This window comes from Paroedura picta, chromosome 4, assembly GCF_049243985.1.
Source record: "Paroedura picta isolate Pp20150507F chromosome 4, Ppicta_v3.0, whole genome shotgun sequence".
Classification (NCBI taxonomy): Eukaryota; Metazoa; Chordata; class Lepidosauria; order Squamata; family Gekkonidae; genus Paroedura; species Paroedura picta.
The window spans coordinates 9,104,540-9,246,672 of record NC_135372.1 but is presented as its reverse complement, the minus strand read 5'-3'; the positions used below and the strand labels follow the sequence as shown (position 1 = coordinate 9,246,672).

Here is a 142,133-nt window from a genome sequence, read left to right as displayed (position 1 = left end):
AAGAAAGAAAGAAAGAAAGAAAGAAAGAAAGAAAGAAAGAAAGAAAGAAAGAAAGAAGAGTACCTACAGATTACTAGGCACTGTAGATCAATCATCAGAAAGGCCAAAGCTGAGAGGGAGGTAAGATTGGCCAGGGAAGCCCACTGTAACAAGAAAAGATTTTTCAGTTATGTGAGGAGCAAACGTAAAGTAAAGGAGGCAATAGGCCCACTGTTGGGTGCGGATGGACAAACTCTAACGGAGGATGCAGAAAGGCTCAGCGCCTATTTTACATGTTTTTTCTCACAGGTCAAAGGGTCTAGGCACATCTAGAGATGGCAGTAGCCAAGAGATAGTGTCTGGGTGGCAGGTTGATATGGACAGAGAGGTTGTTGAGAGGCATTTAGCTTCACTGGATGAGTTCAAATCCCCTGGGCCGGATGAAATGCACCCGAAAGTGCTCAAAGAACTTTCCAGAGAACTTGCACAACGCTTGTCCATCATCTTTGGGACCTCTTTAAGGACTGGAGATGTCCCAGAGGACTGGAAGAGAGCAAACGTTATTCCGATCTTCAAAAAAGGGAGGAAGGATGACCCGGGAAACTACAGACCAGTGAGCCTGACCTCTCTTGTGGGTAAGATAATGGAGCAGATATTAAAGGGAGCGATCTGCAAACATCTGGAGGACAATTTGTTGATCCAAGGAAGTCAGCATGGATTTGTCTCCAACAGGTCCTGTCAAACCAACCTGGTTTTCTTTTTTGACCAAGTGACAGGTTTGCTGGATCGTGGGAATTCGGTTGATGTCGTTTACTTGGATTTTAGTATAGCTTTTGATAAGGTTCCCCATGATGTTCTGATGGATAAGTTGAAGGACTGCAATCTGGATTTTCAGATAGTTAGGTGGATAGGGAATTGGTAGATCAGGGGTAGTCAACCTATGCTCCTCCAGATGTCCTTGGACTACAATTCACATGAGCCCCTGCTAGCATTTGCTGTTGGGGGCTCATGGGAATTGTAGTCCATGAACATCTGGAGGACCACAGGTTGACTACTCCTGGGTTAGATAACCACACTCAAAGAGTTTTTGTCAATGGTGTTTCATCAGACTGGAGAGAGGTGAGTAGCGGGGTACCTCAGGGCTCGGTGCTCGGCCCGGTACTTTTTAACATATTTATTAATGATCTAGATGAGGGGGTGGAGGGACTACTCATCAAGTTTGCAGATGACACCAAATTGGGAGGACTGGAAAATACTCCAGAAGATAGAGACAGAGTTCAACGAGATCTGAACACAATGGAAAAATGGGCAAATGAGAACAAGATGCAATTTAATAAAGATGTGTAAAGTTCTGCATCTGGGTCAGAAAAATGAAAAGCATGCCTACTGGATGGGGGATACACTTTTAGGTAACACAGTGTGTGAACGAGACGTTGGAGTACTTGTGGATTGTAAACTAAACATGAGCAAGCAGTGTGATGCAGCGGTAAAAAAGGCGAATGCCATTTTGGGCTATATCAACAGGGGCATCACATCAAAATCACAAGATGTCATAGTCCCATTGTATACGGCACTGGTCAGACCACACCTGGAGTACTGTGTGCAGTTTTGGAGGCCTCACTTCAAGAAGGACGTAGATAAAATTGACAAGGTAAAGAGGAGAGCGACGAGGATGATTTGGGGCGAAGGGACCAAGCCCTTTGAAGCTAGGTTGAGGGCAATGTTCAGCCTGGAGAAAAGGAGGTAGAGAGAGAACATGTTAGCCCTCTTTAAGTATTTGAAAGGTTGTCATTTGGAGGAGGGCAGGATGCTGTTCCCATTGGCTGCAGAGGAAAGGACACGCAGTAATGGGTTTAAACTACAAGTACAACGATATAGGCTAGATATCAGGAAAAAGTTTTTCACAGTCAGAGTAGTTCAGCAGTGGAATAGGCTGCCTAAGGAGGTGGTGAGCTCCCCCTCACTGGCAGTCTTCAAGCAAAGGTTGGATACACACTTTTCTTGGATGCTTTAGGATGCTTTGGGCTGATCTTGCGTAGAGCAGGGGGTTGGACTAGATGGCCTGTATGGCCCCTTCCAACTCTATGATTCTATGATTCTATGACAAGACGGGACGCTGTTCTTAGAAACATTGGCCTGGTCTCTGGAGTGTAAATAGTAATTGAATGTTGTTTTACATTGGATTTGATTTTAAATTCTTGGTTTTCAATTCCCTGGTGATTAATTACATAAAGATAACATTGTTGAAACTGCTGTAAATCTTGCCTCCTGTTGACATCAAGTGCTGTTGACAGCAGTATTTTCCTCCTCGTTGTTACCTGGGGCTTTTCCACACCTGATAAATATAGTGAAATGCTTACCTAAGGTAGTCATTACATTCTGGCCCCTTCATATGACGTCGCCAACATCCAGCTGGCTCCATCCTCCATTTTAAAGCACAAGTTGGGGAATCGCATAAATTGGATCCACCAATCTATTTAGTGTGAGCTACAGGAGAGTAACCAGCAGGCAACCAGCAGAGGGAAGGTATGGAGGCTCAAATATGCTAAAGGTACATTATTATTATTATTATTATTATTATTATTAGTAGTAGTAGTAGTAGTAGTAGTAGTAGTAGTAGATTTATTTCCCGCCACTCCCTTGCGGCTCGTGGCGGGTAACAGCGTCCCAGAATCCCCATTAAAACCCCATTAAAACAATAATAGCATTACCAATATTACCGGCATGGTAAAGAACGGCAACTCAACTCCCCCCCCTCCCACTACTGGTGGGTGGAGAGGAGGTCCTGCTGATGTTTACTTCGGGTCCGAATCCCGAGTTTCCATGGGGGGCATAGATCTGTATTATCGGCCCCAGCCTCAACCATAAACCTAGTGGAAGAGCTCTGTCCTGCAGGCCCTGCGGAACGTTGAAAGGTCCCGCAGGGCCCACAACTCTCCCGGGAGCTCATTCCACCAGGTCGGGGCCAGGACCAAAAAGGCCCTGGCCCTGGTAGAGGCTAGGCGTGCTTCCCTAGGGCCGGGAACGACCAGAAGATTCTCACTCGCAGAGCGCAGAGCCCTACGGGGGGCATAGAGCGGTAGGCGGTCCCTCAGGTATGTGGGTCCCAACTCGCGTAAAGCCTTGAAGGTTAAAACCAGAACCTTGAACCAGATCCGGGCAGCAATTGGCAACCAATGCAGCTGCCTCAGCACTGGCTGGATGTGGGCCCTCCAAGGTGTGCCAGTGAGGACCCTAGCAGCTGCGTTTTGCACTAGCTGAAGTTTCCGGATCAAGGACAAGCTAAGGCCGGCGTAGAGCAAGTTACAGAAATCTATTCTGGAGGTGACCGTTGCATGGATCACTGTGGCTAAGTGTTCGGGGGACAGGTAGGGCGCTAGCAGTCAGGCCTGGCGAAGATGGAAAAACGCCTGGCTTGCTACTTTTTTGACCTGCGTCTCCAAAGTCAGGGAAGCGTCAATGGTCACACCAAAATTCCTGGCCTTGTCCCACCCTCGTACCCGCCTCCCTCTCCCTTGTTCCCGGGGATGGGAATGTCTTTTTAAAAATGGCTAACTTCCTGGAGCAACGAATAGGCAGACAAGTGAGCAGGCAATGCCAGAAATAATTTTTTTTCCAAAGCAATAAAGTGTGCCTCTCAAAAGTTTCTCCCCCCTCCCAAAATCAGGAACTATATGAATTTTTATACATATCAAAGAACTCATGATCCCATAAGAAGTGGCGTTCAAAAAGCACTATGCATCTATGATTCCATGCACAGGCATTTCAACGGTGAAGTACGATAAAAAAAAAATTGGCGGCCATTGTAGTGCCTTTAAAATATGGAGAAAGGGGGTTGGTTGCCTGAATTAATTGACAAGCGGAAACGTGATGCATATAATGCTCGTTGCTTTCTTCCTCCATTTCCAGCAGCACTTGTAGAGGGTGAGACACATGAAAAGGCAGCACACAAAGGTGAGACAGCAGAAAAGGTGAGGAGGGGCTGGGAAGCACGATAAAATTTAGTGCTTTGGCATTCAGCTGGCGTAACGCTATTTTTACTGATGTGCTCCTGCTGTTTGCCCTTATTGTTTACTTTATCCCACCTGGAGATTGGCAAGCCTAGATGGACAAGGGATTCAAATTCAGGTCTTCCAGGCACTACTATACCACACGGGTGTAAAGAACGGTTCTAGTCCTGAATCTATTGCCCGTCAGAGTTCGGTGTGACAGATGATAAGCCAGTAGGAACTTCAAGACCAACAACATTTGTGGTAGGGTCAGAGCTTTTGTGAGTCACTGTTCACTTCTTCAGATGCAGCTAGAATGTGAGTCCATCTCTCCTATATAGTGGAATGTGAAGTGGTCTCTTACAAATGGAGATGAGGTGGCAGCCTCCAGGAGGGACCTGGGGATTTCTCAGAATTATAGGTCGTCTCCAGGCAACAGGGATCGGTTCCCATGGAGGAAATGGCCACTTAGGCGGCGGACTGCATGGCATTATACCTCACTGCCCTCCCTTCCCCAAACCCCTCTCTCTGCTGTCTCCACCCCCAATATCTCAAGGTTTATCAAAACCCAGAGCTGGCACCGCTAATTGAAGAAGAAGAAGAAGAGTTGGTTCTTATGTGCCGCTTTTCTCTACTTGAAGGAGTCTCAAAGCGGCTTACAGTTGCCTTCCCTTTCCTCTCCCCACAACAGACATCCAGTAAGGGAGTTGAGGCTGAGAGAGCCCTGATATTACTGAAGAAGAAGAAGAAGAAGAAGAAGAAGAAGAAGAAGAAGAAGAAGAAGAAGAAGAAGAAGAAGAAGAAGAAGAAGAAGAAGCACCTCTCGTGGCATCAGGCTGTGCGCGGCTCACAGTTGCTGGGGCTGGGAATCGGAGGGACCAATCGGCAGGCGCTGTGCGCCTGCCGATTGGTCCCTCCGATTGTCTGTCCGGAGGAAGGGTCCAATCCGGACCCTTCCTCATCCCGGACACATCCTGCCCCAGAACCCCTTACCCATTTATTTAGTCCGTGGCCCCCGCGGCGCCACAGGTGGTGTTAAGATGCTTTGAAGTCATGTTGCAGGTCACTGCTACATCTCAGAATCGCCTAGGCCCTCGGGGATTCAAAAGAAGACTCAATCAACTTGAGAGGAACAAGCCTCATTGAAACCACACTTTCTTAGCTCTCCAAAGACTGGCTGAAAGAAGCAAGCAAACAAAATGAGCAACTGCAGAGAAAAAGCGTCTCCGGGTCTAGTACTACATAATTCTCCCTCCCATTATCTCATAAGCATGTGCCATCCAGGAAAAAAAGGTGGGAAATAACTTCCAGTGCTGCCAAAAGGAAATGTCCATCAACTCGAGGAAGCAAAGTAAGGGTGAAGGAATGTTGGAATTGCAACCAGGAAGTAATTTGGTGAAGTTAGCCTTGAAGGGCTGTTAAGTTGTTCAAGCAGCTGAGTTGCGCTTATATGCTCACTAGTGCATCTAATGAGGGTGCAGTGGATAGATCCCAGCACATGCCTGAGGCATCCCCTTAAGCTGGGCTCCCACCCACTTCCTCTTTCTTCAGCATCAAACATTGTTATCTTCTGATAAGTGGCATGTAGTCTGCTTGAGCCAGCCATAGAGGCTTGCAATGTGCTGCTTTTGTAACTACTCTTTAAGATTTGGTACTCTTCTTCAGTGAGGAGACTGAAGCAGATGCATATGATAAATATTCTGTAAATAACCATGCAATAAAGATTCTTTTGAAACCTCAAAATGCTGTGAATCTGGATCTATGCCTCATCCACAAAGGTGACTAATAACTACATACTTTCAAAACACTCTGCAGCTCTAATTTTCTGGAGGGACCTAGGACTGAGTCTAGTCCAAAATTCCCAACAAGGAAAACAAAAGAAAAAAGGTGGGAACAGCCTTCAGAGCAAACTGTATCCCAAAGGACAGCCAGAGAGGAAAATCTCCACAGCTATTCATATATGTCTGCAAAGAAATGGGTGGAAAGATAGGGAATTTCCGCACATCCAAAAAAATTTACTAATGTAGAAGAGAACCAAATAATACATGGGCATTTCTGCACATCTGTAAAAATAGCATCACGCCAGTCGAATGGCGTAACGCTAAATATTGTTGCGCCTCCCAGCCCCTCCTCACCTTTTTCTTATCTTGCTCTTTTCTGCCGCCTTTTCATGCTTCTCACCCTCCATATCACCTTCTTGAAATAGCGGAAGACAGCAATTCGGTTTATACGCAACTCTCTTCCGCCTGTCAATCAATCCAGGCAGCCAATCCCCTTTCTCTATGTTTTAAATGTCCCACAATGTCCGCTATTTTTTTAAATTCATAGTTCTCCATTTAAACCCCTATGCGTATACCTTTAAAAAATTAATCTTGTTCCTGATTTTTTTTGGGGGGGACACTTTAGAGAGGCGTGTTGGGTGTTACAACTTTTGGGCGGGATTATTTCTGGCATCACTTGCATGCTTGATCACCTATTTGTTGCTCCAAGAAGTTAGACCTCTTAAAAAAGACATTCCCATCCCCGGGAACAAGGGAGAGGGAGGCGAGTGCGAGTGTGGGATGAGGCAGGCGCCTTTAATGCGTTTGAGCCTCCATACTTTCCTCCTGCTGGTTGCTTTCCAGTAGCTCACACTAAATAGGTTGGGGAATCCACTTTATGCAATTCCACAACTAGTGCTTTAAAATGGAGGATGCAGCCAGCTGGTTACAGATGTTGGATGTTGGCGACGTCATTTGGAGGGGCTGTAATATAACGACTACGTAAGGTGAGCATTTCAGTACATTTAAAGGGTGCGGAAATGCCCCTAGTTTCATGGCTACGAGAGAGCAGGGAGGAAAGGAGGGAAATGCTGCTGTAGGAATGTGCAGAGCATACTTGCTACAAAAGAGCAAGTGCAGCGAAAGTATCTCTGCATGAAGAACTTTGCAACTGCCCCTACACTTTCCCCTAAGGCTATATGAAGAATGCCCTGTCAGTAATAACAACCCTGCTGGGAATCTGCAACTATGGCTCCAATTGATGCAGGGAGAACCTGCTTGGTGTGATGGTTAAGAGCAGTGCCTTCTAATCTGGAGAGCCAGGTTTAATTCCCTGCTCCACCACGTGCAGCCAGCTGGGTGACCTTGAGCTGGTCACAGTCCTATTAAAGCAGTTTTTCCAGAACAGTTCTGTCAGAGCTCTCTCAGCCCCACCTACCTCACAGGGTGTCTGTTGTGGGGAGAGGAAGGGAAGCCGCTTTGAAACTTCTTCAGGTAGTGAAAAGCAGGGTATAAAAGCAACGAGGACCTTGGACACTTTTGCACAATTGCAAAAGTGATGCAGATAATCTCTTTTGATGCGGATGATCTCAGCCGCAGAAGTGACTGAGTTGACAAACTACATTAATAAATGGGAGAGGGCCGGGGGCAGCTGAAGGAAAACTAATAATCAATATACAAAATTGTGCAAAAGTGTCCAAGGTCCTCCAGTCCACTAGTTGATCTGTTCCACCAACATCAAAGCCTCAAGTGAAGGGTCACATGACATGGATTGACATACTAGAACCCCACTATTGCTCACCCCATGATTGGCCAGCTTGCTTCCCATGCATCATGCATCAGCTCGACAAGAACCAAGTTCAAAAGACTGGCCAAACACTGGAGCAATTATGTCTTTCTATTTTTTTAATCCATGAACAAGTAAGAAAGAAAAGGTTATAACTATAACCTAGTGGTGTAACTGGTGACAGATTTTATTTTCCTGGGCTCCAAGATCACTGCAGATGGGGACTGCAGCAAAGAAATTAAAAGACGCTTGCTCCTGGGGAGGAAAGCTATGGCAAATCTAGACAGCATCCTAAAAAGCAGAGACATCACCCTGCCAACTAAAGTGCGTTTAGTCAAGGCTATGGTATTCCCAATTGCAATGTATGGCTGCGAAAGTTGGACCACAAGGAAGGCCGAGCGTCAAAGAACTGAGGCTTTTGAACTGTGGTGCTGGAGAAGACTCTTGCGAGTCCCTTGGACTGCAAGGCGAACAAACCGGTCAGTCCTAGAGGAGATCAGCCCTGACTGCTCTTTAGAAGGCCAGATCCTGAAGATGAAACTCAAATACTTTGGCCACCTCATGAGAAGGAAGGACTCCCTGGAGAAGAGCCTAATGCTGGGAGCGATCGAGGGCAAAAGAAGAAGGGGACGACAGAGAATGAGGTGGCTGGATGGAGTCACTGAAGCAGTCGGTGCAAACTTAAATGGACTCCGGGGAATGGTAGAGGACAGGAAGGCCTGGAGGATCATTGTCCATGGGGTCGCGATGGGTCGGACACGACTTCGCACCTAACAACAACAACAAAGTGGTGTAACAGACTATACCGCATTAGGTTTTTTTTTTAAGTCCCAGCATTCAGGAAATTTTTCAGATGGTCTTCTGTTCATCACATTGGTAAGCCTCGCTATTGCAGTGTATTTTCTCAACTTCTCTGTCCACAAGTCCACGTTTGGTAGTTCTTGTTGCTTCCATCGAGCAACTACATCTTTACATGAGAGGTCGCTGGATAGAAAGGGAAAAAGGAGGATCCAGGTAACTATCAACCCATCAGCTTGACATCTGTAGCTGGCAAATTTCTCAGCTCAGTTCTGCCTCTTGTCCCAATATGCCGATCTCACTCTTTTCCGCTTCTCCAGACAGATGAACGTTCCATCTCGATCTACCCAACAAGGTTGTTGTGTTGATGGTGTCCCCCGGCCAAGCTGCTTGCACTGCCGCGACCCCTGGGAAAGGGTCATTCGACGCCCAAAGGGGTCCTGACCCCTAGGCTGAGAACCACTGCTATAATGAATGAACATTTGCACAGGGGAAAAGAAGACGCAGGGATTCACTACTTCAAAAAGCATATCCAAAACCAAGCTCATACAACTGCTAGCAGGTGCTATAAAGCTGGAAATGTTAGCTTGTGCAAACTCAGCCAACTACTGCTTGGTTATTTGGGACTGTACACTTAATAAATGACAATGATGACATGCTGTGCCAACGTCCTCAAACCATCAGATAATGACATGTCTGAGCCTGAGTTTATGATTTGGAAAAGTCTTGGGGTTTTGTTCCACTTAAGGAGACTACAGGGGCCCTTATTACGAAAACTCTTCTTTAACAGCTTGAGCAAATGAGATTACCATTGAAAAGCTGAATGGTCAAGGTTATGACAATGGGAATAACATGAAAGGCAAGGAAAACGGTGTACAAAAGAGAGTCCAGGGCTGATTCTGCACTTCCTTTGTTTTTTCCATTGTGGATCCTGATAAATGCAGATCGATTTGAACTCGTGTCTTCCTCTACCCGCCCCCCCCCCAATTGATACAGAAAAGTGTTCTGCACTTGATTGGAGAAGCTCAGAGCAGGGATAGGAGCCAAGTACAGCAGGAGCCTCTTTCTTTCTTTTCCTGAAGGGCTGGGGGAGAAGATTGGAGACAGCAGAGGAGGAGGAATAAATCCAAGAGGCAGATCTCTGCTGAGAGAAGTTAGGGCTTCTGGAGCACAGTCGCTTTAAGACAAGCCTTGCAGCCACAGGAACCAGGAAGTCTTTGAACTGATGCCCTAGCCAATAAGGGAACACTGCTTTGCTATGAGACACGGAGAAGGGAATTAATTCGAAAAAAGCAACAATCTGCACATTTACTCATGGCAGTTTTTGAAATATCAAGACTTATATCTACTCCTGGATATCATGGGGGAACAGTAGAATCACCACGAATTAATCATGCATGTTGCAGAGGGAAAATTTAAAGCGCCCCAAATCAAAATGGAATTTGAATTCAGTGTAGACTGCAGGGATTTAGTTGATCTGGGAGAGGCTGAAAAGCCTTGGGCAGATTCCGCCCTGGACATTAATCCACGTGCCTTTTTCATGCCTTGCTATGCACTTTTTAAACTTGGTAGTCAGTGATGCTGTTAAGTGTTCTCTGGAAGCAATTAGTTTATTCAGTTTGGTTCAACAGATCTATAATTATTTGCCTGCACCGATGTGGCACTGGCAAACTCTAACTAGCCACGCATCAGACACAAAAGCAAAGCTGCTAAATCAAACAAGATGGGCAAGTCAGATCAATGCTTTGAAAAGTTTTGAAAGATGCTGAGATTGCCAAGGAGACAGAAGGGTACCAAACTCTGGGACAAAACGAACGTTGGAAAAGGGAGAAAGAGACTGCAGTTTGAGTATGAAGCACAAGAGCCACTGCAAGACCCAAAGCGGAAATGTAAAGTTGATTTCTGTGTTGTCTTCGACATGGCCTTACAATGTGTGCAAGAGAGGTTCCAACAGCTACAGCATCATCAATCCCTATTTGGCTTCCTGCAGGGTCCTAGAAGGGTTTCCCAAATGGGTGGGAGTTAGTTAGTTTAGTTTTTAATATACCGTATTTGCCGGCGTATAAGACGACTGGGCGTATAAGACGACCCCCCAACATTTCCACTCAAAATATAGAGTTTGTGACATTACATTACAGTGCTATGGGCCACTATGGGCAGCTCTGTCTATCCCAACTGAAGTGCACCCGGCGTATAGGACGACCCCCCCCCCCACTTGGAGGCAGGTTTTCCAGGGGGGGAAAGTAGTCTTAGACGCCAGCAAATACTGTATTTTTAAAATGTGTTAAACATTGATCAAGTGATATGAACATGATGATCTGCCTCCCCCCAAATCTCAGGTGGGCGTGTCCACAGCTCTGCTTCCCAACCATGGTCTGCAGCTAGGGTTGTGCGCTTTGGTGCGTTTCAGCTGCCTTGGCGATCACGGAAGCCCGAAGCAGCACATAGGAGGCCAGCGCCACGGCGTGGAGAGGAGGGGCGGAGCCTCACCAGCTGGCAGCCACACACAGGCGCAGAGCTCTGTGCCTGCGTGCGGCCGCCAGCTGGTGCGCCACCGCCACCACCACCCCAATTTGCCACGCTGCGGTGCTAGCTGCCTCGGGCTTCGGTGATCCACACTGAAGGGCATAACTCTAGTCTGCCCCATTGTGCCACTCCAGGGCTTGCTGAAGCCTGATGCTTTCAAAGGGTTCTCAACAGTAAAAACGTTGAAAAAGTTTGCTGTATGATATCCACAGTAGCAACAAAAAAACCAAATCTACTTAAGGCCTCCGGGAATTTAGGGAAATCCTTGATGCACAATGGAAACAGATGCTGATGCTGAAGGTCTGTTTTGATATTACTGCTTGGTCAGAACAGTTCTATCACCACCATGGTGAGGCCAAGGTCACCCAGCTGGCTGCATGTGGGGGAGCGCAGAATTGAACCCAGCTCACCAGATTAGAAGTCCGAACTCCTAACCACTACACCAAACTGGCAATTGTAAGCCACTTTGAGACTCCTCCAGGTAATGAAAAGTGGGGTATAAAAAACAGCTTTTCTTCTTCACTTGATCTGAAGGAATTGATGACAAAATTTGCTAAGGAAAGGGCAGGCAAAATGAGATTTTGATGTTCCTGAAACTGAAACATTCAAGCCATTTAAATTTTACCATCACAATTGAAAGGGCTATTCAAAATTATGTATGATTTGTGTGCTAAGACTGTTTTGGAGAAAGAAAGTCAACGATTGTTGTGTTACCAATTCCCACAATTTGTTGACAATTAGTCATTTCAAAATACTTGCCTTTCGTTTTTCCCCCCGACATCTATTTTTGAAAATTGGTTAGCAACTGGTGTGTATGTGTGTGCACGCAAGCGTGCAAGTAATTAACCTTGCCCAGTGCACAAAACGCCTGGCAACAGGTGTGGCAAAAGCCATTTTGGGCAACAGCCATTTTGGGGTTGGCCCCGCCTCCTGCAGCAACCATTTTGTACCTGCCATTTTGTGTCAGCACCCAGCAAACTGTGTCAACATTCCAAAGGTGTCCATGGTTTCAACGTGTTTAGAGTCTCCTCTTCTATACTATGGTTTTAACTGACCTGGCCCTTACTGAGCATTTGCACATTTGCTTTCCATGTAGAATGCCCTGGTTGATCCCTGGATAAAGCCTCTCAGATGTCAGAAAACCCCTTCCTCTGCCTGAGCCCCTGGAGAACCACCATTAGTGGTCACGGTAGACCCTTCTTGGCTCAGTGGAGCTTTGCATCTGGTCCGTTTGGGGAGTGGGAACAGCTATGGCTCAGTGGGGAGAGCGCATTCCACAGCCATGGTCTTCTGCTCTCAAGTCGAAGACCCCAGAATTCAGCCGTCCATCAAGAGTATCGCGGATCAGTCCCAGACAGGTGTCAAAAAGTGGTCCAGAGAACTGCTCCCAATCAACAAAAGATTGGGGGGAAGATTGGGATTTCCTAGAGGGAAAATGGATGTGACTCCATAAAGGGCAACCTCCTGGTGTTCTGCATAGCAGTGTACAGTGTGTGTTGTGTTTCAGCCAGGGGGAAGAGCACCTGCGTGGCATGCAGAAAGCCTGCAGCCTGAGCTCTGTGCAAAAGATCTCCAGTAGCATGTGCGGGGAAGAGATCTTGCTCCACCGCCCAGGCAGCTGAGTTCAGACTGACGCTTTGATACCTGATCTGTCTCTCCGGGGCCTGCAGAACATTCCCAGAGTAATTTTCCAAAATCTCATCTCACCCAGATTGTGGTACCAAGAAGCAGAGGGCAAGTTGGGACAGGAACAGCACAACGCACAAACTTTTGCCCCCAGTGATTTGGAACGGTTGCCGTATTTCGGTATTGCCCCACCTCCTGTTATGCAACCCACAGAAGGCTGGGATGCTCGCATCCGCCACGGCTGCCAGATGCATTTGGAGATTTCCCACCAATTTGCAAATGAGCATTGCGCAACTCCCCCCCCCCAAAAAAATGGCAGTGTTGCAGCCTCCCGCCCGCAGTTCAAATCCGAATCTTGCAAGACGGAACCTGCTAGCAGGCAGATATTATTGGGGAGATTTCAAGCTAGGGAACATAACCGCCATAACATAAACCGCCAGGTCCCCATGATCTGGAATAGGGGTAGTCAAACTGCGGCCCTCCAGATGTCCGTGGACTACAATTCCCAGGAGCCCCTGCCAGCATTCGCTGGCAGGGGCTCCTGGGAATTGTAGTCCACGGACATCTGGAGGGCCGCAGTTTGACTACCCCTGATCTGGAAAGTCTTGTTGTTGGACTAAGGGAGTAAAATGAACACCTTGGCTCTTGAAAGCCCCCTTGGCTGCTCCCTTTCTCTACTTTTGAGCAATTTGTTGCAATCCTTTGGTCCCAGAGTTGATGCAAGTGACTAGCCCAAAAGCATCTTCCACTTGGCTGGGGCAACTTTTGTCCTTTTTCGGCAGGTAGAGACAGGTGGGAAATAGATGATAGAGACAATATCCAGTCAGCGCTTAGTTTACCTGGTCTGTTTATGCTAACTGCAGGCAAGTGCGTCTCTTATCAAACCTCTTTGGTTATGTGCAGATTGCAATGCTGAACTGCCTCAACCGACCAATCGTGTTGCACATGTCAAGCCCACACAATCTAGCACACTGGGTGGGCCACAATTAGCGTGCAGAAATAACCCCGGGCAGGTCGAGTGAGTGAGTCAAGCCACGAACAAGAAATAAATAAAAAACATTCAATACACGGCGTCCCTGGATTGCATCGCAATAAAATCATATGTAAAGATAAAATGTACAGATAAAATATAAAAGGTCACAAAGTTAAATACGATTAAAATCGGAAGGTGAAAATGAAGTAATCAATTGCCTGCTTCATAGAATCATAGAATCATAGAATCATAGAATCATAGAATCATAGAATCATAGAATCATAGAATCATAGAGTTGGAAGGGGCCATACAGGCCATCTAGTCCAACCCCCTGCTCAACGCAGGATTAGCCCTAAGCATCCTAAAGCATCCAAGAAAAGTGTGTATCCAACCTTTGTTTGAAGACTTCCAGTGAGGGGGAGCTCACCACCTCCTTAGGCAGCCTATTCCACTGCTGAACTACTCTGACTGTGAAAAACTTTTTCCTGATATCTAGCCTATATCGTTATACTTGGGGCCATTTCCCACGGCTTAAAAATAGCACAATGGTTGCTAATTGAAAACGCTACTAATTTGGCATTACCCACGACGTCGTAGACAATCTGCAACACTCCTGAAACCGATCAGCAATAAGCGCTTCGTTTTAGCGCTTTCAGGGGAATCCAGAAAAGTGGATTCACCCTCCGGATAGCGATACACTCCTGCAACCAATCTGCAACACTAGCGCTAAAGACCTGTGCGTTACCATTGTTGCGGGTTCTTCAAAGTCCCTCCTCCTGAGCCTGTCCTCCAAACTTCCGGCGAAGCGATCGCCATTTTTTTTTCTCGGAGCGAGCGGGGATAAATGCACCGGCGAGCCTCTTTCTGTTTAGAGGCTTCCCTGGCTTCATTCCTTCACCTTTAGTCACTAAGCACAAACCACATAAAAGCCCGTTTGCTGAAATAAAGTCTCTTTATTTTTTACACATTAATTCAGCCCAAAATCGGGGCCGTGAGAGGGGGGGGGGGATTTTTTTTTTATCACTCGAGGCAGCGTGCCAACGATCATACAATCAAACGACAGCTCACATTAGGCAGCTGGATGGGTCTCTCCATTGCAAGGAATCTACGTAGATTCGTTGCTATGGGTCTGTTTTTTTTTTTAAAAAAGCTTTCTTAAAGGGAAAGGGGCTGTTTGGGAGCATGCTAACGGCTGCCCATTGGCTGCTTGACGGCCAGGGGCGGGACGAGCTTGGCAATAGCGCTTCCTTTCTAGCGATTTCTGCCGAGACCGGAAGCCTGTGGGAAACGCTAAAAAACGCAACTGATTCCACTACAAAGCCAGGTGTGCAAAACGACGAATTCCACTATTTTAAATGGCGATTTTTCATTCAGTGACCAATTTGCAACAAAGATCCCCGTGCGAAATGGCCCTTGAAGTTTAACCCCATTACTGCGTGTCCTCTCCTCTGCAGCCAGCAGAAACATCATCCTGCCCTCCTCCAAATGACAACCTTTCAAATACTTAAAGAGGGCTATCATGTCCCCTCTCAACCTCCTTTTCTCCATTCTGAACATTCCCAAGTCCCTCAACCTATCTTCATAGGGCTTGGTCCCTTGGCCCCAGATCATCTTCGTCGCTCTCCTCTGTACCCTTTCAATTTTATCGACGTCCTTCTTGAAGTGAGGCCTCCAAAACTGCACACAGTACTCCAGGTGTGGTCTGACCAGTGCCATATACAATGGGACTATGACATCTTGTGATTTTGATGTGATGCCCCTGTTGATACAGCCCAAAATAGCATTTGCCTTTTTTACCGCTGCATCACACTGCCTGCTCATGTTTAGTTTACCCCAAGGTCTCGTTCACACACAGTGCTACCTAGAAGCGTATCCCCTATCCAGTAGGCATGCTTTTCATTTTTCTGACCCAGATGCAGAACTTTACACTTATCTTTATTAAATTGCATCTTGTTCTCATTTGCCCATTGTGACGGGAATCTTGGGACGGGAGCACAAGGGTCATCTAGTCGAACCCCCTGCAGAATGCAGGCAATTCACAACTACCTGCCTACCCACCGTGACCCCCAATTCCATACCCTGATGATCCCACTCCCCCCCTCCCAAAAAACAGAATCCCTGATCAGTCTGGTCTGGAGGAAATTCGCCTTCTGACCCCAAAGTGACGATCACCCTTACCCTGGGCTTGCAAGAAAGGGCCACAAGAGAGAAGCATGGACACAATCCCTTCTGCCCACCCACTCACCATCTGCCTAAGTTCGCATTTCTGGCCGGTGGCTATCCAGCCTCTGCTTCAAAACTTCCAATGGAAGAGAACCACCCCTTCCCAAGGAAGCCTGTCCCACTCAGGAATCGCTCTGTCAGGAAATTCTTCTGGATGTTTAGCCAAACATTCTCTTGAATTAATTTGATTCCATTGGTTCTGGTCTGACCCCTTGGGGCAACAGAAAACAACTCTGCTCCATCCTCTATGTCAGGGGTAGTCAACCTGTGGTCCTCCAGATGTTCATGGACTACAATTCCCATGAGCCCCTGCCAGCGAATGGGAATTGTAGTCCATGAACATCTGGATGACCACAGGTTGACTACCCTTGCTCTATGTGACAGCTCTTCAGGGACTTGAAGATGGTTATCAGATCCCCTCTCAGTCGTCTCCTCTCCAGGCTAAACAGACCAAGCTCCCCCACCTTTCTTCATATGTCTTGGTCTTCAAACCCCTCACCATCTTTGTTGCCCTCCTCTGGACACGCTCCAGTTTGTCTACATCCCTCTTCAATTGGGTGCCCAAAACTGAACACAGGACTCCAAGTGAGGCCGAACCAGAGCAGAGTAAAGCGGTACCATCACCTCCCGTGATCTGGACACGATACTCCGTTTGATACAGCCCAAAATCCCATTTGCCTTTTTAGCCACTGAGTCACACTGCTAAGACCCCTAGATCTTTTTCACATATACTACCGCCAAGACAGGTCTCCCCCATCCTATAATGACGCATTTGATTATTCCTACCTAAATGCAGAACTTTATATGGGATTTCTCCCCCTACCCTGGGAAAGAATTCGCGTTTACCTAGTAAGGAGGCACAAGAGTTGGCTTCCTCCTCTGTTTCCTGCCTCAAATGATGACATATCAGCTCCGACCGACAGCCCACCTTTTCCCCCACCCTCCGCCCTCCAATGTGTTGAGAATCAGCAGACATATCGCAACTGCAGGCACAGTCCTTCTCCGCTCAACAAGAGGCTGGCAACCCAATTATGGCCAATGGAGATGCGAACCTATGGCTTCCTGGCTCGTTTGATGCTGCAACTAATATATCAGCTTTCTGAAGCCCAAGTAGTGGAGTTGTGAAGAGCAGGTCCCCATCCAGTCTTCCAATGCGAGAGGAGAAGAAGAGGAAGAGCTGTTTTTGGTACCCCATCTTTTACAACCCAAAGGCATCTCAAAGCGGCTTATAATTACCTATCCTTTCTCTCTCTAGGGCAGAGACCCTGTGAGGAAGGTGAGGCTGAGAGAGCTCTGAGAAAACTGTGGTTGGCCCAAGGACACCCAGCTGGCTGCCTGTGGAGGAGGAGTGGGGAATCACACTCATTTCTCCAGATTAGAGGGCTCTTAACCATGCCAAACTGGTCCATAGGTGTGACTTCTTCACAGCACCAGAGACATCCCAGACCTTTAGTGCTTTGCCTACCTACAAAGGGAGATGCTCCTTTCTCCGTCCAATTCTTTGCAGCTAGCTCCCTCTGCTGATACCGACTGGCAGAGTTGGCCATGTTTTCCCCCTCTTTTCCCAGGCAAAATATTCCATTCATTCATTCATTCATTCATTCATTCATTCAGTCAGTCAGTCAGTCAGTCAGTCAGTCAGTCAGTCAGTCTTCCAGTGATTCTCAGTTCCAAAATAGCAGAAGCAAGACATGGGGAATGTCTATCCAGATGGGTTTGTGTAAAATGACAAACAAATCGGCACAGAGAACCTTATTTCTATTTATGTATTGCTATCCCACCATTCTACCCAAGGGAGTAAGCCATTCAAAGTGGCTTACTTCATTCTCTTCTCCTCTTCACAACAACCCTGCAAGACAGGCTAGGCCGAGAGTATGTGACTGGGCTGAGGTCACCCAGAAACTTTCCATGAGAGAGGGCGAATTTGAACCCAAGTCTCTCACATCCTAGTCCAGTGGTCTAACCACCACACCATGCTGGCGCTGAAGCTAGAAATCCAGAACCGGAAACCAAGGCAGAGGCCCCATCATTCCCATTGGACCAGCCACTGTGGGAAACAAGTAATGCTTTAGATCCTTTTAAATAAAATCTCTTTGGCAACCAGGACTGGAGATTCTGTGAAATTCCAGCATCTACCTCCCTGGTCAATATATTTAAAAGCCAGCAGCGTATCTGCCAGATTTAGCAAAACAAGCATGGCTGACCCGCCCTGATCCAGCTGGCGACGGAGATCATCCATCAGGGCGACCAGCACCATCTCCACCCCGTGGCCAGGACGAAAGCCAAACTGATATGGATTGAGGGCCAAAGTTTCATCCAAGAATGGCAGGAGCTGGTCCTCTATGGCCTTTTCAACCACCTTACCCAAGAGCAGCAAATACAAAACCGGGCAGTACCTGGCTGGGTCCCACGGGTCCAGTGATGGTTGCTTAAGGAGAGGGTGAACCACTGTCCCCTTTAGCAGCTCAGGGAACTCCCCGGTAGACAGGGAGAGGTTGATAATATTCCTGAGCTGGTCTCCTATCTGCTGGCCACCTCCTTTGAGGAGCCAAAATAGGCAGGGATCCAAGGGGCAAGTGGTAAAGGTAAAGGTAAAGATATCCCCTGTGCAAGCACCAGGTCATGTCTGCCTCTAGCGTTTTCATGCAGGAGCTCTAAGAAGCCTATTTGGATGAACAGAGAACTTCAAGAGGAACTAAGAAAGAAAAGGAAAATGTTCAGGAAATGGAGGGAAGGACAGAGCTCTAAAGAGTACCTACAGGTTACTAGGCACTGTAGATCAATCATCAGAAAGGCCAAAGCTGAGAGTGAGCTAAGATTGGCCAGGGAAGCCCATTGTAACAAGAAAAGATTTTTCAGTTATGTGAGGAGCAAACGTAAAGTAAAGGAGGCAATAGGCCCACTGTTGGGTGCGGATGGACAATCTCTAACAGAAGATGCAGAGAAAGCAGAAAGGCTTAGTGCCTATTTTACATCTGTTTTTTCCCACAGGTCAAAGTGTTAAGGCACATCTAGAGATGGCCGTAGACAAAGGATAGTGTCTGGGTGGCAGGTTAACATGGATAGAGAGGTTGTCAAGAGGCATTTAGCTGTACTGGGCGAGTTCAAATCCCCTGGTCCGGATGAAATGCACCCGAGAGTACTCAAAGAACTTTCCAGAGAACTTGCACAACCCTTGTCCATCATCTTCGGGGCCTCTTTAAGGACTGGAGATGTCCTGGAGGACTGGAAAAGAGCAAACGTTATTCCGATCTTCAAAAAAGGGAGGAAGGATGACCCAGGAAACTACAGACCAGTGAGTCTGACCTCTGTGGTGGGGAAGATAATGGAGCAGATATTAAAGGGAGCGATCTGCAAAAATCTGGAGGACAATTTGTTGATCCAAGGAAGTCAGCATGGATTTGTCTCCAACAGGTCCTGCCAGACCAACCTGGTTTCCTTTTTTGACCAAGTAACAGGCTTGCTGGATCGGGGAAATTCGGTTGATGTCATTTACTTGGATTTTAGTAAAGCTTTTGACAAGGTTCCCCATGATGTTCTGATGGATAAGTTGAAGGACTGCAATCTGGATTTTCAGATAGTTAGGTGGATAGGGAATTGGTTAGAGAACCGCACTCAAAGAGTTGTTGTCAATGGTGTTTCATCAGACTGGAGAGAGGTGAGTAGCGGGGTACCTCAGGGCTCGGTGCTCGGCCCGGTACTTTTTAACATATTTATTAATGATCTAGATGAGGGGGTGGAGGGACTAATCAAGTTTGCAGATGACACCAAATTGGGAGGACTGGCAAATACTCCGGAAGATAAAGACAGAGTTCAACGAGATCTGAACACAATGGAAAAATGGGCAAATGAGAACAAGATGCAATTTAATAAAGATAAGTGTAAAGTTCTGCATCTGGGTCAGAAAAATGAAAAGCATGCCTACTGGATGGGGGATACGCTTCTAGGTAGCACTATGAACGAGACCTTGGGGTACTTGTGGATTGTAAACTAAACATGAGCAGGCAGTGTGATGCAGTGGTAAAAAAGGCAAATGCCATTTTGGGCTGTATCAACAGAGGCATCACATCAAAATCACAAGATGTCATAGTCCCATTGTATGCAGCACTGGTCAGACCACACCTGGAGTACTGTGTGCAGTTCTGGAGGCTTCAATTCAAGAAGGACGTCGATAAAATTGAAAGGGTACAGAGGAGAGCAACGAAGATGATCTGGGGCCAAGGGACCAAGCCCTATGAAGATAGGTTGAGGGACTTGGGAATGTTCAGCCTGGAGAAAAGGAGGTTGAGAGGGGACATGATAGCCCTCTTTAAGTATTTGAAAGGTTGTCACTTGGAGGAGGGCAGGATGCTGTTTCCGTTGGCTGCAGAGGAAAGGACACGCAGTAATGGGTTTAAACTTCAAGTACAACGATATAGGCTAGATATCAGGAAAAAGTTTTTCACAGTCAGAATAGTTCAGCAGTGGAATAGGCTGCCTAAGGAGGTGGTGAGCTCCCCCTCACTGGAAGTCTTCAAGCAAAGGTTGGATACACACTTTTCTTGGATGCTTTAGGATGCTTAGGGCTAATCCTGCGTTGAGCAGGGGGTTGGACTAGATGGCCTGTATGGGCCCTTCCAACTCTATGATTATATGATTCTATGATTCATGGCAGACTCAATATGGGGTGGTTTGCCAGTGCCTTCCCCAGTCATCACCGTTTACCCCCCAGCAAGCTGGGTACTCATTTATTGACCTCGGAAGGATGGAAGGCTGAGTCAACCTTGAGCCGGCTGCTGGGATCGAACTCCCAGCCTCATGGGCAGAGCTTCAGATAGCATGTCGCTACCTTACCACTCTGCGCCACAAGAGGGGCAAGGGGTAGCCCTGACCGACCCCAGCAACTTGTCCACTTCGGATAAAGAGCCACCTGAAGCCATCAAACGTCACCTCCAAAGACGGCCAACAGACTTCCAGTTAATCTCCTGTATCAAGCAGGCGGGAAGGCAGAGCAACAAGTCTTTATCCACAAAACAGCTTGCAAATGCCTCACAGCCAAAATCCAATTGACTAATATTTTGGCGCCATATATGGTCATATTACCTGATAAATGTCTAGAAAATTTTAAATATATATATTAAAAATTAACTCCTACCTAATCAGGAAACCCTTCCGGAGTGGTCAAGAAGCCCCAGGGTTTCATGAGCCCCCAGGTGAGAAAGTTTGTTCTACAGTCATCAGGAGGTGCCATTCTAAGATTGACCCAGGACTGGATGGGCTTGGGTTCCGATCCCCACACAGCCTGGAAGTCCTCTGGCTGACCATGGGCCTGTTTTTCTTTTTCACATACACCCGGCCCTCATTGTAAGGTTGTTGGGAAAATAGAATGCTGAAATACTGTCTTCTTAGGAGGGTGGGATACAAATGCGATGCTAATGGACTTATTCATCTAGAGTAATAGAGTTGGAAGGGACCTCTTGGGTCATCTATGCAGGACACTCACAACCCCATCACTCATCCACTATAACCTGCCACCCCCTTGAACCTTCACAGAATCAGCCTCTCCATCAGATGGCTATCTAGCCTCTGCTTAAAAATCTCCAGAGATGGAAAACCCACCACCTCCTGAGGAAGCCTGTTCCACTGAGGAACCACTCTGTCAGGAACTTCTTCCAAATGTTTAGATGGAATTTCTTTTGAATTAATTCCATCCCATTCATTCTGGTCTGTCCCTCTGGGGCAAGAGAGAACCACTCTGCTCCATCCTCCATATGGCAGCCTTCTAAATACTTGAAGATGGTTGTCAGATCCCCTCTCAGTCGCCTCCTCTCCAGGCCAAACAGACCAAGCTCCCCCAACCTTTCCTCATATGTCTTGGTCTCCAAACCCCTCACCATCTTTGTTGTCCTCCTCTGGACACGCTCCACTTTCATTTCTCTTGTTTTTCCCATCTGAAAAGATCCAAACCTGGAATAGTCCATGTCTAAATGACTAAAAATTAACAAGTATCTGTAAGAATACTTTCAGCTAAACTCCCATTTCAGTTGGTGAACAACATCAAGAGCATTCCCACTATACAATGATCTCGTCACGCAATCGAAGAAGGAAACAAGGTTGGTCTGGCATGATCCAGGATGATGTTCCCGTATCACCAAGTTGCCTTTTAGATGTTCACAGATTGACCGCTTTAAAATCTGTTCCAGTATCTTCTCTGGAAAGCAGGTCAGGTTGACAGGCCTATAGTTTCCTAGGGCATCCTTCCTCCCTTTTTTGAAGATGGGAGTGACATTTGCCTTCCTCCAGTCGTGCGGCACATCTCCCGTTCTCCGAGAGGTCTTGGAAGATGATGGACAAAGGCTCTGCAAGCTCTCTAGATAAATCTTGTAGTGAATAGGTTTTTAAAAAAAATATAGCACAGTTTACAGAAAAAAGAAAAATGCAAAATACGGGAAAGAACAAAGAACAGACCTCTTAGATCACTTACTGTATATTATAAGGGTCTTTTCGCACAGGGATCTTTATTGCAAATTGTTTGCGGAATGAAAAATCGCCATTTAAAATAGTGGAATTCGTCGTTATGCATACCTGCCTTTGTAGTGGAATCAGTTGCGTTTTTTAGCGTTTCCCACAGGCTTCCGGTCTCGGCAGAAATCGCTACAAAGGAAGCGCTATTGCCAAGCTCGTCCCGCCCCTGGCCGTCAAGCAGCCAATGGGCAGCCGTTAGCATGCTCCCAAACAGCCCCTTTCCCTTTAAGAAAGGTTTTTAAAAAAAAAAAACGACCCATAGCAACGAATCTAGGTAGATTCGTTGCTACGGAGAGACCCATCCAGCTGCCTAATGTGAGCTGTCGTTTGATTGTATGATCGTTTGCACGCTGCCTCGAGTGATAAAATAAAAATCCCCCCCCCCTCTCACGGGCTCGATTTTCGGCTGAATTTATTTGTAAAAAATAAAGGGACTTTATTTCAGCAAACGGGCTTAGTGGTTTGTGCTTAGTGACTAAAGGTGAAGGACTGAAGCCAGGGAAGCCTCTAAACAGAAAGAGGCTCGCCGGTGCGTTTATCCCCGCTCGCTCGGAGAAAAAAAAATGGCGATCGCTTCGCCGGAAGTTTGGAGGAGAGAGCCAGGGGGAGGGACTTTGAAGAACCAGCAACAATGGTAACGCACAGGTCTTTAGCGCTACTGTTGCAGATTGGTTGCAGGAGTGTATCGCTATCCGGAGGGTGAATCCACTTTTCTGGATTCCCCTGAAAGCGCCACAACGAAGCGCTTTTTGCTGATTGGTTTCAGGATTGTTGCAGATTGTCTACGACGTCGTGGGTTATGGCAAATTAGTAGCGTTTCCAAATAGAAACCATTGTGCTACTTTGAAGCCGTGCGAAATGGCCCTAAGTTTACAAATATTCTTATTACGAAGATGAAGAGCTTGGTATAGTAGTTAGGAGTGCGGATTTCTAATCTGGTGAGCCCGTTTCGATTCTGCACTCCCCCACGTGCAGCCAGCTGGGTAACCCTGGACTCATCACAGCACTGATAAAGCTGTTCTGACCAAGCAGAGATATCAGGGCTCTCAGCCTCACCTCCCTCACAGGGTGTCTGTTGTGGGGAGAGGAAAGGGAAGGCGACTGGAAGCTGCTTTGAGACCCCTTCGGGTAGAGAAAAGCAGCATATGAGAACCAAATCTTCTTCTTCTGTCAATTATATTTCTTTTTCACTTCTCTATCCCCCTGCATTGTAAATCTTAAACTATAAACTATACATTCTATTCTGATTCTACCATACACATCTTTCATTCTATTCACATTATAGGTGTCTACTTGTACTTTCTTGAATCTGCAAAACCACAGGGCATCCAACCATTTCTTCTCTTTCCTGTAAAAAATCTATAAAAGGTTTCCATCGCATCATAAACAAAGTTGTTGTTTTTTTTGTCTACCCATTGCTGTGAGTTTGGCCATTTCAGCTACTTCTAGCAGTTTAACAATCTTGTAGGGAGATTTGTAGTTTTTCAGTTCTGTGTATATAAAAATCTTGCAGCCGTTACCATGTACTTAAACCTGGTATGGAATGAATTTCCAGATTGTTATTAGGGTTGAGCTCTCTGGCGCACTTTGGTCACTTCAGCGAGCACAGATGTGCAAAGGGGCAGCTGGAGCGAGGCGGTTTGGCTACCCTTGTGCTTTTGGGCTTGTCGGCAGTATTTGTTGTTGTCAGTCACTAGGTGTTAGCCTCACTGGCCTTGCAATGGCTCATCTTTTTTCTCCAGAACGGGACACAGAGGGCTGCAGTGGGGGCTGAGTTGTCTCCCCCATGCTTTTTAACATATTTATGTGCACTTTGTACAAGCAACCACAACTTTTTGCAATCCACCCAGTCAAAACCTTTACTGTGTCTTGGCTGTCAAAAAGCAAAAGAAACAAACAATTAAAAGAAACAATTAAACAACCCAATAGGGTACCCATATAGAAATATCTAATTATTCTTCAGCTTGCCAAATGTTTCAAGTCAGCAGGCTTTCTTAGATGACTTAAGGTCTCCAAGTATGGGAGAACCTTTACCCTGTCCTGCGCTAAGGCCTCCTGGAAGGTAGATATGATCATGTCCGTGGGTTTGGTCAGACACCAGCTCCAAACAACTAGGCAACTTCTTCTGCTTTCTGGAGGGGTTGGACTAGATGACCCTGGAGATCCCTTCCAACTCTATGGGGCTTTCCGCACCGGTATCTTTGTAGCAAATTGGTTGCTGAATGAAAAATCGCCATTTAAAATAGTGCAATTCGTCGTTATGCATACCTGCATTTGTAGTGGAATCCAGTTGCGTTTTGTAGCGTTTCCCACAGGCTTCCGGTCTCGGCAAAAATCGCTAGAAAGGAAGCGCTATTGCCGAGCTCATCCCGCCCTTGGCCGTCAAGCAGCCAATGGGCAGCCGTTAGCATGCTCCCAAACAGCCCCTTTCCCTTTAAGAAAGTTTAAAAAAAAAAAAACAGACCCATTGCAACGAATCTGTGTTGATTCGTTGCAACGGAGAGACCCATCCAGCTGCCTGGTGTGTTTGAGCTGTCGTTTGATCGTTGCCACGCTCCCTCCGAGTGAAAAAAAAAAATCCCCCCCCCTCTCACGGGCCCGATTTTCGGCTGAATGAATGTGTAAAAAATAAAGGAAAAATACATCAGCAAACGGGCTTTTCTGTTGTTTGTGCTTAGTGACTCTGTGGAGGGACTGAAGCCGGGGAAGCCTCTAAACAGAAAGAGGCTCGCTGGTGCGTTTATCCCCGCTCGCTCTGAGAAAAAAAAAATGGCGATCGCTTCGCCGGAAGATCAGAGGAGAGAGCCAGGGGGAGGGACTTTGTAGAAACCGCAACAATGTTAACGCACAGGTCTTTTTCGCTAGTGTTGCAGATTGGTTGCAGGAGTGTATCGCTTTCTGGAGGGTGAATCCACTTTTGGGGATTTCCCTGAAAGCGCTACAAGGAAGCGCTTTTTGCAGATCGGTTTCAGGTGTGTGGCAGATTGTCAACGACGTTGTGCATAACGGCAAATCAGTAGCGTTTTCAACTGGCAACCATTGTGCGATTTTGAAGGCGTGCGAAAAGCCCCTATGATTTTGTTGCTGAACAACAATACGCAGAACTGTTAGACCTTAAATACTTGTTTAAGGCACACCCCAAGAAAACCAATTGGCTGTTAATGTAAGCTTGTAATTGGTTCATAAAAATCACCAAATGATTGGTTACTTTAGCCATTCCGGTGAATCACAAGGATCTCGAATCCAGGCCTAGGCCTCAAGCTCATATCCTTCTAGTATCCAAGTAACTGTCCACAGGCATAACAGACACCATCAGCCCCTGCTCCCTCGATGGCTTTGTCCATGTCCAAGGATTCCCAACCAGGGGTCTGTGAACACCTAGGGGTCCGCATGAGCTCTGGAGGGGTCTGTGGCCTTTCCCCCCCTCCGCCTTAATGGACTCAGTCACAAGCTGGGGAACTGGCCTTTTCCACTGCTCCCCCCGCCCTGCTAAAAGAGACGGAGTTACCTTGTGATTTCTGTGCCTAGGAGGAGGGTGGAGCCTGCATACTTACTCCCAGCGTAAGCTGCCTCCTGTTTCTCTACCCCTCAGTCCTCCTTGAGCCTACCTGTTAACATGGGGGGGGCGGTTTGACGTGTCACTTCTGGGATGTGGCAGGGACGTGCGGCCAGCTGCCATCACTTCCGAGGCTTCTCGAAACCTAAAGAATGACTGCAAGGGATGAAAAAGTTGAAAAAGGCTGTGCCCCACGGAACATCTTCTGTTGCACTGCCTGTTGTGTAATGACGTCCAAACTACTGGTCCAGTTTTGTCAACTATCCTGGGAAGATCTGAACAACTCTGTCTCTCTCCTTCTTGCAGACCCCCCATCAAGAGGTAACCCACAAGGTTGTCATATTTTGCCTACAATTGTGCAGGATACTCAAGCATCAGTTGGAGGAGGGTTTTACTTTTCTCGTTCCCCTACTCATTCATTCATTCATTCATTCATTCATTCATTCATTCATTCATTCATTCATTCATTCATTCATACATTCATGTTTTGATTTATACCACACCACTCTCAACAATGTTGTCTCATGGCAGGTGATAATATACAAACGAAATACAAAGTACCCCATAAAATTCCCCTTAACACATTAAAGCCAGTACAGTAAAATACCAATCAATAGTTTCAAGATGGCGGTTTAATCTTAACAAGCCCAAAGGCCCAACTCCGCTGCTCCAGCCAGGCCAATGACATGGCTCCAAAATGTCAGGATCAGTGCCTGCTCGCTGCCATGAATCTCTATAGTGGCCTGGGTTTCTCCATGTGTGTTTAGCCTGCATTTTACCTTTCGCTTCTGGGTCTCTATGTAACCTCGACCCTCTATATCAGTGGTCCCCAACCTTTTTATCACCGGGGACCACTCAACGCTTTTTACTGAGGCCCGGTGGGGGGGGGGTAGTTTACTCCTCTACTCTCAACCACTGTCCTAACACTCTCTGATCGCTTTGGTAATGTTTAAACATCCCTTCAAAATAAGATACAGACACGCCACAACAATGAAGTGTGTTGTAAAGGGCTGGGGGGGATGAAGTAAAGGGCCAGGAGGGGGGAAAGAAGGCGTCCTTCGGGGCCCACCTCCAATTAGTCAAAGGACCACATGTGGTCCGCAGCCCACAGGTTGGGGATCGCTACTCTATATTTTTAGCTGTCTGCCTGAAATCGAAACTTGTCTGCTGTGTCTTGCTATCATGATTTGCTGTGAACTATTTGTCTTTTGAACCGGCCAGCAAGGCCTGCTCTGTGTAACAAAAGTAGTTCTCTTGTCAGTGGGTGCCGGGCAGCCCAAGGCCGTGTGAGAAGTAACACTCCCTGGTTTATTGCACCTGGTGCTCCTTCCCCCCTCCCTTGGGAACTTTCAAGTTTTGGGCGGGAGAATCCTCTTGAAAAGGATCTGCAAATGTAACGGTAGGCAGAATTGACTTCGCTAGTTTAGGTGTCTGAAGTAACTTCTCAATAAAATGCTTTCTTTACAAAGAAGCTTGTTGTGAGTTCTTGCTGCACTTGACACAAAAGATATAATGTGAGGGTTCTAAACATCCATGCAATTTCAGTGTGGGGTGGGACCCAGATCATAACTCCAGTCATCCTTCAGCCTTCAGTAATCTCAAGGCTCTCTCAGCCTCACCTCTCTCACAGGGTGTCTGTTGTGGGGAGAGGAAGGGAAGGCGAATGTAAGCCGCTTGGAGACTCCTTCGGGGAGAGAAAAGCGGCATCTAAGAACAAATTCTTCTTCTTCTTCTTCTTCTTCTTCTTCTTCTTCAGTAATATCAGGGCTCTTTCAGCCTCACCTCCCTCACAGGGTGTCTGTTGTGGGAATCTGCTTTGAGACTCCTCCAGGTAGAGAAAAGCAGCATATAAGAACCAACTCTTCGTCTTCAGTGATATCAGGGCTCTCTCAGCCTCAGGGTTTGTGTTGTGGGGAGAGGAAGGGGAAGGCGACTGTAAGCCGCTTTGAGACTCCTTCAGGGACAGAAAAGTGGCATATAAGAACCAACTCTTCTTCTTCAGTGATATCAGAGCTCTCTCAGCCTCAGGGTCTACGTTGTGGGGAGAGGAAAGGGAAGGCGAATGGAAGCTGCTTTGAGACTCCTTCGGGTAGAGAAAAGTGGCATGTAAGAACCAGCTCTTCTTCATCTGTTTGTTGTTTTATGATTGCTGCAGTGTGTGCATTTGATTATCTGCTGCTTCTTCAGAGTTGATCTCGAACTGAAATAAAGTTTGAACTTTCAGTCATCAGCTCAGGCTCTGCAGCACACCCGTTTCTTCTGAAACACCACTGTAGCTTTCACGATTCAGGCTCAAGGTTATTCAGTGAAACCGCACAGAGTTCACCCCAAGTCTCCCAGCTCTTGGTAAAGCTTGCTAACCGAGGATCTTCCAACAATGGTAACAAGATACCAACTGGTACTGGGAAAGCCGTTTTCAAAATGGGAGAGCGCTCCCACCCTGTAAAAGAAAATGTTAACTTTTAGAAATCTACCCTTATTTGAGCAGGTTGACCTGTCCCCTCCCAAAGGAGCCACATGGGTCTGGAGGAGATGGAAAGGAGAGGAGCCCTGGGCATTTAAAACTTTTTCCAGCTAGATTGTCTGTCACTTATTGGGGTGTGTGGCAGGGAGGCATGGCCAGATGACATCACTTCCTGGGACCACGGAGCCTGAAAAATATTTCAGCCGTACCTCCGTGGCCAAACAGTTGAAAGAGACTGCTCTAACCACTAGGCCTCACATCATTTCGAAACACAAAGAGTAGAAAGGCCGCTGCTGATCTATCTATAAGGTTTCTATCCCACCTCTTGGCCATGTTTTCGAGGCCGCTGCCCTTGCAAGCCAACACCCTACAAACTACCCAGTCCCTCGAACAGCTTGAGTAAGCCCCACGGGTAGGACAAATGCAACCCCTCCCCCCGCCCCAGTTCCAAGGACTCTTCCATATCCACAGGTTTCAGAAAAAGAGATTTCAGAAAGCAGGACATGCAACGATATGTTAGTTAGGTCAAGTGCAAATGTTAGGAATTGGCACTAAGCAGCTGAAAGCGCAGGGTCCCGGGTTTTGCTAAACTACCGTATTTGCCGGCGTATAAGACGGCTTTTTCCCTCTCAAAAACATGCCTCCAATTGGGGGGGCCGTCTTATACGCCGGGTGCACTTCAGTCTGGATGCGGTGGAGGGCGGCGGGCGGCGGGCGGCTCCCCCCCCCCGACACTGAGCTCACGGTGGTGGCGGGCGGCGGCAGCTCTCCCCCACTGGGCTCACAGCGGCGGCGAGCGGCGGCGAGGCGAGCGGCGAGGCGAGCGGCGGCAAGCGGCTCCCCCCCACTGGGCTCACGGCAGGCTGCGGGCGGCGGGCAGCGCGGCGGCGAGCGGCTCCCCCCCACTGGGCTCACGGCAGGCTGCGGGCGGCGGGCGGCGCGGCGGCGAGCGGCTCCCCCCCACTGGGCTCACGGCAGGCTGCGGGCGGCGGGCGGCGCGGCGGCGAGCGGCTCCCCCCCACTGGGCTCACGGCAGGCTGCGGGCGGCGGGCGGCGCGGCGGCGAGCGGCTCCCCCCCACTGGGCTCACGGCAGGCTGCGGGCGGCGGGCGGCGGGCAGCGCCAGCTCCAGCTCCCCCCTCACTGGGCTCACGGCGGCAGCAAACTCCACATTTTGAGTGAAAATGTTGGGGGGTCGTCTTATACGCCCAGTCGCCTTATACGCCGGCAAATGGTAGTTAAAGGCTGTACTAACAGAGAAATCCTCTTCGCTGAATTCCCACAGAGCGAGGGGGGGAAAAATCTGTGCAGGGCGACCACCAGGGGTCGCTACCGGGCGAGGGCGGCTGAGGCAGGCGCGGCGCAGTGGCGGATCCCGGCCACCAGGGGCCGAACTGGTTTCTCCCACCCATCTCCTCCCTTTTCGCTCCCCCCCCCCCCACCTCAATCTGCATTTTGTAACCTCCTCCACCCTCCCTATTGTGTTGCCTCTGGCGCCTGGGCGCTATATAAGCGGCGGCGGGGCCCGGCGCGCAGGCACTGCCGTCGCGACTGGGGGACCTTCGGGGGGAGGGGGGAGCCGCCGTCTGTGCCATGGAGATGGAGAAGCGGCTGACGGCGGAGTTGCGGAACAAGAAGCCCGGCGAGGTGAGCCAGCGAAGGGCGCCCCCCCCCCCCGTACTTTGCCCCGCGCTCTTCCCACCCCGCCTCCTGCCCCATTTTTGGACACACGTGTACCCAGCCGACATGTTGGAGACGCGCATCCTGCGCTGGGAGGGAGGGAGAGGGGGGTCTTCTGTGCCCCCAGCCGACTGAGCCGGGGGGGGGCGTCCTCCCAGCGGAAGAGGGACCCCTTCCCCGCTTCGGCGTCGCTCCAGGCCGCCCCTTCCTTTTGCGCCCTCGCCAAAAGTGCGCTTTTACGCACAGGAGCGCTGGCAGGAGCCCCGGGAAGATGCGGCGCAGCCACACGGCCATGGCGCTGGGCGCCCACTCAGGCCGCGTTCGCTCCGTTTGGGCTTCTCTGGCGGCCCCAGAAAAGGGGACGGGGGGGGGATTTTGATCCGTCTCCAGGTGGGGGGGGGAGGGAGGGAAAGGTGCCAGTTTGGACGGGAGCTTGTTGCAGCGGCTCTTTTTCTGGTGTGGGGGGGTCGGTTTTGGTGCGCCCCTTTGGCCGGGATCGCCGGGGCAGGGCACTGGTGGGCTGTGCTGGGGGGGAGGAGGCAGTGGGGTTTTTTTTTGTGGGGGGGAATAATACAGCGTGCTGCCCTAAGTGTGTTTCGCAATGGTGTGGGGGGAGGGAAAGGTTGGCAGGAAAGAGGGGCTTCTCCGCGCAGAAAGGGAAATGTTCCGTGGGTCAGTTTCCTTTGCTTCCCCCCCCCCCCCCGGAGGAAGTACAGAGCTTTGGCCCCAGCGCCGACGCGTAACTGGGGCGCCCTTGGCTTTCTGAACGCAGAGCCGGGATTGGGGGGGGGGGAAATTGGGGTGCCCCTTTCCTCCTCGCCCCGAAAATGGTTCGATGTGACCCCAAACTTCGAGGGAGGGAGTCGCCTCCTCTTTCTACCGCCCCCCCCCCTCCCAAAAGTGCAAGAGAAGTCACCGAGCCCCGCGCACGTGGGAAATTGACACCGGTTTCAAACGCTGCTCCGGAGACTCGTTTCCCGCCTCGGACGGGGCTTGTTGGGGGGGGGGGGGTGAGAGAAAGTGTTGTGGGTATTAGGAAAGGGGGGAGTGGATCGTCTCTCGCTCCCCCCGGGATGGTGGGGGGGGATTGAGAGCAAGCCCGGGGGTGCTTATGAGAGGGCGCAAAAGATAGACGCCCCCCTCTTCGAGGGGCGGCCGAGAGGGGCTTCCCCGGCTTGGAAATAAGCAAAAAGGGGGGAAAGGGCGGGGGGGTCAGCGTGGTTGCCTGCGGACCCCCGTCCACGTGTAGCCTTTTCTTGGGGGGGGGAGGGGGAGGAAAATGGAGGCCGCGGTCCAGCTGGCGGCCGTCGCTCCTTTTTAAAGGGTCATGGGCTGGCTCTAGCAGCAGGGGGGGGGGGAGCGTGGCTTGGGTTTTACGCGGATTAACACCCCCCCCGCCCCCTCCAAAAATCTGCCGCGCGCCCGCCGGCCGCTCCTCTTGAGCCTGTGCCGGGCGGCGCAAAACTTTGCGAGAGCCGCGATCGGAGGGGGGGGGAACCCCCTTTGCAGGGTGTGGTGGGCTTGGGGTGGGAGGGGGCGGGGCAGAAGAGGAGTGCCGTCCTTTCTTTCCCGGGGAGGGCGGCGCGCGAGGCGCGTTTACTCGGGAGCAAGCCCCAGCTGCCTTGGTCGGGCGAGCAGCCATCTTCCGCGGAGGGCGGGCATCGCGGGCGGGCGGCCCCCTTGGCGTCACGTGTGAATGCCTGCGAGCGAGAGTCGCGTGTTCATCTCGCCCCCCCAGAAACTGGTCTTTCCCCTCCACCTGCTTCTGTAAATTTCGGCAAGCGGGCGGCAAGGAGGACAGATTCCCCTGCCGGACATTTTGCAGAGTTTATTCCGGGGCTCCGCTTTGGTGGGCGCGCACGCCCCCGCGGACAAGGAGCGGGGAGCCGTCGGAGCGCGGCCAGGCGGCGCGGGTCCGTTCCCTGGCACGAAAGACACGTTGGGGCGTGATCATGGCTTCTCCCCGCGAGGCGCTCTGGGAGTTGTAGTTCGCTGCAAGAGGCTAAAGCGGTTGCAGGGGTGGTCAAACTGGCCCTCCAGATGACCATGGACTACAATTCCCATGAGCCCCTGCCAGCATGGGAATTGTAGTCCATGGGCATCTGGAGACCCATGGTTTGCTCAAGGGCTTGGAATGGGAAGGGAGAGCCATCGAAATAGGGAAACTGCACGGGGAAATACAGGATCTGTGGGAGTGGGCACCCGTGATTCCTGGAGTGCTTCTGGTGAAAGGAGGTTCCGTTGCCGCCTCTGAATTTTAGGGTTGCCAGATGTATTTATTTTATTTATTTAGATTTTTATACCGCCCTTCCCTACGGCTCTGAGCGGTTTACATAATACATTTTAGAACGTTTACTTAGAACACCATCAATATCAATAGAATAATAACATACCAACTAGAACATTACAACAATAACTTTGACACTCCCTTGGTAGGCTCGACCTCTTCATCTGGGGGTACCTGTAGATGTTTTGAGGCAGGAAGAGCTCCTTTTTGCAGGCCATGCGGAATTGATCTAGCTCCAGCAGGGCCCTGATCTCCTCAGGTAGCTCATTCCACTAGGTGGGGCCAGGACCAAGAAGGCCCTGGCCCTGGTTGAGGTCTGACGTGCCTCTTTAGGGCCAGGGATCCACATCCAGTTGGAGGTGGCGGAGTGTAGATCCAGTTTGGGAAGCTTTTGGAGATTGCCTCAGTGGTGTAAAGTGCCATCCTCTAGAACAGGGGTGACCATTGTGGCTCTCCAGATGTTTATGAACTGCAATTCCCTACAGGGGCTCATCGGAATTGTAGTCCCTTAGCATCTGGAGAGCCACCCGTGGCCACCCCAGCTCTAGAGCCTCCATTTTCTTCAAGGGAACTGATCTCTGTAGTCTGGAGAAGAGCTGTAATTCTTGGATATCTCCACCCACGTGGAGGCTGGCATCCCTAAAATGCTTAGACTTTTTTTAAAAAAAACTTCTTGTAGGCCATATTAATGTAAGCTGTGGTTGGAATTTAAGAGGCACTTTGATGGAAGGGTTGGTGTTGACAGTCTGAAATGCACAGCGGCAGATCCTGGGACTGAATCCCCTTCTGCGCTATCACTAGATAGTCTTAAATAAATGAATTTCAGTGTCTCAATTGCAGTGCAGGGGACAGGAAACTGGCCTTGGAAGGTTTTGTACTGAGAATTTTATATCTAAAACGAGGCTTGAAATGAGGAGTCTGTAGCAAACAAAATAAACTAAGGTGGGGAAATATTTTTTTTTAACCCAAAAAGGCACATACCAGCAGGTCTGCCCAAGCTCTTGTGGCCTAAACTATATTTTGTGAGGTCAATTTGGAAAGTACAAGAAGCCATTTGAAAGACTTTCTTCATTGAGAGCCATAAATTCAAGTCATGTGATATTTTTTTAAAAAATCCCACCGGTTACTAGACAAAATTCCTAAGCAGCTGGACAAAAGATAATCCGGGAGAGCATTACTTGGTTTTGCCTTATTTTCAGTGTGCATTTCAAGGCATGGAATTAATTTGGTAATCTGGAATCTAATGAAGAAACCCCAGTTATTAGGGGTGGGTGTGTACTGTCCTTTTAATGAATTAAAATGTCCTTGAATGCTTCTGTTAGAGGAAGACGGTGCGTGCTTAAAAATAAAAGGTCATTTAAAAAGTTCAGGCTGATTTAAAAATAAAATTGAAAAGTGGTCCCAAAGCTATCACATATGAGTCAACCTGTGGTCCGCCAGATGTTCATGGGCTACAATTTCCATGAGCCCCTGCCAGCATCTGCTGGCAGGGGCTCATGGGAATTGTAGTCCATGAACATCTGGCGGACCACAGGTTGACTACCTCTATGGTAATTGTAGTCCATGGTCATCTGGAGGGCCACAGTAATCACCTTCAAGGCCATGCACAGTCTGGGCCCTGAGTACTTGAGGAACCCCTCTCTACCTACCCCCCCCTCCCCAGAGCACTGTGCTCTGCTAACATCAACAAATTGGTGATCCCTGGCCCCAGAGAAGCCCCTCTCACCGTCGACTGCGCCCACAGAAGAAGGATAGGTCCGTTATGCAGTAAAACAGTTAAAAATTTTCATTGTTGAATGTTATATTGAAAACTGTTCATCGATACATATTCCTATAGTCAAAAGAATGTTATATATTCAAACCAAGATACTGTTCTGTCGTACCAGTCTTATGAAAGTTTCCAGTCGAGATGCTGTTATATTGTACTGTTTTGGAAGTTTCCAGTGTAAACCACCCTGAGCCGCAAGGAAGGGCCCTATATCTTTCCCCCCTTAATAAAACATTAAGGGGTGTTGGGGTGGGCTCAGTCCGTGATGACGAAGGGCAACAATTGGTCCCATGGCCCTGGACTCACAAGCAGAGGGGCCAATCGGAAGGCACGAAGCCAGGACAGACCCAAATTCCACCCAGCCAGGGGCAATCTGGAGAAATGGCTGCCAGTCTGCCCCTGACCACCAAAGGGAGAGGAGGTCAGCAGGGCTGCCAAGGGAGGGTGAGAATGGCGTCTTGGACAGGTTGTGCCAGCCCTTTTCACCCCAAGGATGCCCTAACTGTTAGGTCCAACTGCAAATTGCCTCAGAACCAAGACAGAGCTGGCAGGAGGCTGCAGAGTGCGCTCCGTCCCTTCCCCTCTCTTCAGGCCTGCTGCGAAGGATCCTCTGACAGGCCTTGACTGAGGGGAGGGAGGCCTTTCCAAGAGCAACGCAGGGGAGCCTGAGGGCCTTCCTTTTGAGGGGGGGGGGGCTTTCCCTTTCTGCCAAACAGTTGCCTGACAGGGAGGCCACAGAAAAGCCCCCTCACTTAAAATACTGCTCTGGCCGGAGGTTAGACACAGCCAAGTGTCTTTGTTCTTTGCTACTCTCTGCAGGTTTGAGGCCACTGCACAGGGTTATTCTGCAGATGAAACTGTTTTTTTTGTCTCCTGTTTCATCTGCACAACAACCCTGTGCAGTAGGCCTCAACATTCAACCCCATGCCCTTACAGACTGGACAACTCCTCCCCTTCCTCTTCCCACTGCCAAGCTCTAGTGCCCGTTGTATTCTTGGAGACAACGGGCTTTGCCCCTAGTAAATATAATAAAAGCTCTGCGTGTGTGTAAATAAAAAAATAAATATCCTCACTTTTTTTGTTTTCTAGGTTTGATTGTAGGTTTTTAATGTCCCCATTATCCCTTCCCAACATCACATGAGACAGTCCCCTCCCCCTTTGTTGAGCATTAAAACACCTGCCTTGTATGCAAGTTCCAAGTTCAATTCCTGGCAACTCCAATTTTAGGATCTCAGATTGCAGGTCTGGGAAAAGACGTTTCTCCGCCTGAGATTTCTGGTCTAAGGCAGTGTCCTCTGTTTTGTTTTGTTGTTGTTGTTGCATGCTGAGGACTGGCGCAGACTTGCCGACTTGTACAAGCCGTCTGCAGCGTTCTTGAGTGGCCCGTGCAATTGGCAGATGAATTTGCCTCTGCCAGAGTCCAAAGCAGTTGCTCGCTTTCCGTGCATTAAAGCCCTGGCCGACAGAAAGCTGGCATATCAGGATGAGAGAAGTCCTCTGGCTTGCTAGTTTTCTGCTTGTGGGGCGTTGCTACCACTTGTCGGCGTCTCTAGCTCGACACAGTCCAGAACCCGAGACCAGGGCCTTCCCTCCACCCCGCCCTTTGAAAAGAAGCCAGATGGACGTGTCTTTTTCTGTTTACCATAACGTAGCCACAATCCAGGCCTAGAAGCTTGTTCCTGCCATACGAAGACGGAGCAGGCATGAGATCCACCAGCTGTGAAAGCTGGATCTAGTCAATGACCCTGTCCCTTTTCTTAACCCTGCCCCTTTCTCTTGGACAGGCCGCATCTTCCACCTTTCCAGTGGATGAGATCTGGAGGCAGGGCAAGATTGTAGCCAGTTTGACCACATTGCTGTTATCCACCTGAGTTCATGCTTCCTGGGCCTGCATTAGGTTTGATGCAGGGTGTGTGTGTGTTTGTGTGTGTGTTGGGCTTTTGGCCTGGCTGGGGCCGTCACAGGCAGGAGCTTGGCTCTCTATAGAGGAGAGATTCCTTCCTTATCTGACCTCCGTGGCCAAGCGGCTAGCTCACTCTTGTCTGATGCCGCCTCCCCCGTTTTTCTCTCTGCAGAAAAGGGCAGGCCTCGAAATTTATTACTTATTACGGTGGCTGCTTTGGCTGACTTCAGTTTCCTTGCATTCTGTTTCCAGGCAACATTGGACAGCCCGGTTTGGCATAGTAGGCCTAGCACCCCTGGGGCTGGAGCAGCACTGAGTTCAAGTTTCCGCTCTAACTGGTCTACTCTGCAGCGTTGCTGTGAGGATACCTTGGAGGAGAAGGCTTAAGATTCTGGTAGTCAGACTGCGAGGCCCCCGGAAGTGATTGTCTGCAGGCCACACGGACCAAAAGTGACACCCTTAGCCCTCCTCCCCTGGCCTTATGCCAGTGTTGCCTCATGTAGGCTGGGAAGAAGAGGAGGGGCTGAGAAGACAGCCAGGACCCCCCCCCCTGCTCCCCGCCTACCACACCACTTCAGAGCTCCCGGACTCCTGGTTGGAAAACTCTGTTGTAAAGCCTCAATTAAAAATCTCTTGCCTGTAGTGGGCCTTGGCTGGATCTAGCCACAATACGCTGTTTGTGCTCTTGGGCCTTCCCCGGGCAGAACCTGGGTTTGTGGTGGGTAGTCGTCTCAAGTTGCAGCTGACTTGGGCGGTGGGGCTCAGTGCTATGACATATGCCTGGCACGTAGAAGGCCCCCAGTTCAATCCTCGACATCTTCAGTAAAAAGGACCAGGCAGTAGGCGTGGGAAAGCTGCTGCTGGTCTGAATAGACCCTGATACTAACCTTGATGGACCAAGGGATCCAGTATAAGGCAGAATCTTTTGTGTTTTATGGCACGTCCGGGGGGGGGGGGGGTTCAAGGTCACAGGTGGCTTGCCGTTGCCCCCCTCCATGTCACAAGTCTGGCCTTCCTTCGAGGTCTCCATCCAAATGCTAGCCAAGGCTGGCCCTGCTTTAGCTTTCAAGGTCTGAGATGTTTGGGCTAGCCTAGGTAAGGCTTAGGTGATTGCTCTCTGTGGGCCATTCTTGTCAACACCTTGTAAATTATTTCCTTCGTACCCCCCGTTTCTCCCCTGCAGGGACCAAAAGTGACTTGCAGCACATCATTCTCCTCCCTGTCCTGTCCTCACAACACCCTGTGAGGAAGGTTATACTGTGAATGCATGACTGGCCCAAGGTCACACCTGGCAAGCTTCCCTGGCAGAGCAGGGATTAAAACTCAGGTCTTCCAGTTCCCAATTTGACTCTAACCACCCACATCCTTGCTGGCAAGGAGCATTATATCATCGGCACAAGGGTCCAGCTTGTTGGCTGAGTGCACTTGGTCCCTTTTTTGTGATCCTAATCAAATCAATCTTTGTTGGTCTTAAAGGTGCTACCAGACTCTGATCTTATCGTGCTACTTCGGACCAACACGGCGACCCATTTGAATCTAAAATAAAAACATTTAATTTCTATTTCCATTTTTAAATTCCTGCTGCATGTGGCAAATATATATTTGCCACGTGCAGCAGGAATTTAAAAATGGAAATAGAAATTAAATGTAACATAAGAGAATCGGCAGATATGTAAGCAGACTGGGCGCTTATCAAAACAAATGTGCAAAGAGCAGATTTCAAGCGAGAGAGACTACAAGTAAAGATCCAGTGATAACCCCTGTTTGTCAGTCTTTGCCCAGTTTGGCTCTCAAATTGATTTGGCTTCCGTCCCCTCTTCAGTGGGCATTGGTGATGCACGAAAGCTGAGACCTTGGGTAGCAGGCTCCTGTGCCCAAGCAGGAGAGCGGTGTGACCCAAGTAGAATGGCTGGAGGTAGAATTTATACCAGTAGGAAAGAAGAGATTTACGCGAGGCCAAATAGGCTCTGAAGGAGCAGGGTTGAGCCATTCTCCCTAGCCTCTGGGTGGGATGTTGCCTTCTCATTCCCTAAGATGGAGAGGTCTCCCTTCTTACATCGCCCATTTGTTTCTCTCTCTCTCTCCAGGTGAAGGAACTGGTGCTGGACAACTGCCGCTCAGACGATGGGAAAATCTGCGGCCTCTCCTCGGACTTTGAAAATCTCGAGTTCCTCAGCATGATCAACGTCCATCTCCTCACAGTTTCCAACCTACCTCGGCTCAACAAGCTTCGGAAGGTGAGGAGGTTGGGAGTACAGCCTCCTGGGAGAGGCAGGAGCAATCGGTCCCAATTAGGGGTGAGCACTTCGGTGCGGTTCGGCCGCCTCAGGCTTCGGTGATCATTGAGGCGGCCGAACCGCACCGAAGCGTTCACCCTTAGTCCCAATGCCCAGCCCCACTAGGAGCAGCGATGGGAGAATATTTATGTCCTTAACGGAAGAGGTCAGTGGTAGCTCTAGGAATTGCTGGAGACCTCTTTGGTATTACCGTTCATTACCTCCGAGGTAGCTCTAAGGCAGGGGTAGTCAAACTGCGGCCCTCCAGATGTCCATGGACTACAATTCCCAGGAGCCCCCTGCCAGCGAACGCTGGCAGGGGGCTCCTGGGAATTGTAGTCCATGGACATCTGGAGGGCTGCAGTTTGACTACCCCTGCTCTAAGGACTGCTGGAAACACTACGAATTCTACCTTGGAGTTTTGGTGATTCGTACAGCTACCCATGGTTATTTCTGGTTACATGAGGCCGTTCCCCCACGACTCTGCCCCCTCCCTCCACCTTTCTCCTGTTTGCCAGGCACTGCGGGGGCAGCCTAAGATGGATGGGCTCGCCCTTGTGGGTGACCAAGGGGTTGGCTGCTTGCGCTGAAGAATTGCAGATATGCCTGTAAACAGTGCCGTTTTTAAAAAGAACGCACACAGCATTCGGAAAAAGGATTCCCCCTTAACATCCTTTTTCAGCCTGGCATGATAAACCAGCAGGAATCTGTGGATCCAAAAACTTGCCTACGTGTGTGTATTTTGTTTTTTTAAAAATGCAGCCTGGATAAAGTTTAAACTCTGTACATGTTTGCTGACATTCTGTTAAATCTGCTAAGAACAGGGTAAGGATTTCCAACAAGAGAAATGCGTATGGCTTATCTCAGGGATATTATGTGAAATGGGGGTTGGAGTGAGACCCATCTCCCTCCAACCCATCTCGTTTGTGCTCCTGGGTAGCTGGAGCTGAGCGACAATCGCATCTCCGGCGGCTTGGAGGTCCTGGCAGAGAAGACGCCCAACCTGACGCATTTGAATTTAAGCGGGAACAAAATCAAGGACATTAACACGCTGGAGCCGCTGGTGAGTCGGAGGGGGAGGAGGAGCCCCTGTGGGAGTGAGGTTGGGTCCCACAGCCGAGGGAGGGGGGTTCTGTCTTCCCAGGTTTCTGTGTCACGTGGTACAGTACATTCGGCCACTTCCCAAAAAAGTGACGGTGCTTTTTTGTTGTTTTCCTGAACCACAAGATGGGTCATCATCTCTCTCTCTGTCTCTCTCTAAAATAAAATGTGGACCAATCAGAGGGCCAGCACGCCACCAAGGCCACGCCTACCTCCTTGCAGAGGCCCCCTAATTAGTCCACATTTTATTATATATATATATAGAGAGAGAGAGAGATGATGACACATATTGTGGTGCTGCCACTCTGGGGGGCTGGGAAGGCCACCGGCCTCCGCCTGCCACCTCACACCTGTGGCAGGAGGCTGCCTGCCCCAGCCCCAACACGCTCCCTGCCCTTACCTGTAAACTACCGAGTACAATCTACATCCTTTTTGCCTGGCCTGACCACTTGCACAGCCCTCTAGGTGGCAGGGGCCTATGTGCATGCTCTGCCTTGCCCACCCACCTCCGCGAAGGCTGGCCAATGCCACAGAATCACTCCTGCTACCCACATACTGCTTCGCCGGAGTGGCCAGCTACAGCCTCTGCATCTGCCCCCCCCCCACTGCTGCCTGACCTCCTGGGGCCCACTGCCAGCTGTATTCTCTGTGTGGGTCAGGTTCTGCTGCTCCCCCCCACCCACCCACTAAGAGCATGCGAGATGGGAGGGGCTCCCACAGGATCCTGCCATGCGGGGGGTGCTTCTGCTGGCTTACACTCATGACAGCTCCTAGCCAGCGCCAGACCTCATGCCCCAAGAGTGGGCAGCAGTGAGGGTGTTTGCTGCCACCTTCCACCCTCCTGTTTCCAGCACGGGCAGCCCCTTGTGGGGCTACAAGCCACCTATCACCCTGTGCCCTCCCTGGCCCTACCCATCAGCCCACGGGGGTGGGGGGGTGGGGAGAGGGGCTGCCAGCTTTTATCCCACTTTTAAAGCGAGCTTAACTATATATATTTGGTTTTGTAAATACTTGCTTTGGTGGTTTAAAAGAAGAAAAGCTTTGACCCAAGGCCCTGCATCAGGGGTGTTTTGGAGGGTTTAACCCTCCCCTCCAAAAGATAAATTAAAGAAATAATATCAAAAGCTACTCACTGACTCCATGAAAACCTATTAACTGGCACAAGATAGAAAAAGAAAGAAAAATTATAGGAAAAGAGTCTTAAAAATTCAAGAAAAAGATTCACAAAGGTTCTGGAATGCAATGGGACCACTCCCCCTCTTAAAACTCCTGTGCACAGGCCTGCATTAACCTCCTGCGTGGTTTTCTTGGGGGAGGGAGCAAGGGGAAGAGAAGGGTTGCTAATGTGAGCCTTCCAACATCCCTCTTAGGTAGGCCATCTTCCCTGCAGGTGAGGAGGGCTGGAGCCAAGTGCACTCTTATAAATCTGTACAGCATGTTGCAAATATATATATCATCGGCACAAAGGTCCAGCTTGAACTGCAGCCTTCCTGGCTTGCTGAGGCACATGGGTGGGTGGCATCGGCGCAGCCAAGGGGCGGCACTGACAATCCAGGTTTCTTGCAGAAAAAATTGCCGCACCTACAAAGCTTGGACCTCTTCAATTGCGAGGTGACGATGCTGATCAATTACCGAGAGAGCGTCTTCGGGCTGCTGCCCCAGCTGACCTACTTAGATGGCTTCGACGCCAGCGACAACGAGGCCCCCGATTCGGACCCCGAGGGAGACGGCCTGGATGACGACTACGAGGAGAATGGAGAGGGTAAGGGGGGTGTTCCCTGCAGGGGGGGGACCTTCTTTCTTGCCATGGGGCTCACAACTACCAAATGGGGAGATGGGGGGGGGGCAGTGGACCGTGTGTTATCCTCAGAACACGGACCTGTAAGATCAGGGGTAGTCAAACTGCGGCCCTCCAGATGTCCATGGACTACAATTCCCATGAGCCCCTGCCAGCGAACGCTGGCAGGGGCTCATGGGGATTGTAGTCCATGGACATCTGGAGGGCCGCAGTTTGACTACCCCTGTGTAAGATGCTGCAGAAATGCTGGGCATTTTACCATAGAGTTTCTGGTGATTCATAGAGCTACCCGTTGTCACTTCTGGAAAGTACAGGAGGCTTTCTAAATATGGAGTTTTGTTAAATCTCCCGTGTTGAACGGCAGAAAGCAATACGTTAAACCAGGGTAGCCAAACTAGGTCTCCAGATGTCCATGGACTACAATTCCCATGAATCTCCTACCAGCACTGGTAGGAGCTCATGGGAATTGTAGTCCATAGACATCTGGAGAGCCACAGTGTGGACACCCCATGCATTAAACCTTGCCAGCTTATAGGCTCTTCATAAATCCAGAGCTAGTGAGTGCAGGAATACTAGTTATTTTTATTTAGTTTTTAAATTGTTATTATTTCTAAACCACCCTTCGCTTGGTAGGCTCAGAGTCAAGCACAACATATATAAATATTAATTCTAAAAGTCAATAATGCCATTAAAACGGTAGCTCCTGAGTGCTGTATTATTTCTCCTCCTCCTCCTTATCCTTGTTGTATATCAGCAGGCCATCTAAGCTGATATAATCTGGGCTGCGTTCTGAGGAGGAGGGGGAGATTAGCTGATTTTGTTTGCTCTGGCTTCAAGCTGGTGGAATAGCTCCTGCAGAACTTGGATTGATTTGCCAAGGCCCAGATCTCTCCTGGCAGTGGGGCCAGGAACCAACAGCATATTGGGGCTTGATGATCTAAGCCCTCTTCTGGGGGCGTATTGGGAGAGGCGGCCCCTCAGATATCCAGGGCCAAGAACAGGGCTTTCTCAACCAGGGCTTCATGAAACCCTGGGGTTTCTTGACAGCCCTGGAAGGGTTTCCCAAATGGGTGGGAGTTAATTAATAATATATTTTTAAAATGTGTTAACCATGTATTTGGTGAAATTGACCATATATAGTCATGTTGACCTCCCCCCATGGCCAGTGATGGTCCTGGAGGGGGTGGAAAGAAGAGGGGTCCCAGGTAGGCTTGTACACAACTATGTTTTCCAACCATATTCTGCACCAGGGGTAGTGCAGAGCCCCTGCCAATGTTTGCTGACAGAGGCTCATGGGAATTGTATGCCATGAACATCTGGAGGACCACAGGTTGACTACCCCTGTTCTGCACGATTGCACCACTTCTGGGTTTTCTCAAAGCCTGGAGAATGTTTCAGGGATTTCTCAGTGGTCAAAACATTGAGAAAAGCTGGCCTGGATGGTTACAACCTAAACCTTCGACTTGAACTGGAATTCAGTCAGCCAGTGCAGCTGCTGGAAGACGGGTTGAACGTGAGTCCTCCATGGTGTCCTGGAAAGAACATATCTTGCACCAGTTGCAGCTTCCAGGGGAAGGCCCACATAGAGCAAGTTGCAGTCATCTGGCCTACAGGTGACCATCGCATCCCATTTAATTCAGCCCTTATACTCCAGGGGGAATACTTACTCTGTCTGAATCGAAAGAAATTCCAATCGAGTTCGCTTTCTATTCTATGGAGCTTCATCCATAGCTTGGCAATAGTTTAGTCCTTGTCTGAATTGCCTTGGGCTGGAGCTGCAAGCCCTGCCCACCCTCCCAAATATCTAACCCATGAAGCATGGAGGGCAGAGAAGCGCATCTAGGTCCCCGGGGTAGAAGCCATGCTCCTCTTCAATGTTGTCTTCTGCTTCCCATTGGCCGACATTCTGACTTTTGACATCTTCTCTTTTCCTCTCTCTTGTCTACATTTTAGAAAGCGAGGAGGACTATGGAGAGTTAGAGGAAGAAGACTTTGATGAAGAACTTGCCGACGAGGAAGAGGACGAGGAAGATCTGGATGGGGAGGAGGAAGAAGATGGGGTAGAAGATGAGGTGAGAGGCACAGCCCCCGCCCCCCTCGTTTTCCTCTTTCCCTCCCCGGCATTCGGGGATCAGATGCACCTGGTCTTTGGGGCGCTGCTCTCCTGGAGTCTTCAGTTTTCCCTGAGAAATCATGGCCGGGTTGTTCTGACTCTCACAATTGCCCTGATTTCACTTTTTAAGAAAACCAACCCAACCCTGTACAAATTTCCTTAAATTTAAAAAAAATGGAAAAATGATCCATAGCAGCCTTCCAACTCTACTAAGGTCTTCCTCTAGCCAGCTCAGGGACCTACATGTGGGTCTTGCCTTGCGACACCCTTTTGATGCAGGTTAGTCTGAGAGGGAGCACGGTTGGCCCAGGGAATCAGGACTTGAACCCAGAACACAACAGTCCTGGTCTGATACTCCAGCTGCTGTGCCACATTGCCCATTTTTTGCTTCTTAAGGGCTGCGATCAGAGTAGGACTTTTGTTCCTGTGTGGTTTCATAAATCTTCCTAATCCCCAAATCTCTTGAAGCATCTCTCGGTTCAGCCCCAGAAAACAATCTGCGGAAGTTATAACCCAGCTTGGTGTGGTGATTAAGAGCGGTGGACTCTGCTCTGTAGAACCGGGTTTGATTCCCCGCTCTTCCACATGCAGGCAGCTGGGTGACCTTGGGCTAGTCACAGTCCTGTTAGAGCTGTTCCCACAGCATTAAGAGATCACTCAGCCCCACCTACCTTATAGGGGAAAGGAAGGTGTAAGCCACTTTTAAGACTTCTTCAGGCAGTGAAAAGTGGGGTATAAAAACAAATTTCTTCCTCTGTTGCTAATTGGCTCTTTTGATCTACAAGCCATGTGACATGCCTGCAGCTGTGCCCCCACCCACCCACCCATTGAGCATGGCAGGAGCACACCAGTACCTTTAAATACACAAGTAAATGCATGGCCACATTCCCGTGTATGAGAGGTGGTCATGGAAAGTGTCTTCAAGTTGCAGCTGACCCCATAGTGTCCTCATGGTAAGACATGGTCAGCAGTGGTTTGCCTTTTCCTGCTTCTGAGTAGTGACCGTGGACTTCCTGGGGATTCCCCCATCCAAATCCTAACCCCGGGACTGATCCTGCTTAGCTTCTGAGACCTGATGCGATTGTGCTGGCCTCGTCAGGGCACTTGTATGTGGCCTTCCTCATCTCCATATGAATTCTTCCTTCTGTCCGAGGCCATCTTCCACAAAATGCTGGTCAGCTTTTGGCTGCGGAGCTTCCTTGAGTAGTTGATATGGCTTGTCCCCCTTTGCCACCGTGGCTCAGACCACCTGGGGAGGAGCTGCCAGCAGGTGAAGCTACAGGAACCGTCTTGTAGGTGGCTATTTTGTCTCCTGGCGGATCTGAGGATGAGAAAGGTTTTGCCTGATGTCTTGGCTTGGGAGCTTTCTGGAATGGGCCTTCCTCGTGTCATCCACATGGCTCTCCCATTGCCTTTCGATAAAATCCTTAGCCTAGTGCCCGGGAAAATGCTCACTATCCCCAGGAAAATGCGAGAAATTGTGAGAAAGAATGAGCTTAGGGCAGGCTTTCTCAACCAGGGTTTCATGAAACCCTGAGGTTTCTTGACAACTCTGGAAGGGTTTCCCAAATGGGTGGGAGTTATATATATTTAAAAGAGTAAGGGCTCCTGGGGAGGAGTTAGGGCGGGACCCTTCGCAGCTCCTGATTGGGCCCTCCGAATGTCCATTCAGGGCCAAGCCGCCCCATTGCCGGCTTGGCCCGGCCTCGCCCGGCTGCCAGAGGACTCCCCGCGCCGAAGGACAAGCAGCCTTACAACGCTGTGAGTCCTCATGGCGGCCTCCCCTTGCCCTAGGGAAAGGAGCAGGGACGCCGCATCTTCAACGCCACATCCCTGCTTCTTTCCTGCCCCCAAAAATGCTCCATGACAATCCCTACTCCCTCCCTCACCCCACAGACCCCTTCCCGCCACGCTGCCGCTTCCTACACTACACACACACATACAGCCCTTCGGGACTACTCTCTCTCGCCCCCAAGGCCCCTTCCTGCGTAGCCGCCACTCCGTCTGCTACACAAACATACACACACACTCCCACCCAGGCATCAAACGATCAACCCCCCCCCTCACCCCTCAACCCCGACACACCACCAGACACCGACCGACACATTACCCATCCTGCTCCATGACCGTCCTTGCCCTTCCCACCCTTCACCATTACTTTCTTCTTTAGGAGGAGGAAGATGAGGAGGGAGGAGAAGATGAAGATGACGAGGAAGGTGAAGAGGGTGAGTATCTCTGAAGTACTGGTTGGGAGGGTTGTATCCAACACTGGAGGGGAAAATAATTCAAAGGATCTCCACATTTTTGCAAATTTGACACATTTGCATCCTGCAGAGTTTGATGGCGTAAGGCTCAGTTGTTCTGTCTTTATTGAAATGATCATAGGCCATAGCATTAAAAAATACAGAACATAAACACAGTTAAGATAAGGGTATTAATTATTAATTAACAAAACCATAAAACAGGAGTGGGGAAACACTCCAATGTCCATGGAACGAAAATAAAATGGGATAATCCCGTTTCACAGTAAAATCGCCCTGCCGTAAGTCAATGGATTTTACAGGTGGCAGCACAAAACTTTGCAGTAGAAAACTTTGCGGTAGAAGCAGACACCTGAGGGCTCTCATCTTTCAGTCACATTTTACCAACACAGAGTCAGAATGACCAGGAAACCTGTTAGGTACAGGAGTTATCAATTTGAGACTGATATCATTGTCAAAAGGGTCGTTGGTTGAAAGAAAGCCAGCAAAGAATCCTTGAAGGAAGGTGTTTGTTTTCTAAAAATTGAATTTGGGCCGGGGGGGGGGGGGGGCGCAGGGGGTATTGGTTTTTAATCCCAGCCTTTGGCTGAAAACCTGGATCGAGAGAGGCCTTTCAAGGACTCCCGGTATAATAATAATAAATTGTGGTAAAAGATTCATGTGCATTCCCAACCTTAATCTTAATTCGCACAACTTCCTTGCAGAGTAGGGAAGGTGAGAAAGAGCAGGACTGATTTTCGGGTCTGGCCGTTAACCAGGTGGCAGGCAGCTGGGCTGGTTGGTCCTCAGACAGCGGCCCCGTGCTGGGCTGCAGTTACCTTTTCCGGACGTATAAGGTATGGCTTGGCTGACCATCTCCCTCCCCTTGTTTAAACCCCTCCTCGTAGACATCCCGCAGGGGGAGAAACGAAAACGAGAACCTGAAGACGAAGGAGAAGAAGTTCCAGAGGACGAGGAAGACGACTGACTCCTCCTTCTCCTCGCAAGCCAATCAGTTTTGCGGACTGTGACTTTGCTCACCCTGGCCTCCGCTGTTGTGCCCCACGTGAGACTGTAAGAAATTTCTCCCCACCCGCCCCGCAACGGCGTCTCTGCCCCTTCTCCCAAACCCCTCTTTGTATGGCTGCAACTCCCACAATATATTTTTTTAACGTGTAGAAAGAAAGGAGCGGGGGGAGAAAGTAAGTGTTTTGGAAAATGCTTTCTTCCCTCCTCGGAATGCTCACTTCTCGTGTGTCCCATGTGCACAAACACACACACACACGGCGCTCCCTGTTCGGTTAATTCGTGACCAAAGGTGTTCTTGATTTGGTGCTTTGTAGGGTGACAAGCCTGCTCCCTCCCCAGCAGTATATTTTTCTCCACTCCCCAGTTTCTGAGGGGACAGACTTGTAGATTCTAACCCACCTCTGCTCCCTTGGGCACTGCCTACAAGAGTTCAGCAGGCGTCTGCCGTGATGGACCCAGCCTGTTACCATCTTTGGACTGGCATCCTGCAGATGTCGTGGAACTTCAGGGCTAAACCCAAACTTGGGTCTGTCTGGCATCAGGAAGCTTCTTGGCCCGTTATAGGGGTTGCCAGATAACTCACGGACGAGGGCCAGTTTAAATGGTTGCCGGATAACCATGAGATTGCCTGGAGATGGTTTTGCCCTCTACTGGATTGCTTTGTGCCCCGCTGAAGAGGAGACAAATACTCAACAAGACTGTTCTACCATCAAACGGGATTATGACTTCATTTTCAAAATGTCACTGTTTTGCAATTGCTGGTCAGCTATTGTGTGGTTCAGTTGGTGTTATTAGCACCCTGTCTCCAAATAATTCCCTTTCAAAGCAGATTAACTCTAGCAAGAAAAGAAATTGGAAGTAGGGTTGCCCGTTCTGGTGCGGTTTGGCCACTTCGGCAATTTCCGAAGCCCAAGATGGTGACCGCTCTCTCCTCTCCTCTCTGCGGTGCTGGCCACTTTAGGGATCACCACACATGACCCTAATTAGAAGTGTCTGACCTTGCTGTTCTGGGGCAGGGTTTCCTTTCTGGGGGTCTCAGGTCATTCATTGGTGATCTTTACATTATTTAAGCCCCTCCCCAAATCCACAGCATCCTTAAAAGGTACAAGGGTCAGTCCCTGCCATCTTTGTTTGGAGAGATGCACAAGGGGGGGGGGAATAACCCCAAAGGTGGTTAGGTGAGAAGGAAACTGAGGCCAAGTACAGTTTGAATATTGCTAATTGGAGTTCTTCCTGTCCTTGAGATGGAGACCAATATATTGGTATCTGCGAGCTGGGAAAATTGGAGAAAGTTGGACTCTTACCCCCTACTTTGTGTGTGCAGTCAATATTAAGCCTAAAAGACAAAATACCCATCTGAATTTGGAAAAGCAGTTTGGGTTGGAATTTTCGTCTCTCTCCTACCCCACCATTTCATCAGGTCATTTGAGTTTTCTACATTAGCCCTAGTTAAGTTTGACTTGTAATTTCATTGAAACTCATTCCCCAAAATTGGGATTATTTGTTTTAGTTGGTTTTTGGAGTGGACAGGGGGAGGTTGATCCTTTTCTATCTTTTTTGTTTTGTTTTGTTAAGAAATTTGGATAAATCTTGTAATAAAAGACATGTTTTTTTTAATCAATTGTATGACATTGCAGAGTTAAATATTAGGGGAGGGATTAATTTGCTTTGGAAACAGAGGAGGTTTTTCGCAGTAACCCTAAAGAGCAAATGTTGTCTAAACAAATGATAAAGATGATCAGACTCCAGTGGTAACAGGAGAAAACCATTTTTATTTTTAAAATAGAAGCACATCTTACATGGTATGTTTCTGGCAATACATTTAACTTCTTGAGAACAGATTAACTCTCCCAGATGTTAACTGGCTACAGCTCCAAGCCCAGGTAAGAGAGGGAAGGTCTTATGTGAGATGAAATAGAAGGCAAGCAATGGCTAATAGGGTTTAGGCCAGGGGTAGTCAAACTGCGGCCCTCCAGATATCCATGGACTACAATTCCCAGAAGCCCCTGCCAGCGAATGCTGGCAGGGGCTCCTGGGAATTGTAGTCCATGGACATCTGGAGGGCCGCAGTTTGACTACCCCTGGTTTAGGCATTTCGGCCACAGCTCTGGCTGCTTCGGCCAAAAAGGCTCAACATTTATCAAAGGGGGGAGAATTGCCAAGAGTGCCCCAGTGAGAGCGTTCTCTTAACCCTTTCCCGCCCAGATCCTCTTGGAGAGGTGTTTAAGGTCAGACAAAATGCAGGGGGGAAATGTGGAATGCTACAAAGCAAGATTAGTTGCGATATGCTTCTCACAAATATATGGTCAGGACTTTAATCAAACTCCTGCACTGGCTACAAACCATAAAACTATCAGATTACTTTGGAGCGAGGCACAGTCCAAGAGGATGCTGATCAAACGCTTATGAGGCGAACACACCATGCTCATGGTGCAGTGCTTCCAGCAAGGAGAAGCGGATTCGGATGTGTACGCTAAACACAAAGGTGAACATTCAATTCTTGTGTATGTCGATGATCCGATTCTGGGTTATGACTTGCAAATGGGCTACACCACTGTGGAAGAGCACCCAAACAGAGTAGAAATTAAGGAGCTAGATATTTCTTATTCCCAGGGCAAGTGAAAGGGAGGACGGTGGCTCCAGAGAAAGAAAATAATTGAACTCTGTACAGACATTTAAGTCTAGCAAATGCCAACACGGTGGCAACATCTGTGGGAACTGAATTTCATCAAAACACCAAAGTGAGCCCGAACCGCAGGATAAGCAGGACAGAAACACTGTAGGAAAATCATAGAATCATAGAGTTGGAAGGGGCCATACAGGCCACCTAGTCCAACCCCCTGCTCAACGCAGGATCAGCCCTAAGCATCCTAAAGCATCCAAGAAAAGTGTGTATCCAACCTTTGCGTGAAGACTGCCAGTGAGGGGGAGCTCACCACCTCCTTAGGCAGCCTATTCCACTGCTGAACTACTCTGACTGTGAAAATTTTTTCCCCTGATATCTAGCCTATATCGTTGTACTTGTAGTTTAAACCCATTACTGTGTGTCCTCTCCTCTGCAGCCAACAGAAACAGCATCCTGCCCTCCTCCAAAATGTCTATACCTGAGCAAGACTAACCTACCCGAAATTGCAAGCAGCGTTGGAATCCTAAGTACAAGGGTGTCTGTTGTGGGGAGAGGAAGAGAAGGCGACTAAGCCACTTTGAGGCTACTTCGGGTAGAGAAAAGCGGCATATAAGAACCAACTCTTCAGTAATATCAGGGCTTTCTCATCCTCGCCCACCTCATAGGGTGTCTGTTGTGGGGAGAGGAAAGGGAAGGCTTATAAAGGGAAGTGGCATAAGGTACAACCTTTCTTTTCTCTATCAGAAGTAGTCTCCAAGAGGCTTACAATTGCCTTCTCTTCCTCTCTCTACCACAGAGGTAGGCGGGGCTGAGGGAGCCCTGATATTATGAAGACTTGATTCGTATAGGCCACTTTTCTCTAACTGTAGGAGTCTCAAAGTGGCTTACAAGTGCCTTCTCTTCCTCTCCCCACAAAAGACACCCTGTGAGGTGGGTGAGGCTGAGAGAGCCCTGAAATTACTGAAGAAGAAGACTTGGTTCTTAGATGCCGCTTTTCTCTACCTGGCTCACCAGATTAGAAGTCATGGCTCCTAACCACTACACCGAGCTGGCTTTAGAGTCCAGTGGCACCTTCAAGACCAACAAAGTTTTATTAAAAGTATGAGCAGTGTATCTGAGGAATGGTGCATGCACAAAAAACTCATACCTCGAATAATCTTTGTTGGTCTTAGAGGGCGGCACTGGACTCTAAATTTGTTCTGAGAGAGACTTGAAACTCTGTTCAAGTGATGCAATCCTTTCAGCCACCACAAGATGGTACTGAGGAAGTACTTTCCTGTGGTGACCGTGGGGTGCTTAAAGGGTGGGGGGGGGGGAGATCCCTGTGGGGTTCTCCAGCGGTATTCACCATCTTAAAGGGCATGTCTTCTGGTTGTTAAAGAAGTCCAGTGAGTCAGCAGCTTGGGTGAAGTGTGCATCCTACAAAAGAGCTATTGTGCTGGATCAGACTAATAATCCAAATAGTTACTTAGAGTCGCCATCTGTCGGATGGGAAATACCTAAAGATTTTTAGGGGTTTGGGGAGGGGAAAGAAGGGACTTCAATGGGTAATAATGCCACAGAGTCTACCCTCCAATGGAGCAGTTTTCTCCAGGTGAATGTTCTCTATTGTCTGAAGATAAATTCTAATTCTAGAAGATCTCTAGTTACCATCTGAAGCTTGGGAACCCTGCTAGAACAGCGTCTTGTTTTATACAGTGATTGTGCACTGTCCATTCAGGGCACAAAGACCAAGGCCTGCCCTTCTTTTTTATTTTGTTTATTTATTTTGTATTTATATACCGCCCTCCCCGAAGGCTCAGGGCGGTTTACATGAAACAACAAAATAGTACAAGTAACATCATTCTGGTAACAGTAAAGTGTTAATAATAACAGTAACATTAAAGGAAGGTGACACTGCAAGAGCCTTAGCTCAACTCGCACTGAGACCCAGGGGTTGGGTGGATTTGTTCACAGTCATGGTAGGAGGGGAGGGCATGGGGGCCAATGGGAAGTGACAACTGTTTTGACAACTGTTGCTCAGATTTAAACTGCCTCTGAGCATGGAGGTTCCATTTGGACATGATGGGTGAAATCTACAGAGAAACTTATTTGGATTTTTCTAATCTCCTTTGGGATGCCCCCCTAAACCTGTGGTCCTCCCAAAGTCCACCATCCCCTTTCAGACTCCAGGCCTAAAAGCTGCCCTCTAAAGAGTTGGGTTTTTTTTTAATGGTCTGCTAAAACAGCCAACTTTTTAATGGGTCATGGCTCCAGGCAAGCAAACTGTCTTGGCAAGGTCAAGGGTCGGGTACACCAATGGTGTTTGGGGCTTGATTTTCGGGTGGAAAACCTGAGTAAGTGCTGGGGTAGGTGTGCAGGAGAGAGGTTTAGGAGAATCCCTTAATATCATACATCATCAGCTTCTGGAAATCACCACAAGATCTGGTGAAGGTTGCAGGTTCATAGAGCAGCTTGGAGAAGGAATTATTTGGTTGTGTTTGCAGGGAGGATATTGGGCCAGATGTTGCTTAAGTATTTTTAGAAAGAGGACCTTATGTTTTTGGCTTTGTGGCATAAGGCAGAGGGCGGCATTATGTAAAGGTTTGTGCAAATTGCCCAGTGGAGTTCCAAAGCAGAGATCCCCAACCTTCTTGAGCCTGTGGTCACCTCTGGAGCTCTGTCACCGCAAGTTAGGTGCAGCCACAAAATGGCAGCTGCAAGAGGCGGAGCGAGCCTCAAAATGGCTGCGGCGGCTTACTGTCAGTCACACAGTGAAGCTCCTTGTGCTGTGGTGTCAGCTGCTGCCAAAGCCACATCATTAAAAATCTGTGCAGCCAGCCACATCTCCAGTGGCCTATCTTTGCTGGGCAAAAAGCCCACCTACTTTCTAACTGATGGGCACCACGTTGGGGATCCCTGTTCTAAAACACACCGTAGGAATTAATTCTTCCTAATTGCCATTGGGCTGCAGGGCTGAAATAGCCGATGCATCTAACTGGGCCTGCTGTTGAAGCCCTCAGTTCTTCCCGGTATTTTTTACGATTGAGGTGAAAGTGCATAAGAACATCCCTGCTTCAAATATTGTTCACTTTTCCAAAAGCGTTCACTCTCTCTGTGCATATCACCCCTGCCATGCGCTCTGCACAGCCATTCAGCACCAACTGTCGCCCTTACAAGAAATAGCGCATGAACAAAGGCTATCTCGCCAGCCGGCAGTTCACCCCATCTTGGACTGTCTCAGAACTCATGAAACAAGAATGCAGCTGGTTATGTTCAGTGAGCAAAACTGAACATAACCAGGCTAGTCCCCCTTTCTGAGGGGGGGGGGACTAGAAGATTCATGTTTTTGCTTTGAATAATGGGGCCTACCCGAAGATATTCCAGGCTTTCTCAACCAGGGTTTCATGAAACCCTGGGGTTTCTTGATGATCCTGGAAGGGTTTCTGGAATGGGTGGGAGTTAACTAATTTTTAATATATTTTTAAAATGTGTTCAAGATTTATCGAGTGACTAGGGGCAAAGCCCGTTGTATCCAAGAATACAACAGGCGCTAGAGCTTGGCAGTGGGAAGAGGAAGGGGAGGCGTTGTCCAGTCTGTAAGGGCGTGGGGTTGAATGTGTGTGTTGTGTGGGAGGTTGTGGTGGCATGGTGGCAAATGAGGCCATGGGTGTGGAGATATGGGTGTCAAGAACCTGTGGTGTGGAATGTTCGTTGATTGTGGGAGAGGACTGACCTTTGGGAATTGTGGCATAGTGGTTACAGATGAGCTTTCCAGAGCCATGTCCTCAGATATGTGAAGGGAAAATCAGACTGGAGACTCTTCTTAGGGGGAGGTTACATGGCAACCAATTCCCCCCAGTTCTGCGTCATTTCTCTTCTTGTGTGAATTAGGCCACATTCACCTAAATGCCCCTCTGCCCTAATACTCATGGGGTAGTCACAGTACACAGGTGTCCACCCTATTCCTTCTGTCTCCCATGTTTTCACTGTTGGTAAAATGTTATGTGCCCACATGCTTCTTTCATGGTTGCTCCTTAGAAGAACGGGTTTTGGTACCCTATTGCTCAAAGGAGTCTCAAAGCGGTTTACAAACACCTTTTCCATTCATCTCTCCACAGTAGTTAACCTGTGGGGTTGTGAGAGATCTGAGAGAACTGGGAATGGGCCGCAGTGACCCAGCAGGCCTCAGGTGTCTCAAAGCATTTTCCAATCGTCTTCCCTTTCTCCCCAGGTGGCCTTACTCTTTTATTTAATAGGAGCGGTTAAAGATATGACTATACTAGCTGCAAAGCCCATTCCTAAGAACAGGCTTTGAAAACCTCTCCTCCCAGCCCCACCAGTGCCGCGGCTGCTTTCCTAGGGCCCGCAAAGCACTCTGTGGGCCACAGGGAAAGGAATCTTCCCCCCCTGCGAGCAGGCAAGGAGGGAGGATGGGAGGTGGAGAGGGAGGGCCAATCACCCTGATTGGCCCTATTCCATCTCGGACTGCCAGGACAGTCTCCACCCCCAGGCCTGTTTCACAAATATATAAAGAGGAACAATGGATAAGGATATGGTCATTTGGTTCCCCCTCCCAAAATGGCCAATGCTGGGCCTGGACGGGGTGGGCAGGGGAGGGGCTCCAGGTGGGCGTGTCCACAGCTCTGCTTCCCAACCACATTCTGCATGATTGTGCCACTTCTGGGTTTTCTTGAAGCTCAAAGAGTGTTTCAGGGGTTTCTCGACAGTAAAAAAGTTGAGTAAGGCTGCTCTTATTCTGGCGTGCCAATATGTTCCACCTGCCCCGCAATCCAGGGTTGGATCTAATGGTCTGTGGGAACGATGTGCCAGGCATGGCTGTACAGTGGTAATTTAATTCTCAGTGTGAATGTTTAATGGCAGGTTCACCACAATGTACATCTGTGTGTATGGAGAAGACTCCCCATCTGAAATGCATTGCTGCCCCCCCCCATGGGAAGCCAGCCCATCTAACATGATTAATTTTTCATCCTGAAGGTGCCTTCTAATGGCCCTGATTACAGTATTGGTGAAAGTGCATATGATTAATTTAAACATTGCCTAAGCTGTGCGGAACACATCTCTGATGCATAGGAAGGGCGACGGTGATTAGGATCTTGTGTCTGAGGTAGGGAAATTTGAGATAATTGACTATTGGGCTTGCTTCCCTGGAGGACCCAGCCAAAAAAGGGGGGGGAGGTCCTCTGTGAGATAGACCCCCCCCCTTTTAACCCCTTCCACTGGGTGCGGGTTTTCTTGGGGGACATTAATCACTTTAGGCAGCAGTCCCCTGCCAAATATTCGGGGGGGGGGGGGTTAGTGGAGCTAGGTGACGCCTTTGCCCAGTCATTCGAGATTTGATTGCCTGTGCAATTTTTTTTTAAGTTACTTTGGCGGCAGCAACCACAGCAGTACAATAGGAATGCCAACCCCCAGACGTGGGCTGGAGATCTGCTATTACAACTGACCTTCAAGCGAAAGAAATCGGTTCAGCTCCCCCCTTGGGATTCCCCCTCCCCAAATCTCCAGGTCATCCCAGAGCTGGCAACCTTGCAGCATAAGGATGCTGAAAACCTCCTGGAGGCCAGGCTCCAGGTGCGCTCTCCATCAATGAGCCCCACTCTGCACAGTGTGGTCGCAGGGAAGAAGCATAACAGTGTTATTTTTTCAGACAGTTTCCAAACTTTAAAAACCAACCGTTTTGTCTTGTTGATATCTTTAATGTAAAAAGTCTCTTCTTTCCGTGAGGCTTTATTGCAGGATCCAACCAAAACGGATTTCTAGATATCTCCCGTTTTCAAGGTAAATTTTCCTCGGTGGTTGCTCCTCTCACTTGCAAATAAATTGGTACTTCAATACCTCTGTGAAAAGAAATTATTTAAAGTAACCTGGCCTTTGGCTCTGCAGTGTAGGGAGCAGTTGGATTACTTGCTTTCCTACACTGCAGAGCCAAAGGCCGGGGTATACGGAGGGGTGAGAATTTGGTTGCTTAGTGCGGCCTCCATGCATCTTCATTAAAGGTAAAGGTATCCCTTGTGCAAGCACTGGGTCATGTCTGACCCTTGGGGTGACGCCCTCCAGCGTTTTCATGGCAGACTTAATATGGGGTGGTTTGCCAGTGCCTTCCCCAGTCATTACCGTTTACCCCCCAGCAAGCCTCGGAAGGATGGAAGGCTGAGTCAACCTTGAGCCGGCTGCTGGGATCTAACTCCCAGCCTCATGGGCAGAGCTTCAGACTGCATGTCTGCTGCCTTACCACCCTGCGCCACAAGAGGCTCTTCATTACACATCATTATAAGGGGATTGGCCGATTCAGAAAGGATAGGTCTGTCATGGTGACTGAGAGGAACCTCTCTGAATGCCAACATCAGGAGGGAACATCAAGGAAGGCCTCGGCCTCTCTGCCCTGTTGTTGGCCCTCCCGAGTAACAGGTTGTGTGAGGCAGGATGCTGGACTAGATGGACCACTGGCCTGATTCAGCAGGGCTCTTCTGATGTCCACCAGCCACTGAATGCGCTGCTCCAGGCACCAAGAATTTTTTGTTTTTTTAAGTAGCCAACAAAGAAGTCTGCACCTTGCTAATGTTAGACAGGAATACTGGGGGGGGGGAGGGGGGCACAGGCACAGGCGTGTCCTCTCAGCCGATCAGTCAATAAAACTGTAAAAGTTGGAACTCCTTGCCACTTGGAACCATGAGCCTTTTTGGCGGGAGGGGACACTCTGCCAGGAGCAGGGTGCCCCCCCCCCACCATGAGTTTGTGATAATGGAAAAGCTGCTGCTTCAGAGGAGCAGAGCGTAAATAATTCAGGAAGGGGTTTTGGGAAGCAAGATTGCCAAGGCTCCGGTCCGAGGCTCCCTGGAAAGCAGCCGAGATGAAAGGCAGCCAGGCTCTCTTGCAATATTCATCAGCACTTGGAAGCAGCGGCGATGTTTGGGTCGCTAATTGCACGGCTCAGAGTTCTGGTTGTAACGAGGTGGCCGGCTGAAGATTGCGGGGGGAGGGGAGGTGTTGCTTGGGGGGGGGGATTCACATGGCCGGAAATGGTGTCCCCATCAGCAAATGGCTCATATCATGATCACGCTCAGGGGCACCATTTTGGGGACCGCTAGTCTAGATTGAAGGGGTAGTCAAACTGCGGTCCTCCAGATGTCCATGGACTACAATTCCCAGGAGCCCCTGCCAGCATTCGCTGGCAGGGGCTCCTGGGAATTGTAGTCCATGGACATCTGGAGGACCGCAGTTTGACTACCCCTGGAGTATACCATCTATATTCCGATTTCACACTGTGGCAAGCTGGTGGGTTTCTTCCCCATTCTCCAGCCTTCAGCACCTTTTCGGGAAGGGAGGGGGGAACAGACATTTATAATTGTGGAATGAGAGTTTGGAACGGGTTGCAAGAACATCTGAGGAGCAATTTCAAGAGTGGTTCTTGGAACACCCTGGCTTGGATGGGATGCTTGAGTCATCCTCTCCCTACGAACAATTGCTGGCATGTGCAGGATGCTTGCCTCAGCAAAGAATTAAGGCTTAGGATCCCTTTTTGCTGAGGAGCTGGTTTTATACTTGCGGGTAATTTGTTCATCCACATTGAGAATCCCTCGCATGCAGAAATCTAGTGCATTCCCGAAAAGACTAGTCTAAAACTGACATTCTGTTTAAGCATTCAAAACTCCCTGCATATAGAAAACATTTTCTAGCCTAGACCGCACCCTGATGTGCTATGTTTCTACATACCATGATACTTATTGTATAAATGAATGTACTTGTCCGTATTTATTGCTGAAAAAAGAGATGCGTGGGACTTGGCTGAGGTGGGGTGGGGGTAGGGTGGGGGAAGCCCATCAATGCCTATAATAAGCAGGAAAGGCAGGTGGAGGGAGGGGGCAAAATCGATCAGCTGATGGCAGCCAAGGATTGTCTATCACCTCTGAGCATCCTAAGCCACATGAACATAGATGCTGTTAGGATGCCAGCCTGGAGGCGTGACCTAGTCTAAATCTCTAGACTAAATTACTCCATTCCCCTGGAGAAAATGGATGCTTTGGAGCGTGACTCTATTGCAGGGGCTCATGGGTAGTGTAGTCCATGGACATCTGGAGAGCCATAGTTGGGCCACCCCTGCTCTAGGGCATTGGACCCCACTGCTTTCCCTGCCCTCCCCAGGCACCATCCCCAAATCTTTGGGCCTTTTTCAACCTGGATCTGGCTGTCCTCCCCCCCCCCTCCATCAATGCTCCACCGTGACCAGGTGGAACCTGGTAAATCTAGCTGCCATCTTGATTTGAATGGTGCTGTGGGAATGCTTGTTTCTAATCTCAGCAGAAAAACTGGGCCAGAGGTCTGGGCCTGGCAGGAATTCAGAGATCCAGGCGAATGTTCCAGCTTCCTTGATGCTATGCTTCCCCCCCAGAGGCCGTAATCGCTTTTGAGGCATAAGCACATTGTTTTATCAGTGCTCAAGGACCTTGGGACGGGCTAAATTAAGCCCCCAGACGTAGTCCGTCTTCCGGCTGAGGTGGAGGATGCGTTCCAGCTTGGAACAGAAGGCTCGGTTGCTTTATCTCCTGATCCAGTGATCGGGTGCAAAGGGCAAGGCGAACGGCAGCTCCCCCCAACACACACTTTCCAAATCTGCCGCCCCCTCTTGTATTTTCTATTCCTCTGAAGACCCCGAAAAGGCTTGCTGAGGTTTCCCAGGCCCCTGGACCTGTTGTTCTCTGATGGTGTGCCTGCCTCACAGGGTGGTTGTGAAGATTAACCAGAGAAAGGGAGAACGGCAGATGTCCCCTTGAGTTCCTTGAAGAATGAAATTGGCGACTGGTGGAGCTGGGGGATTTGCCAGGTCTCTTGTAGCTGCACGAGGGAGATTGGGGGGGGGGGGGGGGTGCGTATTCATCACAATGTCCTGACATCACCCAGAAGTGAAGTCAACATATTGGCTGTTATATCTGTGGGTTCAAGAAGCACGGACCCGTTTCAGCTCTTCATTTGACCCAAGCAAAACACTGAAAGGAGTTCCCCAACCTCACCCAATATATACGTTCCTGAACAAAAGGATCTCTCTGCCCAGTAACCTCGCTGGTCACAAGCAAAGACCTCTCATTGGATGTCAATTCCGGCACTTCATTGGTTACAGAACAGCTGTAATCCTTGTTTCCCATTGGCTGTTTTTTTACATTCCTAGCGGGATCTGAGGCTCCCGATTGGGTGCTTTCCCATCCCATCTTGGATCCTGTGAGGAATTGCATGCACAACATCGGCGACATCAGGGGTGATATTCTGGCTTTGGGGCAGAAACTATAGTAGAATTAGTTTCTTACCATAGAGTTAAGCACTAAAACTAGAGTATCACCCCCAGATGTCACTGACATGTCTTTATTGCTTCCAATTGATATCAAGCATGTCACATTTACTTCTTGCTTCTTCCCTTGCCTGGTAAGTTCCCCTGGTTTCTGAGAGGCCCAAAACAGGAGAGGGTCTGAACTCCAGGCCCCAACTGGGAATTGGCATCCCTAGGTCATGTTTATTTTATTTTTGGCCTCCTGGATGCCGTTCTGTTAGGAGTCTGGTGAGCTGTGGGACTCCCCTCTGTGTGTTTTTTTTCAGTGGCCAGTTGTTTACTTGACCCTTTTCACACTGGCCACAAAAGTCCCCATGCCCCAATGCTGATGTTTTGCAAAGAAATAAAAGCCTTGCTTTCCAATTCTCTGGTTAAATAGCTGACATAATTTCTTTGCCCTGCCAAGGTCGGGTTGACCTCCTATCCCTTCTGGGATGTAGCCGGGAGGGGGAGAGAGATCCCATGGAGAGAATTCAAAGTAAAATACGATCTCATTTTCTTTTTACAAGACTAGAATGGGGGCATGGCTCCTGCTGGAAAGCAGACATTGGTGGAGAAATCCTGGAATTACTGTACAGTTGATCTCCCCCCTCAAAATCTCTGGGCAAAACTGACCCTGTCCTCTATGAGTCATGGACACTTTTAGAAACCTCTAGTGACAGCAGAACATCCTTTAAAAGCTGCCATGCTTCAGGAAATCAGTTTCAAAGGGACGACTCAAAGAGGAAATAAGGAATAGGAATTTGTATGTTGCTTTGACGCTATTGGATAGGAGCTGATATATCTGTGGGTTCGAAGGAAGCCAGGACACTGGGAGTTCAATCAGTTCTTTATTAGGGCCTTAGCATGGTACAAGAGTAGTGAAGATTGAACCAAACCCCACCCTGAAAAACCCATCATATATACACACGACAGACAATGGATCTTCCTGCCAGTGCACTCTATAGGTCAGTTTTGGGGTTTGAGCTGATTGGATCCGGCAGACGGGATCTAGCCACACAGTGGTCAATTACATGCCTGTTTGGATCCTGCCGCAGACCTCAAGCTTGGCCCTCAGCAGATGCCAAAACACAACAGAAACTGGGAAGGGTTTGCTCCTTGCAAAAAACAGGGGGTCATTTTTCCCATCTGGCAATTCATCACCTATTAGCAGCAGCCTGCATTTCAGGCTAGCCATCCTCCAGGTGAGGCCTCCAGGAGAGCTCCAGGAATTATCTTTGGATGAGAAGGGTCCGTTTCCCCCGGAGGAGGTGGCTGCTTTGGGAGGTAGGATTTATGGCTTTTATACACCTCTCTTTCCTGGGCTTCACCCCAGAATCTCCAGGAATTTCCCAACCCAGGGGATTTCTGCACCCTTTAAAAATAGTAAAATGCTTGCCTTAAGTAGTCATTATATTCCAGCCCCTCCATATGATGTCGCCAACATGCAGCATCTGGGCAGTAACCAGCCAACTATATCTCCCATTTTAAAATTGGGGAATTGCATAAAATAGATTCACCAACCTAAAAGGTAAAGGTAAAGGTATCCCCTGTGCAAGCACCGAGTCATGTCTGACCCTTGGGGTGACGCCCTCTAGCGTTTTCTTGGCAGACTCAATATGGGGTGGTTTGCCAGTGCCTTCCCCAGTCATTACCGTTTACCCCCCAGCAAGCTGGGTACTCATTTTACCGACCTCGGAAGGATGGAAGGCTGAGTCAGCCTTGAGCCGGCTCCTGGGATTGAACTCCCAGCCTCATGGCCAAAGCTTTCAGACGGCTGCCTTACCACTCTGCGCCAATGTAGTGCTATCTAATGGAGAGCAACCAGCAGCCCTCCAGCCAAAGAAAGGTATGGAGACGAAGAATCGCTATCTCCACCTCCAGTGTTCCACCTTGCACCTGCCTCCCTTCTACCGGGGACGGGAGAAACGAATAGGTGTTCAATCATGCACGCAAAGCCAAAAAAAATTTTCCCCAAAGTTGTAACACAAAGCATGCCTCTCTAAGCTTCTCTCCCCTCTCAGGAATGAGATTCATTTTTAAAAGAAGCAAGACTCATGATACTATAAGGGATGGCAATACAGGAGCCCTATGTATCTATGATTAGATGCATAGTGCTCCTATATTGCCTTCGTTTATGGTATCACGAGTCTTCCTTCAATACTTCTCCATTGAAATGCCTATGCAATATGATTAGATGCATAGGTGTTTCAATGGAGAAGTATTGAATTAAAAATTAAAAATCAGTGGGCATGGAGAAAGGGGATTGGCTGCCTAGCTTGATTGACAGGCAGAAGAGAGCTGCATATAAATCGCGTTGCTTTCTTCCGCCATTTCCAGCAGCACTTGTGGAGGGGGAGAAGTGCGAAATGGCAGCAGAGAAGAGCAAGAGAGCAAAAAAGGCGAGGAGGGGCCGTGAGGAGCAATTATATTTATTGTTATGCCATTCAGCTGGCGTAACACTATTTTAACTATGTGCGGAAATGCTGCAGAGTTGGCAACTGCACCACATTCATGGATGTCGGTTTCTCTGTATGAAACTCGGTCTCAATTGAGGCTGGGAAGAGTCCGCTCCTTACAGAAAGCACATCCTTGCTTCTGTTCCTCTTCCTTTGCCAATTTTACCCACACCCATCCGGGATGAGATCTTTCCCATACTGGACTGGCTCTTGTTTTTGCCTATGCATAAGAATGTCACGTGCGCATCTCTTCATTTGTTGAGTCTTCTAATGTTGAGAACTGGGTTTGATAACTCACTCCTCCACTGGGTGACCTTGAACCAGTCAGTTCTCTTAGAGCGGTTCTTGCAGAGCAGTTCACTCAGAGTTCTCCCAGCCACACCTACTTCACAGGGTGTCTGTTGTGGGGAAAGGAAGGGAAAGGTGTTTCTAAGCCGTTTGGGACTCTTTCGAGTAGTGAAAAGCAGGGTATAAGAAAACAGCTGTTGCTGTTATATTACGGAAGAGCTTTCCCTCCCAAACCGATATATCTGCCAACCTGAGAATTCAAACTTGTGGCTCTTTGTTTCTGGGGGAGTCAGCCTAAGGCTAGAAGGAGTGGCACCTTTGGAATTCAAACACAGTGTGGTGGACACAGCCACAAAATGGCTGCCACAGGAGGTGGAGCCAGCCAAAAATGGCTGCCACACCTTATCGTCAGTCACGCACTGAGACCCATCTTGGTGTAGTGGTTAAGAGTGGTGGCCTTTAATCTGGAGAGAGCCGGGTTTGATTCCCCACTTTTTCTCCACATGCAGCCAGCTGGGTGACCTTGTGCTAGTCACAATCCTCTTAGAGCGGTTCTCACAGAGTAGTTCTGCCAGAGCTCTCTCAGCCCCACCAACCTCACAGTGTGTCTTTTGTGGGGAGCGGAAAGGGAAATCGAATGTAAGCCACTTTGAGACTCTTTCTGGTAGAGAAAAGTGGCATATAAGAACCAACTCTTCTTCAGGAATCTCAGGGCTCTCTCAGCCTCCCCTCCCCTCACAGGGTGTCTGTTGTGGAAAGAGGAAGGTGATTGTAAGCTGCTTTGAGACTCCTTCAGGAAGAGACAAGTAGCATATAAGAGCCAACTCTTCTTCTTCTCCTCCTCCTCCTCCTCCTCCTCCTCCTCCTTTGCTGGTCCACCCGGTCCTGTCAGCTGCTGTTTTCGATGAAGGCCATCTTTGCCTCCATGCCTGTTCCAATTCTATTATTTTAATTAATCCAAAAATGTAAAGGCATTTGAGCTGACGGGTGGGTGTCTTGCTGGCAGGAAACGTCACCACCAATAAGCATTACTACGAATTAATGGAGGGACTGCCTGAAGGAGGGTCTGACCCAGAGCTGTGGCACAGGTTAGGTCTCTTGGGAGAGGGGAACAATGGTTGTAGGTCTGCCAATCCTGGCCTCGACCAGAAACTGGACATTGATGCAGGGGGGAGGGGAGGAGAGTGCTTGGGGAGAGGGAAATTTGGGAAGGGACCTCACCTAGAATCTATGGTGTATAATAGAGTTTGCTCTCTACAGAGATCAGGGGAACAGATCCCTGCAGTCTGCAGATGAGGTCTAATTCTGGGAGAACCCCAGGACCCAACTGGAGGTTGCCAAACCATTTTGGGTGTTGCTTAACCCCTTCCTGCCTTGTGCCAAGTTGAAATGACCTACCAGGACACCTAGATTGGGGAGACCTGGTTGTAGCTACTCCCGTGATCAAGCAACTGTTCTTTGCACATGTTCAGAGACATTCCTTTTATGTAACAAAGCATTTCTGTTCAAGTATTGTTGACTGCTATAAGAGGAAGGCATAGAATGATCTCCCCCCCCCCCCTTTTACATCTTTTATTTTACTGTTGCATAGAATGGTTTCTTTCTTTTACGTCAGGACTCTCTCAGCCTTACCTTCCTCAGAGGCTGTTTGTTGCACGGAGAGGAAAGGGAAGGCGATTGGAAGCCACTTCGAAACTCCTTCGGGTAGAGAAAGGCGGCATATAAAACCAACTCTTCTTCTTCTTCAGTAATATCAGGGCTCTCTCAGCCTCCCCTCCCTCACAGGGTGTCTGTTGTGGGGAGAGGAAAGGGAAGGCGACCGGAAGCGCCTTTGAGACTCCTTCGGGTCATGAAAAACCGGGTATATAAGCCAACTATTTATCTTCTTCGGCTACGTGCAAGAAACAGGGTGGAATCCTCCAACTCTCTGATGTCTTTCTGAAATGGCAATCACTACCATTGCATAGACTGTATGTGTGTGTGTGAATTTCCCCTTGTTCATCAACCGCAAATTTTACTTGACAGATGATTGCCCAATGACCTACTTTGCAGGCTTCCTCCTGTAACTCTTTGCAGCCTGCTTTGAACATCGCTCCATTTCCTTAACTCGTTATTAGAGCAGCACTTCCTTTAAACAAAGGGCAGGACCGAAGGTGTTCCAGGGGACCTGAAAAGAAACATTCATTCCAGACATAAGGAACCCTAGCAATGCCAGCCTCCAGGCGGGAACTGGAGATTCCCTGGAATTCCCTGGAAGAGCTCATCTCTTCACTATAGAGATAGAATCATAGATTCAAAGAAGCCTAGAGAGGGAAGGGGCCATATAGGCCATCTAGTCCCACCCCTGCTCAAGGCAGAATCAGCCCAAAGCATCCTTGATAAATATCTGTATAGTGAGGGAGTGTTCCCCATGTCCTAAGACAGCCCATTCCACGGCTGAACTAGACCCATAGAATCCTAGAGTGGGAAGGGGCCATGCAGGCCATCTAGTTCCACCCCCTGCTCAGTGCAGGATCAGCCTCAAGCATCCAGGAGAAGGATCTGTCCAGCCGCTGCTTGAAGACGGCCAGTGAGGGGGAGCTCCCCACCTCCTCAGGCAGCCCATCCCACTGCTGAACTAGACTCAAAGAATCCTAGAGTGGGAAGGGGCCATCCAGGCCATCTAGTCCGAGCCCCTTCTCAATGCAAGACAGCAATTATGCCCCATCTCAACCTGCTCTTTTCAAGGCTAGACATTCCCAAGACCCTCAGCCTTCCCTCACGGCTTGTTTCCCAGGCCCTGGATCATTCTCGTCGCTCTCCCTTGCCCCCTCTCCATTTTGTCCACCTTTTTTGAAGTGAGGCCTCCAGAACTTCACAAAGGACTCCAGGTACAGCCTGACCAATGCGGTATACACTAGGACATCAGGGCTCTCTCAGTCTCCCTTCCCTCACAGGGTGTCTGTTGTGGGGACAGGAAAGGGAAGGCGATTGGAAGCCGCTTTGAGACTCATTTGGGTAGAGAAAAGCGGCATATAAGAACCAATTCTTCTTCTTCTTCCGAGTGGCCCAAGATCACCCAGGAAGCTTCAAGTGGGAGCGTGGGTCTCCCAGTCCTATGCTCTAACCACTACCCCTTGTGACCTCATTGGTGATCAGAGTCAGACTCTGGGTTTCCTCCTCGTCATCCTCTGATGTCGGGGGAAACCTTTGGAGAACCAAAACGGGAAGGCCCTGGTGGCCCCTGCGGAGAGGAGGAGAGGCTGCCCACTGGAGCTGGGTGTACCCCTTGGCACTGCACCTTTGGGCATCAAAACAGATGTTGCCTTCATGAAGGCTCGGTCCTTTGAGGGGCAGTGGATGTATAGAGCTCTTGCATTGTATGAATGCTTGCTGAATGCAAGTGAAAAGTGAACACAATTCTTGAGCGGAACTGCTCTGTGCCCCTGAGGAAAGCACAAGTGAAAAAGACCACTCTATCCAGATGTCGTTCTGGCAGAGAATGAAATAAAAGACAAGAAGGAAAACAGGAAAAGGAACAGTGAAATAGTTCGTCTTTCACTGGGGATTGTTATTTGGCCTTTGGGCAGGTTTCAGTGTGAATGGCTTGATCTTTACTGGTTTTGGTTTCGAGAGTTGGAAAGACTAGCAGGCTGACAGGGGGGGGGGATTGCCTGCCCCCCCCCCCCCGTTCTCTCCATCTACAGCACCCTTGTAGCCTGACCCTGTATACTGAGCTAGATGGAGGAAAAGGCTGACTCTGGAGAACGCACCATAGCATGAAATTTGCACCACAAAGGGCAGGTGGCAAATGTTCTTGGCACATGCTGCAGAGGGTTAAAGCCCAGCTTTGATTTTTTTTTTTCTGTGTGGAGAAGGCAGCCTGCCCTCCTTATCCAGGCCGTGGAATTTGTACCCAGTGCCTTGGCACATTGCGTTGCTCCAGAACAAGGCCACGGTGACCCTGATCTCTGGAGCCCAGAGGGACCCCTAAATGGAACATTTTCTAGGGGAAAGAAGCCGGCTTCTCCGATTCCCTGGCAGGTTTTCCTGGCAGCTGGTCATGTGAGTGGAGCTTGTGAGAAGTGGAGGGAGCCCTTCCAATCCAGGCCAGAGGTAGCTGGGGCGGCCAAACTGTGGCTCTCTAGATGTCCAGCTGGCAGGGGCTCATGGTAATTGTGATCCATGGACATTCTTCAAGCAAAAGTTGGATACACACTCTTCTTGGATGCTTTAGGATGCTTAGGGCTGATCCTGTGTTGAGCAGGGGGTTGGACTAGATGGCCTCTATGGCCCCTTCCAACTCTATGATTCTATGATTCTATGATTCTATGATTCTATGATTCTATGATTCGAGTCCAATCGAGATCCACCAGAAAATCATGTTGGTCTTCAAGTTATTCCCTCAGGATTTGAATCTAGCAACTCCACTGCAGAGTAACAGGTTTCCCTTCTGAAGATGTCAAGCAAAATGTCTTCCTACGAGCTTCTAATTCTGGACTGCGAAGATGTGCTCCAGAGGGCCATGGGGGAGAACGTCAGCCTCGGATCCAACAGAACTTCCCACCTGAGTGACTTGCAAGTTGTATTCAGGGTTACTCTCAACTAATCCTGTCTAAATTGATGCCCGGGGAACTGACATACCTCCCCTATACCCAGAGGAGTCTCAAAGCAGCTTACATTTGCCTTCCCTTTCCTCTCCCCACAACAGACACCCTGTGAGGTGGGTGAGGCTGAGAGAGCCCTGAGATTACTGAAGAAGAAGAGTTGATTCTTATATGTCACTTTTCTCTACCTGAAGGAGTCTCAAAGTAGCTTCCATTCACCTTCCCTCTCCCCACAACAGACACCCTGTGAGGTGGGTGAGGCTGAGAAAGCCCTGATATTACTGAAGAAAAAGAGTTGGTTCTTATATGTCACTTTTCTCTACCTGAAGGAGTCTCAAAGTGGCTTCCATTCACCTTCCCTCTCCCCACAACAGACACCCTGTGAGGTGGGTGAGGCTGAGAAAGCCCTGATATTACTGAAGAAAAAGAGTTGGTTCTTATATGTCACTTTTCTCTACCTGAAGGAGTCTCAAAGTGGCTTCCATTCACCTTCCCTCTCCCCACAACAGACACCCTGTGAGGTGGGTGAGGCTGAGAAAGCCCTGATATTACTGAAGAAAAAGAGTTGATTCTTATATGTCACTTTTCTCTACCTGAAGGAGTCTCAAAGTGGCTTCCATTCACCTTCCCTCTCCCCACAACAGACACCCTGTGAGGTGGGTGAGGCTGAGAAAGCCCTGATATTACTGAAGAAGAAGAGTTGGTTCTTATATGTCACTTTTCTCTACCTGAAGGAGTCTCAAAGTGGCTTCCATTCACCTTCCCTCTCCCCACAACAGACACCCTGTGAGGTGGGTGAGGCTGAGAAAGCCCTGATATTACTGAAGAAGAAGAGTTGGTTCTTATATGCTGCTTTTCTCTACCTGAAGGAGTCTCAAAGTGGCTTACATTCTCCTTCCCTTTCATCTCCCCACAACAGACACCCTGGGAGGGAGGTGAGGCTGAGAGAGCCGATATTCCTGCTCGGCCAGAACAGCTTTATGAGGGCTGTGACTAGCCCAAGGTCACCCTGCTGGCTGCATGTGGGGGAGAAGTGGGAACCTAACCTGGCTCTCCACATTAGAAGGCTGCACTCCTAACCACTAAACCAAGTTGGTATAAATCAAAGAATAAATAAAATAAATACAGAGGATATGATATCTATCCCCTGGAGAGGAATTAGTATCCCATGAGAACTACAGCCCTCACCTGGAGCAGGCCTTCTCAGCCAGGGTTTCATGAAACGAAGGTTTCTTGGTGGCCCTGGAAGGGTTACCTGAATGGGTGGGTATTAATTGATTTTTAATCTATATATTTAGTATTCATTAAAACATGTATTGGGTGATCTGACCACATATTGGTCTGGAGGGGGTCAGAAGGGGAGGGGCAAAGGGTGGGCGTGTCCACAACTCTGCTTCCCAACCATATTCTGCACGAATGTGCTACTTTGGGAGTTTCTCGAAGCCTGATTAATGTTTCAGGGACTTCTCAATGGTAAAAAAGTTGAGAAAGGCTGACCTGGAGGTTGGCAGCCCTGGACTATTCTGCCCTTGCTACTGAAACTTCAAAATGCCTTCCTCTGTTTTCCATCGCGTAGTCTCTAATCTACTCTACTTGTAGTTTAAACTACAAGTACAAGGATATAGGCTAGATATCAGGAAAAAGATTTTCACAGTCAGAGTAGTTCAGCAGTGGAATAGGCTGCCTAAGGAGGTGGTGAGCTCCCCCTCACTGGCAGTCTTCAAGCAAAGGCTGGATACACACTTTTCTTGGATGCTTTAGGATGCTTAGGGCTGATCCTGCGTAGAGCAGGGGGTTGGACTAGATGGCCTGTATGGCCCCTTCCAACTCTATGATTCTATGATTCTATGATTCTAATCTGATGGTCTTAGATTCTCCAGGGTCCTTTGGCTTTAACTGGCATGCAAACCTTCTGGATGCAAAAAGCCTCTTAAGCACTCAACAATGTTGAGCAGGGCGTTGGACTAGATGGCCTGTATGGCTTCTTCCAACTCTATGATTTTATGATTCTGTGATTCTATGATTCTAATCTGATGGTCTCAGATTCTCCAGGGTCCTTTGGCTTTAACTGGCATGCAAACCTTCTGGATTCAAAAAGCCTCTTAAGCACTCAACAATTAGGTGATCCAGCCTCCAGGTGGGGTTACAACTGACCTCCAAGCAATAGAGGTCAGTTCCCCTGGAGATAATGGCTTCTGAGGAAAGTGGACTCCCAGGCCTTGTATCCCACTGAAGTCCCTCCCTATTGTGCATTTGGATACACCGAGGACCAGGAGAGAAGATTCAGAAGATGAATGCCACGGCTACCTTGGGCCATTACTACAGACACCACGCAGGGTGTGATAAGTATCCGGCTTGTAGGTAATCTTGACATGCCAGGAGCGAGAAGCAGAAAATTGGAAGCAGTCTGACTGGAAGTGTGAGAAAGGCTCATCGAAGGAATGCCTCTCCATACCAATCGGAACGGGCTGGTTCACCCTTAAAAACACCAAGAACAAAGGGAAAACCACAACAGTCCTGTACAGCTGTGTTTTGCAGGGGGAATGTAGAACCCTGTTGTGGTTGTCCAGCCTAGCTCAATCTCATCAGTTCTTGGGAACTAAGTGTGGTTGGTTGGCCCTCATTAGTATTTGGCCAGGAAACCACCGAAATCCAGGGCTTGCTATGCAGAGCCAGGGAATGTCATATTGTTTGTCTCTTGCCTTGAAGACCTTGTGAGGTTCTCATAAGTCAGCAGGGACTTGAGGTTCCTTTCCCTCAGAAGAACCAGTCTTGAAAAGGAAGGCCTTTTTGGAATTCTGACAGACCGTGGTGGCCACAGCTACAAAATGGCAGCCACATAAGGAGGAGCTGGAAACAAAATGGCTGTCCTGCTGTACCTTCGGTCACACATCCTTCTGCTGTGGTGGCAGCTTCTGCTAAAGGCATTAAAAAAAAAATCTGCACTGATGATCAAATCTCAAGTTGCCAGTCAGAAGGTTTGTTGGCTAAAACCTCCATCTAGCCCTGCCCACTTTCTAAAAATACCAGTTGGGTGTCAAGAAGGGTATCAGCGGGCACCAGTTTGGTGTGGTGGTTAGGAGTGCGGACTTCTAATCTGGCATGCCGGGTTCGATTCTGCACTCCTCCACATGCAGCCAGCTGGGTGACCTTGGGCCAGTCAGTTCTCTCTCTCAGCCTCACCTGCCTCACAGGGTGTCCGTTTGTGGGCAGAGGAAAGGAAGGCTATGGTAGGCAGTTCTGAGACTCCTTCCAATATAAAAGAGTGGGGTACAAAAAGCCAGCTCTTTTTCTTGTATGTGTACAACATTGTCTTGGCTTGCACACACACAAACACCATTGTGCAGTTCTTGCTTTTCTTTGGAAGAATCACAGGTACATGAGAACATCTGTGGTTAGTTTGATGTTTGTGTTGGGATTTTGAATTTCTCAATGCGGAGGAAGTCTCTTCTTTTTTTTTAAGCTGTCCGGTTTGCTGGATTCCATTCCACTGAATGTGGTTTCCCCCCTTCTGTTCATATAGAGTCCAAAAGCCCTCCCATCACTGGGGTTCTCATAAGTCCTCCATGACAAGCCCTGTGCCACCATCGACCAAATCCAAGGTTCATGCGGTTAGTGCCAGAATCACGACCCCGCCCACCCATGCTGCCACTGACTCCATGATGCAATACAAAACAGAGCAGCTCAGTCATTTGTTATCTTCGTGGTCATGGAAAATTTGACCCTGCTTTGTCCTGGGTCAAATGATGCAAAATTGGATCGATTCAGGCCTGGCCTCCTGCCCGGACAAAGCTTGCAAAAACAAGAAGAATTTGCAATGTCCCAGAGGAGAGTTGGAAGGCCTTGAACTGGGAAATAAGATGACCCCAGTTCAAGGTACGGAGGCTCAAACACGCTAAAGACGCCTGCCTTGTCCTTCCTTGCACCCACCTCCTTCTCCCTTATTCCCGGGGACGGGAATTTCTTTTTAAATATGGTTAACAAATAGGTGGACAAGCACGCTGGAGATGCCAAAAATATTTTTTTTTCCAAAGTTGTAACAGTTTCAGTAGTTCTCAACCTTTCTAATGCCGCAACCCTTTAATACAGTTCCTCCTGTTGTGGTGACCCCCAACCATAAAATTATGCAAGGGTTCTTTCACAGAAATTAAACCAAAAATGACCAATGGCAGGAAGATCCATTGTTCAGGAGCAGTAACAGTGGCAGCGCCCCCCCCTGGCCAAGCTACTCACCCTGCTGCAACTCCTGTGAAAGGGTCATTCGACCCCCAAAGGGGTCCAGACACCCAGGTTGAGAACCACTGTTGTAACACAAAGCGTGTCTCTCCAAAGTTTCCTCCCCCCCCAAAAAAAAACAGGAACGAGATTAATTTTTATGTGTCTCAAAGGACTCATGATCCTTTGCATTCAAAAAGCACTATGCATCTATGATTCTATGCATAAGCGTTTCAATGGAGAAGTATGATTTTTTAAAATTGGCGGGCAGGGAGAAAAGGGATTGGTTGCCTGGATTGATTGACAGGCAGAAGCATGACATGTATAAGGGGCATTGCTCTCTTCCGCCATTTCCAGCAGCAGATATGGAGGGTGAGACGCGTGAAAAGAAGGCAGGCAAAGGCAAGATAGCAAAAAGGTGAGGAGGGACTGGGAGGTGCGATAAAATTTAACGCTTTGCCATTCAGCTGGCGGAACACTATTTTTGCTAATGTGTGGAAATTGCCCAGCATTTGTATGCTGATTTACTGCCATTCACAGATCTTAGTAGCTGCCTTAAGCCAATCTCAGCTAGTGCAGGGGGTTGGACTAGATGACCCTAGTGATCCCTTCCTATTCTATTCTATGATTCTAAGACCTGTTTTTTTTTGTGTGCCCTGCTTCTCACTGCCCAAAGGAGTCTCAGAACAGATTACAATCGCCTATCCTTCCTCTGCCCACAACAGACACCCTGTGAAGCAGGTGAGGATGAGAGAGCTCTGAGAAAACCGTGACTGGCCCAAGGTCACCCAGCAGGCCCCGTGTGCCTCACAGGGGCTTGCCATCACCTTCCCTTCTTCTCCCCACAACAGACACCCTGTGAGTAGTTGGAGCTGAGAGAGCGCTGAGAGAACTGCCACTGGCGCAAGGTCACCCAGCTGGCTGCATGTGGAAGAGTGGGGAATCGAACCCAGTTCCCCAGATGACAGGCTCTTAATCACTACACCATTTAGAGGCAAGAGTTCCCGCTTGGGGTCCACAGCAAGCGTTCTGTGTGCCGTCATCCCAACCCCAGAGGAGAAGCAGGGAGGGCGTTTGCCTTGTCCTACTGGCGCACGGCAAGCTGTGGTGCTTGACTGGAGACACATGTGTTTTCAATCCGGAGTGCCGCAACCCGAGAGGTTAACCAGAGCTCCTAACCCTCCCCTCCTCTTCCCAGGCAGACCTCCGTTTTCATGGCTCCTGGCTGCCAGCGACCTTTCGCACAGTAACCCCAGAGCATCAATGTGAGCGGGTGGGCGGAAGGGAGGATGCAAGGACTTGGGAAACCTCCCCCCCCCCCCCACCAAGACCGAGAACAAAGGCGAGCAGTCTGTGGCGCTTCATGCGCTGGAGCAGCCGAGGATGTCTTGGGCTTGCATCCTTTTTCAGCATGACTTTTGTGTGTGTGTGTGTGTGTGTGTGTGTGTTTGCAACAGGGAAAAACGGAACACGTTGCTAACATTGTCACAGGCTCACCCACAGGCCCGAATACCTGCTTCTCTGGGCTTGCAGATTTCTCCCTCTTACCCAAGAGCCTGTCCTGAAATACCATCACATGAAAGGAGGGGGGGAATATTTTATTTCTGCAGTGATATTAGTACTGTCATGGGGGTGCACTGGCTGCCAACTTTGGCTGAGGACATTCCTGGAAATTCGAGGACGGTGCCCGTGGAGGGGAAAATTGATATACCGTATGTATACCATGGAGTTTATTTATGTGCATTAAGGCAGATTACACAGAATGAGTCAACACCATCAACGGGATGGGAAATTCAGTAAGGAATCAATTAGGATTTGTGTATAGAACCAACCAGAAGTCTAAAACACAGAACTGAAGCAAAGCTTAAATGCCAGCATGACACATTTAATGAATGCAAATGACACAACAGGGTATTGGATGGGGAGATACCCTGCTGGGGAGCCATGTACACAAATGATATCTCTTAGGGTATTTGCAGACTGTAAGCTAAAGATGATGTGGTGAATGCAGTCTTGGGCTGGGTCGACAGAGACATCACACAGAAATTGCAAAATGGCCTAGTCCCGCTGTGTACCGCATCGGTCAGACTGCAACTGGAGTGCTGTGTGCAGTTCTGGAGGCCCCGCCTCCAAAAGGACGTGAGCAGATTGATGAGCCCCCTCCCCCACACTGCCACCAGCAAAATCAGAGCAGCAATTGATCAAGGGCAAGACAGCAAGACGTTTGGGTCGTCCTAAGTAGATAAGACAGGGGGTACAAGTGGCGGATGGGGGCCCTGTGAGACTCTCCCCTACTGATGGCAGACCCCAATACAAATAGGGGCTCCTCACCCACCACTTGTACCCCCTGTCTTATCCACACACACCCTGGAGCCTGAGCTCAGAGCACCTCCAGCTGAAAACTACCTCCATCTCTCCAGGAATTAAACCCCCTGCTATATTTTTGAAAATTTTCAAATTTCTTCTTATTTTGCAAACTTGGAGGGGAGGTAAGTTTGGAGGAAAACCTGTTTATTGTCAGGGTAGCCTCAATGTGCAGATTTAGATATCTGCAGGGAGTTGGGCACACATCACTGCTAGATACATGGATGGGTCAGTTGGAGTTGGATAGCAACACAACCGTAGGCCTGTGAGGGACTCTAAAACAGTCCCAGAGCCATGCAGACACTTTGCCCCTCTGCATGGGTGCACTGAACTCTTTGTTATCTCGCAGACTTTGCAAAGGAAAGGTTGTGTAACTCTGAGCACGAGCCAAGGTTTGATGATCCCCGGAGTGAGCAGAGGCCCTGCCAGGGCTGGCCCATGCACTGGGCATGTGAGAAAAGGGATCCAGACACCACCCAAGGGAGGACTGTAGCACTATTGCACCTGCTTTTCACTCAGATCTCACTGCCAGTGGGAGAGAGTGGGTGTTGTGTAGTGGTTAGAATGGGACCCCCAAGGTGGTGCCCATGGAGACTGCAGTGCCCTCTGATACCTTTGCTGATTCTCATCCAGGTGGACTAGTGGAGGGGGCACCCAATATTTCTGTAGCCGTCTTCTCAAACCAGGAATGATCAGGGGCCAAGCTCAACTTGTAAGTTCCCAGTCTGTTTTTCTTTAAACTTGTTCACTCAGATACATTAAGGATGTTGATATTTTTCCTTCTTGTGTGGGAGCTGCACCCCCCTTTCGTTACCTTACTGGGTTAGGAAAAAGTTACATGAATCTGGCAAGTGACACCTGTCAGAGGAAGGATCTCTACTTGCTCCCCTCTTCCAAGTGCTGCTTTGGCTGCCCAAGTTCTAAAATGACAGCCCCTCTCACAATACCATTCTAAACTGGATGTTATCTGGAGTTGGCTCAGTTTCAAGTAAAGCAATGCAGAGACAGAGGTTTCATTTAATTTCATTTCATTCCACTAATGAGCCGTCTCTTAAGTGATCTGGCCATTTCAAACAGTGCTGTGCTTTCCCGTGATCATTTTCCAGCGTGTGATCTTCCTCGGACTTCTTTTTGGGTTTTCTTCATCGAGCACTATAGCACTACACCAAATACAGCAATGGTGGCGCTGTAGCACTGAAGAGCTATATTTGTCTAGTGCTATAGCACTCGACTTAGAACACGTCAAAACAGTTCAGGGGAAATCATGTGGCAAAAAGGGCAGGGGGAAGTGCTGTTGGAAACGGGGAAGATTGCTTTAAATAGATCAGTTGTTACCCCAAGTGGAGTCTGGCAACCTGGGCGATTCACAAAGCGAATTTCACCCAACATGCTGAAACACCCTCATGTAATCTCGGTTTCGCATGGGGAGAGGGGGAAGAGGCCCAACCGCAGCAGGAAGAAGGGCTACTGTTTGCGAGGCCTCGGCCACGAAACACTCTGAGAAGGAATCCCGTGGGGAGAGCCGCTCCGTTTTTTCTGCTTGGAACCTTCGTCATACCCCAAAGAAAGGGGCCCTGAGTCATCATCAACCTCATGGAAGGGAGTAGCCAAAAACAGGAAGTCAAAAGTAGGTTACAGGAAGTAGATTACAGGAAAGTGCCCTTTTGGAGGAGGAGGAGGAGGAAGAAGAAGAAGAAGAAGAGTTTGTTCTTATATGCTGCTTTTCTCTCCCCAAAGGAGTCTCCAAGTGGCTTCCAATTGCCTTCCCTTTCCTCTCCCCACAACAGACACCCTGTGAGGTGGGTGAGGCTGAGGGAGCCTGATATTACTGAAGAAGAAGAGTTGGTTCTTATATGCTGCTTTTCTCTACCCGAAGGAGTCTCAAAGCGCCTTACAATCGCCTTCCCTTTCCTCTCCCCACAACAGACTTCTGAGTTCATCTAGTTCAACCCCCTGCAGAATGCGGGAAATTCACGACTCCCTTCATGAAGCATACCGGGCAACCAACCCCATTGAGCCCCCCCCCCCATCTATAATAGGGAGAGAATAATACACCACTACCTGTCAGGGATGTTGTGACCCACTTTAGCTATATATTTGCAGGCAAATCAGCTAGGAGCATATCGGGCTCAACACCCCTTGAAAGCTGCAGGAAACCCATGGCAGAAATCTTTGCTCTATTCATACCCGTCCCCCATCTCTGTACACTTCTCCCAACATTTTGAGGGGTGCGATGTTCTCACAGGTCTGATGGGTCTCTCATTCCAAGGTGGAGCAACCAGGAATCCATCCTCTCCCACGCTGTCTAGAGGACTGAATTCTCTCTTTACCTAACAAAAAAGAGCCTGGCTGGATGCCCACGCAAGAATTTCACACGGCATTCTGTCCCAAGTATGGAACAAGATCTTCTGAGCAAGTCCTAAACAATGATTGCAGAAAGGAGAGAACAAAGTGGCTTTTGACACACCAGAACGATTGGAAGAAAAACTGATTTGGAACACACACACACACACACACAAAATGTGACAATGCTCCAACAAGCCTGTTTATTTGGAGATAATTCCGTGGGCTCCAATAATTCAGAGGCGGGGAATCCGTGACTGCATAAACGTTTGCAGTGCTTTTGTTAGTTTCTCTGAATGCTACCGTTTCAGTGAAATAGTTAAGACTCAAGGCCAGTCACATCCTAGAGATCGATAAGGGCTTCAGGGCAGAAGCTCTGGGGAGTCAAAGCTCCCTTTGGTGAGATTTAAAATGGGATCCCAAAGTTCATGGACTGATCTTCATGACTCTTTTAGATTGGAAGCCGCTTGGAGACTCCTGGTAGAGAAAAGCGGCATCTAAGAACCAACTCTTCTTCTTCTTCTTCTTCTTCTTCTTCTTCTTCTTCTTCTTCTTCTTCTTCTTCTTCTTCTTCTTCTTCTTCTTCTTCTTCTTCTTCTTCTTCTTCTTCATGATGAACTTCAAGGGGGAAACAGTGAATTAGAGGGATGTAGTACTGATCCAACCGGGTTCTACTTATGTTCTTAAGAATTCTGGAAAAACAAAGGAGGACTCTGATTATATACTGCACATGCTCAGAGGTGTGCTGGTCTTTATCTTACTTATTTGAGCTACTTCGAGAACTTAAGCTTGACCCTCATTATGGGTCTCGGGTAGCCACAAGGCAGTACACCCAAGCTCAACTTAAAATTGCTCACATTTTTTCCTCAGTATCCCTGTTGAATGCATGAACACAGTGTTGCCTCCCAGAACCAGGTCTTAAAAGGGAGACTGGCTTGGAACATGGAGGTTCCATTGTGCCATTAATAGATTCCCTCCCTCCCTCCCTCCCTTTTCCAATTTACACTCTGCCCCTGCCAGCATGCTGGTTCGGGGTGGCTTTCAATATATTATTTATAAAATATACATAGTAAATAGAAAGTTTACATATAACATCATTAAAGCCATCTTAAAAGCAGTGATTACAGCTGTATAGCCATATCATGTCTTTTAGAGCAGGGGTAGTCAACCTGTGGTCCTCCAGGTGTTCATGGACTACAATTCCCATGAGCCCCTGCCTCAGATGCTGGCAGGGGCTCATGGGAATTGTAGTCCATAAACATCTGGAGGACCACAGGTTGACTACCCCTGTTATAAGGTACTTTTGAGCAGTGAATCCAGAGTGGATCAAAAAATGTGCACAATGGGGCCCATGTATAGATAAAGAAGTTGTTTCCACAATGTAGGGAGCACAGTTCCCTTTAGAGCAGGGGTAGTCAACCTGTGGTCCTCCAGATGTTCATGGACTACAGTTCCCATGAGCTCCCTGCCAGCGTTTGTAGTCCATGAACATCTGGAGGACCACAGGTTGATTATCCCTGCTTTAGAGCATTCAGTTTTCAGTGGAGGGGGGATATCCATATGGAGGGAGCCCAAACAATGTTTAATCAGTTGTCTCATTGTTCATTGGCAGCAATCAAAAGCTTGGCAGAAGAGCTCCGTTTTAGAGGCCCTCAGCTCTTCCGGGAGCTCTTTACACCAGGTCGGGGCCTGGATTGAAAAGGCATAGTCAGCCAAGCGATCCCTCAGATATGCCAGGCTCAGTCCACGTATGGCCGCCTTAAAGGTGCTCTTAGACACAATTTTTGTTGTGCTACTTCAGATCAATATGGCTATCCACTTGAATCTACTGATACCTTAAAGCACTGGTCTGTGGATCAGTCGGTACCAGGCCGCGGCTCCTCCTCGTCCTCCTGCCCGGCTGCTGCCTCGGGGGCTGCCTTGCCACTCTGCCCCTGGCTCACCTTTGGTGTTCTCCAGCAGCCGCCATGGCTGGGGCTCCCCCTTGGCGTGGCACTGTGCAGCTGCTGCTGGCAGCGCCCCCCAGCGGGCGGTGTGAAGTCAGGGGCGCCGGTGGGAAAGTAAGTGGAACAGGGTCTCAGGCAGCGACATCCCTTGGTAAAAGGCTACCCCCCCTCCCCTGGGCCTCAGCAAAACTGTCAAGTGTTGACCGGTCCCTGGTGATAAAAAGGTTGGGGACCACTGCCTTAAAGCATATTCAGAATTCAACTAGGAGCCAGTGCAGCTGCCTCAGGGCAGGTTGGATGTGGCCCCTCCATGGTACACCAACGAGGAGTTCCAGACCAGTTGCATTTTCCAGATCAGCATCAAAGGAAGGCCCAGGTATCCATTCAATTTGTGTTCCCGCCCTTCCTTTCGGGAACTTTGAGCAGTGAGCATTCGTCCCTCCTGTATCTGGCATAGGTCTCAAGACCTATGTATCTGGCATAGGTCTCTGGCATAGATCTCTGGGGCCCTGGCTCCTGTTCTTCCCTCTGAGCTATTTTGACTTTATATGGCCCTGGGATTTCTGGCCATCTTGATAGGAGGTGTACGTCTGAGCGCGTGGGAGGCTTCCTCTCCTTCCCACCAACTCTCTTTGTGGCCTGCGATCCACCCAGGGTGACGCTTTCCCTTCCTCCTCTGTGACGTGAGCCCCTGCCGGTGTTATTGGGCTGGAGGGATTCATCCAAGTTCATCTGGCGCTGAACTTTTACCCACTGATTTCCCTTCCTCCCAGGGCCAAACATGGGAAGGAAGGAAATAACGGCATTGCAAACATGGCTGTGCAAAAGCATCCCATTCTTCCAGGGCTGGGTGCTGGACAGAGTGCGTGTGAAACCCATGGTTTCATTATGTGTCGAGGGCGCGTATTCTGTGCCAAGGTTATCTCGCCCCTTCCCTTTCCCATGGCTGACATTATGTCCTCCGGTCTCATTTTACAGTTGACTGATGGCTGGATTGAGCAATTTGCTAGGCCGCTTGTGACACAAAGGTCTCAAAGGAAAAGAACAATTAATTATACCAAAGAACAAAGGGGAGAAACAAATTTGTATCGGAGCTGCCAGGAGACTCCACGAAGCGTGACTCAGCCCAGAAAGTCCCAGGTTTAGAAAGACTTATGCTCAGTCCCCCATATCGAGAACCTAAAAAGGTCACCCAAGGGAAATGAACGGGAGCTTATACAGGGTGGAAGACCATTTCAAAAAATATAGTAGTGCCAGTATTTATTAAGTTAAAATCCCAGGGCTTTCAGCATAGCCTCAATAAAACCGATACATACATACATACATACATACATACAGGTAAAGGTATCCCCTGTGCAAGCACCGGGTCATGTCTGACCCTTGGGGTGACACCCTCTAGCGTTTTCATAGCAGACTCAATACAGGGTGGTTTGCCAGTGCCTTCCCCAGTCATGACCGTTTACCCCCCAGCAAGCTGGGTACTCATTTCACCAACCTCGGAAGGATGGAAGGCTGAGTCAGCCTTGAGACGGCTGCTGGGATTGAACTCCCAGCCTCATGGGCAGAGCTTTACCACTCTGCCTTACCACTCTGCGCCACAAGAGGCTCAACATACATACATACATACATACATACATACATACATACATACATACATACATACATACAAATGCCTCCCCTGACTAGATGCATTTTGGTGTTACTGCCTTTCTCAATGTTCAGGCATCAAATAAAACATGGCCAAACACAGGGCAGAGAGGTCAAAGCCTTCGTAAGAACATCAGAAGAGCCCACTTGGATCAGACCAGTGGTCCATCTCCTTCAGGCCTTCCCCTGATAAGAAGAGTTGGTTTTTATCCCCTGCTTTTCACTACCTGAGGGAATCTCAAAGGGGCTGACAACCACCTTCCCTTCCTCTCCCCACAACAGACACCCCGTGAGGTATGTGGGGCTGAAAGAGCTCTGACAGAATTGTTGTGAGAACAGCTGTAACAGGGCTGTGACTAGCTCAAGGTCACCCAGCTGGCTACATGAGAAAGAGCAGAGAATCAAACCCAGCTCTCCAGTTTAGAGTCCACTGCTCTGAACCGCTACACCAAGCTGGATCCTATAGTCTAGGGGTAGTCAACCTGTGGTCCTCCAGAAATCTATGGACTACAATTCCCATGAGCCCCTGCCAGCAAATGCTTACATGGGCTCATGGGAATTGTAGTCCATAGACTTCTGGAGGACCACAGGTTGACTACCCCTGCTATAGTCCATCTAGCTCAGCATCCTACTTTACATGGGTGGCCAGCCAGTTCCCCTGGAAGGGTAGAGGGACCAAGGCCTTCCCCTGCGGCTGACTGCCTCTGAACTTGGAGGTTCCCTTTAGTCACCAGGGCTAATAGACCTGCCCTCCAAGAATCCTTTTTCAATGTTTTGACTGTGAAGGAACTCCTGGGATATTTTTCAGGCTCCGAGGAAGCCCGGAAGTGGAGACAATACCCTTCAGAGGAGTGGGCACAGAAGTAAGATGCAGGAGCCAGCCAGCCGATCAGTCAATCAAATATATACTGTTTCCATTGCAAACAGGGAAACCAGGCCTGCAGAGCAACAGGAGGAATGGGTTGCAGGGTTGTCTCGTGATGTCAGTAGCCATCCTAACATCTAGGAACGGCCGCGTACCCTGGGGAGCTCTCACCGAATTCCAAGGTTCTGTTTCCCTGGTTGAGAATCCCTTAAAGCCTGTGGCCATCTCTACATCCTCTGGCAGCGAATTCCACATTTTAACCACACTCTGTGTTAAGAAGTATGTCCTTTTGCCCCTCCTGAACCTACTGGCCACCCGCTTCATTGGATGCCCTCGAGGCCTGGTATTTCGGGAGAGGGAGAAAAATTCTTTCCAACCCAAGCCTATCTTTATAGAAATCCATCATTTCCCCCCACCTTAGCGGTCTCATGTCTAAAACTGAAAAGGCCAATACAGAAGGTGTGCCAACCCTCTAATCATCTTGGTCACTCTCCTCTGTACTCTTCTCAGCTCTGCGATGTCCTTTTGGAGATTCAGCGACCAGAACGGCACATGGCATTCCAAATGAGGCCACCCTGCAGAGCTATAATCCTCCTCCACAACACCCAGGGCATGGCCTCTTTTCTCACTTCCTTCTCACCCTCCCTGCCTTGGGCACATGCCTCTGGAGCAGGAACCTGGCCTCTTCCTCATCCCTTTTGCCTCTCTCATCTCCTGTGTACATCTGCACTGGCAGAGACCTGCATGGCTACCTGTTTGACTTCAATGGCCGGTGTGGTGAACTGACGGACTAGGATCTGGAAGACCCAGATTCAAATCCTCACTCTGCCATGGAAGTTTGCTGAACAGCATTGGGCCAGACACATGCCCCCAGCCTAATTTACTTCACAGGGATGAAATGTAGAAGAAGAAGAGTTGGTTCTTATATGCCGCTTTTCTCTATCCGAAGGAGTCTCAAAGCGGCTTCACGACAGACACCCTGTGAAGGTGGTGAGGCTGAGAAGAAGAAGAAGAAGAGAGTTGGTTCTTATAAGCCGCTTTTCTCTCCCCGAAGGAGGCTTCCAATCACCTTCCCTTCCTCTCCCCACAACAGACACCCTGTGAGGGAGGGGAGCCTGAGAGAGCCCTGATATTACTGAAGAAGAAGAGTTGGTTCTTATATGCCGTTTTTCTCTCCCCGAAGGAGGCTCAAAGCAGCTTACAGTCGCCTTCCTTTTCCTCTCCCCACAACAGACACCCTGTGGGGTGGGTGAGGCTGAGAGAGCTCTGATATTCCTGCTCGGTCAGAACAGCTTTATCATTGCTGTGACTAGCCCAAGGTCACCCAGCTGGCTGCATGTGGGGGAGTGCAGAATTGAACCTGGCTCGACAGATTAGAAGTCTGCATTCCTAAGCACTATACCAAACTGTAGGAGAGGAGAATGATGCAAGCAGCTCTGAGTCCCTACTGGGGAAATATGAGGGGTATAAAACAAATCAGTATGTGAAGAGAGGACACACTGTGTAACTGTAGCTTACAGAACTCTCTGCCAGAAAATGTAGCCAGCATTAAAAGGTAGATGACAGAACCTCATGGAGTATCTCCACTGGGGAGGAAAGTAGGGTATAAATGAAATAAATTTATAACGAATGTCTCAATCCGTTTATCTAGTTATTGAATTATGTCTCTCTTCCTTTGTTTGGGAAGCTCCAGGAAGCACACACTTCTGAAGCGGAATCCGTGCGAGGTGGGTCAGGTGAAGGAGAGGGACGGGTCCATAGGTCACCCAGCAAGCGTCATGACAGAGCAGGAGTGGGATGGGAATGTCAGAAGAGCCCTGCTGGATTAGATCAGTGCTCCATCTGGTTCTGCTTCACATAATGGTCAACCAGGTGACCTGGAGAGTGAGCAACAGAAGAAGAGGAGGAGGAGGAGGTGGAGGGGAGCTTTTTGGGGTACCCTGCTTCTTACTACCTGAAGGGGTCTCAAACTGACCTACAAGCTTAGTCCATGCATATCTGGAGAGCTACAGTATGGCCAATCATGGCCTAGAGCGGCTTCCTCAATCAGGGTTTTGGGGATTTCTTGACAGCCCTGGAAGGGTTTCCTGAATGGGTGGAAGTTAATTCATTAAAACATTTTTTTAATGTTAAACAATTATGGGGTGCTATGACCTTATATACAAGAGCCTCTTGTGGCGCAGAGTGGTAAGGCAGCCGACATGCTGTCTGAAGCTGTCTGCCCATGAGGCTGGGAGTTCAATCCCAGCAGCCGGCTCAAGGTTGACTCAGCCTTCCATCCTTCCGAGGTCGGTAAAATGAGTACCCAGCTTGCTGGGGGGTAAACGGTCATGACTGGGGAAGGCACTGGCAAACCACCCCGTATTGAGTCTGCCATGAAAACGCTGGAGGGCGTCACCCCAAGGGTCAGACATGACTCGGTGCTTGCACAGGGGATGCCTTTACCTTTACCTTTCTGACTATATATATGGTCATGTTGACCCCCCCCCCAATGGCCAAAGATGGGCCTGTAGGGGATGGGAAAGGGAGGGGCCTCCGGAGGGCTCTACACAGCTCTGCTTCCCCACCAAATTCTGCAGGTTGGCACCACTACTGAGGTTTCTAGAAGCCCAAAGAAAGTTTCAGGGTCAAAAAGTTGAGGAAGGCTGGTCTATATCATGCAGAAAAGCATCTTGGATGCTTTAGGATGCTTTGGGCAGATCCTGTGTTGAGCCGGGGGTTGGACTAGATGGCCTCTATGGGACCTTCCAACTCTATGATTCTCTGAGGGGTAATAGTAAGCTTGTAAGGGCAGGTATGGAGTCAGTGCAAAAAAAAGGACCAGAACCTTCGCTTCCAGGTTATTTCCCACCTCAAAGACATTTTTTTTTGGGGGGGGTGGCTATTAAATCACATTATGACTGAGGGCGTTGGGTTTTCATTCCGAGGAAAAGCCGTTCAGACCCTCGGGGATCTCCCATGAAAACCCGACCCAGGAGAGTCAAAATCACCGCAGAGTAACCTCAGCAGCTCTAATCCGCGGGCGACGGATCCCCCGAGGCCATCCAGAATCCTCCTCTCGACGGGTCCGCGCGAGAGAGACGCGTGTCCTGCTGGGCCGGAGCGCAAGGGCGAGGGGCGGCCGTCGGGCGGCCGGGAGCCCCCGAAGTTCCCGGCGATGCCAAGTTCGCCCCCACCTCCCGGCCGCAGGCAGGCCCCACCCTCGGCTCCTCCTCTGCCCTCGCAGAGAAAGAAAGGGAGGAAGAAAGGCAGGCAGGCGGGCGGTCGGGAGGGAGGGAGGAGGGCAAGGCCCCGAAGGAGGCGGCGAGCGGCCGGGGCCATGTGCGCGCCGGCGGGGCGGCGTCTATAAAAGGGGCGCGCCGGCGCCGGGCCTCCGCTAGCCGTGCGCTCTTGGCGCGTCGCGTTGCGCTCCGAGGCGGCTCGTTGTTCCGCGGCGCGGCCATGCAGCGGTGGGTGTGGGTGCTGGTGCGGGTGCTGGGCGCGGCGTGGCTGGCGCTGGCGGCGTCAGCGTCCGCTCCGTCGTCGGCCAAGGCGGCTTCGTGGGACGAGGTGAACGTGCTGGCGCACGGCCTCCTGCAGCTGGGCCACGGCTTGAAGGAGCACGTCGAGCGGACGGGCGGCCAGCTGCGGGCGCTGGGTAGCCGCCTGAGCGCGCACAACGCCTCGCTGGCCCGCCTCGAGCGCCGCGTCGACGCCCAGCGCCTCCTCGACGGCCGCGTCGCCGACCTGGCCGCCCAGCTGCGGGCGCTGCTGGCCGAGCTGGCGGCCCACAAAGCCGCCGTCCACGCGCGCCTCGAGCGCCTCGACGGAAAGCTGCGGCCGCCGCTGCGCCCCAACGGGCCCGAGAACGGCAGCGGCAGCCCCCGACGGAGCGGAGGGCCCGGCGAGCTGGGCGCCCTGCAGGTGAGGAGAAGGGGACGGGGACGGCGAATGGGCCGCCCGCGGGTCTGTGCCCTAGACGGGGGCTGCAGGAGGGCGAACGGGTGGCGATCTAAGGCGGGGAGAGGGATGGGATGGGAAGGGGTGGGGCTGCCTGCCTAATGGCACGTCTGAGAACTGGGAGTGCTCGGGGAGGGTATATTTTTGCCCCTTGCAGGGGTCTTTTCGAGGGGGGGTCATTAGTGGACGGGTTGCCCGGCGTGGCCCTTCCCGTTCAGGTGCTCTTTCCCCAAACTCCGAGCTGCTCTTAGCTGGGCGGCTCCTGGCGAGACCCTGAGTTCCCACCCGTCCTGGCGGCGTCGCGAATCGTCTCCCCTCTCGGGGCTGGCAAATCCCCCCAAGAGGATTCCGAAACCGAAAGAGAAACCCGAGCCCTGTTTTCAGCCGGTGGCCGCTTTCCGGCAGGCAGCCCTCCGGGCGAGCATCTCGGCGCCTTTCGCGGACAGCGACCTCCCTCGCCGGCCTGCCGCCAGATGCGCGGCCGTCGCGGTGGCAGCTTCGGGATGAATGAGATCGGGCGGGGCGGGAGCCCTCGGGGCGCTGGGCTGGCGCGGAGGCGGGTCGGCTGCCTCGGGACCAAAACCGGCATGCAGAAAGGGAGCCCGTGCCGTTGAGCAAAGTGCCCCGTCCCGGCTGTCTTTAAAGAAGTTCTCCAGAATTCACTTGCTTCTGAAAACCTCTGGATCCAGTCTCATAAGGTCCGTTGTGCTTGTCAAGGTGAGACCTTTAGACCCAACCAGTCTGGATGTCCGGCCGAATGGGCTTGGCCAAGGGGACTTGCAGACTGGAGAGGTCCTTGCCCTCTAGCAAATAGAGGTGTGCTGCAGAAGGACAAGGGGGTGGCCACAGTGAACTCTCCAAGGTTAGACACTTAGATCCAGCCCTTCTTTGTGTGCCCAGTTTGCACATTGATCCTGATTTTACCCATTGTCTAAAACTCCCGGGTTCCAGCGTTCACGGGCAGGGGTTCATGGGAATTGTAGTCCATGGACATCTGGAGGGCTGCAGTTTGACTAAACCTGGAGTAGAGGCTGGTCCGTACCGCTGTGTATAACTGACTGTGGGGAGGATCCTGGTGGTGGTGGTGGGAAGGGCCGTCAAGCCACAGCTGCCTTATGGTGACCCCCCCCCCCTTTGTAGGGTTTTCAAGGCAGGAGACGAACCGGTGGTTTGCCGTCCCCTGCCTCTGTGTAGCCACTTCCCTGCCTGACTCCCATCCAAGCATTTATTTATTTAGATTTTTATGCCACCCTTCCATACAGCTCTGGGCGGTTGACATAGAAAGTCATAAATAGTTGCATAGAACATTATAACAATTTTAACATGTCAACTAGAGCAGTATTTTAAGCAGAACAGTAACACTGACAAAAACTCTGGGTAGGTCAGTTGTCCAGGCATGGAGCTGGGAGTCTGAAGGGGGGGGGACCAGCAGATGTTTTGAGTCAGTCGGCCTCAAGCAAATGCCTGGTGGAGGAGCTCCCTTTTGCAGGCGCTGCCCGAATTCTGGTTTGTGGCCTGATCTCTTCAGGGAGCTCGTTCCACCAGGTGGGGGCCAGGAGCGAGAACGCCCTGGCCCTTGTTGAGTTCCTATGTGCTGCTTTGGGGCCGGGGATCTGCAGCCAGTTGGAGGTGGCGGAGCATAAGGCTTTTTGGGGGGTATTAACCAGGGTTGACCCTGCTTAGCTACTGATGAGCGGAGACGGCCCATCAGACGAAGATGAATAAACAGAAAGAAATTTCCAAGCTGGCGATGGCAAAAAGCTTTATTCAGAACGAGCTCCTTGGTATAAAACCTCGTTTTCGTATTTTACTTCCTCAGTAAACTTATTTCTGAATTGGTTTTTTTTTCAGGGATACAAAGTCGTCATCCCACTCTTATATTTTATATGCATACTTGCCATATATACCTTATATTTTGTTTTAAGCCATATAATTTGGGTCTATTAGTATCAAAGGTCCATAAAGGTAACTATCTTATAAATGACTGATAATGAGAGTAGCCTAGCCGGGCTGTCTGGGTCAGGGCTAAGTAAGTAGGATCCTGCAGTGTAATTTTGGCATGGTTTAGTACAAGGATTCCCAACCAGGGGTCCGTAGGTGCTCAACATCCACAGCTTTTCCCCTCCTGCCTCAATGGACGTGGCCACAAGCTAACGAATCAGCCGCTTCCATTGCACCCTCCTCTCCTGAGTGGGGGTGAGGTCTCTCGTGGTTTCTTTGCCTGTGAGGCATGGAGTCTTTACATTGTGTCCCGTCTCTCCCCCCCTCCCCCAGGCCTTCTTGAGCCTGCTAGTCACACAGGTGGTGTTGTCACACATAACCTCTGGGAGTGTGGCTAGCTGAAATCACTTCCTTGAAGAAAAATTTCAGGGGCGCTTCAGTGGTCGAAAGCTGGGGTGGGCAAACTGTGGCCCTCCAGATGTCCATGGACTACATTTCCCATGAGCCCCTGCCAGCAACTGCTGGCAGGGGCTCATGGGAACTGCTGGCAGGGGCTCATGGGAATTGTAGTCCATGGACATCTGGAGGGCCACAGTTTGCCCACCCCTGGTCAAAAGGTTGAAACTCCTGTTTCATTGTTTATTGAATTTTCTGGTCTGGCTTCTACAGACTCACTCTGCAAATTCCGCCTTGAGTCCTAGCGGAAAAAAGGACTTAAATTTTTCTCTGCTTTTCTGCATAGCGTCCTCCGTTCTTCTGACTTTAATGTGCTGGTGTGTGTCTGTGTTGTGTATTTTCAGGATTTCGTGAGTCGCCAGAACTTGCGGATCGAAGAGCTCTTCCACAAACTTAAGCAGCAGCAATACCGGATGGATAAGCAGAATCTTCAGATCAAAAGCCTTCAGAGTAAGGTACGGATTGAGGCCATCTCTGAGCGCCAGGCTGCTCTGAAGGGATTTGCAAAGAAGGATGGTCAGATTGCTAGTCCAGAAAATAATAAAAAAAACTCCGGCCAATTGGCTGAACTTAATTCGCCTTATTTGTATTTGTATTTGGTTGTTCTCTTAAATGCTCGCAACTTGAGATTCCCTTTTAGGGAAGTTTTGCGGGGGTAGTCAAACTGCGGCCCTCCAGATGTCCATGGACTACAATTCCCATGAGTCCCTGCCAGCGTTTGCTGGCAGGGGCTCATGGGAATTGTAGTCCATGGACATCTGGAGGGCCGCAGTTTGACTACCCCAGATATAAAGTATGAACCAAACAATCGCCACCAAAATGGGTTCCAGAGAAACTTTATGGTTCTATCTCCCGTTTTCAATTTGAAGCCTGTGAGCTGTTAGAAAGCCTCCCAGAAGGTTTGAGCCTGCCAGGACATGATACCCGAAACAGTTGAAAGAATTAGAGGAACTTTATATTTGAAATAAGACCATTGAAGAAGAAAGAAATTGAAAACGGGAAATTGAATCATATTGTTTATGCGGAAGCCATTTTGGTGGCTGTTGTTGAGTTCATACTTTGTTTTATCTGAAAGAATCTATATTTCCCTATAAGGGAATCTCAAGTTGTGAACATTTAAAAGAAAAACAAAATAAAAATAAGAAGAATTAAGTTCAGCCAATTGGCCAAAGTATTTTCTTATTTTCTGAATGAATTTGCGGCAGGGGAAAGACTTCCCCTAAGGGCCTCTTTGGTCATGGCCCCTCTTCTCCGCTTCTATACTTGCCCTGTTCCCCAAATGAATGGGCTTCCCCTAGTGTTGTCTCCAGGTAGACTGGTATGGTACATGGAGGTTCCACCTGGCTGTCACAGCTAACGACTGCTGCTTGTTTATTTAAACTTTTAGCTGCCTTTCTTCCATACAGAACTCAAGGTGACTTACAGGTGCAGATAAAATTCGATAAGATAAAAGTCCATTAAAATTGCAGATATGGAGAGCTGCTGGTAAATTAATCAAATGAGATCCTCGATGTTTTCTGTGGGCTTGATAAGACCGAAGGCCGACTGAGTTCTAACCTCCCCCTCAGCAGTGGAGGTAGACTGCTTTGGAGAATGGAAGCTCTGTTTTTCCAGGAGGAAGGGCTCAGCTGCTGCACAAAACTGCATTTGATGCAAGAGAGGGAGAAGGGGGAGGAAAGAAAAGACGATTTATGCATCATGCCCCCAGGCACGTGGCTTGTTATGTTCCCCAGAGACTTGCCCAGCAAGATTCCTGTTTTGCCAGGGTTGTAAATACAGCTGGGTTATGTAAGTGTTCTTGATGTGTTTTGGCTAACTGGCAGAGCTGAGTCCAGGGAGGGCCGCTGGGAGTGTTGTGGCCAAGAGGCGGAACGACTTATTTGGAAAGCTCTTTGTTTGAATCCAGCATGGCTGTGCAGAGTTGCTGGGTGGCCGTGTGGAACCTGGGGACCGTAACATTGACCTACCTTACAGAGTCAGCGTTCCCCTTCTTGCAACGAGAGAGAAGTAACACCAGGCTCTGTTGGAGGGATTTATTTCCGTTGTTCGTAGCCTCGCTCAATGCAAAGCTAAGACGGTTCATCTAAATAAACAATTAATAGGCCTAGGTCGGAGTTGTACAACGATGAAATGGAGCTTCCGTCTGAACCAAGCAACCAGGCATTAATGGCCACAACGCCAAATGTGGCTTTAGAAACGCAGTGTGTTTCCCTGGATCTTTCGTATGCGTAGCCCTGTTTTCCTTTACGCAAACGAACCTCCGGAACAATTCTGTTTCTCCGGCTTTTGCAAAAGATCGGGACCGTGAGGGGCCATGCTGACCTCCGCATGCGGGTGCTTCGCAGACTAAGCCTGTGTACAGGCAGCTGTTGGTCTTGCCCACTGTCAGGATGGCCCCTGCAGAAGGCCCTGCGCAGATAGACAAAACTGTCGCAGATGCACAAAGCTGTGGATAGGTGGTCTTGCGGATGAGCAGATTGAAGGTCGCGAAGGCCTTTGCTGCAGGCCTCTGGGTTAGCTTTCACTGCTGTTTCATTGGATTGGTCTACCTGGGGCCCCTTACAGGGATGTTGCCTGAGTTGCACAGACAGCATGCGTTTGTACTTTGAACCTTTGATCTGCGCCAAATTAGGTGGTTTGTTGTAGAGCGTCGGAAAAAGTATGTGCCAGGAAATCTTGCCTGTGTCATAAACTTGCCTGGGGTGCCAATAGAGTCCCAAATTCTTGCAGAGTTGCAGAGTTGTCCTGAGGGTTACAGGATGCTCCTGTGCTGGGAGCATGACTGGGAAGAACGTGAACGAAGAATAGATGATCAAGCTACATTTACTGCTTACGATCATTACAGCTCAAGGTCTGTCAGGATTAGATGCATGCCAATGTGTGCGTTTTGTCCCTTCCCCACTCCTTGGAATGCTGTGTTACATTTTCTCCTTCTGTGGGGGCTTCCGCAGGTCAACATGTTATTGCCGATGCACATCAAAGAAAACGAAACGCAGACACTCCGCTGGAAGAACAGCGTTGTGCGCAGTGCCGACCGAGCGGCCAATCACAGCCAGAACGCCCGGGCCCAGACTCTGGAGACTTCCAGTGAGTGTGTTATCTTTTTGTCCCCCTGCCCCCACCCCAAGCCCAGCTGCAAAACGGTTTCCTATCTGTGGATGCTGGAGTTTGGGATTCACACTGCACACTTTTCCAGGAACGAAGGATGCATTATCCATGCCGAGCAACTGATTTGCAGGGGTGTGCAATGCTAATTTAGTTCCCCGATCCCACTTCATATGGCCTGAGATTCACTGGTGGAGTTCATGGCTGCATGAAGGGGTACTTCAGACTTGATGACTGGAAGAAATCATGCAGGGTGATGCCCTTGGCTTAATCCAGAAAGTACAATGCTGATATTACTCAAGAAGAAGAAGTAGGCATCCAGTAGGCATGCTTTTCATTTTTCTGACCCAGATGCAGAACTTTACACTTATCTTTATTAAATTGCATCTTGTTCTCATTTGCCCATTTTTCTAATGTGTTCAGATCTCATTGAACTTTGTTTCTATCTTCCGGAGTATTTGCCAGTCCTCCCAATTTGGTGTCAGCTGCAAACTTGATGAGTAGTCCCTCCACCCCCTCATCTAGATCATTAATAAATATGTTAAAAAGTACCGGGCCGAGCACCGAGCCCTGAGGTACCCCGCTACTCACCTCTCTCCAGTCTGATGAAACACCATTGACAACAACTCTTTGAGTGCGGTTCTCTAACCAATTCCCAATCCACTTAACTATCTGAAAATCCAGATTGCAGTCCTTCAACTTATCCATCAGAACATCATGGGGAACCTTGTCAAAAGCTTTACTAAAATCCAAGTAAATGACATCAACCGAATTTCCCCGATCCAGCAAACCTGTTACTTGGTCAAAAATGGAAACCAGGTTGGTCTGGCAGGACCTTTTGGAGACAAATCCATGCTGACTTCCTTGGATCACCAAATTGTCCTCCAGATGTTTGCTGATCGCTCCCTTTAATATCTGCTCCATTATCTTTCCTACAACAGAGGTCAGACTCACTGGTCTGTAGTTTACATTGGCCTTCCCTTTCCTCTCCCCACAACAGACACCCAGTGAGGCAGGTGAGGTTGAGAGAGCCCTGAGATTAGTGAATAAAGGAGAGTTGGTCCTTATATGCCGCTTTTCTCTACCCGAAGAAGGCTCAAAGCGGCTTACAGTCACATTCCTTTTTCTCTCCCCACAACAACCCCCCTGTGAGGTGGGTGAGGCTGAGGGAGCCCTGATATTACTGAAGAATTGGTTCTTATATGCCGCTTTTCTCTACCCAAAGGAGTCTCAAAGTGGCTTACAATCGCCTTCCCTTTCCTCTCCCCACAACAGACATTCAATGAGGGAGGTGAGGCTGAGAGAGCCCTGATATTCCTGCTTGGTCAGAACAGTTTTCTCAGTGCTGTGGCGAGTCCAAGGTCACCCAGCTGGCTGCATGTGGGGGAGGAGTGGGGAATCAGAAGAAGAGTTCCTTCTTATATGCTGCTTTTCTCTACCTGAAGGAGGCTCAAAGTGTCTTACAGTCGCCTTCCCTTTCCTCTCTCCACAACAGACCCCTGTGAGGGAGGTGAGTCTGAGAGAGCCTTGATATTTCTGCTCGGTCAGAATAGCTTTATCAGAGCTGTGACTAGCCCAAGGTCATCCAGCTGGTTGCATGTGGGGGAGTGTGGAATAAAACCTGCTCGCCAGATTAGAAGTCTGCACTCCTAATCACCACACCAAGCCAGAACACCTGGAAAAACTAGAACATCATGGGCCTTCCCAACCGGGTTGGTTTATTAGTTTTTAACTCTGTTGCTGTGTTTTTCCGGTTTTACTACCCTGTACGCTGCCCTGAGATGACTGGTTCGAGGGGAGCACCCTATAAACGTAGATATAAAGAAATAATCAGAGAAGAAAACCATGTGGCTCAGCCATCACATCCACATTCCAATGAAGTCGACTTCAGCTGCACTAAATGTAGTTCAGTCTTTCATTTAATCTGGAAGAAATGGTACATTTCCACATCATAATTCGGAGCAAGATGAAAAATACCTTCACTTTGACACCACAGAATAGAGTGAGCAAGAGAACTAGCAGCCCTGATACAATCCAGTTTCGCAAGCCTTCCTCAGCTCATTCATAAATTACACGCGTCCAAGTCAAATTGAGCATATGGTCTCTTAGACGACCCTTTTGGGCTGTCTAAGAGACTCTTTGGCCCAGAGTGGTAAGGCAGCAGAAATGTTGTCTGAAAGCTCTGCCCATGAGGCTGGGAGTTCGATCCCAGCAGCCGGCTCAAGGTCGACTCAGCCTTCCATCCTTCCGAAGTCAGTAAAATGAGGACCCAGCTTGCTGGGGGGTAAACGGTAATGACTGGGGAAGGCACTGGCAAACCACCCCGTATTGAGTCTGCCATGAAAACACTGGAGGGCGTCACCCCAAGGGTCAGACATGACCCAGTGCTTGCACCTTTACCTTTATCTTTAAGAGACTATGTGTTCATTTTGACTTTGAAATACATTGGCTGACGCCCACTTTATTGGAATGACTGTTGAGCCACACGGTTTTCTTCTTTGATAGCACATGGGGGTAGTATTTGTTGGCAGAGATGTATTATCCAGGAGGGCTAAATAGAACTTACATGTTTTAAGGCAGTCTACCATTGAATGCTGGAACATTCTTTAGGCTTCAAGAAACCCCAGAAGTGGCGCGATTGTGCAGAATATGGTTGGGAAGCAGAGCTGTGGACACGCCCACCTGGGGCCCCTCCCCTTCCATGCCCATCACTGGCCATTTGGGGGGGGGGGCTGACATGATGATATATGGTCACATCACCCAATACATTTCTAACAAATATATAAATGTAAAAATATATTAAAATTAATTACCTCCCATCCATTTGGGATATCTTTCCAGGGCTATCAAGAAACCCCAGGGTTTCACAAACCCCTTAGTTTAGAAAGCCTGGCTTAGAGAAAGGGAGAAATGTATTTTATTTATTGATTTGATTTGATTTTTATACCAGCCTCCAGACGTTGTTGTTAGGTGCGAAGTCGTGTCCGACCCATCGCGACTCCATGGACAATGATCCTCCAGGCCTTCCTGTCCTCTACCATTCCCCGGAGTCCATTTAAGTTTGCACCTACTGCTTCAGTGACTCCATCCAGCCACCTCATTCTCTGTCGTCCCCTTCTTCTTTTGCCCTCGATCGCTCCCAGCATTAGGCTCTTCTCCAGGGAGTCCTTCCTTCTCATGAGGTGGCCAAAGTATTTGAGTTTCTTCGTCAGGATCTGGCCTTCTAAGGAGCAGTCCAGGCTGATCTCCTCTAGGACTGACCGGTTTGTTCACCTTGCAGTCCAAGGGACTCGCAAGAGTCTTCTCCAGCACCAGAGTTCAAAAGACTCAATTCTTTGACGCTCGGCCTTCCTTATGGTCCAACTTTCGCAGCCATACATTGCAACTGGGAAGACCATAGCCTTGACTAAACGCACTTTTGTTGGCAGGGTGATGTCTCTGCTTTTTAAAATGCTGTCTAGATTTGCCATAGTTTTCCTCCCCATGAGCGTCTTTTAATTTCTTTGCTGCAGTCCCCATCTGCAGTGATATTGGAGCCCAGGAAAATAAAATCTGTCACTATCTCCATTTCTTCCCCATCTATTTGCCAGGAATTGAGAGGGCCGGATCTTCGTTTTCTTGATGTTGAGTTTCAAGCCAACTTTTGCACTCTCCTCCTTCACCTGCATCAACAGGCTCTTTAGTTCCTCTTCACTTTCTGCCATTAGAGTGGTATCATCTGCATATCGGAGGTTGTTGATATTTCTCCCTGCAATCTTGATCCCAATTTGTGACTCCTCTAATCCCGCCTTTCTCATGATGTGCTCTGCATACAAGTTCAATAGGCAAGGAGACAGTATACAGCCTTGCCGAACTCCTTTCTCAATTTTGAACCAATTAGTGATTCCATGTTCAGTTCTCACTGTTGCTTCTTGACCTGTATATAGGTTTCTCAAGAGACAAAGAAGATGCTCTGGTATTCCCATCTCTTTAAGAACCGGCCACAATTTGTTGTGCTCCACACAATCAAAGGCTTTAGCATAGTCAATGAAACAGGAGTAGATGTTCTTCTGGAACTCCCTAGCTTTCTCCATGATCCAGCGTATGTTGGCAATTTGAGCTCTAGTTCCTCTGCCTCCCGTACGGCTCAGTATAGCATTAGACTTTTTTGCATTGGGAAAGTGGTGCGTGGAAAACCTTGACCTTTACTCCCTTCCTGCATTCCATCTCCCCTCCAATTGGATGACCTCACAGCTGTTTAGAGCAAAGCTGAACAATCCCTGGCAGGTGTCCATGATGTAATTTTTGCTGAGGCTGGCTGATAGGGAAGCCACAGCGTCCTGTCTGTGTGAGGACAATCACAGAAAAGTGTTCGCCCAATTTTGCAATGCAAGAGGGGGAAGTCAAATGAGCCAGGCAAGTTTCTGGAAGAGAGTGAACAAAATGGCTTAGCAAAGCTGCTGGAGGGTGCCCGGTTCCAGTTACCAGAGATATTGTGGGGGGGGGGGGAGGGGGAGTCTGGCCATGGAACGTGTTGGTTTCAGACATCTGTTTGCACAAGATGAATGTGTGATGAGCATAACAACCTCTGCCCCATGCTGGATCATGCTTAGATTCTCCTAGCTCCATATTGTTTCCTTTGTGTAGGAGAGCTAGCTTGGTGTAGTGGTTAACATTGGCAACTTCTAAACTGGGGAACTGGGTTTGATTCCCCACTGCTCCAGCTGAGTGATCTTTGGCCAGTCACAGTTCTCTCAGAGCTCTTTTACGCTCACCTCCCTCACAGGAAGCCACTTCGAGACTCCTTCGGGTAGAGAAAAGCGACATATAAGAACCAACTCTTCTTCTTCAGTAATCTCAGGGCTCTCTCAGCCTCACCCTCCTCACAGAGTGTCTGTTGTGGGGAGAGGAAAGGGAAGGCAATTGTAAGCCACTTGGAGGCTCCTTTGGGTAGAGAAAAGCGGCATATAAGAACCAACTCTTCTTCTTCTTCTGTAATCTCAGGGCTCTCTCAGCCTCCCCTCCCTCACAGGGTGTCTGTTGTGGGGAGAGGAGAGGGAGGGCAATTGTGAGCCACTTTGAGACTCCTCTCGGTAGAGAAAAGTGGGGTTCAAAACAACAGCTCTTCCTCTTCCTCTGGCTAGCAACGGCTCTCTGGCAGAGAAATGGCTTTTCCTGACCGGAAGAACCGCTGAGCCAGAGAGGACAGGTATTGAACCGGAACCTTTCTGCTTGCAGAGCAAGGGCTGTTCCAGTGATCTTCAGCCTTCGTCCTCACGGGATCCAGGGATTCAGTCCAGCTGGAATTTTGGTGCCCTGGAATGGGCGGGAGTGCAATCTTAAGGCGTAACGGGGGCATGTGTCTTGCTTGCTCATGGGGGAAAGCATGGAATAGGGAGCTCTTTGCTTTTCCCTGAAGGCTCGGATCTGAGGGAGCTTGCAGTGGTTGCTCCTCGGTGGTGTGAGGAGGGTAAATCACACACACTGATTTAGACCAAGGTCCACCAGGGTCACGTTGTCTGTTCAGGCTGATAGCAGGATCTTCGGGTTTCAGCCGGAGGTTCTTTGCATCACCGACAGTCTGGCCCTTTTACTCAGAAATGCAGGGGATTGAACCCGGGACTTCCTGCAAGCCAAGCCACTGGGCCTCTAGTTCTTCCCCTCTCTTCATTCTTATAAGAAAGAACACCTCTAAGCATCTACGGAGAGCTTTCCTGTCTGCCTTCCCCAGGACAATGAAGGTCCTGCAGTATTCAACAGGCAGGGAAAGAAATGATGGCAGAAGTATTGAGGGCGGAAGAGAGAAAAGGTAGTTAGATCGCAAACTCGTCGATATCGGTTGCAAGGCGCAGAGATTTGGGTTATTTTAGGGATTGAATGTATTAATGAAAGAAATAAAATATATACCCATGTATTTTTTTAAACATGTTGTAAACTGCCTCGGACCCTATGGGGGAGCGGAGATTGAAAACAACAACAACAACAATAATAGTAATATGTGAGCTGGTGGCTCCATTAAGCAGCAGCCACGAAGAGCTTGCCCACTGGCCCAGGCTCCAGCCATGGAGTCATTCTGCCCAGTCCGTGGTCTCCAGCGGTGGCCAGACGGATGCTTCTCAGAAGCCAGCCATAAACTGGGCTCCTCTTGTGACCCAACTTACAGCGCTAAACTGCCTCTGAACATGGAGGTTCCGTCCTGCTGCGCCATCCTGTTAGGCATGGATGAGTCCCACCCCCACTTTCCATCGGTCAGATCCCTTTTGAGGCCGCCTCTGCTTCTGGGGGGGGTGTGTGGATCATGAGCAGTGAGGGTCTCTGGGCTCCTGGCCATTCTCAAAACAGACTTCAAGTTTGGCAGCCCCCCCCCCCCAGTCTGTGGCACACCACCTACCCAGGCAGCGGTATTCCAGATGGGGCCGGTGGTGTGAGGGAGAGCCAAGGAAACTCGAGTCTGCAGGCTGGGGCCTTCTCCCGCCCCAGCCAGCTGCTGTTTTCTGTGCTTGGCCTGCAGCCAACTGGGTGAGAGGGGAAGGCGGCTGTCGGCTCCTTTTTGGGGTGGGTGGGGGAGCGGCAGGGTTAATTGGGGAAAGAAGCCCACGTGGGGTGCAGTTGTGCTGGCCTCCGGCCAAGTCGGCCAAAGGCAACGCTATCCCTGCGGCATTGGGATTCCGAAATAATTTGGCCGGGGAGGGAAGAGTTGCTAACTCCACAAAGCATTTGGCAGCGAGAGCTGCTGAGAATCCCACTCTTGGGGGAGAGGGGAGTTTTTTGGCATGAGAGGGCGTCCCCCCCCCATGTGCCGTCAGGGCTGCTGCATGACACAATGGCCATTGGCTTTAAAATGGGGGGAGGGGACCCATGCAAAGTCCTGCTGGGTGCGGAGCCCCCCAGGTCTGCTGCTTAATGGAACCTCCATGCTCTGCGGCAGTCTATCGCTGAATAATCTGGAGGCCTCATCGAGCTGCCCTGTATAATAGCCACTGCTAAACATCCCTGTGAATTAATCTTTAAAAAAAGACTTCACCTTGTAGCAGAGTTTCACAGTTTCCACAACCCATTCGATGAAGAAGCCCCGTCTCCCCCTTCCGTTTTTCCTGGAAAATTTGGAAGCTGGTACTTGCGTCCTATAGGGCAGGGGTAGTCAAACTGCGGCCCTCCAGATGTCCATGGAGTACAATTCCCATGAGCCCCTGCCAGCTGGCAGGGGCTCATGGGAATTGTAGTCCATGGACATCTGGAGGGCCACAGTTTGACTACCCCTGCCCTATAGTGTTGAAAAATATAGAGCTGATAGATATAGAGCTGGTGGTGAGCTCCCCCTCACTGGAAGTCTTCAAGCAAAGGTTGGATACAAACTTTTCTTGGATGCTTTAGGATGCTTAGGGCTAATCCTGCGTTGAGCAGGGGATTGGACTAGATGGCCTGTATGGGCCCTTCCAACTCTATGATTCTATGATTCTATGATTCTAATCTTTATCCTTCAAGATTTCCAGAGGTGTAAACAAGTTGTAAAGCTGTTACCACAATCAGTTCTGGGTTCATGTAGCCCTTTTGTCATCTAGCTGAAACAATACAGTCAGGGGGGGGGGCAGTTATTTAGCCCTCTGCCCTCTCGGTGCCAAACTGCCAAGTAAAGAATTTGACCAGAAATTTGTGGTATAACATAGATCAGAGTTGCGCATTTGTCAGCTACCAAGGGGTTCTCACCTGCATCTGTTGCCAGTTGTGCAGAGCCAGATTTTGTGTGTGTGTGTGTGTGTGTATGTAGCATTAGCCAGGGTGTGTGTGATCTAGAGGGGTGTGGGAACGCATCTGGTTACTACAACAGCTCCACCTTGAAACAGCGTATGGGAGTGATAGCTGTGGCGACTGTAAAGCTAAGATGCTGGTCCTCAAGACGTTCTCACCCCTTTTGTTTTAAAACCAGCACAAATGCCCAAATCAATCACAGGGTGCATTTATGGCTTGAAAGGGGCTGTGGAGGCAGAGGAATTGTGCGTGTAAGTCAGCCAAACGCCTAATGCTCTCATGTTGAGGGGCTTGGAGGAGAGCAGAGATCCTGCCCCCTCCCAGTAAAATCCCTGGGCCATTTTTGGAGCAAAATTGCCCAATTTTTGCTGAGGCCCTCCCAATTGCCCTCCCTCTCCTCTCCCCACAACAGACACACTGTGAGGGAGTTGAGGCTGAGAGAGCCCTGATGCTACTGAAGAAGAAGAAGAGTTGGGTCTTAGATGCCACTTTTCTCTACCCGAAGGAGGCTCAAAGCGGCTTACAGTCGCCTTCCCCTTCCTCTCCCCACAACAGACACCCTGTGAGGGAGGTGAGGCTGAGAGAGCCCTGAGATTACTGAAGAAGAAGAGTTGGTTTGAATTTGAATTTAAGGGGCATGGGAGGTGGGGGTCGCAGTGGGAAAGCATTTAAGTACCTTTGCTCCCAATCATGCTCACAGAGGCCCATAGATTTTTCCATGACAAAACAGGTGTTGGAGATTTGCTACAAGCCATTTTTGTGTGAGGTTACAGAGACCCCTCTTTGCTCTTCCTTGTCTTCCTCCAGAAGAAAGGGCCATTCTCTCTGCCCCCCCCCCCCGCCCAGTGGCATCCTAAATGCAGCTTCTACTGATGAATGACTGTCTTTTGCAAAAAGGATGCTTTGTGCCACGGCTTCGGGGGTGGAATTTGTGTGTGTCTAAGAAGGAAAGAACTGATTTATTCCCGTGTTGGGGAGGAGAGGGGGGAATCTCAGGTTGCAAAGAAACTGGGTGAAAGTTGAATGCTCCTTTCCAGTTTGGTGTTTCTCCTCCGCATTCCCAGGCAGACGTGCCCTTTCCCCTAGTTCCCCCCCCCCTCCCATGCTGATGTAACGTGGGGTAGGGAGGAGACGGAGTGCGTACGCGGGAGTTGCATTGATGCCTGGATAGGCCACATTCCCCCCCCAACACACACACACACACACACACAGGGCCACATGCTATGTGTTCTGAGAATCTCTTGACTCATAGTGTCTCTGTGTTTGTGTGTGTGTGGGGGGGTGATTCACGGGGAGGGGGTGGAGAGGCAGCATGCAGCAAGTATTTATCGGAATCAGCAGATGTCCTTGTTGCTCGGAAAGAGGGAAACTCCAGGGCAAGAGAAGGATCTGCAGCATGGAGTTCATACAAGAGGAAAGGGAGCATTTTCCACTGAAAGGCACCCGTTGAATGTATTTTTGAAGGAGTCCCTAGTTAAGTTGATGGGTTTTAGAAAAGGCTGACATGGTTAAAATTAAAAAGCTTCTGTTTAGGCGCAGGGGTAGTCAAACTGCGGCCCTCCAGATGTCCACGGACTACAATTCCCATGAGCCCATGGGGCTCATGGGAATTGTAGTCCGTGGACATCTGGAGGGCCGCAGATTGACTATCCCGGGTTTAGGGTGAAAGGGTGGGGTGATTTGATGGACTACAAATGATTTTGTTTCCAATTCTGCCATTCTGCTTTTTGCTAACTGAAAAAAATTGGTTTTTATACCCTGCTTTCCACTGCCCAAAGGAGTCTCAAATCGCCTTCCCTTCCTCTCCCCACAACTATTATTTTGGCGTCTTCAAACAGAAGTAATAGGTCCGTCCCCCCCGCCCCCCAGCCTAACAAACGTGCAGGCATCTTTCAAGCAGTCAGAGTTCTCCAAATAACTCTCTTAAAAATTCTTGAGGGCTGGTGTCTTACTTGCACAAACTGCAGCCAAACACTCTGTCCCTTTGCCTTGAATGGAGCTAGTTTAGGGACCACTGCCCCCCTCCCCTTAATCTCAAACATAGCATTTTTGTCATCCTCCCTCTAGGATCGGGCTAGCTATGACCAGCAGCCCCATTGGCTTACGTGGAATGGGTCATGTCTGCTGAAACCCAGAGTGATGTAAGCCGGGCGGCATGCTGCTGCTTGTTCCTATGCGCCTCCCCCCCCCCCATTCAAGGCCAAGGAATTGGAGGAAAGTTCATGTTTACACTCGTGTGTCACCCCTCCTGCTTCTTATTTTCCCCTTTCCTGCGTTCTTCACTGGCCGGCTGCCACTGGCAGCTGTTAGGAGAATGCTTTCTAAATTTATTGCAGCTGGCAGGAAGGGGGGGGGCACGATCGATCCCCTCTGGCCTGCTGAGCTCTGGCGACTGTGGTTCTTCCCCTGCACATAGCCTGCCTTTGTTTCTGGGAGAGGGGCCGGTGCCCACCTGTGCAGCGCGAAGGCGGTGGGGCTGTGTTTCATGGGGTAAAGTCCCTTGCCACGTAACTGTTTCGTGCACAAGGCTCATGTGTGTGTGTGTGGGGGTGAGTGTGCATGTTTTCTTCACGCCCTGCCAAATGGACTTTTATTGGCCTAGTGGAAGAATGTCTTGCTGGCAGCTGGTAGCCTGCCTGGAAGCAAAGTCCAGGGAGGCGCACGATGCCACACAGAGGTCTTGAGGCAGGGGCTTGGCAGCTCGGTGAGGTGACTCAACTTATTCTGGGCAGTTATACCCTGGACAGACTCTTCAGGCTGTCTGTAGAGCAGGGATTCCCAACCAGGGTTATGCAGGAGCTCCCCAGAGGTTCTGTGGCCTTTCCTAGAAATTCGGATGGCTGCCGAAATCCCTGGAGCTCCCTTCCCCTGCGGCTCTACAGGCCTCGTCTCTTTTTCCACTATGGAAAAGGCAAATGATCATTTGGTTGGCTGGCTCCCGCATTGTACTTCCATGCCCACTTCTCTGAAGGGACAAGTCACCACTGCCGGGCTTCCTGAAAGCCTGAAAAATATTTCAGGGCTTCAGAGGACAGAGAATCTCTTCCAGCCTAGTGTTCCTCCTTAGGTGCATGGTGCAGAAATAATGACTCTGTCATTAGAACAAATGTGTAAAGAAAAAAAATCCATACATGGCAGATTCCCTGTCCAATCCCCCCCCCCCGAAATATTCAGTCATGTTTCTTGAGAATGCCCCAGGATGGCAGAATGCCTAAAATAGTGAAGACAATTTGCTAAAAAGCTAGCAGGACAAACTTGAGCTGTGAACATGACCAGAATTGAAAGAGAACTCCTAATTAGATCTGCTGGTGTGCCTCAGTTGAACTGGAAAATCAAGTTCCCACCCGGCTTTAGGCGACTTTTGCTGCAGAGCCCATTCTAATATGTGGGTTTATGTCCCTTGGGTGCCCGGGTTATTGGGCCTTGTGCCCTTCATTTGCCTGTAAATATTAAGATAAGAACTGTGCCCTACTTTGCAATGTCATTGCTAAGACTACTAAAAGAGAATCCTACCAAAATGAACATGGGGGTTTTGATGGGTTCAGACCTGGACTGTGAACTTGCTAGGCCTTAGGTAGCGATGCGAATGAACATAATATATGTCTGTGTGGATGAACTGTACTGCCCTGCCTTACAAGGCTGTTGTAAATATCTTTTTTTCCCTGCTTGGGAATGGTGTTAGTGAAAATTTAAGATGAACACCCTCCCCTTTTCTCCCCCCTCTCCTTGCAGAATTCCCCACACGTTGCCACCAGCTTTTCCTGGAGGGAGAACGAAGCAGTGGGGTGTTCCAGATCCAGCCTACTGGTTCTCAAGCATTTCAAGTCTTTTGTGATCTGACTCCAGGTAAGGGAATGGGGGAATGGGGCAGTGGGTTGGCAGCAGGCACCATGCTGGAGAGTTTGGCTTCAAATCCCCCCGCTCCTACAAGAGATTGTTGGGGGGGGGGGAATAAAAATCAGGATATTACCTGCCTTTCTCCTGGGCTAAAGGTGAAATACTGGGACTAACTTAGCACTGAAAAATCTCTGGTTCAGGGTCTTCCTATTGTTTGGACACATTGGCCAGTTGTCCCAAGAAGAGAGTACTCTATTTTTCGCCTTAATCAGGTGGCCTTGTAACAAACTGCACCCACAACTCCATTGGTCCTTAATCTCACCCACGGGGGATTCCATAATGTTCATCTCTATTTCCCGGCAATCATGCTCTTTGCTAATGTAAAAGCCACACCTCCTCTTCTGCTGCCACACTCCACTGAGTCTCCATAATGCCTATTAAATCGTATTCCTCCACCCACTTTGTAAATTCAGGCTTCTCCTGCTTATTCCTCCTGCTTTTGGAAATCGGATGCAAACGCTCAATGTCTCGTGTCCCTGGGCCTGACAGCCACCGTATCTTGCCATTTTGGTTCCCCATTATCAAATCCTCCCCAGTGTCCCCAGACATCTCCATTCCCCTCCAACACAGTGTTTGGACTATTTGAAGTTTCCTTAAAGCATCGGACCCCTTGATCTGTCTCAGCATTGTGCCCAGCAGCTACTGTTAAGCAGAGAAGGGTCTTGGATGAAACCCGAGATTCTCTAACTCGAATCCGGGACTTTCAGCATGCCAAACATCTTCTCCACCACTGTACTGTTTTGATCAGATTTCTTGGGTGACTCAATCTCTCATTTTGACTGCAGGTAGTGGTGGCTGGACGGTGATTCAGAGGCGCTGGGATGGATCTGTCGATTTTGACCAGCTGTGGGAAGCCTACAGGAATGGCTTTGGAAACATGAGCGGTAGGCAGCCAGTGATTTCCTATTGTAGCATCCCAAAATTACAACCTCCAAAATGCAGCCACGCCTTGGTGAAGACGGTGCCGGGCAAATCTCTCTTGGCAGGGAATCCCTCAAACGGGGTACAACTGTAGAGCAGACCCTCTCTCTGATAGATCGCTGAGCCGTGGGATGCTGGGTCTACTCCGAGAAGCTCTTGTGATGACTGTCAGTAAAAAAACATGCTGAGTTTGTCTGCCCTTTGTTCCTTTCCAGGAGAATTCTGGCTGGGCTTGGACAAGATCCACCAGATCGTACAAGAAGGAATGTTCCATCTTGTCATCGAGATGCAGGACTGGGAAGGGAACTCCCAGCTGGTCCAGTTTCTTTTCAGACTGGGTGGAGAAGACACTGCCTATACGCTCAGCCTCCTGGGTCCAGTCCTTGGGGAACTGGAGAATGCCATGGGTGACTTCCCCCAGTTGCCCTTTTCTACCCGGGATCAGGACCATGATCTCAAAGGAGATGCTAATTGCGCCAAGCACCTATCAGGTCAGTTTTAGTAATACATGCTTATTCCCTTCCTCACTAAAATTATGCCTTTGATTTGATGGACCATTTTGCAATAATTGGCCAGACAGGAGAGAAGAAAGGGAACTATGAATACTGGGACTGGGGATTCATTCAAAGAGCCTGTTTTGTTATTTTGCACACTCCCAGTTTTATTAATGAACATTTGACCCTACTTTCAGGATTAGAAACATTTAAAAAATCAACAGGATAGGAAGCCAGGCTCCTTTGCTGTATGACTGACGTATAGAACGAGTGAACTACAGATGTCAAGTGATGAGTGCGTGATTTTGGAATTTGCTCCCATTGGTCAGATGTTCATAGAATCCTAGAGTTGGAAGGGACCTCATGGGTCATCTAGTCCAACCCCCTGCACTGTGCAGGACACTCACAACCCTATTGCTCATCCACTGTAACCTGCCACCCCCTTAAGGCTTCACAGAATCAGCCTCTCCGTCAGATGGCTATCCATCAGATGGCTATTTTACAAATTTCCAAAGATGGAGAACCCACCACCTCCCGAGGTCCCACTGAGAAACCGCTCTGTCAGAAACGTCTTCCAGATGTTTAGACTGAATTTTTTTTTTGCATTAATTTCATCCCATTGGTTCTGGTCCGTCCCTCTGGGGCAAGAGAGAACAACTCTGCTCCATCCTCCATATGGCACCCTTTGAAATACTTGAAGGTGGTTATCAGATCCCCTCTCAGTCGCCTCCTCTCCAGACTAAACAGACCAAGCTCCCCCAACCTTTCTTCATATGTCTTGGTCTCCAAACCCCTCACATCTTTGTTGCCCTCCTCTGGACATGCTCCAGTTTGTCTACATCCCTCTTCAATTGGGCGCCCAAAACTGAACACAGCACTCCAAGTGAGGCAGAACCAGAGCAGAGTAAAGTGGTACCATCACTTCCTGTGATCTGGACACGATACTCCGTTTGATACAGCCCAAAATCCCATTTGCCTTTTTAGCCACTGAGTCACACTGTTGACTCATGTTCAATGTATGGTCTACTCCTAGATCCTTTTCGCACATGCTACTGCTAAGACAAGTCTCCCCCATCTTATATTGGTGTATTTGGGTTTTCCTGCCTAAATGCAGAACTTTACATTTGTCCCTATTGAACGTGATTTTATTCAGTTTAGCCCACTTCTCGAGCCTATCAAGATCATCCTGTATTCTGTTGCTGTCTTCTGTTGTGTTTGCTCCCCGGGATTCCTGTAGCAGAAGTATTCCTTCAGTATCCATGGGCTGGATTGTCTAAATGGGACATCTATGTTTAGAGGCAGTTTATAAGCTGTCTCCTTCCGGGAGGCATGTGGTGTCCAGGGTTGCAAACAGGATGCTGGACTGGATCTTTGGTCTAATCCAGATGCAAGGCTGTCTTATACGAGACGCCTAAACTGCTTTTAGCCTATGTAAGTTCAGTGGGGCTTCCCCATTCAGAGGTAGTGTAGCCCTGAATTATTTAAAGGGCAGATTAATGATAGAGATGCTTCCTCTGAGAATACTAGACTAGAATGAACTTTTAGTCTGATCTAATTGACTGCTTATGATCTTGGTAGTCTTCAATGGGGCCAGACAGCCAAAGAAATGGCCAAGAGCCAGGAAAATGTCAGTCTTGTTTGCTTGTCCATTCCATCTGCATTCTTGCCTTCCTTGATGGAGTTCTGGGTGGCTTGCATGGTTCTCCCTTGGCCCATTTTGTCCTCACATGATGCTCTATGGAAGGTTAGGGCAGCTAAGAGGTGCTGGTGAACTTCACACGTAAGTGGGGCTCAGAGCTCAATCTCCTACATCCTAGTCTGTCACTAGCGTCCCACCCTAGCTGTCTACCCAGCCTGGTCAATGTTTTGTTAGCGCCTGCCCTGCCACGTTTCTTTGTTTTGTTTCTGTTGGCATGGTCCCTGGCTAATGTACTTCTGGGCTTTCATTTTCCTCCACAGGAGGCTGGTGGTTCAGCACCTGTGGTCATGTCAACCTGAATGGGAAGTATTTCCGCTCCATCCCACGCCAGCGGCATGAGAGGAAGCAGGGCATCTTCTGGAAGACTTGGAAAGGGAGGTATTACCCCCTGAAATCGACCACCATGAAGATCCAGCCAGGAGTGGAATCCTAAAAGCATGGGTCACTTGGGAGACCGGAGTGCCCCTTGGATTTCCACTTCTTCCAAGACGCAAGCAACTTCTCTTTGCTCTAGTTGGAGACTCTGCAGATTCTTCCACTGACTTCCTGTCCATACCATAGAAAGGAGCCTGCGTTTGCAAGAGGGTGTCCCTTGTAATGGCCTACAGGGCAGTACAGTGACTAGTTTCTCTGATGAGAGAACCACTTGGGGAAATTACTCAAGGCAACTGAATAAGGAAGCAGACTTTTGGATTCACCAGCTGAGCTGGCTTCTAGGGTTCTGGCTTTTGCATGAAGGCCACTGGGCAGCAATGCCAGCTGGAGAGGATGTTCTTTCAGATTTGGTGCCTATTACGAATTTAAATACTCTCCAGAGTAGGTTTGTGTGTTTGTTTTTGCTACGGAGAGGGCTGAGCATCTTATTTCCCTTGTAAAGGGCTCAAGATCGACCTACCCAGTCATCTTTTTATGTCTTGAAAGGGCTGCGTCCCCCCCCCTCCCCATGAACTGGCTTTCATTGTAAACAAATGTAGTGGCCTCAATGGCTGTGTTTTTTTGTGTGTGATATCCAAAGTAGGTTTCTGTGGGCCCCACCAGGTAATGCTTCCATCAGAATGGAATGTTGTGCTGCTGTCACAGAAAAGCTTGTCCAAGGTGAGCCCAGGTGAACTGGGTGAGATACTTGTTCTGAGGTTGGTGATGCACCTTCGGGGTTACCTACAGCATAGCTGCTAGTGGAATAGCCTTTAGGCAGCAGAGAAGCACAACCAAAGATATACCCAAGACAGAAAATGGTTAAAAATAGTGGTTAAAAATAGTGATTGACTGTTGGGTGCCCTTAAGTTTTGTTGCCACCAAGTTGGCTTCTGTGGATTAGTTCAGATAGTGGTGGTGCTTTCTTTTCGCACAAAGAGGAAAGTGCTGATACTAGCGGAACAGTCCAACCCAGCTGTCTCAAGCACATTGAATGCTACAGCTGGATCTGCATCTTTTAAATTAATATTTTAATCCATATCTATATTGACGTAGGTTGTTTTGGGTTTTTTTTTTAAGTACAACTTGTTAAATCTAGTAGTGTGTGCTCGGTCCCAATTAAGCAAAAAGGCCAGATCCACTGTGACAGGTACTTGAGTGGGGCTAAAGAGTCTTTGATATGCTGGCTGCAGTTAATCCTCGGGTGCCCTTGATCGTTGTCCCCCAGACTCCTTTTTATTTTTAAGTCATATTGACTCAAGTTCACTCCAATACATTGCTGCTTGTAAATAACTCTTGCATTTGTTGTTTTGATGTGATTATCAAAGCGCTTTATCCTTTTAAAAAAACTGTATTATTATTATTATTATTATTTTTGAAGACAGCAACAGGGAACAATGCTGTTGTAACTTATAATGGTTGCCTTGAACGGATGGCGGTAGGTGTTGATGAGTTTTCGTCTCGTTTGGGGTTTTTTGTACTTAAGACATGCAACTCTTCAAAGAGTCTTCCGTGTGAATAATAAAAAAAAAACGTTAAACCCTTCCTGTCTGGATTCTTTGACATGTGGAATCTCCCATTGAGCGTTGATGGTGTTTTTATGGGAATTTGATTGCCTTGACCTGCCTATTTATTTTTAATTGTGTACCCCACCTCTCAGAACGATGTTGCCTCGAGGCGGCTTACAGAATAAAACCAGAAAACAATATATCCCATAAAATCCTGTTAAAAACACAGTAACATTAATCCCAGTGTCCCACAATTATAAGATGGTGGTATTGGTAATTTCCCCAACCCAACTCTGCTGATTCCAGCCAGCACTAACCCTGCTCAGATAGAGTAGGACCCCCCGATCAAGACTGCGGTCAACCTCCCTCAGCCTCAACCAAACGCCTGGTGGAAGAGCTCCATCTTGCAGGCCCTGCGGGATGTACATAGCTCCATCAGGGCCCTTAGCTCTTCGGGGAGCTCGTTCCACCAGGTTGGGGCCGTTGAAAAGGCCCTGTCCCTGATCGAGGCCAGGCCGATATCCTGAGGGCCTGGGACAACCTATAGGTTCCTACCTGCAGAGTGGAGAGCCCTGCAGGGAATATAAGCAAATAAGTGGTCCCTCAGATAGGTTGGACCCAGGCCGTGTATGGCCTTAAAGGTTAAAACCAAGACCTTGAACTAGATCTGGAAGCAGACCAGCAGCCAATGTAGTTGTCTCAACACTGGCTGAATATGGGCTCTCCAAGGAGACCTAGTAAGGACCCTGGTGGCTGCATTCTGTACCAGCTGAAGTTTCTGGGTCAAAGCTAAGAGTAGGCCCGCGTAGAGCGAGTGACAGTTATGTGGATCAGTGGTCCGAGGACAGATAGGGTGCTAGTAGCCAAACTTGAAACAGATGGAAAAATGCTTTGTGGACTACCTTAGTGATCTTAGCCTCCATGGCAAGTGAAGCATCAAAGATCACCCCCATATTCCTAGCGGGTGTTAGTTGCACCCTGTCCAGGCATGGGAGGTGCACTGCCTGTTCCTGTCCCCTTCTGCCCAGCCACAGGAAGGTCTTGCTTACATAAGCTATACAAGGCTATGTCCCCAGCCATTTGCAAGTGGGCCGTAACACATTCCTGTCTATGAAGCATACAGAAAGATGTCAAACTCCGTCTTAGTCACATAAGTGTCATCCAGACCTACAGAACTTTAATGTACAAGATCATCTGCCTTGAGGTTACATTAAAGTTTAGCTTGGAGAAGGCTGAGGTGGAAATAAGCATGAGAACCCCTTATCTATACAAGCCAGAAACTTCTGGAAAGCCCCAAACCCAGGCATGAAGGCCTCCCACCAATTGTCATTCAGAGGGGAGTTTCATAATTGATAGTCTTGAATTTATGATAACTGTAGTATTTTGGCAAGGACAAAAATGTTTCTTCCTGTTGCCTGTCTCCAGCCTGTTGCCAGCTTGGTGTAGTGGTTAGGAGTGCAGACTTCTAATCTGGTGAGCTGGGTTAAATTCCTCACTCCCCCACATGCAGCCAGCTGGGTGACTTTGGGCTCGCCACGGCACTGAGAAAGCTGTTCTGACCGAGCAGAAATCTCAGGGCTCTCTCAGCCTCCCCTCCCTCACAGGGTGTGTGTTGTGGGGAGAGGAAAGGGAAGGGGATTGTAAGACGCTTTGAGACTACTTTGGGTAGAGAAAAGTGGCATCTAAGACCCAACTCTTCTTCTTCCTAGTGCAATATTCAGGGATGCATTGCTTTTGAACACAGGTTCCATTCCAACATCATGGCTAATAACTGGGTAGCCTTCTTTCCCAATAATTTGTATAATCTCTTTTTCAAACCATCTGTGCCTGCTGCCATCACCATCTCTTGTGGCTGCAAATTCCAGGTTGATTCTGCACTGAATACAGTCTCTTATTTTGCAAGTCCTGGACCTCCTGGCCAGCAGTGTCATTACGGGACTTACTTCATGATCTTAAAAAAAAAATACACAGCCAGTCACAGAACTTATTTTTCATATGCTTAGATGTGATGCATCTATTTAAAAAGTGCATAAAATTAACTTGATATTGAAGAGGAGAGCAAGTCCAGTGGAGGCCCCTTAACTGAGAAGCTGGAGCATTCTGCATACTCAGGCGCACTTGGGAGAGGGACTTTCTCTGTTCCTCTTCTCTCCATGAACCTAGGGCTACCAACCTCCGAGAGCTACAGGTCTCCAGATTATATAAACTGCTTTGTATTTTAACATTTTCTCCAGAAGTGGAATAATTGGCTTCTTTGGAAGGTGGACTATTACATGGCGTTAAACACTACCATGGCCCCTCCCTAAACCCTACTCCCATGATCCACCCTCAAATTTCCAAGGGTTTCCAAATCCAGAACTGGCAACCCTATATGAACTACATAGTCTGACACTTGGGGCCAGAGCACGAGTTCTCTTATTCTATTTGAGAGGCAAAATACACCAAAGGGTATACTGCTTCTGAAGACTGAGGTTCCATTTAGCCATCTTAGCTGCAGCCCGTTGATGGAACTGTTCTCCAAGAATTATTTTATTATTTTATTTTATTTCATAGAATCATAGAATCATAGAATCATAGAGTTGGAAGGGGCCATACAGGCCATCTAGTCCAACCCACTGCTCAACGCAGGATTAGCCCTAAGCATCCTAAAGCATCCAAGAATAGTGTGTATCCAACCTTTGCTTGAAGACTTCCAGTGAGGGGGCGCTCACCACCTCCTTAGGCAGCCTATTCCACTGCTGAACTACTCTGACTGTGAAAAACTTTTTCCTGATATCTAGCCTATATCGTTGTACTTGAAGTTTAAACCCATTACTGCGTGTCCTCTCCTCTGCAGCCAGCAGAAACAGCATCCTGCCCTCCTCCAAGTGACAACCTTTCAAATACTTAAAGAGGGCTATCATGTCCCCTCTCAACCTCCTTTTCTCCAGGCTGAACATTCCCAAGTCCCTCAACCTATCTTCATAGGGCTTGGTCCCTTGGCCCCAGATCATCTTCGTCGCTCTCCTCTGTACCCTTTCAATTTTATCGATGTCCTTCTTGAAGTGAGGCCTCCAGAACTGCACACAGTACTCCAGGTGTGGTCTGACCACCACCGTATACAATGGGACTATGACATCTTGTGATTTTGATGTGATGCCTCTGTTGATACAGCCCAAAATGGCATTTGCCTTTTTTACCGCTGCATCACACTGCCTGCTCATGTTTAGTTTACAATCCACAAGTACCCCAAGGTCTCGTTCACACACAGTGCTACCTAGAAGCGTATCCCCCATCCAGTAGGCATGCTTTTCATTTTTCTGACCCAGATGCAGAACTTTACACTTATCTTTATTAAATTGCATCTTGTTCTCATTTGCCCATTTTTCCATTGTGTTCAGATCTCGTTGAACTCTGTCTCTATCTATCTCTGTCTCTATTTGTATACTGCCCTCCCCGGAGGCTCAGGGCAGTTTAGTATAATTAGTATAATCCAACTCTTAAGCCTTCTACACTTATACGGCACTGAGTCCCACCTATTACTAGCAAGTAATAAATGAAGAATGGAGCATAAACCACTTTGAAGCAAGCAGGGAGGTTACACAATGTAAAGAATTCTGATGATGGGGACTTTGTGTAGGTGTAAGGTTTATGGCTGAAGACAGAATTCCATATTACAACAAATAACCGGGCCTCCCCCTGCATCCGCCCTCTCTAACTCTTACCTCCTATTTGACATCTATGTTAGAAAACTTACATCATTGCAAGTAATTAAGTGCTCATAATTTTTACTGTATTTAAAGTTTTGCAGATTTTATTATTGATGTAATTTTATTATTTTATTGTCAACTAGAAATTAAGCCCACTGTTGAAAAAATACAGCGGACGCTAGCGGACAGTGGGTGGTTGTGGGAGGCCTCCCCCCGGGCCCCTCCCTCCCAGGAGGGAGGGAGGGAGGGAAGGCAGGCAGGCAGGCATAGAGAAAGGGAGAGAGAGAGAGAGAGTGAGGGAGAGAGAGAGATTGGGCCTTCCGCTTGTCACTTCTGGGCCAGGGGCCAATCATTGCCCCCCCCCCATCCCAGACAGCGCCCACGCCCCAAACCCTTACTTTTTTATTTATACCGCTCCCATGGAGCCATTACATTTGTAAATTCAACGTTGTTTGCCACCCCAAGACAGCGAGTCTAAGAGCGAGTATATAAATTGATCTATAAATAAATAGATCTTGTCCATGGGGATGAGAAGGGCCCAAATTTTTATGGGGAATATACTGTGATATTAATACCAGTTGGAATTCTGGTTTTTGTATGTCCCTTTTTAATGTTGACTAATCTCTCTTGCGAGTCCCTTGGACTGCAAGGCAAACAAACCGGTCAGTCCTAGAGATCAGCCCTGACTGCTCCTTAGAAGGCCAGATCCTGAAGATGAAACTCAAATACTTTGGCCACCTCATGAGAAGGAAGGACTCCCTGGAGAAGAGCCTAATGCTGGGAGTGATTGAGGGCAAAAGAAGAAGGGGACGACAGAGAATGAGGTGGCTGGATTGAGTCACTGATGCAGTAGGTGCAAACTTAAATGGACTCCAGGGAATGGTAGAGGACAGGAAGGCCTGGAGGATCATTGTCCATGGGGTCACGATGGGTTGGACACGACTTCACACCTAACAAACAAACAAATCTCTCCTGAAAAAAGTGGACAACCACTTCTTTTTACCCAATCCAAGGTGTAAAGCTCCACCTAGTGGTGAAGAAAAGGGGTAACAACTCTGCAAGCAGAGGCCATTTTGCAAATACTTCTGTTCCGAACGAGCCTTGGCTTCAAATATCTCACAACCCTTAAGGATGGAAAGATGCTTGCTTATTACCATTCAAATGGACAAAGAACATTTGAAGAACAAATAATTTTTAGCCACCACATCATATGTTCATGCACTTCCCTACCCAAAAATCTGGCAGCCTTGACCAAGGGTTGGATAGCTTTGGAGAGAGGGTCAAAAGGACTGCAAATGGTAGATTTATTACTGCTTTAATGGGATATCTAGATTGCTTTTATTTATTTATTTATTTATTTATTTATATTTATATACCGCCTTCCCCAGAGGTTCAGGGAGGCTTACATGGAACATATGAATAATACATGAAACATGGAGCATATGGACAATACATGAATCAATCTATAACATTATTATTATAGTACAATAATATTGATCGTTGTAACAATATAAACAGTATAAACAGTTTAATCATTTATAGTAATTTATTAAGCAGTATACCTAATAACATCTTCTTAGCTTCCATAGATAATTTAAATTTTAATACGCTCTGCATTTTCCCATGTATTTCCTCTCTTTATTATAGACATATTTATTTATTTATTTATTTATTTATTTATTTATTTATCATACTTATATACCGCCCTCCCCGGAGGCTCAGGGCGGTTTACATCATAACAGAGAACAATACATAAAACAGTCTGTAACATGTATAACTGATAACTAATAATTGTAACCAAAATAACAGCACAATATAACGGTATAACAATATAGTACTACAAACAGGTCCAGGGCTTATTGATGGGATTCTGAGGGGGGTGGTTTATTTATTGAATTCTGAGGGGGGGTGGGGGGGGAGCAGGGGCCCTTGGTCGCTGTTGATTACGTCTGGTCTCAGCCAAATGCCTGGTGGAGGAGCTCCTTTTTGCAGGCCCTGCGGAACTGTTTAAGCTCCGTCAGGGCCCTGATCTCTTCTGGGAGCTCGTTCCACCAGGTAGGGGCCAGAACAGAGAATGCTCTGGCCCTGGTCGAGACCAGACGGACTTCTTTAGGGCCAGGGATCCTTAGCTGGTTGGTGGTAGTAGAGCGCAGAGCTCTTTTGGGGGCATAGGCGGGGAGGCGGTCCCTCAGGTAGATATATCTATCTTTCTTTCCTTTGTAGCTTTTGTCTGGTTTCTCCATGTCCTTTAGGGGTGCATACTATCTAAAAAGCCCTGATCTGGATAGCCCAAGCAAGCCTTGGAAGCTTGGAAGAAATTTGGCTAGTATTTGACTGGGAGACTTCCAGGGGTTTGGGTAGGAATTCCTCCAAGGAACACTAGAGGTCATGACATGGAGGCAGGACATGGCAAACTACCTCTGAACATCTCTTGTTTGGCTACCAGACAATCCTTGGATTGGTTGTACTACACGTGCTATATGGTAAATAAATAATAAATAACCATCTAAAAACATTTTGTACTACTTGTCTCTTCATGCTTGGTTGGCTGTAAACCTGACCCCCCCCCCTCAGCATTCTCATTGAACCATAGATATCTCTCTAAAATTCTGCATCCATTTCATCAGACATTTTCTCACTTGTTCTTCTGTTTCTAGCTGGACATGGCTTTCATGAGACCCTGGGGTTTCTTGATGGCACTGGAAGGATTTCCTGAATGGATAGGAGTTAATTATTTTTTATATTTAAAAAAAATTATTACAAATTTATCAGGCAATATGACCATATATATGGCCATGATGACCTAACCCCCCCCCCCCCACCTACAATGGCCATTGATGGGCCCAGAAGGTTTGGGAAAGGGAGTTGCCACAGGTGGGCATGTCCACAGCTCTGCTTCCCAGCCATATTCTGCATGATTGCGCCACTTCTGAAGTTTCTCAAAGCCTGAAGAATGTTTCAGGGATTTCTCAAAGGTAAATGTTGAGAAAGGCTCAGCTGGAGTAGCATCTTGTATATTAATTGTAGTAAATTATTGTTTAATTTTGTAGTCAACTGTTCAAACTTTGTTGCATCTCTGACAGCGCCATCTTCTGTGTTAATGATCTTCTTTAGTTTTGAAACTGATAATATAGCAATAATGTCCTTTAATATATCTTGCAAAAACTTGATTTTCCCCAAGTTACCATATGTTACAGTATTTGCTGGCGTATAAGACTACTTTTCCCCCCTGAAAAACACGCCTCCAAGTGGGGGGGTCGTCTTATACGCCGGGTACACTTCAGTTGGGATAGACATAGCTGCCCATAGTGGCCCATAGTACTGTAATGTGATGTAACAAACTCTATATTTTGAGTGGAAATGTCTTATACGCCCAGTCGTCTTATACGCCGGCAAATGGTAAGTCATTTTTATTTCTCATGTATTTATCATGATAGGCTTCCACTGGGGAAATAAGCAGAGTTATATGGCTTCTTTCTTGTGCTATGATTTTATTGATTGATTTCTTAATCCATAAATAATTTTGTGAACTTTCTTCCAGATCTACAGATTCGAGTTTTACTGATCTTTGTCTTGGTATTTAATCGAATCTGCAATCCAGACCAGATCAGTTGCTCGATAAAACTGGAACTGCTAATCCTCCTTTGCCTCCTTTTGCAATATTTTACTATTAGTTTCTTAACATTCCAAATTTATCTATCCCTGTCACTTTTTCAGTATTCATTCTTCTATATGTATAGGTAACATTTAAAAAAGGTTTTGGCAGTACATTTATTTTGATTGTAGAGTATCTTCCTAGTCAGGACATTTTTAATTTTTTCCATCTAGATAAGTCTGCTTGTATCACTGATGGTTGTGGGTTTTCTGGGCTGTGTGGCCATGGTCTGGTAGTTTTAGTGTCTGAAGTTTCACCAGTAACTGTGGCTGACATCTGTAGAGGTAGGACACAGCAAGATGAGAATTTATCTGTGCCAAAGTGGGAGCACACAAAGTCCTACCTCTGAAAATCCCAAGGGGTAAAACTACCAGACTATGGCCACAGAGCAAAGAAAACCGACCACAATCACTTGACTCTGGCTGTGAAAGCCTTCGACAATTCACTTCTATCACTTTCCAAATCTTTTGGTAATTATTGCCCAATCATATGTATCCCCAAATATTTAATTGGGTTGTTGGTTATTGTGACAAAGAACATACCTGACTTGTTCTTTTTCCTATATTGTTTCTGTTATTTTTCCATTTATTAAAATCTTTGCTTGCTGGTTTACATATTATTATTATTATTATTTAATTTTTAGACCGCCCTTCTCCCAATAGGTCTCAGGGCGGTTTACAACATAAATAGTTAAAACACAATAAAATCCCCATAAAAACCCCGATTAAAAGTTACATATAACATATCACATAACATACAGCGGCGGTGGTCACAATTCTGATCTTAGTTCAGCCTGGTGGAGAGAATAATGTTCAGAAGAGGGTGGCACCAATACAATAGATCTAACCATGATCTCGGTGTTAGAGATCTCAATATTGGAGGGGATCCTCTGATGGATTAGTGGGAGAGCTGCCCTGGCCTCAACCATATGCCTGGCGGAAGAGCTCCGTCTTACAGGCCCTGCGGAAAGCTGGTAGATCCTGCAGGGCCCTTAGCTCTTCTGGGAGCTCGTTCCACCAGGTTGGGGCCAGGACTGAAAAGGCCCTGGCCCGGGTCGAGGCCAGGCGAGCATCCCGTGGGCCCGGGACAACCAGTAAATTCATACCCGCAGAGCCGAGTGCCCTGCGGGGGGCATAAGCAACCAAGCGGTCCCGCAGGTAGAAGGGACCCAGGCCGCGTATAGCCTTAAAGGTCAATACCAATACCTTGAATCTGATTCGGAAACAAACTGGTAACCAGTGCAGATGACGAAGCACCGGCTGAATGTGGGTCCTCAAAGGTGTTCTAGTGAGGACCCTGGCAGCCGCATTTTGGACCAGCTGTAACTTCCGAGTCAAAGACAAGGGAAGGCCCGCGTAGAGCGAGTTACAGAAGTCTAATCTGGAAGTGACCGTTGCATGGATCACTGTGGCCAGGTGTTCCGAGGACAGGTAGGGCGCTAGTAGCCGGGCTTGGCGAAGATGGAAAAATGCCGTCCGAGCTACATTGGTGACCTGAGCCTCCATAGAGAGGGAGGCATCAAATGTCACTCCCAAATTCCTGGCAACTGGTGCAGGTGTTAATTGCACCCCGTTCAGGCATGGGAGGCGCGCTTCCTGGTCCTGCCCTCTTCTGCCCAGCCACAGGACCTCCGTCTTGGAGGGGTTGAGTTTCAGGCGACTCTGCCTGAGCCATCCAGCTATATATACCTTGCATTCAGTTCCAGAATTCAGGACCACAGTTCAAATTTTATTTTATTTATTTATATTTATAATTTTGATTTATATCCTGCCTCTCTTAACTGTTGTCTCAAGGTGGTTTGCAACAATAAAACAACATACGCCATAAAATTCCATAAAAGCATTAAAACCTACAATTCATACAACATTATCAAAAAAACATAAATCCACAGATGGCAGTAAAAGCCAGTGGTCGCCCTCTATTTCAGTTCTTCTGATGCATTTTGAAGCATCTTTAATCCACTCCTGTGGAGCGGATTAAATAAAAGAGTAAGGGCTGTCGAGGAGGACTTTGTTTGCTCCCACTTTGGGCCTGTCCGGGATAAAAACTGGGAGGGCCCAAACTGGGATAAAAAAAAAGCGGGCCCTGTCCGGGATAAAAACTCGGAGGGCCCAATCAGGAGCCGCAAAGCGGCTCCTGATTGGGCCCGCCGAGTGTCCATCCAGGGCCAAGCCGCCAATGCGAAGCACAGCTCCCGATTGGCGGCTTGGCCCAGCCTTGCTTGGCCAGCCGGGGACTCTGCAAGTCCTCCGGCCCTGCCACTCCTCCAACTTTGGAAAGGAGCAGGGATGCCGCGTCGAAGACGCGGCGTCCCTGCTCCTTTCCCACCCTCGGGGACCATGGGCATTGCCACGGGAACGACGTCACCGGCTGCCTTCTCCTGCCGCCCTGATGCTGTGGGAGGCACGAAGCACCTCCCGATCTTCCTCCCCGACTTCGCCCGCGTCCTGCGAGCTGCCGCCTCCATTAACTCCGGCCCTGTCGCCCGCGCCACTCGCCACCCGCCCCGACGCCCAGGAGGGCCCAACGGATGCACCCGTTGCCGTCCCGCCACCAGCAGCCGCGGTCATAAACATGGTGCCTCGCTGCCGCGCCTCACGCCTGGGAGCTGCCTGCACAGCCACCCACGGCCGCAACGCCTTCCTGCCGCCGCCAGCAGCTTCAAAACATGGCGCCTCCCGGCGTTTCTTTTATCTCATTCATAACTTTTTGCTGTACAATTAGGATTTCTTCAAAATGTTTACAATACCTTGCTGTTAGCCCATTCAGGCCTGAAGCTTTATCCTTTTTCACGTACTTATTGCTTGAAATTAGTTGAATTGTTATTGTTTTATTATAATTTTCCTGTGTGAACTTTGTGGTTGGGATGACTTATAAATATTCTCTTTTTTTTTCTGACTTCCTGCATAATCCTGAAAAGGCATTGATAAATTGTTCTTGTATTTCTTTTACTGCATATGGCTATTACTCTGTGCCTTGTCCTTCCTAAGACTATATGCCAAATATTTATCAAGTTTGCTAACATGTTTGAAATGCCTGTTTTAGAAATTTATTTATGTACCTCTTCTATTTCTAACATGTCTAACTGGTTTTTCAATTGTTTGATTTCTGCTAATCCTATTTGTTGAGATTATTTCATGTTCTTGTTCCAATCTCTGGATTTTATTTTATTTTTTTGCTATTATCTTGGTTTGTACTGCTCTTGGATCCTCCACTTGCAGGTCTTCAGGCAGTAGCTTGGCTTGTTCTTCTATTTCAATTACTTTCTTTCATTTTGGTAAATATATCTGTAAAGAAATTATTTTTTTCTTTGGATGTTTAAGATAAGCAAGACAAGCATTCTGAATCTTAAACGTTTTTTCTCCCTCTGGGCAAAAATCAGGCAAGAAGAAAAAAATCAGTTCAGTTGCTTTCCAAACCTACCTCAACCAACCTTCATATCAGTGCATGCGTGTAACTGCCACGAATGCGCGTTTGCAGCCCCACCGGGTGTATGCGCACATGCATGGACCTGCTGCGCATGCACGTTTGCACCACTGGCGGCCACGCTTCCCTCTCCCCCCCCCCCCCGCAGAAAGAAGCTTGCCAGGCCGCAAGCTAATCGGCCGCTTTGGTGGCCAATTTGCTCGCGGCCTGGCGGGTTTCTTGCTGGGGGGGGTGGGAGAGGGAGCTGCGGCACGGCACCGGGCCGAAGCCCGGTGGTTAGGGACCATTGCCCTAAAAGACGTGTTCTTTCTCTGCTACTTTAAATAGAGATTCTCTTTGTTCCTTTTAACATTGCAATATTGTTTTCTTATTATCAAGAAAATCATAGAATCATAGAGTTGGAAAGGGCCATACAGGCAATCTAGTCCAACCCCCTGCTCAATGCAGGATCAGCCCAAAGCATCCTAAAGCATCCAAGAAAAGTGTGTATCCAACCTTTGCTTGAAGACTGCCAGTGAGGGGGAGCTCACCACCTCCTTAGGCAGCCTATTCCACTGCTGAACTACTCTGACTGTGAATTTTTTTTTTCTGATACCTACTTGAAGTGGGTTTAATGGGTTTAACCATTACTGCGTGTCCTTTCCCCTGCAGCCAATGGGAACAGCTTCCTGCTCTCCTCCAAATGACAACCTTTCAAATACTTAAAGAGGGCTATCATGTCCCCTTTCAACCTCCTTTTCTCCAGGCTGAACATTCCCAAGTCCCTCAACCTATCTTCATAGGGCTTGGTCCCTTGGCCCCAGATCATCCTCATCACTCTCTTCTGTACCCTTTCAATTTTATCTACGTCCTTCTGGAAGTGAAGCCTCCAGAACTGCACACAGTACTCCAGGTGTGGTCTGACCAGTGCCGTATACAATGGGACTATGACATCTTCTGATTTTGATGTGATGCCCCTGTTGATACAGCCCAAAATGGCATTTGCCTTTTTTTACCGCTGCATCACACTGCCTGCTCATGTTTAATTTACAATCCACAAGTACCCCAAGTGTTACCTAGAAGCGTATTCCCAATCCAGTAGGTATGCTTTTCATTTTTCTGATCCAGATACAGAACTTTATATTTATCTTTATTAAATTGCATCTTGTTCTCATTTGCCCATTTTTCTATTGTGTTCAGATCTCATTGAACTCTGTCTCTATCTTCTGGAGTATTTGCCAGTCCTCCCAATTTGGTGTCATCTGCAAACTGCTTGCGGCCTTGATGAGTAGTCCCTCCACCCCCTCATCTAGATCATTAATAAACTAGGAATTAAGCCCGCTGTGGTTGAAATACAGCAGGCGCTAGATGGGGGATAACATGGCCACGGGAGGGTGTTGGACGGGCCCTGGCTTGGAGGGGTGGTGGCTGTCAGTCTGGGCCCCCCCTCCCCACCCTGGAGACTCACCGGGTCCCGGGCACGCAGCAGTGTGCAGGAGCGTAGGTGGGCAGCCGGAGGGCAGGTAGGTCAAGGCGGGCTCCGAAGGCTTGACGTCTCAATCCAGCGGCAGCGTCTCCGCGGTGGTGCTCCGTGCCGCGGTGCCATTTTCGGGCGGCCGCGGGAGGTGTCGGCGGGGCGGTGGCTTAGGAGCAGCTCAGCGGCATTGGCCGAGTCATGGCCGCTATCTTGTCCCCTTTGAGTTGGCGTGGGCAGCGGTCCAGCGGCAGCGGGTCCGTGTTGGCGGGCCGTGCAGTGGCGCCATTTTGGGGCGGCCGCGGGAGGCGTCGGCAGGCAGTGGGTGAGGGCGGCGGTTCAGCGGCAGCGGGTCCGTGTCAGCGGGCCGTGCAGTGGCGCCATTTTGGGGCGGCCGCGGGAGGCGTCGGCAGGCAGTGGCCGAGGAGCGGCTCCGCGGCGTCAGGCCGCCATCTTGTCTTCGTTGAATTGTCATGGGCTGCAGCGGCGGTGTTTTGTAGAAGCGGCGAGGCGTCTTGTAGGAGTGGCGGCGGCAGCGGGGAATTCCGTGCCCAGGCGGGGAAGCGGGAGCGTGTAAGTGGGGGTTTGGGGGTGGGAAGGGCACGGTTGTCAGCGGGAAGGATAGTTGCTGGGCGGAGGGGAAGAAGTTCCCCTCGAGCCCAGCAGCGTGGGGCAAGGCTCCTGGCTGGCAGCCATCCAGCAAGGATGGCTGCTTGGGAAGAGTGCAGACTTAGCGGCGGGCCGTTCGGGAGATGGGCCAAGTGGCCAACAGGGAGGCGCCCTAACTCCTCTCCAACAGCCCTTACTCTTTTATTTAATCCGCTCCGCAGGAGCGGATAAAAGATATGTTAAAAAGTACCGGACCGAGCACCAACCCTGAGGTACCCCGCTACTCACCTCCTCCCGTCTGATGAAACACCATTGACAACAACTCTTTGAGTGCGGTTCTCTAACCTTCAATTTATCCATCAGAACATCATGGGGAACCTTGTCAAAAGCTTTACTAAAATCCAAGTAAATGACATCAACCGAATTTCCCCAATCCAGCAAACCTGTTACTTGGTCAAAAAAGGAAACCAGGTTGGTCTGGCAGGACCTGTTGGAGACAAATCCATGCTGACTTCCTTGGATCACCAAATTGTCTGCCAGATGTTTGCAGATCGCTCCCTTTAATATCTGCTCCATTATCTTCCCCACAACAGAGGTCAGACTCACTGGTCCGTAGTTTCCCGGGTCATCCTTCCTCCCTTTTTTGAAGATCGGAATAACGTTTGCTCTCTTCCAGTCCTCCGGGACATCTCCAGTCCTTAAAGAGGTTCCGAAGATGATGGACAAGGGCTGTGCAAGTTCTCTGGAAAGTTCTTTGAGTACTCTCGGGTGCATTTCATCCGGACCAGGGGATTTGAACTCATCCAGTGCAGCTAAATGCCTCTCGACAACCTCTCTATCCATATTAACCTGCCACCCAGACACTGTCCTTTGGCTACGGCCATCTCTAGATGTGCCTAAACACTTTGACCTGTGGGGAAAAAACAGATGTAAAATAGGCACTAAGCCTTTCTGCTTTCTCTGCATCTTCCATTAGAGTTTGTCCATCCGCACCCAACAGTGGGCCTATTGCCTCCTTTACTTTACGTTTGCTCCTCACAAAACTGAAAGATCTTTTCTTGTTACAGTGGGCTTCCCTGGCCAATCTTAGCTCACCTTCAGCTTTGGCCTTTCTGATGATTGATCTACAGTGCCTAGTAACCTGTAGGTACTCTTCTTTAGAGCTCTGTCCTTCCCTCCATTTCCTGAACATTTTCCTTTTCTTTCTTAGTTCCTCTTGAAGTTCTCTGTTCATCCAAATAGGCTTCTTAGAGCTCCTGCAGTGTTTTAGTCTTTCTGGGATAGTCATTGATTGAGCATGCAATAGCTCTTGTTTGAGTAGTGCCCACCCTTCACATGCTCCCTTCCCTTCCAGCATTCTTGTCCATGGTATGACACTCATCATGTCACTGAGTTTATTAAAGTTTGCCGTACGAAAATCCAACATCTGCATCTGGCTACAAGCTTCCTTGGCTCCCCATCTCAAAAGGAATTCTATGAGGACATGGTCACTTCCCCCTAGGGTCCCCACCTCCTTCACCTCATCCACCAACTCTTGCCTGTTGGTCAGTATTAAGTCCAGTATGGCTGAACCTCTTGTGGGTTCATCTACCATTTGATAAATGAAAGTGTCAGCCAGGCAGGTCAGAAACTTGCATATTTATTTATTTACTTATTTTATTTACTTACTTACTTACTTACTACAAGGGACCAATTTTGGAGGGGGTACCCTATTATATGAAAACCAGTGTGCTCCTGTGGATGGATAAGTGAAGGCCAACACGAAATCAGAGCCTCCCCAGTCTGGTGTCCTGTAATGGCTGAAAGATATGCACTATGAATTTTGGATCTGAATTTGGCCTTTAAACCTTCAGTCTCTCCATCTGCCGCATGGAAATAATCACGTTGACCTATTTACTGGGTCGCTGTAAAAACATTACAATGATAACTTAAAAGATAACATTTGTGACACATTCCAAACATTTAAAAGTGCTATACAATGTTAAGCAGAACTATTCTCCTTCTCTTGCTCTCCTAGGAAGAACAGGTCATTGCGAACTGTTACAGCAGCAAAAGCCTTGCCTTGTATGATCTGCCATATCTTCAGGATGCCAGTCTCCAGATGGGACCTGGGGATTCCCCAGAATTATAGCTTATTTCCAGAGTATCCCGAGATGTTTTTTCCAGTTTCCTGTAGAAAACAGATGCTTTGGAAGTGAACTCTATGGCAATGTATTTCACTGAGGTCTTCACCCCCAACTTTCCAAGAGTTTCTCAACATGGAATTGGCAACCCTCGTATATCTCATGCTGGTGACCAGCAGGAACCTGGCAGCCCTATTCTCTTAGGTAACAGAAAAGGCAAACCTGAAAGCTGTGGAGTACATTTTGTAAAGGGAATGAAATGAAAGTAGTAGTAACTTTGTAGTAACTTAAACAGTTGAGAAACTTATTTGTTTGCACTAGATGTAGCTACGTCCGGTATGCAGTTATAGATTTACACGCTTCACTCCTGAAGCTGTAACTTTAAGACAGGAATATCAAGAACGTGTGCTTCACAGGAAGAGATTCCATACAGAAAAACAAATCGCCTTTCCCGCTAGTGTTGCAGATTGGTTGCAAGAGTGCAGCGCTTTCCGGAGGGTGAATCCAATTTTTGGGATTTCCCTGAAAGCACTACAACGAAGCGCTTTTTGCGGATCGGTTTCAGGAGTGTTGCAGATTGTCAATGACGTTGTGCATAACAGCAAATCAGTAGCGATTTCAATTTTCAACCATTGTGCAATTTTGAAAGAGTGCGGAATGGCCCCTAGTAATAATATTTAAATCATCTGGCCTATCAATTGGGCTTTTCTCCGGGTACAGCCCCGTTCCTTTATAGATTACTTATTCTGTAGTTCCACACTGTGGACATAACAGTATTGTGTATTATTCTGTTTAGTAAAATTTAATAATAAACAAGTTTATCAAGTTTAATAAATAAATTTAATAATAAAATATACAAATAAATAAACCGGTGTCACCCTCTTTTTTGGCAGGAGGCAATTAATACTGTCTAGAAAGCCCATGCCTTCAACTCCCCAACTTTGCCATGTCAATTCGTTAATTGGATCTATTTTGCATCTTGTAAATGACTACAAAACCAACCAACTTCTGAACTAGACAGGCTCTTCCAAGTTGGTACCCATTGTAAAATCTAACCAACATCCAAACACGATGCCTCCGTCTTCACAATGATAGTTTACCAATATGCAAATACATATAGATTTTATCATTTAATTAAGATATAGGTATATAGGTAGGCAAGCATCAGGCTTGACATATTTCCTGTTGCCAACTAGGAATTGGCAACACAAGGAAACAGAGCAATTTTAAAAAATAAAATGATTGTGTATTTATTTATGTAAATTAGAGAATATATGGCTTAAGGCCTGACAAAGCCCTAGCATCACTGCTAGTTACTAACTTATCCAAATCCATTATGAGAATTTATGGAAAAGCATAACTCAGTTGATTTCTGGTGGCCACTATGCTAGTTGTGGAAAAGCACACTTATTTTAAAGATTAACCTGGTCGTTCTGTTACAATGCCCATAGCAATTCCCTATAATAAAATATATAACTAAATAAAAATTTGAATCAAGCTCGAAAAAATCATAAAATAGGGAATGGCAGTGAAGGATTATGGGAAAAACACACGCGCACAAAGCCCGCTAAGGTGAAGAAACCACTGGCCAAGGTTGGCCATTAGGAAGCCCTTAGCCCTGTCCAGGCGCTTAATCCTATCCAGAAAACCCATAATTCTTTTCGTATTTATCGACCTGAATCCATCGATCGTTTTATTTCACCTCTAAATTCCTGTACATATCCCTCCCTTTTTAAACACTATTCTACCCAGAACGACAGAAAGCGCTTTTGACACAACTCCGCCACGAAAGAAAAAAAAAATCCAATTTAAAACAATATTTGGTTCAAAACGGGGCGTCCCCGTTACTTCCCTTCCCCCACCCTCCAGCCGCCTCAAGTTGCAGCTTTTTTACCTCAGCTGATGGTCCCGCCCCATCGGCCAGAAGGAAAACCGTTAGCCGCGTCCCGCCTTCCTCCCTCGTCATTGGGCCTCCCTCCAGCCGATCATCCCCTCTCGCCACTCTCATTGGCGGCGTGCGCGCGAGATCGCCGAAGAGGCCCGCCCCGGGAGCGGCCAGGCGGGCGGCGATAGGAGGAGAGGCTGTATATCATTTCGGCGGGCCTCTCCCCTCCGCTCTCCGCTCTCCCGTCGCGGGCCCCGCCCTCCGCTCGCCTCGGTGCCTGTCAGCGAAGGGATCGGCGCGGCCCGGCTCGCCTCGGCCCGGCCTAGTCCGGCCTTCTCCTCCGCGGGGCGGAAACCGGAGAAGGACAGAGCCCGTGAGGCGAGGAGCGAAGGCAGCGTCGCCATGGGAACCCGCGACGACGAGTACGACTATCTCTTCAAAGGTAGGACGGGGGCCCGGGGGGGGGCATGCCTGCCCCCCCTTGAGAAGGGGGGTCAGGGAGAAAGGGGGGGCGTCAGTGGCCATGGGATGTTGGGGCGCTGAAAAGACTCGGTAGGGAAGGGCGGGGTCGCGGGAGGGGCTTGGGAAGGGGCGTTGTGTGTGGGGGGGGGGTCGAGGAAGGGCCTGGGGTGAAGTTTAGCGGGGAGTGTAGCACTGGTTTTTTTTTGGGGGGGGGTGTCCAAAAGCGGGATCTGGGAGTGGGGGCGGCCCTGGGGGGGGGGGGAAAGGCAGCAGGGCCTGATCTGAAAGGAGTTCAAAATAGGGGGGGGGTTCAGTGGGGGAGAGCCCCCTGGGGAGTAAGAGGAGGGAGCAGGTGGGGTGGAAGTCCTTGGAGTTGGGGAGGAGGTTTGGGAAAGAAGGGGGCTTCAAAGAGAAAGGATGGCGATTTGGAAAGCTAGTAGAATGGGATTTCGGGGCCTCTGAAAAGTTGGAACTGGGCTAGGGAAGAAGAGGGGACTTGGGAGATTGTGGGTGCGTGGGCTGGAAGGGATGTCAAGTTAAGAAGGAGCCATGGGGTTTGTTGGGGGGTGGCGTGGGGAAATCTGGGACTTGGAAAATGTGGAGGAAGGGGTTGGGAAACTGGGGGCTTCAGGGGGAGTGGGGAGGCTATGAGCATGGAGGGGCTAGAAGAGGGTGGTTATTGTGAAACTGGCAAATCTGGAGGGTGGGCGATGGAATGACCGTTTAGGACAGGGGTAAGTCAAACTGCGGCCCTCCAGATGTCCATGGACTACAATTCCCAGAAGCCCCTGCCAGCAAATGCTGGCAGGGGATTCTGGGAATTGTAGTCCATGGACATCTGGAGGGCCACAGTTTGACTACCCCTGGTTTAGGAGGTTGACAGGAGGACAATGAGATAGGAGTGGGTGCTGGGAAAGGCCATGGAAACTGCAGTGGGGGTAGTGATTGAAATGAGTGGGAGGGAGCATGGAAAACAAGTTGGTTATGTGCATTCCCTGCCTATAGCCAAATTTTTTGCTTGCTGACCACCTTGGAAGCATATGTGGCATAAAACTCTAAATGCGGAGATTGGGGAATGAAGGGGGGGAGGGTTGAAGGGGTTTGACGGACTTCCCTGTGTATGAGTGTGCATGTATGCAATTTGGAGGAGGATGTATATGCAGTTGGTTTGTAATGAGCTTGAGGGTTGGATTGCAGCCTTTTGGAAAAAGAAAATGGGAAGAGATAGGAGCTAGAAGCTTGCTGTTGATGGGGGAGGGGCTGGAGTTTGAAAATGGGCCTGAGAGGGATTAAACACTACAAATTCTCTGAATTTTTGCCTTGTTACCCCAGGGTATCCTGACCTGGATAACCCAGGCTAGCCTGATCTCATCAGATCTTACAAGCTAAGTTGGGTCAATCCTGGCTTGTATTGGGATGGGAGTTCTCCCAGAAATGCCAGAGTTGTGGCATGGAGGCAGACAATGGGAAAACACCTCCGAAATGTCTCTTGGCTTTGGAATTCGTATGCTATCACCATAAATCAGCTATGATTTGATGGCAAACACACACACACATACATATCCAAGGTGCCTTATGGAGAGTGGCAGAGTGGAAGACCCTTGGACTGGTTATTGAAGGGCTTGGATGGGCAAGTCAGTGCTGAAAGTGGTGCAGACATAACAGAATGGCATTTGTGGAAGTGTGCATTGTTGAGGTCAGGGTGCTTTGATACGAAACGCAGAGCCATTTCTGTTGAGAAAGATGGCTGTGGGGGAGAGGCTAGGATGGGAAGGAATGGTGCAAATATCTCCTCTTCAGATACGTTTAGGCACAGTTTGGACATGACTTCGCACCTAACAACAACAACATATTTGGGGATTGGTGACTTTACAAACCAATGATGCTTTGTCATAAGGACTGGGAGTGTGAATACAACACTGAGCAATATGGAAAGCTTCTGGTCCACTGGTTCTACCCATAGAAATCTCCTTCCCTCCAAAATCTTGTGTGCTCCCTCCACAAAAAATGAGATTTGTCATATCTCTGCCCTAACTTTCTCTGGGCCACCTTTCTTGTTCCCATTACACAGTCTCTGAGCTTGCTAACCTTGGGCGCCAATGATCATTCTGTCAGCTCTTGAATTGTAATCTGCATTGTGTGTTAACCTTAACCTGCTAGGACCAAAATTGGTAGGATAGCTGCATGTCAACAACTGAAACATTCCCCACTAGGAATGTAACTCAGTCCTTTAAGTGCTGCTTAATTTTTGTTTAAAAGTACTCCCAAATGTAATTATAAATGCGTTTAGAACTTGGAAATTGTGAGAAGCAGCTATACTAGAAGGAAAGATTCAGGAACAAATAAAAGCAATGTAACAATATAATTCTAGCTGGGCCCACAAAATCACACAGCCCATCAGTTGTGTGACAGCCTACTGAGTTTCTAGTGACCGCCTTTTGTCTTGGGAGTTCCCAGTAAAAAACAATTCTGAACTTCAACCTGCAAGTTAGAAACCATGTAAAAAGCTCCCAAACAATAACAAACTGGTTTAAATAGAAGGATGGGAAGCAAACATTCATATTGGCTTTACCCAGATTCACTATTTTACAAACCTTTCCAACCCATTTTCTTACTGAAACATTTTTAGAAACAAGCCAGGTTTTGTCTATCTTTATTTTTCACAGTTGTTAACAAATCGGCAATCATTGCGTGTCTCAAATTGGAGACAATATTCTACACATACCCTAGCAACAATATTTTAGGGTCTTTGGTAATTATATGCTTGTCATATGCTCAATTTGGTTTAGAATGATTGTCCATATATAGGAGACAACTGGACGTGTCTGCCTTTCCAATACTTATCCCTTTTATCCCTGAAGTAGGGTGGCTCCCTGTATAGACACACTATAGCTGGTGTGATGTCCTGCTCGGAGCTCTCTTTAAAGCAGCCATTGTTGACAACTTCATATCAAATGGACACTTCTTGGATGATCTTGAACAAGTTGGACATAAGAGTGGCTTGCCTGAGGCTATGTGTAAAATATTTTGTCTTGTAAATGCTTCTTTGACTGGTTGGTTATATCGCTAGTATTTCTGTTGAGAGACTGCTAGGCAAAGGCCACAAAGTTTCGTTCTAGTCCAATTTTTCTCATCAGGACATTCTTCTTGTGCAACTTAGTGTGGCACAGGGAGGGAGGCAGGATGTGCTGGGTCAAAGTTCCTGTAGGCAGGGAATAAAACATGCTGCAGGGCATGAGTAAATGAACTGAGACACAACACTGCCTAGCAGTTAGTGAGACCTGTGGGAAAATTCCTCTCTGGCCCAGATATGGTAGTCATATGCCTCTTGTATCTGATTGTGCTGATTAAATAATAGTTTTCAGAGAATTTCATGGGAGCAGGGGACCATTTCAGACAAATGGCCTCCCTCTGGTGAAACTGTCCTGCAGAGGCATAGGGCTTGGATGGTTACCTGCTTTAGCATAAAACTTGTGTGGCTGATTAAATGCTAGCCTTCCCTTGTATTTCTCACCAAAAGCCTCTTTGCATTTAAAGGTCCTGAGCTGGGTCGTGCAGATCTGTTCTGATCGCAGTGGCACTTTCCTGTGGCACAAGGAGCCCTTCCTCTGAAGCAAGAGGGCAGGAAAACATGAGTGCTAGAACAGGATCCCATTTTCATATGCTTCCAGAAGGCACCTGGGTTGTGTTTTCCTTTCCCTTGGAATGATGATGTATGCACAAAGAGCTCTCAATGCTCTCTGCAGGCAGCACTGGCTTGGCACGGAGCTGGCAAATTTGGAAGTGCACTTTGGTCAGTCCTGTAGGGATTGCATTGGAGGTCATATCGAGGGTGATCATTGAACTGAACTATAAAGGCAAATGCCAGGACTTGCTGCAGTGACTATAAGAGTGCCAAAATAATTCATAGGCTCACCCACAACTCGATGCTTGAACGCTGTTTTGTATGCAGAGGGTCCTGGTTTTCATCACTGGTATGTCGAGTTACAGGATTGCAGATAGCAGGCGAAAAGTGTGAGACCCTGGAGAGTGGCTTAGAGGACACCATACTTGCTGTTGATGGACCAAGAATTTGAAGCGGTAGAAGAAAATGGCATGCATACAAAAGCACGGATTCTAGTGCTAAAAGGAAAACCTCAGTTTTTATCTTAAAATCAAGTTTGTAGTCCATACGATTGTATGTTATTTATTAATAATTGTAAAGTATCGTATATGACACTCCATAGAGTAAAATGTAAGGGATCCTTGCCACAAGAAGCTTGCTCTCTGAAATTTGACATAAGGTAGTGCAGGGGGTGGGGGTGGGGAGTTGTTTTCATGGCAGTCACATGAGGTTAGGCTTCATTTCACTAGGGAGGAGGACTGAAGGAGTTTGTGCCAAATATGTTTGGAAGTGTGTGGGCAAAGGCCTGCTGGAATCTCAGAAGCCAGAAGGATGATTGAAGAATAATTTTTAAGTCTTTGGAGGCTTGACTATCAGCAACCCCTGCAGTAGCCTGCAAAATCAGAATACACCAGGCAAAATGTTCCAGTAGCAGTGGCATTTTTCCTTTGGCACAAGATATGTTCCTCTGTGCACAAAAGGTAGATGGCATGGATGATCATTCTGCAGCTCCAAGTAGGCCAATAATAGTGCTCATTGACTCTTGGAGTCGTTGATAACCTGTGTGCAAGGAGGAGCCGTGATAACCTGCATGTTGCAAGAACAAGTTGGGTTGGCCTTGGGCTCAACCTGCATTTGAAAGTGCTGGTTTTGACCTCTAAAGTAGCGATCCCCAACCTGTGGGTCGCGGACCACATGTGGTCCGTCGACTAATTGGAGGTGGGCGGCGAAGGACGCCTTCTCCCCCCCCCCCCCCCGGCCCTTTACAACACACTTCGGGCGTCATTGTCTCCCATCACTCCCAGATGGGACTATCTCGTTGCAGAGAAACAAGCTCAGGGTTCCCATTGATTTGTCATTGTCATGAGTTAAAATTTTCATGAAAATAAAATGTTCCTTATGTTCATTGTTGTGGTGTGTCTGTATCTTATTTTGAAGGGATGTTTAAACATTACCATAGCAATCAGAGAGTGTTAGGGCAGTGGTTGAGAGTAGAAGAGTAAACTACCCCCCCCCACTGGGCCTCAGTAAAATTGTCAAGCATTGAGTGGTCCCCGGTGATAAAAAGGTTGGGGACCACTGCTGTAAAGCACAGCATGTTGTTTCGGCCCAGGATAACCAATGGGCTACTTGTTCTCATTTGAAAGTACTTCTCTGGACTGCCCTACACTTGAAGTGGGGAGGCTGGTGACACTGGGTAGCTGCCTTGATTCTGACACTGCCTCCAACCGCCTCCGTATTTTCTCCTTTTGGTCTGAAAGCACCAGGAAAGGGTCTAATTAATTTAGCAAGTGCCAGGGGTGTGCTGTTGTGTTCTTTGGTACTGTTTGTATTGTAGTGTCTGGTATTGAATATTGATTGTCTTGTAATTTTAATGAGCAAATAACACAAGCGCAGGTGAATTCCAGATGAAGTCCCGGTGTATTTTTTGTTTTGACGGGAGGTTTGTTTTGAGGAGCTTGCTGCTTCTGCCTCTTTGTCCTTTAAAACTTAATTCTGTTTATAAAGGCACTCTAGAGGAGAAACAGAAAGGAATTTCTGACACCTCAGATCAGGTGATTTACTATTGAAGCACCAGCTTCACAGCCCACTTTGCCACACACGTATCCACTGAAGCAGCTGTTAAAGTGGGCTGTAGTATAGGAAAGCTTATGCATCAACAAATCTGTTCTGCTTGTTACAGTGAAAGGGGGTCTTGTGGCCCCAGGAGGAGATGGTGTTTTTGTTAGGTGCGAAGTCGTGTCCGACTCGTCGCGACCCCATGGACAATGATCCTCCAGGCCTTCCTGTCCTCTACCATTCCCCAGAGCCCATTTACGTTTGCACCCACTGCTTCAGTGTCTCCATCCAGCCACCTCATTCTCTGTCGTCCCCTTCTTCTTTTGCCCTCGATCGCTCCCAGCATTAGGCTCTTCTCAAGGGAGTCCTTCCTTCTCATGAGGTGGCCAAAGTATTTGAGTTTCATCTTCAGGGTCTGGCCTTCTAAAGAGCAGTCAGGGCTGATCTCCTCTAGGACTGACTGGTTTGTTAGCCTTGCAGTCCAAGGGACTCGCAAGAGTCTTCTCCAGCACCAGAGTTCAAAAGCCTCAATTCTTTGACGCTCGGCCTTCCTTATGGTCCAACTTTCACAGCCATACACTGCAACTGGGAATACCATAGCCTTGACTAGACTTTTGTTGGCAGGGTGGAGGAGATGGTAGTGGGATGGAAATAGTTTAATATAATGGAGCTAGGTTCACTGGGGATATGGGAGGCTAGGGGCAAACAGAGGCTGCCCAGACAGTAAAAGGAGCAAAGTAGCAGTGATTCATGGTAATTGGCAGGAGGGAGAGTTATACTAAGGACTGGAGGAAGTTTTCAGAAATTCTGAAGCCATGATAAAAACTTTGAGAAAATTGTAATATATTTGCAGTGTTTACTTTATTTCCAAACCTAAATATTTTGTTATGTGATATAAGATGCCACATTTATAATTCAGTGTACAAAATGATCTTAATTGTCATATTTGTAGAATTTAAATATATAGCTTGGCGTTTTGTTTTGTTTTGCAAATTTGTTTGTGGAAATACAGGTAGAGAGTGCAAACATTATTCCTAAAGCCAAAGGAATCTGTTTCATGGTGTTTTTTTAGCAGTTGCCCAAATGTCCCAGTTTTTCTGAAGGATTTTTTTAAAGAGTCTTTGTTGGTGGGGAATGGGAAAAACATTTCCCCAGAATTTTTCTGCTGCTCCTCCCAAGCCTTTTCATCTCTAGTAACAGCCTGTGTGTACCTTGTAGCAGGGTTTGGGCCACTGTTGTTGCAGAGCCTTCAGCATAACTGGTTGCTTTGCTAGCTAACGTCCAGGCTCTGGGTTGAAGCTCAGCTTTGGCTGTGCTGTGGGCTCCTGAAATGCAACAAGCACCCCTTGCTATCCCTGCATATTTTTGCTAGACTGCAAGAAAGTTGGGCCAGCTAGTGTCCTTTGCTGGGTGCAGTGAGGTTCTATTTGTCACAGTGCTTCCTGTTTTTTTGCTGTGCTCCGTTTGCCTTACATGAATGAGTGTTGACTGTATATTCTCCTCCTGTTCTCTCCACCAGTTGTGCTGATTGGAGACTCTGGGGTGGGAAAGAGCAATCTCCTATCCCGCTTCACACGCAATGAGTTCAACCTGGAGAGCAAAAGCACTATTGGTGTGGAGTTTGCCACCAGAAGCATTCAGGTGGATGGGAAGACGATAAAGGCACAGATCTGGGACACCGCCGGCCAGGAGCGATATCGTGCGATCACCTCCGCGTAAGACTCAATGTCACACACATGGATTTGGGGCTCCTTTCAGTTAAGATTGAAGCAGGGGTTAGAAAAGTAGGTCTGTGACAGGGGTTAGGGGTTAGGGGAAAAGTAGGTCTGTGACAGGGGTTAGAAAAGTAGGTGTCTCTGCCCTGTTTCTTGAGCAGTAGAGCCAATGGACCTTAGTCTGAAGCCAGTCTGGAGCCAGTGCAGCATTGTTAATCTCCCTCATCGAGAGTGCAGCTTCCAGTTCCCTCTTTCACCGTTTGCTTTAGGCTAGGTTCACATACACAGCAGAACAAAGTGCTGGAATGATACAATGGGGCTCAGATTGCAGGTGAAGGATTATCAGAGGTTCTGTGCATTGATTATTCCTTGTAAGTGAAAAACTACCTGACTTAGCTGGCCCAATATTGGAAGCCAAGTCAGATTGACCCTGTGTAGTATTCGGATGGAATATTACCAAGGAATACCAGGGTCACTATGCAAAGCCAGACAACAGTAAACCTTCGCTGAGCATCTCTTGCCTTCAAAACTCTACCGGGTCACCATAAGTCAGCGGTGACTTAACAGCAAAAACCAACAACAAAGTGGCAAAGACTTATAGCTTAACCTTTCATACACACTTATCCCAAATACATTTTTTTTAATTGCTGGATGCTTTTTAATGACTGAGCATTAAGAAGTTAATTTCCCCTCCCTGCAGAAGTGATTTGGCTCATTCTGTGATCTTGTTCTCTTGCATGTGTAGACTAAGCCTTGTTTGTTTTGAAAATATACCAGCTTTTTCTTTGTTAAATTTAAAATGTTCCCATGGCCATGGGCTTTTTCATAAAAGTAAAAATAGACCAAGAGAGGCTGAGATCAGATCTCCATTAAAGAAGCTAGAGCTGGATGGAAAAGATATTGTACATTTGGGGGAGGGGCATAATCCCAGACAGTCCTATGTTTTTTCTGCCTTGTGGGCCTTCTTGCATTGAGTTCCTGAGCAACTCAGCTGCCTGCTCAAGGCTTCTCCCTGTCCCTCGCTTGTTTGTCTATCCAAACAGATTTTTTTCTCCCTCACTTTTGAATTTTTGCTACCTTTTGCTTTTTTCCAGATAAACATTTTCCTGTGAAAAGCTATGACTCTTAAATGCCTCCAACCCCGGTGCACAGTCTAATAAATAGCTGAGGATCAGCTGTTTGGTGAGCTCTTTCTCAGTCAGCCAAATCAAAGCTGCATAGATTTGAATTCTCTGATCCACCTCTTTTAAACTAATAGGAATGTGCGCTTCACTTTACTCCCCAAATTTTAGTCGAGCTCCTGTGAGGGCCTTGTTTCTGTGTATTAGTTTTAGCAGCACATGAAGCTTGCTGAACAAAACACAAATTCTCCAGTTTGTTTTTAAAGTAAAAACTGGTCTGGGTGCTTAATCCTGTCCTTTACTTGAACAGTTAAAGCTACTATATAATTGGCAGAATGCTAGCTTTCACAGAGCCAACAGCAAAATCTTGCAAAATCGGCTACATTCAAGTGTTTGCCTAGCCCACTATCCTTCCCTGTTGACTGACATTAATTTAGCAAACGGAAAGCCAGCCGAATGGGGACTGAATCCTTGCTTGCAAAAATAAAACATTTTTGTGCCAGGTCTTGGAGGGAAAGTCCTGCTTTAGTTCTCAGGAAGGAAAGCTTGCTCAGGGCTTCTGAGCAGCCAGCATTTTTCATAACATCATTGGAGAGACATCTTCTAGTGTCATCCTTATGCTGAGTTACTACTAGCTGCCAAAAGTCCCAACTAACGAATTGCCCAATATAACTGTATTTAAAATAACTTAGAATATCTGCTTGCTGTCTCTTGGTGTAGCAAAACCATAAAAAGACCACACCAACCCCACTACAAATTTCCAATACATCTAAACAGTAAGGGGTGGGGGACCCAACCAGACATTAATATTTGAGGAAGAATTGTGGGGGGTTATAAATGCTGGCACACTTCCGCTTACTAAGGCTTGATGGGGCAAAACAGTCTGAGGTATCCTGGCAGGTATATCTATTCTAGTAAGTCTCTTCTTCACTTTTTCTTTGTTGTTGCCTTGTAAGCCTTTTTCTGCCATCTGTAATGGTATGGAGACCCCGATCTGTGTGTCATTTTTTTTAAAAGCCCAGACTGGGCTAGATGTGCTAACCTCTCACTATAGTGGAAGTACTATTACCAAGATGCCCTATGTGTGGACTTCTGGAAGCATTTGGCTGGTCCCCCTAATGGGCTGAGGTAGGCTTCTGATTCTGTCTGCCAAGGGCCATTTGTAGGTTCTCCTTTGTCGTGCTGTTTTCAGATACTACCGTGGAGCTGTTGGGGCACTTCTGGTTTATGACATTGCCAAGCACTTGACATATGAGAACGTGGAACGTTGGCTGAAGGAGCTGCGGGATCATGCAGATAACAATATCGTCATCATGCTGGTGGGGAACAAAAGCGACTTGCGTCACCTGAGGGCTGTGCCCACAGACGAGGCCCGTGCTTTTGCAGGTTGGTTGGCCCCTGTGGCTTTGGCCATTGGGTTGAAAAATACTGCCTTTTAGCAGCCGGTGTTAGGAGTAGCCTTGTTTCTGGGCTCTGAGGCACAGAGCACATTTTTCCGAATTCCACACTGGAAGGTGATAGGAATGACTGCTCCTTGCTGGAAAGCTTTGAGTTAGTTGCTGAGAGGTGGTCATGGTGTCATTCATGAAGCAGCCTTATTCAAAGTCTAGGGCAGGGGTCCCCAACCTTTTTGAGAGTTGAGCATCTTTGGAAATCTGGCACAGCATGGTGGGCCCAGCCACGGAACGGCACCCACAAAATGATTTCTGTAGCTTTCTTTCAGCCACACAGTGACGATCCTTGTGCAGTGGTGTCAGCCGTGTTGTGGTTAAGAGCAGTGGCTTCTAATCTGGTGAACTGGGTTTGATTCCCCGCTCCTCCACATACAGCCAGCTGTGTGACCTTAGGCTATTCACAGTCCTGTCAGAGCCGTTCTCACAGAGCACTTCTGTCAGAGCTGTCAGCCCCACCTATCTCACAGGGCATTTTTTGTGGGGAGAGTCAGGGAAGGCATTTGTAAATTGCTTAGAGACTCTTTTGGGTAGCGAAAAGCAGGGTGTAAAACCCAACTCTTCTTCAAAGCAGTGTTTTCAAAAATCTGCAAAGTTGATTAAAACTCTGGTCAAGACAGGAATTTTTGTTGGGCAGAAGCCCCACCCAATCATGCCCACTGTCTCAAAACATTTGGTGTGACCAGGCAAAGTGTAGGTGGACATTATTGGTCCTTTGGGCACTGCATTGGGAACGCCTGTCCTAGGGGGGGTGAGGCATAGGCAGCGAGTGGGAAAACCTTGAGTAGAGGCATGCCTGCTTATTAAAGCAACGGCTGTAATCTTTGCTGTTGACGGAATCTTAGAGTGCATTGCCTGCATCCCTTACTGCATGCATCCCTTACTGCATCCCTTTGATGAAGCCCATCAAACTGTGCTGACATTTGAGGGAGTTGGGCAAAGCAGGGAGGATGCGATTCCTAAAGCAGCAGACTACAAGCACAAGACACTTGCACTATGTACTATGTTTTATTGTTCTTATTACTGTTTTTAGGGGATTGATTTTATGTAACCGGCCTCGAGCGTCCGGGGGGGGGGGGAGGCGGGATATCAATTAAATATTAATAATAATAATAATAATAATAATGATAGCTGCTGCCATCAAAGGCTCATGGTGGTTTCGCAGGGTAAGCTGAGCAAAGCCAGTTTAGCTGAGAAACCCAGGGACTAAGATGGGAGAAAGGGAATTGAGGCAGAGTGAGGTTGACCCCTGCCTGCAGGTAAACAAAAGAAATGACATGTCAGCTTTAAATTCTTTCTCCTGTTGTTATTTCCCCCTCCTCAAGAGTCCAGAGAATAAAAGGGAGGGTGGGGAAACATCCACCTATTGAATAAAGTCCATTGTTGCTTTTGGTGAGCCCTTGAGCTGGAAGTCAAAATAAATAACTCTCTCTTCTTACCCTGCCTGTTTCCTGCCAGAAAAAAACAACTTGTCTTTCATTGAAACATCAGCACTTGATTCAACAAATGTAGAAGAAGCTTTCAAGAACATTCTCACAGGTAAGAACTTCAGGCAGGAGAAGTCACTGAAGGAGCATGGGGGGGAAGGGGTTAGGATGGCAAGTGGAATGCAAAGGTACAGGTATTCTGTGGGGTTAGGCCTTGGGCTTTTGCCCAGACCCAGGCTGCCACACATCTCTCAGCATCTTGGTGGTTTAGCACAAACATTCTCAATGGGGGTCATATGGCTCCCTGTGCGGCCCTGGCACATTTGAAGGGGGGCACAGTCTAAAAAAATGTGAGAAGTCCTAAGGGCTTGTGGGGGCCCCTGGCAACTGAACTGATGAAATACCCTTTTTGTTATGTACGTCATCATTAATTACTAGAAAGTTCAACTTTCATCACCACCCAGAAACATCATAGTGAGGGGCGGCATATAAATTAAATTAATAAAGAAAAAGAAAACATGTAATCCATTCTTTCGTGTCTGCTCGAATTAATGCCTTCCAGAAAAGAATGTACCCTTAGTCTAATGTTCTAGAAATCTGTCACACACCCATATATGGCGAAGTACGTCAAGTATAGTCAGTGCACTCTTAGCTTAGGCCTTTTTGAGCCTAGCTCGTTGTGCAAGCAGCCAGCCTACTGCAGGGGGCCCTGGAACCTGAGAAGAGCTGCTAAGAGGGCCATGGCCCCCCAAAAAAGGTTGAGGCTGGCTGGTTTAGCAAAGCTGAGTGGTGGAACATCTGCTTGGTATGTGGAAGGTCCCCCTTGGCATTTCAGTTTGAAAGGATCAGGTAGTGGGTGATATGAAGGCCTGTGCCTGAGTTCTTGGGGAGCAGTTGCCAGTCTGACTAGACAATATTGTCCTTGATGGACTAGCAGTCTGATTCGATGTAAGATCGCTTCATGTGTTCATGAGTGATTCTCCAGCAGAAAGCAATACAAAACCACATTAATTTGTTAAAATAAGAATGAAGGGGGAAGGCCAGGAACATCTGGGCAGTTCTGCCTCAGCACAGGGAGATGAGTCTGGGCACTAGCTTGTTGCTTTGTTCTAAAATCTTCAGACTACTTTTCATGTCTTCAGTTGCCTTTCATTCTTCCTCCCTGGTGGGTTGTTTTGAGGGTGGAGCAGGAAGGTACCACAGCGATAAAGACCCTGCTTCTAGTGGGAGAGGGTCATGTTGTGTAGCTAGTTGGTAACCAGGAGGCCATGATTTGATGTGGTAGGGGTATTGATGCTGGGAGCCTGTGAAATTGCCAAGCCTTATATAATAACAAGAACAGGGAGAGATCTTCACTAACACCTGAGGTTGATTGACTGGAGATTAAACCTGCGATCTTCTATATACAGAGCCACTGTCTCCTCCTTTGCCAAAGGCACCAATAACTTTATCCCAGGGACCCAGCTCTCTCTGCTGACTGGCTATTTTGCCTTGACTAGTAAAGCACATCCCCCAGCTTTTTTTTTTACAAGCTTCCTAGCTGATAATGCTCATGGGAATACCTGGTATTTCCAGGGGGGACTCCTGTGTTTTTACTTTAATTGCATGTGTACTGTTTTGGGAACCTGGGGCCCCTTGTGACTTCTTGCATTGTTTTTACACAACCAAAAAGAAGAGGAAAGTTTGGCTTACTGTATTTGAGAGCATCACAGTACACAGTTCCATGTTGGATGATGCAGTTAGGGTAGAGAATGCAGTGGGGGTAGGGAAGGGCATGTGCATGCTTTCCCCTGCCCCAGCCAAAGCAAATAGATTTTCAGAGGGGATGTTGTGGTTCCCCATAGGCTACCTCCAAAACTCCATAGGCACTTCCATCCTGCTACCAGTTGGCTCCAGCAGTGTGCAGCCGCACATGCATGCTGGGTTCCAGAAGCCCTTCTCGGTTCAGACAGAGCAGAAGTGAGGCCAGTAACTTGCATGGCATGAGAGCAGGTTCCCTCCCCCCCAAGACACCCCCTCCAAATAATGTCCAAATAATCTAACGAACGCAAAGCTGTGTCAATGTTCCTGTTCCTGTTTAATTATTGTTCTGGTTGACATGTTATGTTATGATGGTTATACTTGTTGTAATTGTTGCAACGTTCAATGTATTTACCCCGTGATGTTATATGTACATGGCCCAGAGCTGTATGGAAGGGCAGTATAAAAATCTAAATATCTGCATCATCCATAGTTCTGCTGAAGACGTACAAGGGTTCCTTGGTAGGCAGATAGATCAGGAAAAGTTCCTTCCAGGTGCAGAGTTTGAAACAGCCATACCACGACTTCAGCATCTTGGGGGAGATGAACCTTGTCCAAGTTGCTTCACCCTTGCCTTTGTAATGGGAACCCTGCTGGACCTTGCTTTTTGTTCCTTGAGTCATCTAGTATTCTCTTCAAAGCTTTGTGTTGCATTCATGAGGGAAACAGCTGGGGACTAAAATTACCTTGTGTAGCTGGTGTTCATAATCTATACAGCCTTCAAGGGGTTAGACCAGCTGCCTGTTGTCACATTCATGGTGATTTTCTCATCTCTTAAACTCGTAACTGGCAGATTCAGGAGGGTAGCCATATTGGTCTGAAGCAGCAGAACAAAGTTTGAGTCCAGAAGCACCTTTAAGACCAACAAAGTTTTATTCAAGGTGTAAGCCTTTTGTGTGGACAGACACTTCTTCAGATGCACTGAAACCAATGTTGCCATTCCATAGATATAGATAGACTTGATCCAAATGTGGAGTCCTCAGTATCACTGCAGACTGCAGACAATCTATACAAGAGCCAGCTTGGTGTACTAGTTAAGAGCCTTTAATCCGGAGAGCTGGATTTGAGACCCCACTCCTCTGCAGTTAGGTAACCTTGGCCTACTCATAGTTCTGTTAGAGCTGTTCTCAGAGACCAGTTCCATCACAGCTCTCTAAGCCCCATCTACCTCACATGATGTCTGTTGGGGGGTGGGGGGAGGAAGTGAAGGGATTGTAAGCTGCTTTGAGAGTCCTTTGGGTAGTGAAAAGTAGAAGCCAACCTTCTGTATGTTTCTGCGCATTTGAAGCAGGCCACAAACATGAGGATGAAAGTACCCAAGCAAAAAAGCATTGAGCAAAGATTTGTTTCAGCTGTGAGGCCCACATGGCTCTGTGCTTCCATTCATTGGTCCTGTTGCCCTGGCTGCGTGCTTCATCCCGGAGAAAACCCAGGTCTATATCTGAGCCCCTTCTCATCTCCTTTCTCCCCCCCTCAGAGATCTACCGCATCGTGTCTCAGAAGCAGATTGCAGACCGATCTGCCCATGACGAATCTCCTGGAAACAATGTGGTGGACATCAGCGTGCCCCCCACCACCGACGGACAGAAATCCAACAAACTCCAGTGTTGCCAGAACCTGTGACGACCTGAGGCATGCTTCTGCCTCTCACATTGCCTGTGCTTCACTTAGAAACTTGTGTGCACTCCTCCGGTGTCTCCCGTCATTTGGTGACTCTCATTTCATTATCACAACCCCACTCCACCATACCTCTTCTCGCTGATCTTAAGAGTGATACCCATCGGGCTAGCATTCCTTTGCCTCTGGTGAATCCTGGTAGAATTATTTTTTGTAAAGGGGAGGGGTTGATTATAAACATTTGAGTCAGCAGATGGTTGGGATTTGGTGTTACCTTACTTATGAAATGCCACGGGACACACTGACACCGCCCCAAACATTCTTAATCCTCTCCCCCCCTCGTTCTCACTTGAAGGAACCGAAGGAGATTTTGGTGGTGGTGGTTGTAGTGGCAGAAGAAATAACTGCACTTGGGGACTGGGACTTAGATTCTTCCACAGGTGCCCGAGAAAAGACCCATTCCACCCATGTTTCAGTTTTCCAGCTGGTTGGGAGAAGACCTGGGTTTAGGTTTCTACTGCTCACACACACACATGCACCTCAAAAAGCTGTTCAAAAACATCCCTTTCCTCCCCTCCACATGTAGAGTTGGTCTCACACTGTAGTTCTCCCTGCTTCCCACCGATGGAAGTGTTTATTTTCACGTTTTCTGTCTCTTTGTTTTCCAGATTGGGAACAATGAAGTATGTCTTTGCATTATGTTTTTGTTCTTCTCCGGCTGTGCAGAAGCTGTATATGAAGTGGCTTCTAGTGCTCCCCCCCCTAGGGCTTTCTGTTAATCAGCCTCTGTACAATTTAAGTGCCAGCCTAATGGCTTTGGTAGAGCCTTCTTGCAGTCTGTAGAAATGATGCCGCTTTGCTCTGTAGAGAAATCTTTCCTTGGAGACCTCCCAGATTCTGTCTCTCTCTCTGCATGCTGTTCTGTCCCTCAGTCTCATCCCTCTTCCCTTCTTCCTTGTGCGTGCAAAAACAAAACTGACCCTGGAGTGAGTGTGAAGCAATATTTTTCATGCCATGTACATAACTCGCACTGGTAAGGTTCCTGACTGATTATAATTGTAGAGAACTCAGTAACTTTTTTGTAACACTTTAAACAAAAGCATCTCAGAGCTGATTGCTGTCTGCCTTGTGGGTTTCCTGCTTTACTTCGGTCCCCCTCTCCCCTTGTGCTGTTGCTGCCTCTCTTGTTTTCCTGAATGGTTCTTTTTCTAGAAAAACTTGATTTTTTGGGGTTCTAAATGATTGTATCAATATGATGTACCAGAACTCTGACATCATGCAGGGCTAAAACACCACCAAAACTTAAATCACAATGGACAGAAAAGGTTTTCCTAGTGCTGTTCCTTCTGATTTTCTCTCACCCTCTCCAGTCCTCTACTAGTTGAAGATCTGTGTCAGGTTTTTCATAGAATTTTGGATTGGGGAGAGAGGTTGCTTGTGGAGTAGAGAGATGGGACTGCCCCTGATAGGCTAAAATCTGTGATTGCTGCCTAGTAGCACTTGGGATTTTTTTTTAAAGATTGAATTCTGCTTCCTAGACTGCCCTGCTTGCCACATTAGTGTGGGGGATATGTTTGTGTATGTAAACTTGGGAACAGGTTAGGGGCTACTGGTTGCTGTTGGATGCTGTTTTTATGGTCAGGTTTAAGAAAAAGATCTTTTGGCAGTTGGGCAAAAGTGATCCCATTGAATTCAACTACTGCTCATCTGGTGGTGTAGTTTTTCCTCAACCTGTAGGAATGAGTGTAGGACCACACATCTTTAGCTCATCTGCCCATTGGGAAGTTGAACTTCTTGGCCTGTCCTTGGATTTGCGATCTCTTGGGAAGGGAACATCTGGCGTATTCATTGAGGCCAGGCAGAAGCAGGAGATGGTCTCTGTCTGGGTTTTGTGGCCTGGCTGCTGAGTCACAGCACATACAAGAGACCCAGAGGGGAGGAGCTTGGAGAGCTGTTTTTTTAGGCGGCAGAGCGGCACTGCACACTGTGTCCAAGGGTTTCTTCTTGGCCTAATAAATTCTCTTGGCTTGGGAATGGGGAGAGCTCTGAGCAGCCTGAGCTTTAATCTCTGCATCCTTCTGACCTCCTAAGCTGCCTTTTCATTGGCCTCCAGCACAATCTCCTAAAATGATCCACTTGCTGCTGGTGAGAGGGTTGTTGATGCAATTGAGTTTTATGCATGCGTCCATCCCTCTGATATTTTGAAGGATTTGGTTTTTTCCCCCCTCTGGCCTGGTCTCTTCTCCCCTCCAAAAACACAGCCATTTTAATACATCTTTAATTGGGGAGGGGGAAACAGGCTTTTGGCAAAGTGCCCAGTAGATGTGCACTCCCCATCCCTTCAAGGCAATCAGTCTCTTGCTGCTTTTGAGTTGATTTTGAAGAAGTTCTCCCTTTCTGGGGAGTCTAAAAACCTCTTCAAGAAAACAAAGTTGAGAGAGGGCAAGATTAAATGGAAATTACCCAGTGCCATTTCACAGTGAACCCTTGACAGATGTGTTACCTAGCATTGGATGGGATGGGCTATAAGTGGTATTTCCTGTACTGGGGAGATTATCCTCACAGAGACACACTCCTTTGTTGCTGCAGAATAATTCCAGGATACTGCTAGTTGAGCCTTGGGGCTTACTAGAGTGTACAAGGATTATGCTGTATGGGGGGAGGTGTCAGCGAAGAGCAGATGGAGGTCACAAGTTCTAAGCAATTGATGGTTGCAGAGAGTTGAGCCACTGACTCCCATATTCTCAAACCTTAATTCCTTAGCTGTGTCTTTCTACTGTAGTCAGCATCCTGGCTGAAGCTGGTGCAAGCAGGCATGGCGGGGAGAGGGCAGGGGAAGCTCTGTATCCCTTTGTACACCTACGTCTTTATTTGAGGTGAGGCCTTTGGTTCTGTGGGAGGTTTACTGCTTCCCTGCAGTCCTCTGGTCAGGATCTTGCAATGAAAACTCCAGGCCTACTGGAGACTGAGAACAAAACTTGTTTTCCCTCTGCAGCAGCAGTGACTGATGGGGTGGGGTGGGGGTCCTGAGGTTGGGCGAAGCTGAGTTTGTGCAGGGGGACAGTAGGCAGGCAGACTGCAGCACTTTGTCCAAATTGTTCCTCGCCCACACTCAGACTTGAAGGATGGAAAGCTTTCTGTATACTCTTATCTTTCTCTTGAGCTGAATCTCTTCACCTCTCCAACATGTCCAGGGATGCTAGAGCAATCCTTAGCACTCGGCAATAGGTGCAGCCCCCTTTCAACCTCTGCTTTTTCAAGAGAGTAACACATACATTCTCATGCCAATTATGGAAAAGGCGCATACCTTATTTGTAAGGCTGCTCTTTTTTTTTCCTGACCATGATAAAATCCATCGCAGCAATCAGGGAGGGGGGCAGATCCAGAAAGGGGTCAGGGCCACAACCCAGTTCTCCTTCTGCAGCACTGCAGCTTGTCACAGGTCATCAGCCAGGTTCAGCGGCCTCCTCTTCCTTGTATTGGCGAGGAGGCCATGAAACACTCCGCAGGCCACTTTGGTCTGTAATATCGGTTTTGTAGGGAAAAGATTTCTTTTCCTTCTCATTTGCTTCCTGCTGACTCTTCTGTTAAGTGCAATTTCCCTTGTAAATACTCATTTGACTTTTGTGCATGGTTATTATGTATTGTGGATATAAAGATGGCCGAACCAAGTGGTATGTGTCTGTCTGTCGTTTCAAGATGAGACCACATGCAGCATTTACACTCCCAGCCCGGGTTTTGATTTCATAGGAAAAGAACCAAATGAGGCATTGAATCTCTTGAGATCTCTGATGTCTTTGGGTTTTGGGGTATGAAGCTATGCCTGCTGAGATTGAGTCTGTATCCAAAAGGATGAGTGTGTGTATATATATGGACATATATATATATAGGCTGTTTCAGACAGGTCCACAAGGGGATCTTCCCAAACAAATTCAGACAGTTTGAAATTTTAGTCCTCTTGTAAGAGGAAGTCTTTCACTACATGTGCCCTCTCCCTCCCAAGAAGCCTGCTGTTCATTCCTCACATTCAGATCATGTGAGCTGTGGGGATACAGGCAGGGGGTTATCCTGTTTCCCAACTGCCTGAGGAAGACAAATGGTCAGCTTCCAAACACCAGGGCTTCCGTAGCTGTTTGGACCCCAAACTTCTGAATCCAAGTCTGACACCACGCATCCAAGTCTGACACGCATCAAATTGCGCTTCTACTGGAAGCAAACGATGGGAGGTTTGTTGATGGGCACAGTTTTCTGTTAGGGAAAACACCTCTGGCCTGCATAGCTCAGGCTAACCCATCTTGTCAGAGTTTGGAAGCTGAGCCAGGTGAGCTTTGGGTAATATTTGGATGGGAAATCAAGGGTTTGACACGGAGACAGGCAACAGCAACCCATCTCAGAATGCTTTGTGCCTTAAACTCTGGGTCAAGGGTTGTGAAACTGTGGCTCTCCAGATGTCCACAGACTACAATTACCATGAGCCCATGCCTGCCAGGAGCTCATAGTAATTGTAGTCCATGGGCACCTGAAGAGCCACAGTTTGGCCACCCCTGCCCTACAGGGTCATCATAAGTCAGTTGTGACTTCATGGTACTGTCCACTACCAAGGGAACTTAAGAAACAGTGTTCTTTGACCGTACCATGCTGACCTAGATGTGGTTTTATTTTCCAAAGATGACACTGCCCCACATTTATAAGGTATACATATGTACCTTTTCTTCAGACAAATGCTACAACAAAACAGTTGCCACATCTTCCAAAGTATCTCTTTTTTTATATGCAAACTGCTTTCCCAACAGCTGTGTAAGGAGATGAGGGTCCATATTCAGAACTGGGACAGAGTTGTCAGGCAGACTTCTAGTTTTGGTTGAACCCAAAAGAGACTCTCTGGGAGGGCTTTGATTGGCTGATCTAGTCCCAGAAT

At 48.4% G+C, this 142,133-nt stretch overlaps 3 protein-coding genes and 1 long non-coding RNA gene across 4 annotated transcripts; 3 read left to right on the top strand and 1 right to left on the bottom strand.

Moving 5' to 3' along the window:
* The first annotated feature begins 29,656 nt into the window (after positions 1–29,656).
* On the top strand, positions 29,657–47,995 carry LOC143834866 (acidic leucine-rich nuclear phosphoprotein 32 family member D-like). Its single transcript, XM_077331739.1, has 7 exons — positions 29,657–29,830; positions 37,909–38,058; positions 39,038–39,160; positions 40,765–40,960; positions 42,950–43,068; positions 45,280–45,334; positions 46,258–47,995. The coding sequence occupies exons 1-7, from the start codon at positions 29,777–29,779 to the stop codon at positions 46,335–46,337; spliced, it is 777 nt and encodes a 258-aa protein (XP_077187854.1). The 5' UTR covers positions 29,657–29,776; the 3' UTR covers positions 46,338–47,995.
* A 26,745-nt stretch (positions 47,996–74,740) lies between these two features.
* On the bottom strand, positions 74,741–82,267 carry LOC143834865 (uncharacterized). Its single transcript, XR_013229917.1, has 2 exons — positions 82,020–82,267; positions 74,741–75,252 (listed from the first exon to the last, which is right to left on the bottom strand). It is a non-coding gene; the product is annotated as an uncharacterized LOC143834865 (long non-coding RNA).
* Positions 82,268–82,331: 64 nt separating this feature from the next.
* Positions 82,332–105,157, top strand: ANGPTL4 (angiopoietin like 4). The gene is made up of 7 exons (XM_077331738.1): positions 82,332–82,921; positions 85,699–85,809; positions 88,306–88,441; positions 99,920–100,033; positions 100,870–100,968; positions 101,221–101,496; positions 103,459–105,157. The coding sequence occupies exons 1-7, from the start codon at positions 82,460–82,462 to the stop codon at positions 103,629–103,631; spliced, it is 1,371 nt and encodes a 456-aa protein (XP_077187853.1). The 5' UTR covers positions 82,332–82,459; the 3' UTR covers positions 103,632–105,157.
* A 17,033-nt stretch (positions 105,158–122,190) lies between these two features.
* RAB11B (RAB11B, member RAS oncogene family) lies at positions 122,191–140,886 on the top strand. Its single transcript, XM_077331737.1, has 5 exons — positions 122,191–122,402; positions 129,604–129,799; positions 132,113–132,306; positions 133,830–133,910; positions 137,076–140,886. Exons 1-5 carry the CDS (start codon positions 122,363–122,365, stop codon positions 137,219–137,221), a joined length of 657 nt encoding a protein of 218 aa, XP_077187852.1. The 5' UTR covers positions 122,191–122,362; the 3' UTR covers positions 137,222–140,886.
* Positions 140,887–142,133: the final 1,247 nt, after the last annotated feature.

Bases quoted from the DNA above. Each gene is read 5' to 3' on its own strand.
- LOC143834866 (XM_077331739.1), top strand. From the start codon at position 29,777: ATGGAGATGGAGAAGCGGCTGACGGCGGAGTTGCGGAACAAGAAGCCC. The intron at 39,161-40,764 runs GTGAGTCGGAGG...GGTTTCTTGCAG, and splicing joins TTAACACGCTGGAGCCGCTG to AAAAAATTGCCGCACCTACA. The intron at 40,961-42,949 runs GTAAGGGGGGTG...TCTACATTTTAG, and splicing joins CTACGAGGAGAATGGAGAGG to AAAGCGAGGAGGACTATGGA.
- ANGPTL4 (XM_077331738.1), top strand. From the start codon at position 82,460: ATGCAGCGGTGGGTGTGGGTGCTGGTGCGGGTGCTGGGCGCGGCGTGG. The intron at 85,810-88,305 runs GTACGGATTGAG...GGGCTTCCGCAG, and splicing joins TCAAAAGCCTTCAGAGTAAG to GTCAACATGTTATTGCCGAT. The intron at 100,969-101,220 runs GTAGGCAGCCAG...GTTCCTTTCCAG, and splicing joins TGGCTTTGGAAACATGAGCG to GAGAATTCTGGCTGGGCTTG.
- RAB11B (XM_077331737.1), top strand. From the start codon at position 122,363: ATGGGAACCCGCGACGACGAGTACGACTATCTCTTCAAAG. The intron at 132,307-133,829 runs GTTGGTTGGCCC...GTTTCCTGCCAG, and splicing joins CGAGGCCCGTGCTTTTGCAG to AAAAAAACAACTTGTCTTTC. The intron at 133,911-137,075 runs GTAAGAACTTCA...TCCCCCCCTCAG, and splicing joins TTTCAAGAACATTCTCACAG to AGATCTACCGCATCGTGTCT.